Raw genomic sequence first — 136,803 nt, forward strand, 5'->3', positions numbered from 1 at the left:
CTGGGATTCTGTGAAAACAAAGAAGTAAAACTTCATGGGTTGAGATAAGGACAGTTTAATAGAACATGACAAGAAGAGAAGAAAACTATAACAGCAACAACACTAATAAAACAAATATATCAAGTGATGCACAATGCAATTGCTCGACACCTGGCACCCCATGCTCAGCCCCTTTCCCAGCCGTGATCACCCCCCCCAACTCCCAGCCAGTTGCCCCAGTTATATACTGGGTATGACATCAGCATGGTGATGAATATCCCCTTGGCTAGTTCAGGTCACCTGTCCTGGCTGTGCCTCAGCCCAGCTTCTTGTGAAAATTAACCATATCCTTGCTGAACCCAGGACAATTTGTTATAAGCATTCATTGCGTTGGTTTAATAGTCACTGGTGGCAATGTTGATTCTTTGGCTCTCAGGGTTGGTGTGCTTGTTCTTAAAGTGTGTTATGTAAGACTTTATGTGCAGCTCCCTGTTGTGCTGTGTATCACCTGTGGGAACTGGACTAAAGTTATCGTGGTGGTGTACTGTGTAACACTGGCTTATGATATGATAGAAGAACTAATCCAGTATTTGTACTCAGCAGTGCTGTCACCTCTGTACTGCAGGAACCATCTACTGGAAACTATTAAGACTTACACCCTTTACCTTTTCTCCACAGAGAGCCACCCTGTGAAGGAGACATCTTCCCAGATCTTCCCCTTCTCTGCAAGGCTAATTACAATAGCCTTTGAAAAACTGAAAAATTTTTAATATCCTTGAGATGGTGAAACCAGCACAGTCCTATTGCTAGTAACCTTGAATGTGGTTCAGGTCCTGTTTAGGGTTAAACATCAGTGCAGATGAGAGTGTTGTGCAGCTACTCCAACTGCTGTGACAAGCACTGTGGCTACTCAAAGCCCCGCGAAAGGTACTGCGGCTACTCAGACCCCAGAGACAGTCACTGTGACTTAACTGAGACCCAGGGATGGGTGATGCAGCTGAACCAGGGATTGCATTGCTGGGGCCTGAATAACAGGCCCTGAAACAAAGTTGACCTCTAGATGAACCTCACAACCAAATGTTATCCATTATTAGTATCTGCTAATTAGTAAAATCTGTATTACCATTAGCATTTATTAATTAGTATCTGATCATTAACGAAGTATGTGTGCTCACTAGCGAAGAATCAGCAGTGAGGATGAAATGCTGAGAGAATGTACCCAACTTCCCTTGTTCAGCCTTGTTCAGGCTGAGAACCCAAGTGTTTGGCCTTGTTAGAAACTCCCTCGGTTCTCCCCTGAGCCCTGGCCAGGCTTTGGGTGGAATCCAACAGGAGGATGAAACCAGATGTTTCTGCTCAAAACAAAGGTGCCAGCTATTCTGGGTGGCTGATTTTTGGTCCCTAAGGCTGGACCCGCTCACAGCGACTTTGGGTGCCTCAGCTACGGGTGGACACACCGCGTAGGATTTCCCGCTCGCCGGGACAGGCTCAACAAATCCTCGCTGCACCCGGGGCTGCCCAGCGCCTGCGGGGCTGGGTGGTGGGAACGGGTGTGAGTGGGGATGGATCTTCCTTAATCACTATCCTCCCCATCATGTAGTAATGATGAGGTGCATTACCTTGCTTATTCTTATTTCCTATAATTAACTGTATGTAGTAATAATTAAGTGTAGTATTCTGTATTTTTCTTATTGCTTATTTTCTGTATTACTTGGTTATATCCTTTAATTATCAACAGTAAAATAAGCCTACTCTTTCACTCTGGTGTCTGAGTTTAATTGGCATCCTCAATCAGCAGAACAGGGATTCAACCAGTGCCAGTATCAGTTGCCCCACACAGAAGCAGAAATGGACACAAAAGTCATCACATTTAGAAAGGGATGAATAGGCTTCTCCTAGGAAGAAAGAGGAGGAAGAGGAAGATGAGATGGTAATCACCACCACCTGATCTCTATCCCTGAGTGAGCTGTGGGATACACGAAAAGATTTCAGTCATCACCAAGGTGAGAACGTCGTCACTTGGCTGCTCAGATCTGGGATAACAGGGCCAGTAGCTTGGATTTAGAGGGTGAAGAAGCCAGGCAGCTGGTTCCTTGCTAAGGAAGGGGGCGTTGATAAAGTGATTGGAAAAGGGGCACAAGCCTGTGGCCTCTGGAGGTGGCTCTTGTCAGGTGTGAGGGAAAGATACACCTTCGAGGAAGAGATTGTATGTAATGCAGGCAAATGGGCCGACACAGTATCCAGTACCTGAGGAAACTAGCTCTGCTCGAGCTGATTTATTTCCACCCGAAAAACACACAGTTACCACATAAACCCGATGAGGTCCAGCGCTCACAACCCATATGGTGGAAGGTTGTACAGAGTGCACCATCACCGTATGCCAACTCACTAACAGTGGACTATCATGGCCTGAATGAAGTCACGCCACTGCTGAGTGCTGCCGTGCTCGAACTTCAATACGCACTGGAGTCAACGGCAGCAAAGTACACCATGATTGCCATGTCCCGCTCAGATGAGGGAGACAAGGGACTCAGATTCATAAATCCCCAGTGGAGCCGACAACGGTGAGACAAGTCTCAAAGTCCAAACATTTATTAACTTCCCTAATTGGATACATGATAATTGGCTGAGTATATAACGAGTTGTGGCAAGCAACACAGTATGCCTTGCATTGCTTAATGGTGTGAAGAAAAACAGGAAAAAGAGGGAGATAGGATAGAGAAATAGAGATCACCAGCCCGGGTTCCTGCGTTGGTCCCATCCGAGTTCGTCAGGGATGCATCTGTCTTCTTCACTTCTCAATGTCTTCCTCTTTCTTTTCCTCTTCACTCCTCACACACACCACCCCACCACCCCCCCCTCAATATATACCCACTTGCCTTGGGTCCGTCCCCCAGGTCAACCCACATACCTACGTATCTCATGTATGGGGAGGGGCAAGGTGCTTCATGGGATGATGTAATGAGCATGATCTGTTAATCTTTATTAGCATATTTGGGGGTGTCAACTTTAATATGCATTTTGTGGATAATGAAGCAAAGGTCATTCACCGGATAGGAACTTTACAAGATGCCCCAGAGCAGAACAGTCCTGCCTTCACAGGGCTCCCCCCTCCAGCCCATCCTGTGCTATCCAGGCAGCCTGATCAGCTCCAAACTCCACACTGTCCACCCCGTGACTATAGTTTCGCTACTTGCGAGTGTTTGAGACATTTCTCGGCTCGGAGGGCCTCCACTCCCCCCCATCCCTTATCTCTCTCAGGCTGTTTTTTTCTCACAGGCCTGTTTCTCTCAGGCCCTGTTTTGGGGAGTTAGAGTTCGTCTCTCACAATGATTGATATCACTGATGCATTTTTCTCAACCCTCTGGCAGCAGAGTACAGGCCACAGTTTGCTTTCAGTTGGAGGGGTGTCCAATACCCCTGGAATCGCCTGCCCCAGGGGTGGACACACAGACCCACCATTTACCATGGACTGATCCAGACTGCCCTGGAAAAGAGTGGAGCTCTGGAACACCTGCAGTACATTGATGACACCACCACATGGGTCAACACAGCAGAAGTTTTTGAGAAAGGGGAGAAAAATAATCCAAATCCTTCTGAAAGCTGGTTTTGCCATAAAACAAAGTAAGGTCAAGGAACCTGCACAGGAGATCTGGTTTTTAGGAATGAAATGGCAAGATGGACATCATCAGATCCCAATGGATGTGACCAACCAAATAAGAGCTATGTCTCCACCGACCAGTAAAAAGGAAAGACAAGCTTTCTTAGATGTTGTAGGATTTTGGAGAATGCATTTTTCCAAATTACAGTCTGATTGTCAGCCCTCTCTATCAAGTGACCTGGAAGAAAAACAATTTTAAATGAGGCTCTGAGCAGCAACAAGCCTTTGAACAAATTCAACAGGACATTGGTCATGCAGTAGCCCTTGGGACAGCCCAGACAGTACGAGATGTTAAAAATGTGCTCTGCACCACCGCCAGGGAGAACGGCCCTCCCTGGGGTCTCTGGCAGAGAGCACCAGGGGAGACCCGAGGTCAACCCCTGGGGTTTTGGAGTTGGAGACACAGAGGATCCAAGGCCCACTAAACTACAATTAAGACAGAGATATTGGCAGCTTATGAAGGAGTTCGACCTGCCTCAGAAGTGGTTGGCACTGAATACAGCTCCTCTTAGCACCCCGACTGCCAGTACTGGGCTGGATGTTCCAAGGGAAGGTCCCCTCTGCACATAATGCGAGTGATGCTGCGTGCTACCTCATTCTTTCCATAGCATACCCGTTGCATGACACACTCCAAAAGCGTATTTAGAGTCAGTACAGATAGTTATCCATTCATTATGTCCTACCCAGGCTGCTCTAATGCAGTTAATTCAGCCCCTTGGACACTCACCAAGAGTTGTAGAAGTTCTGTTTCAAGTACTTCTATAATTCTCTACCACTCCATTCATGTAGTATGAAGTTTCACTGGTGAAAAGGGTTAAATCAGAGTTCTCTAGAGGCTGATCTTGCAGATCTTCCTGTAGGCAGCTGGAGTGGAACACTACCTTAGCACAATCATGATGCAGCCCACTGATAGAGGGAGCAGGCATTAAAGTTGCTGGATTCAAACCATCCCATCTTTTTAAAGTCATATTATCCACATTTAAATAGTTAGTTCTTAACAGCGTGGGGACATGCTTGTGTAGCGTGTTGTTTAAGAATCGGTTCTACTTCATGCAGCACACACACGGTTGTTGGGTGACCCAGGACTAACGGTCTGCTTCTTTCCACCACAGCCGCTGTTGCTGTCACCGCTCGAACACAGAAATTATTCCCCACCGCTGCAAGATCCGGCTGAGCTGAGTGAGAAGCCACAGGGCGGCGCTGCGGACCTAGTTTTTGAGTAAGGACCTGCTGCCTACTCCTTTGTTCTCAGGCACAAACAGTTCAAAGGACTTGGGCTAATCTCACAATCCTAATGCTGGAGCAGAAGCTAAAGCTCCTTTCATAGCTTGGAAAGCCTTTTCTCTCTCTGGACCCCACCGTACAGGCTCCACTTCCTCTGCCTTGGTAGCTTCTCTCCATGGTTTGCTTGGCTCCCCTAGCCCCGGTATCCAGGGTCTGCAGTATCCTACTGCACCTAAAAATCCTCACAATTGGTTACCGGTCGAGGTATTTCTACAATAGCCTGGACCCGTTCTGGGTCTACGAATATTTGTTCTTCCTTTAATATAAATCCTAAATATTTTACGAAGCCTTCTTGTGCCAGCTACAGGAGGCACTGTGCTTGCATTCTCTCATCCCGCTGGGGGACTTTTAACAACTCCGACATCTGCTGGAAAAGTAGCATGATGAGCTATAGGCAACCAAGACAACCCCTGAGTGCATCAAGGATGACTTCTTAAGCCAGGTAATAGCCCTACCAGAGGGGATTACTGGACCTGTTGGTCACCAACACAAGTGAGCTAATCAGAGACATCAAGATTGGAGGTAGCCTGGGCTGCAGTGATCATGCACTGGTGGATGATCACAGTCCTGAGGGATACTGAACAGGCAAAGATTAAAGTCAGGACCCTGAATTTTAGGAAGGCAAACTTCCTCCTAGAAGCTATGCCAGGGCACATGGAGGACAGGGAGATGATTCGACACAGCCAGCATGGCTTCACCGAGGGCAAGTCTTGCCTGCCCAACCTCGTGGCCTTCTGTGATGGGGTGACTACCTCAGTGGCCAAGGGGATTGCTGCAGATGTCATCTAGCTGGACTTCAGTAAGGCCTTTGACAAGGTCCCCCACAACATCCTTCTCTCTAAACTGGAGAGATACGGATTTGATGGGTGGGCTGTTCGGTGGATCAGGAATTGGTTGGATGGTCGCATCCAGAGAGTACTGTGTCCAGCTCTGGAGTCCTCAGCCCAAGAAGGACACAGACCTGTTGGAGCAGGTCCAGAGGAGGCCATGTAGATGATCAGGGGGCTGGAACACCTCTCCTAGGAGGAAAGGCTGAGAGAGTTGGAGTTGTTTAGCCTGGGGAAGAGAAGGCTCTGGGGAGACCTTATTGCAACTTTTCAATACTTAAAAATAAGTAAGATGGGAACAGACTTTTTAGTAGGGCCTGTAATAACAAAGCGTAATGGTTTTAAACTAGAAGGAGGTAGATTCAGACTAGATATAAGGAAGAAAATTTTTACAATGAGGGTGGTGAAACACTGGAACAGGTTGCCCAGGGAGATGGTAGAAGCCCCATCCCTGGAAACATTCAAGGTCAGGTTGCACAGGGCTCTGAGCAACCTGATCGAGTTGAAGATGTCCCTGCTCATGGCAGGGGGGTTGGACTAGCTGACCTTTAATGGTCCCTTCTGAACAGTAGGATTGTGTTCTATGATTCTACTTCCTGCTGACCCATTTAGAAGATGCATGGTGAACTTTTTCTGCTAAAGCAGACAAATAGTATCTTTCAAGTAATCTTCTCTTGTTGGCAAGTAACAAATGATATCGTACAAGTATAGAACTGCCAGGTAATATAATATCTTTCAAGTCATCTTTAAGCAAACAGGATAATATCCTAGGATACCCCCTGCTTGGGGCAAGCAGGTCCACGTTAGTTGTTGGCCTTTTCATGTAAATGTGAACAGATGCTGATTGTCTTCTGGTACGGGAAGAATGCAGCTGTTAAATCAATTACAGTATTTTGCCCGATGTGGAATTTGTAATAATATGGTTGATGAGTCCAGAACCACCAGATGAGGTACAATCACATGTTGATTTATTGCTCTGAGATCCTGTACAAACTAATATTCTGGATCCCCTTCTTTATCTAATCTATTTTTGCTTACAAGTAAAATAGAGCTATCACATGGGGAATTGCATGATCATAAAATCCCTTTCTCCAAATATTGGTAGATTTCTTTCTGAATACTTTTTTCCGCTTCCTTGGGAATCTGATACTGCTGGATACAGGCTCTCCTTCTTTTGTTTTTATAGAGACTGGTTGTGCCAATTTCAGTAAATCCACATCCATTCTGGAGAAGCTCCATAATTTTGAAGGTACTTTGGTAAGTTCAGGTGGTACTCCAGGAATTTTGGGTGAGTTCTCAGCAGTGACACAGACCCCTGCTACTCTAAGTTCTACCCCTTCTGGGGACAGACAGATCTGAGCATTTAGAGCTCATAGTAGGTCTCATCCCAACAAACATAGGTGAATCTTCAGCGACGACACATCTTCCCCACACACCCTGGCTGCCTATCCACAGCAACAACGGCTGGCTAAGCAATTGTTCCTTTTTTCCCAGTGACTCCTTGAACTAACACTCTATCAGTAGAGATTTGCCCCACAGGTTTGAAATTCAAAGGCGATATAGTGACTCCTGTGTCCACTAGAAACAGTACTTCATTGTCTTCTATTTTTCCCAGAATTTGACTCTTACGATTCAGTTTAGTAGTCCAAAACCCATATGTACCCCGAGATTCATCTGAGTCCCCTTCCTCCTGTCATTGCTGCTTGGCAATACTCATCTGATCTTTCCCAAATCTGGATCCGGGTCCGTGGGGCACCCTTGGCCTCACAGCACATTCTCTTTTCCAGTGTCTTTGCTCCACACAGTAGTTACAACAACCATCTATTGTCGACTCCTGTCCCCTTACCTTACTGCCAATGTCCCTGATACCGTGGTGGTCTCCGCCCCAAGGGCAGAGCTCTGCCTTCACCTTGACCTGGCATTCCTTAAACTATTGCTTCTGCAAGCAGAGTAGCCTCTTGCTGTGTCTTCTTTCACCTTACCATCTCTAACTTGCATTTTTTCTTTTAATCTCTACCATCAAAAATTAATATTGCAATGCTCAGAATTTTCTGCAGTTTTTCTCCTTGCCACTCTAGCACATGAACCTTAAAATAGTTAAGGATGTCAGAGGTGGCTTTCTGCACAAATACTAGTAGCCAATGCATCATTAAAATTCTGTTCCGTCGTTCTATTTTAGGAGGGTTTGTTCCAGCCTGGCCTAGAAGTCACTAGGGTGCTTATCTGGTCATTATCAACATTCTTGCACTTTAGGTCAATTTATGCCTCTTTCCCCACTTGCTCTGATTGTCTGTATCAAGTCCTGAGACATAGTTTACCAGTTTCACAGAATCCCAGAATCGTCTAGGTTGGAAAAGCCCTTGAAGCTCCTCCAGTCCAACCATGAACCTCACCCTGACCGTTCCCAACTCCACCAGATCCCTCAGCGCTGGGTCAACCCGACTCTTCAACCCCTCCAGGGATGGGGACTCCCCCCCTGCCCTGGGCAGCCCATTCCAACGCCCAACAACCCCTTCTGCAAAGAAATCCTTCCTAAGAGCCAGTCTGACCCTGCCCTGGCGCAGCTTGAGGCCATTCCCTCTTGTCCTGCCGCTTGTTCCTTGGCTCAAGAGACTCCTCCCCCCTCTCTGCACCCTCCTTTCAGGGAGTTGTAGAGGGCCAGGAGGTCTCCCCTCAGCCTCCTCTTCTCCAGACTAAACCCCCCCAGTTCCCTCAGCCGCTCCCCATCAGACCTGTGCTCCAGACCCTGCACCAGCTCCGTTGCCCTTCTCTGGACACGCTCGAGTCATTCAAGGGCCTTTTTGGAGTGAGGGGCCCAAAACTGAACCCACTCATCGAGGGGCGGCCTCACCAGTGCCGAGCACAGGGGTCAGATCCCTTCCCTGTCCCTGCTGGCCACGCTAGTGCTGACACAAGCCAGGATGCCATTGGCCTTCTTGGCCACCTGGGCACACTGCTGGCTCATGTTCAGCCAGCTGTCAATCACCCCCCCAGGTCCCTCTCTGACTGGCAGCTCTCCAGCCACTCCTCCCCAAGCCTGTAGCGCTGCTGGGGGTTGTTGTGGCCCAAGTGCAGCACCCGGCATTTGGCCTTAGTGAAACTTATTTGTGTCCCCCAGGGCTCGGTTTTGGGGCCACTCCTGTTTAACGTCTTTATTGATGATCAGTTGTTCAGATTCAGCCTGTGCAGCCAGTTCCTGCAGAGGTGGTGTGGCATAGTCAGCTTCTGCAACAGGTTTGTGTATCCCGAGTTTGTGTGGCAGGTCTGTCCTTACTCAGTTTGTGCAGAGGGTTTGTGCACACCCAGTTAGCGTATCAGGTTTGTGCAGCAGGCTTCTGCAGATTTGGGGTGTGTAACAGGTTTCAGGTAGCAGGTTTCGGCATATTCAGTTTGTGCAGGTGTGGTTTTTTTCTTTCAGCGGATTGCTGAGCATTCTATTGCTGCAGGCGGTTTATTCCTTTTCAGACCATGAAGCAGATGTTTGAAGCTAGTTTTGCATACTCTGTGCATCAGCTTTCTGCAGACCATTTTTGCTTATTCAGTTAGTGGAAGTGGTTTGCACTCAGTTCACACAGCAGCTCTGAGCGTATCCAGCCAGCGCAGCGGGTTTCTGCACATTCAGGTTTGTGCAGCAGGTCTGTGCACGTGCAGTTATCGCAGCAGGTGTTTCCAGCAGGTTTGTGCCTATTGCAGGTAGTGCAGCGGGTTTCTGCATGTTCAGTTTCTACAGCAGGTTTCTGCAGGAGGTCTGAGCACATCAACTCGGTGCAGGGTTTTGCATATTCAGGCTGTGAAGCAGGTTTATGCCACAGGTCTGTGCATGTCCAGTTACGGGAGGAGCCATTTGCAGGTGGATGGTGCCTATTCAGATTTTGCATCCGGATTCTGCAAATTCCCTTTCTGCAGCAGGTTTTACTTGATTTGCTTACTGCTGCAGGTTTCTGTGTGTCACCCAGGCCCTGCGGCAGTGTGGTTATAGGTATCTAGGTATGTGGAAGAATATGGGCAGGTATGTAGAAAGCCTGTCACCTCTGAGGGTCTGGGACTTCATTCCTGAACAAGTGCAGGATCCTGATGAAGTGAGAGAATGTTTGAAAAAAGATGCCCTAGCTACACTGTTGAAGGTTAAACCTTTAGAACAATGTAGCAACATTATGGTTAGGTCAAGAAAGATGTTCTTTGTGTATATTGAAGCGAAGGGCATCCCAAATCAACAGAACAAGGAGATAGCCTTCTCCGAGCAGAGACACCCCGAGCCATTAGACCTTGCAGAGGGTACATTGCCAACTTGGCAATCAAACTCAAGGTCCACGTATCCTTAGCTGAACTACCCGCATTATAATACTAAAATTCATGCCTATGGGTCAAGAAGACCCTTGCCCGGGTGAAGACCCTTCCCCTGAGCACACGTAGTACTAGAGGTATTGTGTCAGCAGGAATATAATTGTATGTAAACTACTAGCCAATCATCCTAGAGAGGATGGACTTGGAAAATCACTAACTCTGCAAGTTCTGTGTCTAAATACAGCGTGTTGGTGTGCTTGATTTGTGGGAAACCAGCGAGCAGCCAGGCTTGGGCAACCCTGAAATAAATAAGCAGTGTCTCTCCCGAGTGTGTGATTATTGACCTACTGCACACCGGGTGACGAATCCGCTTTTCAGACAACAATACCAAAGAGGCACAACTTACGCAGTGTGCTGGGGTCTGGCTTGCACCTACTGAACACTGCTCAGTACTATTCAGCACCCTCAAAGTCGAGGAGAGTTTCTTGATCTGAAAACATACCAGCAGACACCGGCTAGACCAGAGACCCAGCCTTCAACTATATCACCCCTGTAATTAAAAAGAAACAATGGAAGCAGAAACTCATTTAGTAAGGGAAACTTCTCCTAAGAGGGAGCAGAAGAGAAAATCAGAAGAGGCTGCCTGTTCTGCAGCACAGCAGTCACAAGAACAGGAGGAGGAAAAGACTGAAATCATAAATGAGACAGCGTGGCCAGCAGGGACAGGGAAGGGATCTTACCCCTGTACTCGGCACTGGTGAGGCCGCCCCTCGATGAGTGGGTTCAGTTTTGGGCCCCTCACTCCAAAAAGGCCATTGAATGACTCGAGCGTGTCCAGAGAAGGGCAACGGAGCTGGTGCAGGGTCTGGAGCACAGGTCTGATGGGGAGCGGCTGAGGGAACTGGGGGGGTTTAGTCTGGAGAAGAGGAGGCTGAGGGGAGACCTCATCACCCTCTACAACTCCCTGAAAGGAGGGTGCAGAGACCTGGGGATGAGTCTCTTCAACTAAGTAATAAGTGATAGAACAAGAGGGAATGGCCTCAAGCTGCGCCAGGGCAGGGTCAGACTGGCTCTTAGGAAGGATTTCTTTGCAGAAGGGGTTGTTGGGCGTTGGAATGGGCTGCCCAGGGCAGGGGGGGAGTCCCCATCCCTGGAGGGGTTGAAGAGTCGGGTTGACCCAGCGCTGAGGGATCTGGTGTAGTTGAGAACTGTCAATGTTACGCTAATGGTTGGACTGGAGGATCTTCAAGGTCTTTTCCAACCTAGATGATTCTGACTCCCTGGTTCCCATCCATAAGCTGGATCGGTAACTGGAGAGTCAAGGAGTGATCAGCAAGACACTCACCCTTTAATTTAAGTCCCATAGCAAAAATCTAACAGAGAGCAGAGGCTAACATTGGACTATCATGGCCTGAATGAAGCCACACCAGACATGTTAGAACTCCAGTATGAACTGGAGGCAAGGGCAGCCAAGAGGTATGCAACAACTGGTATTGCTAAGACATTTTTCTTTGGCAGCAGAGCTCAGGCCACAGTTTGCTTTCACATGGAGGGGCATCCTGTACACCTCAAACTGGCTGCCCCGGGGGTGGAAACACAGCCCTATTTGTCATGGACCGGGACAGACTGCACTGGAACTCCTGACCACCTGCAGTGCACTGATGACATCACTGTGTGGGGCAAGCTGCCCCCAGGGAGTTCCCACTGTATGTGCTGACACAGGCTCAATTAACCCTTCGGTCCTGGGTGCCAGGACTGCTGCAACACTGAAAGTAACTTTACTCATGTTTGTTTTGAGCAGTGCCTCACCTGGATGTGGTTCTAGGACTCAGGGCCTGACTTGACTCTGCCAGGTTGTGGTGCCTCCGTGAAGGCCAGGACAGGGCTTTCCAAAAAACCCTGTTTGCCCCTGACCCGCTGCCTTCTGCCCGGCAGCACACTGGGGTGCTGATGAGGACTGTGGCTGGAATAGACTGTGTGCTCCTGCCAAAAACTTGATGCCACCTCCCCACCTGCTTGTTCTTTAGAAGAATGGTTTGTTCTATTTGAGTCTTGCTGGTCCTTTCAATTCCTTTGAATTGAAATAATTTATTTGAAATTCTTTTAGAAAACTTACTGCAGTATTGCTCTCCTCAAGCCACTTCCACCGGTAAAAACCTTCTGCAGCCTCTTGCATTCAGGTTTTGGTGGTGGCTGAAGAATATTGGGGTTTTAAGTCAAGCCTCTTCCTCAGGGATGTAAATGAAACAGGTGTGGTTTTTTACATTAGAGCTTTCTACTGAGCTTTTGAACAATTTCTGCTTGGCCAAGCTCTGCGAAGAGGATTTTGCCACTTTTTCTTCCTGTGAAGGAAAGCTCTGCTCCCATCTGGGTTTCCTGATGGGATGTGGCTCTTTCTGCTTTGTTTTTTCAGGGTGTCACGCTGTGGCTCATCCTGTTCTGGTGAACAGGGACCTGCCTGATGACCACTGAAGGGAGAGAGAGGAGATTGGCCACCAGAGCACAGGTAAACTCTCCAGTCAGGGCACATTTACTGAGCAGGGTACAGGTGGTGGGGGGTAGGGTGCCCTGTGAGGCTGGAAGCCATGGACTGCCCCGCACTGGTCAGTCAGCTCAGCACAGAGAGGCCAGAGGCACAAGAATCTCTGTCTGCTGAAGAGCTGGGGGGCACTCACCCATTCCAATGCACACACAGGCTGCAGCCACCTGATGAAGTCCCAGAACCCTGGTACCAGCCCAGCTCTGATGGCTGGGGAGCCAGGCTGTGGGTCAGCACAGAGTAATTAATAACTCGTTCTTCTGTCATTGGGATTACAACCCAAACGCCACCATTCTAGCCGTGCTTTGACGCTGCTCCAAGCAGAGCTCAGCCCTTCTTGCAGGCTGCATCCAGGGGCAAACACAGCATTTCAGCTTCGCCCTGGAGCTCAGACCACATATGGCAGCACAGGGATGGAAGCCCATCAAATATTGGGGGGCTGAAAGGATGAAACTTGTTGCTTGGGGATTGGATAGGGGGTGGTTGTGCTCACAACCAAACCTTTCTGCTGTGGGCTGTAGAAGCCTGTGGGCTTGTAACATCAAGCAGGAATGGCCCCTAGCCTCCCTAGGGGTGGCAATCCAGAGATCCTGCGTGGGATCTTGAGAGAAGCAAAACAAAACAAGTAACAGAGTCGCAGGCCTGGACTGCAGGAGAGCTCACTTTGGCTTTATCTGGGATGTGCCTGGCAGGATGCTGTGGGAGACTGCACCAAGGCCAGTGCTGCTGGGTGATCTCCAAGGAGCTCTCATCAGGCCTGGGGACAGTGAGGCACCACCCCCACCAGAGATCAACGTAAGGAACACTTGAACTAGAAAATAATAACAGAACAAAGACGTCGACTGTTCAAAAACTAATTCAAGAAAAATACTATTCACAGCACTTTTAAGGGGAAAAAAAGAAGTAGCGAGTGTTTTACTTCAGAGTTCTACTGTTTGGGGTTTTGCTATTATCAATGCAGAAAGATCAAAAAAGTGGCTGGCTAAGGGGCTTCCGGGTCTGACAGCTACTCACAGCTGTTAATCAATATTGGCTACTCACAGGAAAGGGAGGATCTCTTTCTCAGCTGTGTTACTTTCATTCTCCCAAAGCAACATGAGTTGTCAGGAATGTCCCAACCTCTACTGCTGTAATGCAGGCAGCTCATTTTCATCTACTTGAGCATGTAAGGATTTAGCTTAGAACCAAGGAGCTGAAACAGAAGTTTTATCTGTGCTGCTGGTTCCTTTGCTCACATGAGACAGGCTTCACACAACAGAATGCAGCTGACGAAGTACATGATGGGGGATACTCTGAAATGCAACAGCAAGAACATTTAAAGGATTAGTTCAACAACAGGTATTTGTTCCACTTCAACCTAATGAAATTTCTGCAGTTAAGTTCAGCATGTAAGAATGACAGGCTGGCATGTCTATCACTTAGCAGCATCTTAACCTTTTACCTCTGGGAAGGAACCAAACTCCTCCCCAGCAGAAACAGTCCATTTTGTAGAGAACCTCAGTGCTGGGCATGCAACAGCATTACATGAAGTAAGAGAATACAGACTGTGTCCAAAAAAATACAGGCACCGGCACTTTGTAGCATTCATTTCATTTCTACTCCAAACAGCTCTGGCTTTGGAATTCTTTATTTGGTTTGAAATATGCTGAACACAGATCCTATGTCAAAGTTCTTCCAGGTCTCTTCACAAGCTTCCCTCCCACCTCTTACCTGCCTGGGTGGATACCAGTAATCCAGAACATTACTAGAGATAAGATCACGGTCAACTGAAGCTACTAAAAGAAGGCAGAAGTTGGCAGCATCGGGTATGACTGCAGGGACACACTCTTCCCCTCTAACCCTCCTGTTCTAGGCTCCTGGAACACATGTAAAGCAGTAAGACTTCTGACGAAATATAGGGGAGGGAGAACAACATGTTCCCTAGGTGTGTGCCCTCCAGAACTGAAGTCTCTTCAGGTGCTGCCCAACCCCACCACTGTGCGCTGCATCGTGCAGTGCCTGGAGAGGTACCGCCACGTCCCATCCGGCGGGGGCAGACAAAGCCCTTACCCTGCAGAAGGGCTCTTTGCTGCATGGGGCAAGAGAAGAGGCACAGCTCGTATCTTCACTGTAAGGCAATGGAGGGCCACCCTTCAGCCACGAGTAGGTCTTGAGGTTTTTTTCCATGTCTCTTTTCTGAAGGGTCTGCATTTCCTCCTTCACTCTAAAGCAGCTAGTTCCTCCAGGAGCTGCTCTTTCTCATGCTGCAGCTCCTGCACCCGCTGTTTGTTCTGCTCTAGTCTGTCCTCCAGCCACTGAAGGAGTGGCCCGCTGATGGCGGACATCTGGCTGCAGAGGTTCTTTGTGAACACTGGAAAGAGCAAGAATATATTGTGCCAGTGCAAACACACAAAAGACTCAGTGTGCTACAACAACCCCAAAGGCAAAAGCATTAGAGACAGCCAAGGAAACCCTCCAACATCCTGGCCAAGGCAACCAGACATCCCCACAGGAACGTCAGAATCAGCCACTTGCTAAACACAGAAACAAGGTATTTCAGTCTGACATTTAGACACCCAGGGGAGGTTTGACAGACCTACAAAAGAAATCTGGAAATCTGCATATAAGTCATCATTGATGCTAATGAATTTCTAAATTCAGAAGCCAAGTCTGCCTCATTTATTGAGCAGGTGAGAATGGGCAATGGGGTATTTATCCTGGAACAGAAGCAGGATTAGGATTCACCCTATCTCGCTGGCAAAAGCACAGATGTCACACGGATGTAACGTACAGGAAGTGCCAGAAGATGCAAGCACGTGTATAGATCAGCCAGACACCACTTTAAGCCTCACCAAATCCAAAATTCCCTTGCCATTCTAACAGAAAAAAAAAAAACAAACAAACCCAAAGTCTATTGTAATTTTAAACAATTGTACAAAGGCCAAAGGATATAACAACATTCATAAACCCCAGGATTAAGTTATTTTACAGCCCTTGATGTTTTCCTTTAAAGTGTTTAGTTACAATTCTGTCCCTCCACTAGACTTTATGTAACAAGATAACAGTCTCAGGGAATCATCCAGTAACATTACAGTGTTTGTGACTGGAAACTAACTGTACGGCACAGAAAAAGACAGAAGTTTGTGCTTTTATAGTTATTTACAAGTGCCTTTTATGGCAAAGGGAAGACTGTTACACAGCTGTGGTCTACTGTCCCCTGAAGTTAGAGCCAAACCAACCCCTGCTCAAGACTCTACTGTTTTGACTCTGGGAGCAGCATCCTGGATTCTCACATGCAGAAAAGGAATCCTTACCTGAGCCATTATGAATCTTGGTTACGGAGTCTAGGTGGGTGAGGCTAAGAGAACGAACAGAATGCAGGTTAGTGACATGATAGCAGGGAATTCCAAATTAGGCAAACCCAGGCTATAGAACAAGCTACCTACAAGTCACCGATGCTACAGGCACATCTAAAGTTCTTCATTTGTTGAAGCCCTGTACATTCCTAAGGATAACAAGAGCTTACAGCATAAACATCAGTGTTGAGCACCAGAGGCAGAAAAAAAAAGCAGCTGATACTTAATCTAATTTTTCAGACTTTTCAGCACTCTTACCCTTGTTAAACACTAATTCCTGTCACACACAGACACATGGCTGAAGTGACACCATTAGTTCACACATGCTCTAGTTCTTTTTTTGTTGCAGCAGAGGAGCAGTTACACTTAGCTCTTGTGCACAGAGCTGAGAACTTGAATTCCTTAATGTGAAGGTATTCAGTCAGTTCTCCTACAGAGGCATGTGAGCTGCTAATGGTTATTTTCTATATCCCTGCTAAAGTTATGGTACTTTAAGTCCAGCAACAGTAGAACATGTTAGCAAAGACAGTCTTGGAGAGGGGTACAGCCCCAGCATTACCTGTGAATTCTCCTGTAGGCATCTTGCTCTTCTTGGCAAAGGATCTTGGGCAGCTCTACAGCTGATTCCAGACACACCTTCCCAATGGTTTCATGGGGGACAACATGAATAGGAATTTCAATCCTTTCGTATCTAAAAGGGTATCAGATAAAATTAACTTCAAAGCAGCGAAGAAAAAAAAAATACTTCTACAAACCTGCAACAGTCTGTCCAATGAGTGGCATTGATGCAGGTTTACTTTTGGGAACACATGTCTGAGTTGATAGGCAGATGGAAGCCTTTTATAGCCACACACTTGTCTTAAATATTAATGATAAAATGCTCAAGCAACTAGATGGCCAGTACTGACAATATGATGCACAGCATGTGTGCGATTGGCAGGAACTCTACACCACGCAAGCTTGAAGCCTCGACCTCTACAGCTGAAAGCAAAAGGGTGGGCCTTCTACACAACAGATTACAGCACAAATTCATACCCAGACTACACTGTCCTACACCAAACCTTAAGGTACTAAATTATCTAGGCTAAATTAATCAGTCCTAATCTTTAGATTCAATTCAAGCAGCCTGTTTTAGCAGAAGGAGACCCCACTCAGGCATCTCTATACAGTATTTGCTCCTCATGATGAGCCTAGAAGCCACTTATCTGAGACAATCCAGAAAGAAGAGACAAGATGAAATATAACCTGATGCTGGGCATAATATTCTTCTGCTGTACTCACTCTGAGCTCTTCTGGGCCTGAATGGACTGGAAACAGGTGTACAGAATCCTGCCTGTCTAAGAGAGACAGCAGAAAATCAGATTCCAAGAGGAAAAAATAATCTAAAACCACACATTCCTTTAGGAAGCAGAATACACTTTCAAATAGCGTTTTAACAGGTTGTAAAGGTACACGTTTTTCACTTTGATTGGTATGCTAGAACAAGCAGATATCGACAGACCTATTAACTATTAAAAAAAATCTTAAACAATAGCTACCCGGAAAACCTAGACAGGACACACCACTGGCAGCTTGTCTCACACTATAGCAGCATCTCCTGAAGAGGCCAGAGGTGCAGAGGTGCAAGAATCTCTGTCTGCTGAAGAGCTGGGGGGCACTCACCCATTCCAATGCACACACAGGCTGCAGCCACCTGATGAAGTCCCAGAACCCTGGTACCAGCCCAGCTCTGATGGCTGGGGAGCCAGGCTGTGGGTCAGCACAGAGTAATTAATAACTCGTTCTTCTGTCATTGGGATTACAACCCAAACGCCACCATTCTAGCCGTGCTTTGACGCTGCTCCAAGCAGAGCTCAGCCCTTCTTGCAGGCTGCATCCAAGGATTTCAGCTTTGCCCTGGGCTAACGTTTCTCATGAGTACTTGGAGGGTTTATTGCCATTTTTAAGTTGCCTACCTTTGTGTTTTTGTCCTCAATGAAGCAGGAAAAGATAAGCCCTACAAAACCTTGGTCCATCATCTGATACATAGCTTGTGTGCGGACATCTGTAGACAAATAAGAGCATGAGACCTGTACTGCCACCTTTTGAAGGGTGACTTAGCATTTGTTAACAAACATCACAAGTTTTATTTTGAAGTCATTACTCTAGGTGTCTAAGTTAAAAAAATAAAAATTGATCCAATTTAAAATGTATTTAAATAGCAAATGTTAAAAATGCAAGATGAGTTAACAAAACAAGAAATGATCTTAGCATCACCCTGGTGCCACAGATCACTATATAACCATGATCTCCAACACGTGTAAGATACTCATACACTTCCTTCAAAAAAGTTTTCGTTTTTGCATTAACACTCACAGATGTCAAAAATCATCACAGCAGGCCTATGATTGCCACAGCTCTTTTTGTTATTCCCCAGACCCTAGGTCTAGTTTTCCTGTCTGGAACAGCAGTAGTACCAGCTGATCTGTGAGTACTGAGTCACGTGCAGTTTGAGCCCCTGGAGCGTACAGACAGGACTGGGGCTGTACTGGAAGAGGTTCCTGAAGCCCACCCAGACCATCTTGTTTTACCAGAGGACATTTGAGAAACCAAACTTTGATAGTTGGAATGTGCAGCTCTGAAAATCCAGTAAAGTGAGTTCTCCTATAGAACCTAGACCAAATCTGCTCTTACCAACATGCGATGGCCAGACAGTAATATGAGGATGAGAGTGATACCAGCCCACAACTCTCATGGGACGTCCCGTAATTTCAGCCAACCTGTGTGTGAGTCAAGGTGCTTTTGAAACCAATAGAGCAAATGGAAAGTTTTTTTACAGGGAAAACCAGCAGAGTTTTAAAAGAGTTTCTCATCAGTCAACAGATTTCTAGATCTCTTTAGAGGGGTGACAAGACACACAGTAGGAAGCTGATGGAAACCTCTTCCCCAGCATCAGCAGGATGCCACTGCTGCAGAAGCAAACTGGATTTTGTTCGCACGTGGCAGTAAGCAACATGGCAGCAAGCTGTCCAAAACAGCATCCTTGAGTGTATGTGGTGAAAGGGCTCTCCAGGGCACCATGCTTGGGAGCACAGACTTGTCAACCTTTCATCTTCTACTAAGTCTCCCTGCTGAGCTACTACCCTCCCACAAAAACATGCTTACTTATGACCAAATACAAAGAAAGTATAAAAAACGGTTATAACACAATTCCACTGCAAACACTGGAACCAACAAAGACTTCAGACAATGGCAGCTGCCAGCCCAGCCCTCCAAACTGAACGGTTGTTGGAGGGAAGCAGCTGACAACTTCAAGCCAACTAGAACAAGTCTAAAACCCAGCACATAAAAAGAGGTCTGAAGTGAAAGTTTGCTACTGTATCTACTAAAGGATATCTCTGCTTCAGTAGAAGCAGCTGAAAGCTGCTCTGGCGAAATTTCCACACGGTCTTTTCTCTTATCAGAGCGGCGCAGGATGATCACAGAATGGATATGAACAATTCGGCTGGTGTCAACCTAATGACATGGAGAGAAAAATCGATCATTTGTGTACTAAAGAAATAACCACCCTCAAGGAAAATGCCGGCTCCCGTACCTTCAGCAGGGAAAACGCACGCAAAGCGTACGGTCAGGCGTGCGGAGGGGAAGCTTTCCTGACCAAGCTTTGACTTTCACAGAAGCTGAACTACGAGTCGGCACTAGCCAGGAGCAGAGAGGGGAGGCCTGAGGCCGAGCGGCACAGCTCTGCCGGGGAACCGCCCCACCAAAGCCGCGGTGACCGAGCCCCGCTCGGAAGGTGGGAGCTCGCAGGCCGCTCTCCCGCGGCCCACCCCGGCGCAGGCCGTAAGCCCCAGCCGGGCAGCGCCTCCTCCCGCTGTGCCCGCCGCGCACCGCCCGGCCCCGGTACCTCGCCGATGCAGAGCCCCATAACCTCCTCCTTCTCGGTACTCAGCGCGTGGTTGAGGCACACCAAGAAAGCATCCGCCTCCAAGTGCACCGCCTGCACCGCCATCTTGCGGCCACCCACCCGTCTGCCCCCGCCGCCCCGGAAGCAGGCGGGGACCAGCCCCGCTTACCCCGCCCCGCTCGGCAGCAGGACCAATCGTAGCGGCGCTGACTGGCCCCGCCAGCCAATCGGCGCGCCCGAGGCGCAGCCCGGCTTCCGGGGGGGCGAGCGGTGCCGCGCGGCGGAAGCGCCGTGTCGCCCACGCGAGCGGCAGCCCCGGGGTTCCGCGCTGCAGCCGCTGCCCGCGGCGAGGAGGGACGGGACGGGGCGGTGCGGGCGGCGGCGCGCAGGGGGCCGGGACGGCGCGGCACGGGGCGGCGCGGCGCGGCCTGGCTCGGCTCGGGGCGGGGCTCCGCTGCGCGCCGGCCATTGGGGCCTGCGAGCAGCCGGGGGGAGCCTGCGGGGTCAGAGGGGAGGGCGGGGGAAGGCTTTGCTCGGTGCACACGGCGCTGGCTGTCACCTGCGCGGGGCTGCAGGTAGGTCACGGGCGGGCGGCCGGAGGGGCCCGGCCCGGCGCCTCCCGCGCCGCTCGGTGCCGTCCTATGCCGAGGCGCGGCCGCTGAGCCCCGCGGGCCCGGCCCGGGTGGGAGGCGGTTGCTATGGAGATGTGCTGCGCCCTCTCCCCGCCGCGGCGGCTGGGCCTCCCTGGCCCTTCCCGCCTCCTCCCCGCCACGGCCGGCCCGCCGTCCGCACCGCTCCCCCCCCTCCCCATCCTGCCTTCCCCGCTCCCCTTGGCCGCACACCCCCACACCCCCCTCGGCCGGCCCTTCACCAGGCCTGGCTCCCGCACCCCTTTCCTCTTCCTCTCCGGGGCTTCCCTCCCCCCCCCCCCCCCCCTCCCGCCACTATGTCCATCTCTTTTTGTTTTCCTGTTTCTTTAGATCCTACCAAAGCTAGACCTTCCCTCCCCAAACTGCTGGACAGCCCTGGCTGGTCGGTGAGCATCTGCTACCCCTCAGTAGGTCGGGCAGAGCGGAGAGTGGAGTCATGGAGGTGCTTGCTCGGGGCGAGTGCTCCAGGCAGAGTAGAGTCCAAACCCCCAAGAAGAACCTTTAGAGTGAGTCAACATGCTCTTACATCAGCAGACAGCTCATCTGATCCCTGGCTTGTTGCAAGACGCAGGCTGGGTTTTTCAGGAAAGCTCAGCTCCCTTTTAGCTCGCTGAAGGCTGCGTGCACAGAGGGCTGCAGGCAGAAGGCCAGACTGGGCAGCCTTGGTCCAGAAGCTGGGCAGCCGTGTTAGCACAACACTGTGCCCAATTCACTGAGCCTCAGCATTGCTTTTTTTTCTTGGTGCCTAAACGGCAGCTGAACTCTTCTAACAATCTGACCCAGTCCCCTTTTAAAATAGAATGTAATAAAGGGTGGAGTTTGTTCAGCATGCTGAGCTCCAGCTCTGGGGATGGTCCAAGCGGCAGCTGGAGCAATTTCTGTCACTCTTTTCGTAAAATATTTTAATGTACCCAATTTAAAAGCAAATAAATTGTCTTCACCACAAGATGCAATCCTCCTCCTGGCCATTTTCACATTTATTCATATATTGTGTGGCTCAGAAATCCACCCAGGTCCCAGAACAGCATTAAACTCCTAAGGCCTGATGCTGAGATGGACAGAATACCTGCGAGTCTCGTTCCTGTCCCTGGCGATTGGGCTTTGAATCTCTCCAAATCAATACCTTAAACAGTGCAGACTTCTGCAATTATGTTGATGGGAACATTAAAATCTGTGTCAAAGGATGATGCTGCAATCCTGTAAATTTAAGCTGATTAGTTTTTTTGTTGGATGTGGTGGGTTTTTTTAGTAGATTATGAAGCAAGCAATATAAGAAACAGGTTTTACAACTTGTTTTAAATGTAAGTAAGCTTACTTCTCCTTTCACCCATGTCTTCCTTCAGGCTTTTTTATTGCTTTCTGATAAAATCTGCAAAAATAGGAATTGTATATGTTTTTCCTTTCTTAAAGTTTCAGGTGCAAATGTCTAAGCGCATGCTTTTTCAAATCTCCTGTTTTGTATGTTTGAGTACTAAAGACAGACTTGTCTTACTTCAAACCCAATTGACGGTTTTGCCTGACCTCAAGATTTTATTTGTGGCACTAACTGGGCACCTTTGTAACAGTCTTTAAGACTGTTGAAAAGAGAGGCCAGACTGGGCCTTTGAACTTTGACAACTAAACTCAGAGCTATGGAGTTCGGAGGGAGTTTGGGACAAATTAGTGGAGCAGAGGGTGAAAACACGTGTTAACTGCTGCCCATTCTGCACAGTGTCCTCTGCATGAGACCTTGTTCTGTCGGTCCTGTACCCATCATTACTACCATGTTCATACACAATAAACACAAACGTACATGTTGTGCTTTAGTCCTCCTACCTTTAGTTCAGCAAGACTGAACCAGGTTAGTATTTGGATAGGAGACCTTGCAGGAGAGTTTACTTGCTGTAGGAAGTAGTGTTCACTTACTGAGGAATATTTTTTCCAATACTGAAGTCAGTCTTGAATCTTCTGGTTCTGGGGACGATGAACTGTAGAAATTCCAGTTTTGAATGGAATAAAAGCAAGTTCTTGAGCATTTTTGGTCATGATGGAGCTTTTGGCAGTTTACTGCAGAGTAGGAGAGTATCCTGGCCGAATTCCAACCTGGGTGATTACATTCAGCTGACTGAAAATGAGCAGTGGCTATTGCTGCGTTTCACTGTTGAGCAAAGTGATTTCCACACGTGAGCTTAAATTTGTAAAGTGACTTAGGGTAAAGCAGAATGAAAAGGACTTACAGAAATGTCCCTTTAACCTTCATAGTTTATTGTCGAAGGCCCCGTGAGGCTTGTCAGTCTGCTGTCACATTCCTCTAAATGCCAGTGATCCAGCTGCTGGGGCATTGCTTGTAGTGGCTGTACCACGTTACAGGATGGTCTTCAGAACAGTGGGGCTTTTTATAATGCACATACACGTTCCCACACATCAAGCAAGGAAACAAACAGAATGGGAGAAAAAGAAATAATAAAAGAACTTTTGAAGTTTTCTGTGTTAGAAATTAAAATACTGTGACAGTGCTGTTCAGGCTGATCCGTGGTTGGTGTTTTGCTTTCAAAAAGGCTAAGTGATCCTTTGATTCAGAAGGGTAGAGAAACACTGATGTAAGATATAGAAGGCAACATGGAAGTGTATTTCCTGTTATATATGTACCCCAATGTATAACAATTTTTTTCTCTCCCTGACTTTCCCTACTTTATTTTGTACCCAGATTTTCTTGCTCCTGTCTGAAATATGCCTTATAACTTCACAAGTTTTCAGAAGACCACTGTGTTTCACTGGGATAGGAATATTGCATCTGCTTCATAGCAGGAGGATGTTGTGTGTATTACAGCTTAATTCTGTTCTACTTTAAACCTAGATAAAGAATGAAGACTGTCTGTACAATTTTGATTACCTTTTCTAGGGTTCAAAGAGAGAATCATTTCCCCTGACCTTCATTTGCTAATGGCTCAGCTTGATCTAACTGGTATACAGATAAACTTGCTGTTAAACAAAAATTCCTGTAGGAAGAATCACCTCAATGTCCAAAATTCCTTTGCCCCTGCTGGTATCAGTGGCTCTCTGTAACCATCTAAAAGCCGAACTACGCAAAGTCGCGAGAGCTGTTTACGAGAAGCTTGTATGTGACTGGACAATGCTGCTATCCTCTTGAGAGATGAGACGAAGGACCCTTCACAATGACAGCCCTGCAAGTTCCAAATATGAGAGTCGTGCTTACGGAGTTTCATGCATTGTCTCCAGAGTGATCTTCGTTCTTGTTAAGCTAATTTCACCTCTTGTCACAAGTTTTGCTTTTGGGATTTAGACCATCATTAGCCACGGAACTCCTGTGTAAATCACTTTTTTGTTTTTTCTTTTTTTTTCCCTATTTTACACAAAGACTGCTAATAGGACTGTTAGCGGAATAAGTAAAGCCAATATTCACAGGGTTTAACTTTGTACCAATAGCACCTTTTGCCCCAGAATGCCTTACAAACGCCATACAGCACGCACGTCCCAGTGTACAACTTGTCATGAAATTTCTGTTCACTTAGGCACCACCTTAGCTTCCCAAGCTGACTTTTAGGGACACTGCAGCACATAGCATCTCATACAATAAGTCAGACGCCAGAGGTGCCTTTCAGGTCCGAGAGCTTTCTCCGTGAATGTATTCAGAGCTAAAGAGACCATGCGTGCATCCTGCGGGTTGATGCTGTCCACCTAACGGGAGCATCGTGGAGTGACTGAGGGAATGGCAGAAGGAGGGCACGCTGGCGCTCCTCCTGTCCGGCTGTGGGTGCGACGCGTAGGTGTTTACTGCGATGAGCACCGCAAAACGTGGCTTGTGGCTGCGGAAGAGGCAAGTGTCCTTTGAGCTTCCCAGTGATTGTAGCTTTGCTATTGCAGGTGCCTCTACTGCATTGCCAGTAACTGCCTGCTCTTTTTGTTACTTTCCCCCAGGAGGAAGGTATGCTGAGGGCTCGGATCCAAAGAGTTCAGGTTCCCCTGGGTGAGGCGCTGCGACCCAGCCAGCTCCCCCCATCCCGGCTGCCTCATATGTGGCAGCTGTCCCAGGGTGAGCAGTACAGGGATAGTAACTCTCGCGTTTGGGAGATAGAGCACCATCTCATGGTAAGGATGGTGGCAACAATAGACCATAGTCATGCCTGTTTGTGAAGTCATTTGAGATCCTTGACGGACGGCAAAGGGCTGTTATTTTGTTGAAGTCCATTAGCTCAGCCACAGTAACTGTAGACGTATTGAACTTTTCCTTGTCGCTTACAGCTTGGTGGTGTTGAAGAACTGCTGCTTAAACTCGTGCCTGGTGATTAATCTGGTATGTGTAGACATTACCCCTGCTTTGTACTGTGCTCTGTTTATTCCCAGTCATTCTTTAATATGAATTTTTGTCTTTCAGGAGCAGTGGCTCTAGGAAGATGTCATTGTATATTTTGTACAATAAATGATTCTCTCTCCACTGAAATGCAGCCACCTCTGAGGTGGAAGCAGTTAAACAACACACTGCAACATCACACAAGAGTTTAGGACAGGCAGTGAAGAGGAGTATTGTGTCCAAGTGAAAACATCAGGGGGAGTTCTAGGTAGGCAGACTGTAATTGCCCCAAGTGGAGTTTGGCCAGGATGCTGGAAATAATGCCCTAGTGATATTGAAAAGTACTGTGGGCTGATGAATTATCAGAAATTTGAAAGGCAGCACCTCCCTAGCTCTGGGCAGGGGAGGAGCTGGACTGTGGCTCAGAGGGAGCTGAAATGCCACCACTGCTTTTGGTAACAGCAGTGCTTTCCTGTAGAGGTCTCCCATCCAACTACTAGTACCACCAGTTTTTGCTTGTCTTTTGATCTCTCATGGAAGATCACGGTTACAGGTGTCACAGTTACAGAAAGTCAAATTGAGCGTCTGAAATACCGCTTTCTAGGGATTTGAACAAGATGGAGCTGTCCTCCAGTCTGGTTTGGGGGGGGGGGGGGGAGGGGAATTTCCAAGAGACTTTCTCCTGGAACACACACAAAAAAAGAAAGGCCTCCTTGTTGTCTTTATGGGACATACACAACTAAGTTGTTTTGTTTGGTTGGTTTTTTAAATGCCTCCTCCAGCTGCAGTTATATGACTGACACCAAATCCTTGGTTGTGTAGAGCTCACAGAGAGGGATTTTACACAAATACATGTTTTAGTATAAGGTCTAGAGGCACAGAACTGTTAAAAATTAGTCAGCCATGTTAATTTGAATCTTTGCTGGAAAATTTGTGCATCCAAGTAGAAAAAGACACATTTTGACCAGAGAACAGAAAAAGGCCTTTCAAGCCCAGCAACATAAACCTTCCGGTATTCATTGTCCACATTATCATCTTTTAGCCAGACACAGAGAATTCTTGTGTATGTTGGCAGGCATCTGCAAGCAGCAGTAGATGTTTTCTGAACCGTCCATGACAGAGAGGGAAACTGGGAGCTCTTTAAAGCCTTGGCTTTAAGACAGTGCCTTGCCCCTCCCTGCCCCCTGAAAAGCACATTGTTTCTACAGTAACATTTTCCTATCATTTTAGTTCTCTGAACATGTCCCAGAAGGATCCCTGCCAGAAACAAGCCTGTGAAATACAGAAATGCTTGCAAGGTACCAGGTGTCATTTTGTCTTTTTGGTGTCTTGATTTTTGGTGGAACTTAATTCTTTTAACTTAACCCTCTTCTCCTTCTCCTTGAGAAGAAAGCAAGCAAGCACATTAGCATCACCTGGTTGCAAAGCAAACAAAATTATCATGTCTGGTTTCAACAGAATTCCCTTGTGTTTGATTGTAAATAATGAGACACCATTAGTACAAAACAGATCGTTTGTAACAGTAATGTTGTGCTTATTTTAGTGTTCTCCATGCTGATAGTGAGATCCCATGTGTAGTCTTGGGACTGAGCTGTAGGCGGGGAGAGCTAGACATTATAACAAGCTCTCTTCTAGAGTGGGTAGTGAGGTAGTGGGTGGATTGTATGAGAAGACTGCAGAGCTTCTAGCTCCAGGAGTATTTTGAGAGCAGGTCAGACAGATGTCTGTCAGGAACAGGTTAGGTATATGTGATCTGACTTCAGGGTATGAGGTGGTCTCCCTCTGGAGACCATTCACAGCTGTTTCATTTTAGCTTAATTAAATATTTCAGGGGCGAGGTAGATGATGTGATGTGTTTTGGGAGCATGAGTTGGGGAGAGCAGGCTTGTTACTTACAGAGGACAATATTTTTTAAAAATTCTGATTGTTTCTTGGAAAAGGATTTGCCTTATGGAATGAATAAGACATTCCTCTGTGCCACGGCAGCTCAGCCATATGGAAACGAGTTCTTCCTACCTCACCTGGTGGAGCCTTTAGCCAGCATGCTCTGAGCTTCACCTGAGAATAACTCATGGTGTTAGCCCAGGGAGCTGGTGTTAGCCCAGGGAGCTAGCGTTAGCAGGGAGTTAGCAGGAGGCTAGCGACACCACAGCTAAAATTAGCCAGGCCAGTTCCACAGCAACTCGTTTCCACCTTTAATTTCTTTGCAGGCTACACGCAAGTTAGCTAAAATATAGCAGGGAGGGAGGAGGGGGTCCTTCCAGGGAAGCAGAGGGATGGCTTTGCAAGCTGCAGAAAACAGTGACTGCAATCTGTGCAGGTAACACAACAACCCCAGTGACTGGGGAGGAGCATGGGAGGAAAAGCATCTGGGGAAAAAGTAGGGAAAAGCAGAAATCTGTTACTGGTAGATGTCTGTCTTTCCCAAGATTGTTTTTTGGAAGCTGTGTTCAGCTCAAAGCAGTGGCTCAAGCAACCCCCTCTACACGTCCCCAGTATTTGTCTATACATGGCCTTTTACTGTCTTCATGGTTTGGAGCACTCTCCCATGAAGGGCTGCCTTCTCTCCCCATAGTAGCTGCACTTAAAAGCTAATGTTTGACCCTGTTTTGGTCCCATCTGTGACAATGTTCTTTTTATAATATTCATGGAAGTGTCTCCAAGAGTTTTACCTGTGTAGGTTTGTGTACAGATGCGATCTGAGTGGTTAAGCGTTAGCAAAGCAGCTCTTGGACTGCTACATGCACTGTCTGCTGCTTCTCTAGCTATCATTTTGGAGTGGTGGTGTTCACGTACTGTCGTGCTGTGGAGTTGTCTGAGTTGCACAGATGAAGCAGCTGAGCTGACAGACAGTAAAGCAATTTTTTCTGTGTAAGAATTAATGCGATAGAGGGTGTATACAGAGCCTTAACTGACAAATATGCAGAGCCAGCGTACGCAGTGCGGAGGATGGAGGGTGGAAGCAGGACCTCTGGGAGACGCTGGCTTTTCAAAGGCTGGTTTTGGAGTGGATCATTGTTCCAAAAGATCTCGCCTGCTTCCTCTGTGAGACTGAATTCCCACTGTAAATCTCTTGTGTTTTGCTATCCATTGTCTAACTAACCTGTTGTGCTTTTCAGGAATGCGTCCCTGACAGATAGCAGGGTGTGCCTGCATGTAGGCATAGTCCTAGAAACAAACCTGCACAGGCAGAGGAACAGTTAGGTGAGCCTTGGAGCACTCATCTGCAGAGAGACATTACCTGTCCTCTCCAAGGGCCTGCCACGCCTCCTAGGCCGCCAGCGTGCACAAAGCAGTGACATCACTATAACCTTTTTCTCAGGGTGATCTCTGCTTGTGTTACAGGTCTCTGACCCACCCAGTTAGGGAATCGATAGCCCCGCGATCAGAGCAGGCTGGCTTGCTTGTTAACCAGAAGGCATTTGCTGCTGCTTGCTGGGCTGCCCAGTGGGTGCTGTGTTCGTCTCACATCGGGTTGCTGTTGCTTCTTTTAGTCTTTTAAAAATCAGCAGCAGGTGCGGGGGGGTGAGTGCAGCTGTGTAGTGTTTGTGTAGCTCATCCAAGGCAGAGCGAGTAGCTCTGCACGCCCTGTGCTTCTACGCAGACACACAGGTAGTTTATTCATTCAAGCCACAGACTCAGTCTGCTCACAGACCTGCAGGGCTCCTCTCTGAGAGCCAGGTGAGCAGCCCTGCAAAGCACCGTGGGCTTTGCCACCTCAGCCGACAGCGGCAGCCAACAAAGCGCTAGGGCAGAAAGGATGCTGGACAAATCACCTGCGTCCTGCAGTGCCTGAACCTGCCCGTGCAGTGAAATCTCTCCAGGCCTGAAACGAAGGCAATGTGGAGAGAGAGTACAGAGGCACAAAGGCGTGAGCCCACTCATCCCAGCTCAGACTAGGAGCTCGTTTAGCCCCGTGTCCCAGTTCCAGCAGTGTCCCAAGAGGGGAAGCCCAGGAAGGAAAGTGAGCAGAGGTCAAAGTAACAGTTGTGTGGCTACGGGACCTCCTGAGCTAGAGCTGGGACCTTTGTGTGGAAGGTGGTCATGTCACTGGCTCTGTGCAGCTGGCTAAACGTTCCTTTCGGTATGCTGCCTGCTTTGGTCACGCTGCAAAGCTCCAGCCTGCCACAACAGGCCATCAGCAGGAGGCTGGCAGTCATGCTCCTTGCCCCTTCTTTTTACAAACGCTGCAGTGCTGCAGGGTGCACATGTCCCTGTTTATACCAAGTCCTCTTTGGATGCTCTTATATTTACATTCAGCTGTAAACCTTACAGTGACAGGGCTGGGTTGAAGACCGTGGATGACAAGATCCAGCTTAAAAGCACAGAGGCTAAAGAAAGGAAGGATTGAAGGGCAGCAATGAAGGAAACCTCATTCTTACTGTAGTGAGATGTGATAGCTATCAACTGGGGGACTGGGGGACTGAAGATGCTCCCATCCACAACAGCAAGGCTGCCTTTGCATGGCTTTAGATAGCTGAAACTCATGAGAGATTTTTGTAGAGCAGAAAAAGTGATGAAAAGGTTGTAAGCAGGTCTTGATTTTCAGAGAAACAGGCTGTCCAGCAGCTGAAGGGTTGGGCTAGATGTGTCCCCTTTGGGGACAAAACCTGTTCCCCTCTGCAGACAGTGTCTCCTTCTTATTTTCCAGTGAACAACTACATGGAGTCTAAATGTGAAACTGTGCTTCAGGAGATGCGGAAGTGCTGTGCCCGGTACCCCAAGGGCCGATCCATCTGTTGTTCAGGGTTTGAGAAAGAAGAAAGGGAGAGAGAAAAGTTTAAGGCGCCTTCAGAAGGAATTCTCCCACCACCTCAGTAACACAGTGCAGCTCCAGCAGGTGCCGGAGCACGGACTGACCTGCGGAGCTTGTGTGTGTTTTTTCAAGCCTTCTTTAGACTTTCAGAAAAGCCAGATCGCTCCTAGAACACACCGTCCGGCACACCAAAAAGTATAATGCAGTACCAATAGATGGCCTGGTTAACAGACTTTATTTTCTGTACCAAAACATCATCTACATTGTCTTTGCATCGCAACCTGTGTCTGTGAAAAGTCAACTTGATGTTTTTAGAATGCTTACCTTACTCTAATCCCTCCTTGCTCTCAAAGTGGAGAACTGGAACCAAGTTATTCTGGCTTCTGGAGCGAGAGGTACAGGAAATGAGCTCAGAAGAGTGAGTGAGTTTAAGCGTGACACATGAAACAAGCCCATCTTGACACAGCAAAGGTCATCATGTTCCAGACATTTGCCTGTCCAGTGGTTCAAGCTCAAGAATGGGAATCAGGTCTGGGGATTGTTCCTAGGTCTTGCATAGATCACGAGTGACTACAAGTCACTTTGCCTAAGTGCCTCACTTTCCCACTGGACAGACTTTTGGTTACTTTCTATTTGAATTGCCTACACGCTGCTATTTGCATGACAAAGATGTTACAGGAACATTATTTCAGGGATTGCTACAGGAATAGGGGTTTTTTTTAAAAAGCAATATTCATTTGAAAGATCTGACTGTTGATATAAAATTTATAAATTTATGTACAATTGAACACCTTTAAGCAATATGTTATGAACCCAGCGTAGTTCAACCTGCTGGTACCCAGAGGCCTGTCACAAAGCCCTGGGCTAGATCCAAGAACTGATTTAGGTGCCGCTCACTGAACAAGCAGTTGTAGGCACTTGCTTTCAACACAGCATTCCAGACTCCCTCACAAGCCGGCTGTGTCTGGACCCCAGAGAGAGATGGCTTTTCAGATGCTCTCACCCATGCAGCAGAATTTCCTGTGACCTGTAGGAAGAGCTGAGCAGACAGGTTCCTGCATCACCCTTCAGAGCTGCCTACGTCTCTCTGTCCCCTGTAGCAGCAGTCCAGGCGCCTCAGCGGGTGCCGAGTCCATCGCAGGGCCTAGGCACCTAAATACCAGAGTATGAACCCACTAGGCCCCTAACTCTGTCGTTAGATCTAGCCGTAAAGGACTTTTGTGCTGTGATCAAGTACAACCTACTTATGAAATACAGCTTCTATAAACAGACCACTGTAGCCTAGGCACAATAGTTGAGTGTATTGAAGCCTAGAAGAGCAAACCATCTGTATTCACTGCTCTGAAATACCATGACACAAAATAAACGACTGGAACAAATTGCAGTCTCAGTTTGGTTGTTTATTGAGAACACAACATCACTGCAAGGCGGGCAGCTTGGCTGCCATTCACCGTCCAGAGCTACATGTGATAGCATGTTTAAATAGAAGCTGCTTGGTATTTTTACAACCAAGGTCAGAATTATTCAGGGCTGGCCTTCCCTTCCCACCCCCCTTCCCCCACTCCACAGAAAACCCTTAAGATAAAATAGGGGGTTTAGAATTCTTGACAAGTAGGGGGAAGTGAAGCTTTTTTACTTGAAGACAAGTAGGGGAAGTGAAGCAGCTCAAACACTTGCCAAGTAGCTCATTTTTCCCTTTTTTCCTATCTGAGCCAGAGCAGTGGAAAATCACAGGTGATTAAAAAAAAAAATATTTAGGCTTCTGTTGTGCCTATTAAAACAAAAAGCCTCATCTCCACACATTTCTACTTGTGTGGAGCCAACTTGCTCAGCAGGGAGGCTCTGAAGCCAGGCTGGCAGCAGCATCACCTCCTGCCCCAGAAGCACCCCACCCATGTGGAACACAGGTGATGGGTGCCAGGGTCATCACGGAGAGGGATTTGTTAGGGCAGCCCACGGTTACTGCAGAGAAGGGGGAAGGCTGGCGGCCTCGCACTACCAGCCTGGCGGTGACTGCTCCCCTGGGTCAACTGCAACAGGCGGCAGGGCAAGACAAAACCATGGTGGTTCCCAAAAAGTCAACAGATCTCACACACAGAAGCTATTAGAGCAAAACTGTTTAATAAAATATCACTTCAACAAGCATTTACATACAATATATAAAAACAGTTTAAAAGCCTAGTGTGTTTTAAACCTTCTCATACTGGAACAGATGCTGGAAGTTGTTGAAACAAAACCAAAAAGGAGCAGGGGTGGGGAGGGGGGGGAACACCTCGTCTTGGCACCTGCAACAATGAAAATGCATCCCCACAGAGGTTGATTCAGCATCAAAGCTTCCAGTATGGGCCCACAGCACCGAACAATGCCAGCCGTGAGCCTGACACTGGGCACAGCAAAAAGATTTGCCAGATCCTGATGTCCTTGTCCATTCCCTGCCTGCATTCACATCAAACTCAACATGAATTTGTCACCTGTTTCCCCTTCCAGCAGCAATTGAGGCGTTTTAGCTCCCTCTCTGGGCCATTTCTCTCCATAGCAGCAAGTCAGGTCCCTGTGGAGCAGAGCCCAGTACACCCTTCTTCCCTGGGGCTGGGAAGAAACAGTGGCTTGTTTGAGCCTGAAAAACATGCCTACGGTCTGTTAATGATTTACTTTGAGCTGTATCGATGGAGAAAGCCTTGTGGAGATTAGTGAATCTCGGAAGTTGTGCTGTACAGCTCACCAAGCAGAGGGGCAGCAGCACTATTTTCCTACAGAAACGAGATACCCTGTAGCACAAACGTATGAATTCGTGCAGGTTCAGCCCTGCAGGGTTCCTGGAAAAAAAAAAAACCCAAACCTAAACCAAAAAAACCCCACCACCATCATGTCACTCAAACACCGGTTTACTGAATTATATACTGATTTGCTGCATCACATCACTGCTGCAGTCCTGGATGACTTTTAGGATGACCAACATCAAAAGGATGGGAGCCCAGCTGCTCCTTCACTCCTTGGCAGGGCAGGAACAAAGACACCAACTTCTGTTTCTTGATTACCTGCAGCCTCTTTTCAGATGCTGAAGGTGAGAAAACGTCACCTAAATCAATGTTGCTACACTGACACTTCCATCAACAGAGCTGAAACAAAATGAACAACTGCAAGTGCTCATCCCAAAACCTCTGGTGGAAGAACACAGGGTTCCAGTTCTTCCAGCAGCTCTCGGGGGAAGATCCCTATTTCCAGCCATTCTGAGAGCAGCAGCGGGTGATCAGAAAGGTGTTACACAGCTCTGGAGACAGGGTGCAGCTGCTGAGGCGGGTGCTGCATCCCCATTACCCACACACGTCCCCATTCCCTAGCATGTTTCCCATTGAAGGACGGGCTTTCACATAAAAAACCCACCATTCTTGGCAAGAACTCCTACATGTACCTGCTGGAGGACATCAGCACACTGTCATGCAAGCCCCCGCACTCTGGAAGGCAGTAATGCCACCCAGGACAGCCAATGCAGAACACCTCTAAGGGACTTTTTATTTATTTATTTATTTTTCTTTTGTAGGTTAGAGTTCTGCTCTGCACACAGCTGCACTGGGACAGACTGTCCAAAACCAGCTGAGCTCTGCACCTGGGCTGCCTCATCACCGGCAGAAGGGCTGCAGCTGGTGGAATTAAGCAAGCAGCTTTTTTTGTGGAAATGGTGAATGCAAAGAAGGAAGGAACATAATCAAGGCAGAAAGTATGGAAATGAGCCATTCCCACTCCCACCTGTTTTTCCCAACAGTTTTGTCATTTCAGTTGCTTGCAGAGACCAGGGAGATGGAATTTGTGCTCTGCAGAGGCAGGTAAAGGACTGCGCTCCAGGTTTCACATCCTCCCCTGCCACCATTCCAGTAGAGCTTGTAACAGTACAATGTACCCCAAACAGGGGTGCATTCCCTGTCTACAATCCTGTCCCACATGGTTACAGCTCTAAGAGCATCACCAGCACCAAAGTGGCCGGAGAAGGTCACTGTAGACCTGGAAACACCAGTCTGAGGCCCAAGGTGATTTGGAGTAAGTGGCACAGCTGAAAGCAGAGGGGCTGCAGCAGGCAGCCTGGCAGAGGCAGGCCCAGCAGGCTGGAAGCCCACACACCACAGGAGAGCGCCTCAGCACAGGACAAAGGCCCAGCAGTCAGCCCACGGGGCAGAAAGGCCTCTACAGCACAGGAAGCTCAGTGACTCACACACATGATGAGGAAAAGGCCTGGAGAGTCACCCACAGTGCTCAGCTTCCATCGGCAGTGCCAGTGCTGCAATTCCAGTAAGGGGTATAAATAACAGCAGGGGAGAAGCCAAACGCTCATCTACATGCAGTGCAATGGCAGGGGGAGGGCTGGAGAACCCCCAGCACCACACAGAGTGTGAACATACTCCTTTATCCACCTGTCCTGGACACAGCCCAGGCTGTCCCCTGACACGTCTGCATCCACCCCAGGACAGCCAAGCACATTTTGGATTGCACACACCATCTCTGTGCAGAGGGAAGCACAGGCTTTCCAGGTACCAGGTCAGAAAGTGCAAGCTAAACAGCAGTGAACAGCCGACGGCTGTTGTATGCATATACTGGCAGACAAATGTACACGTAACAGCCCTGAGCACCTGCGAAGAAGTGCATTTAAGACATTTCTCTGCCACTACGTGTTTATGAGGCTGCAACTCATCAAAAAATTTGGGACTGGGCATATTTGGTGGGGAAAGGAATCACAATGATACACTGGGAGTCATAAGCTTTCAGACCGATCCCAGCACCCTATCAAGCCCAGACAGAGGAAAAAGTTGGCAATCAGAAGCAGCACTGTAAGAAATAAGGGCTGAAACCTGTGAGCAGAAGGGACTGAGACTGTCAGCAACATCCTTTGACTTCTAAGTGAGAGAGAACAGCAGTAGAGGAGGGCAGGGGAGGCTGAGCATGAAGGGAGACTTGAGCGCAGTTTCTAGGATGCCATTCCGAGCAGGAATCCTCCAGCAAACCCTCCAGTCAGGATAACATTCTTCTTCAGAAATATGATCACCTAAGCAGGGGAGAGAAGAGCCAACAGTGTTCAACAACAGCAGGTCACCCACCCTCCCCATATGAAGACATCCCTCAGGCTGCTCTCTGAGGTGAGTGATGCTCAGGGAGAGGCCACTGCTCAGGTCTGCAAAAGTATCTTACCTAACGCCCTCCCCTCCCTAATCTCCCCGCTGCGTGTACAGCTCCTGAACTGACCCGGTCCCAGTGCCGACGGGATCCTCTGAGAGCTGCAGTCTGAGCCTACACGCTCCAGGGCTCTCTCACAACCTGCGCAGTCAGGCTGACAGAAGGAACTGCTGACTGGACGTGCCAGAGTAGGGTACAGCAGAGTCCAGGATAACCAGGTCACTCTGCTGCCACATCTGCTTAGCTTTTCTTGTCAGACTAGAGAGACACTTCTCCCCACAACCCCAGCATGTTTTCTCCTAACCCCAAGGAATTTGCAGCAACACATGGTGAGCTGGTGTCATGCCTAAAAGCCACCCTGGCTGTCTCAAACATGCACAGATAGAATCATAGAATCATTTAGGTTGGAAAAGATCTTTAAGATCATCATTAACCCAATATTGCCACATCTACACATCTTTTAAATACCTCCAGGGATGGTGACTCAACCACTTCCCTGGGCAGCCTGTTCCAATGCTTGACAACCCTTTCAGTGAAGAAATTTTTCCCAATATCCAATCTAAACCTCCTCTGGTGCAACTTGAGGCCATTTGCTCTCATCCTATCACTTGTTACTTGGGAGAAGAGACCGACCCCCACCTTGCTACAACCTCCTCTGGGGTAGTTGTAGAGAGCAACAAGGTCTCCCCTGGGCCTCCTTTTCTCCAGGCTAAACCCCCCCAGTTCCCTCAGCTGCTTCTCATAAGACTTGTGCTCCAGACCTTTCACCAGCTCCGCTGCTCTTCTCTGGACACGCTCGAGTAATTCAATGTCCTTCTTGTAGTGAGGGGCCCAAAACTGAACACAGTAATCGAGGTGCTGCCTCACCAGTGCTGAGTACAGGGGTAAGATCCCTTCCCTGTCCCTGCTGGCCACACTATTCCTGATACAAGCCAGGATGCCATTGGCCTTCTTGGCCACCTGGGCACACTGCTGGCTCACATTCAGCCGGCTGCCGACCAGCACCCCCAGGTCCTTTCCCACCAGGCAGCTTTCCAGCCACTCTTCCCCAAGCCTGTGGTGTTGCAGGGGGTTGTTGTGCCCCAAGTGCAGGACCCAGCACTGAGCCTTGTTGAGCCTCATACAGCTGGCCTCAGCCCATCGCTCCAGCCTGTCCAGGTCTCTCTGCAGAGCCTTCCTACCCTCCAGCAGATCAACACTCCCACCCAACTTGGTGTCACCTGTAAACTTACTGAAGGTGCACTTGATCCCCTCATCCAGATCACTGAGAGATACTGAACAGAACTGGCCCCAGTACTGAGCCCTGGGGAACACCACTTGTGACCAGCTGCCAACTGGATTTAACTCCATTCACCACAACTCTTTGGGCCTGGCCATCAGCCAGTTTTTTACCCAGTGAAGAGTACACTCGTCCAAGCCAGGAGCAGTTTCTCTGGGAGAATGCTGTGGGAAACGGTGTCAAAAGTTTACTAAAGTCTAGGCAGACAACATCCACAGCCTTTGACATCTCTCCAGTTTTGCTGTCATGCAAGTATTCCCTCCCTGTATTTTCACAATGAAAGATCTATAAGAGCACAGGAGTCAATCCCATTTTCTGCTGTCCCTCCAGCTAAGTACCTGGACACACCCTGGGAAAGTTCTCACCTCATCCACTCTGCTTTTCACTTCTGGAGACATTTTGTTACCACTGCTATGAAATTTCAGCTGCTGCTTGGCTTTGTTCACGTCCCGTTCTACTAGCTTCCAGTCCACTTTGATGTATCCCGTGTGGTTTGCAATCTAGAGTTTTGAGGGGTGGAAAGAAAGTTCCTGGAGTAAGGTCCTGCATGACCATGGCTAAACAGACCCTCTTGCCCACCCTCCTTCCCTGACCACAGTCACCTCCCACACACTGGTCCAGCGGCCTGAGAGGATGAGCACACTAGCTTAAAAATTGGACAAAGGACCACCCCTGCAGCTGTATTCACTGTCCTGCAACATCTGTCTCCTACAGTAATCCCATAACAGCAGGGCACACATCACAGCTTAGCCTATTTCAGCCTCTATTCTCTAATGTAGCTGGCATCACCGCCCTCTCACAACTGCCACATATATCGTTGGGACTCACTGCAGCTCTCCTGGACACAGCTAATAATAGCCTGTTCCTCTCTAAATATTATATCTGGTCAGGATGATTCAGCAGTGAAACTCTCGCTGGCTTTCAGCAGAAAAAGCAGAGCCAGAAGAGTGGGGAGAATGAGTCACACATGAGACCATGACTGAGAAGGAAACAAATAAGACTGCTGAGCACGGCCGGAGAGCTGCTCTGCCTCCTGCAGGATGTACGAGCTAGACACCCACATCTGAGCAGCTTCCCTCAGTGCCAGAGTTCTTGGAAACCAGGAGACATGGTTGAGGACAGAGAGAGATCTGTTTCTCTACGCTTCCCCAATGCTTTACAGAGCGCCCTATCTGTGCTGGCCTGGCTCCTCAAGTAGCCAGGCTGACAGGAAGCACAGCACAGGCATGGACAAATCCCTCTCAACATCCCGGGCTGTTCCTGCAGGGACACCATCTCCACAGGCAGGTCCTGCAGCAGCAGCGTGATCTGCTGCAGCTGAAGGCTGCCTCCTGCTTCACGCGGGTGCCCCTGCACTAACAGCCCCCACGTGCCTTTGGCCTGGCCTTTGTTAGCACACCCTAAGCAAACAGCACCTTTCGGCAAGCCTTAAGTTTACATACACTGATCCTGCTCTGCTGCTGCATCTATGTAACTATGTAACCCAGGGAACATGGCCTTGACATCACGGCCACACTGAGCTCCTGGCACAGGAGGGAACTGGCCTCACACGTCCCAGTGACCACCAGCCAGCCCTTCATCCCCACCAGCACAGTTCTTGGAAAGCCTGGCCCGCTGTTCATACACACCTGGAGTAGGAAAAAACCACCTCCCACCGCGGTCGCTGCCAGCTTTCCAACTTTCTGGAAGATGAATCCAGTACACCTATAAATCAACCAGGATTCAGTCAGGAGAATGAGCTATCAAACACACACACACACATGCTTCCACAGGCAAGGCTGCCTTTGGCAGTAATTACCCAAGACTGGGAGACAGCCTGATGAACAGCAAAAGAAACCCACGTGCAGCCAAGAGAGAAAAGAGATTTGAGCCCAGCCAAAAGTGATGCTTTATAGCTTTTTCCTTCTCCCTATCACATTTCAGACTTTTGCAGTTTTGATTCTTATCTCTTCAACATTAACCTTCTCCCAAAGGAGTATTTGGAAACACATGATTTCACCAAAATCAACAAGTGATTTTAGCCTTTTTTTTTTTTTTTTTTAAACTGATATCATCTCTGAAAGGAAACCAGGCAGCACATTTGCTGCTGCTCAATGACAGAGCAGGGGCAGCAGATCACAAGGCAAGCTTCTTTGTTGCCCAAACAACTGCTTACTTTTCATTACTCAGAAGAGAAAAATGCTGAAACAAGCGGACAGCAGTGGTCTAAAGCTATACTGGTCTCCAAACTGGGTTACACGTTCTCAACATGAAAGACATCACTGCAGCCACCAGAACTCAAGCAAGTGCCACCCCGTTACTCAGTCATTCAGCAAAGGCTAGGGTATTGTATCACCCAAAACAGACTTTACTTTGACCACGGTTTCCTTATCAACACTGCAAAACAACACAGCAACCTGCTCTTAACCATTTCTGAATACGTACACTTAGTGAAGATATGAGAGAGGTGGCAAGCTCATATTTTTATCAGAAAATGAAGATCTGTCATACACTTTGAAATGATTACCCCTGTGCCAGATGAAGACAGGCAGGGCAAGAACCAAAGCAATATGATTACACCAAATTTTCAACCCAAACAATGCTGCTGCAAGAATGAAGTTGCAAACAGAGCCACAAGCCACCAGCCCCAGCACTTGCTACGAGCAACTTGAAACCCCAGGAACCATGCCCACAGGTGCGATAAGCCACCTCGACAGGAGGATTCTGTGCAGATGCCTGAAGTACATCCACCTCCAGGGAAGAAGGTATCCTTGTTCCAAGAGGCTCATATGTGTCTGTCCTAAATTCAACACCACCACTTTATGTCAGAAGTTAGAGAATTATCTCACCTCAAAAGTAAAAGCCTGATGCCATTTTCTTCCCCGGAAGACAGCCTCAGGTCTTTAGCTCCACATTAGAGACAGCTTTTAAGACCTCCCACAGTTCAGCAGACCATGCCAGGGCACAGTGGGCGGAGCAACCTGGACATCTGCCTTCTCTGAAAGGCTGCCAGATGACCACCTGCACCCATCAGCATGTTCCCAAAAGCCTGGCTAGTGCCCGCAGGCATCCTGCCTGCCACGAGCAGCAGTGGCAACCCCAGCACATCTTACCATCCCGTGACCCCTCCGATCACCAGCTGCGTGGCCACATTATACTTCTCAGCGCTCGACCCTGAGCTGGGGGCGAAGACCTTGCGCCACCAGGGCCGGTTCTTGGTGTACTCCGCCAGGTCCAGCACGTTGAACGAGTCCTCCTTCACACCTGCAGGCACCTGGAGAGGCTTAGTGCCGGGACTGCTGTCCCACAGCCCCCTGCCAGCTGCCCGGGGCCTCCCCGGGGACACAGGACCCCTGTCCAGTCACACGGCCCACGGGGCCTGGCACTCCCCCGGGCCTTGGGGAACCCTCAGACCCCCTCGGACCTCGTCCCCGGCACCCCTCACCCCCCTCGGTGCTGCCGCAGGTCACGCCACTGAGGAAGGGGCGCGGGCTGAGGAGCCCTGTCCCAGGAGCCGCTCCCAGAGCGTCCCGCGGCGGTTCGAGCCCTCAGGCAGTGCCAGGCCCCGGTACCGGCCGCCGCCTGTTGCCAACGGAGACAGCGCTGCGCAGGGCACGGGCCCCGCTCTCCGCCGGGCGGGGGGGGCGAGCTGGGGGAGCCGGGAACCCGGCCACCAGGGAGAGAGAGGGGGGAAGACACCCCACCGCGCCCCGCCCGGCCCGGCCCACCTCCGCTCGGCACCGCCATGGCCCCGCTGAGCTCCGCTCGCCGCCGCCACAGGGCCCCGCGCCCACGTGACCAGCTGCGTAGCGCGCGGCCCCGCCCCGGCGCGGGGCTGAGGGGAGGGAGGCGGGGGGGGCGCGGGGCCTCTGCTGCCGACATGGCGCCGCCCGCTTGGGGGCGGCTCCGCGGCTCCCCTCAGCCCCGGTATCGCCGGTCCGTGCGTGGTTCTGCCGCGGGGTGTCCCGGGCGGACCGGGTCCCATACAGCGGATCAGCGCAACACGAGGGGGTCTGTGGCATCCAGGGGAGGGTCGAAGGGGGCTCCTTGCTTTGTCCTCTACAACTCCCTGAAAGGAGGGTGCAGAGAGGGGGGATGAGTCTCTTGAGCCAAGGAACAAGCGCCAGGACAAGAGGGAATGGCCTCAAGCTGCGCCAGGGCAGGGTCAGACTGCCTCTTAGGAAGGATTTCTTTGCAGAAGGGGCTGTTGGGCGTTGGAATGGGCTGCCCAGGGCAGGGGGGGAGTCCCCATCCCTGGAGGGGTTGAAGAGTCGGGTTGACCCAGCGCTGAGGGATCTGGTGGAGTTGGGAACGGTCAGGGTGAGGTTCATGGTTGGACTGGAGGAGCTTCAAGGGCTTTTCCAACCGAGATGATTCTGTGGGACTCCCAAGAGTATCTTGAAGGCTTCCTAAAGCCCGTGGCAGTTCGCTCCCTCTGACACGGGAGGCTCTCGCTCGGCTGCCAGCCGTCACTCCGCAGAAACAGCACCTTTTGCCGTCTGCTTAAAACAAACGCCGCCATCCTGGGCAGCTCGGCACCCTGGCACACGGGCCAGGACTCCTCTCCCCGTGTTGGGTCCCACCGAGGAGCGGGGCAGGTGTGCGGTGGAGCTGGGACTGGGGTGTGCTGAAAGCGGTGTGGAGGGCCTGCACTGCACCCAGCCCTGCCCCGGTGCGCCCCGGCCTGCCCCTGAGGCGGTTTGGGCAGCCCAGGCATGCTGCCTGGCAGGAACACATTTTATTATCTCCCCTGAAACAATGTTCCCTCCTATTTCTGAGCCATAACTCACTTGAACTTCTGCAGAATAAAAGCCACCTACTTCCCACCTGAGGACACAGTTGCCCAGGGAGAAGCAAAGCTGGAAAACCTGAGACACAGCATTAAAAAAAAAAAAAAAATATCTCCTGTAAGTGGAGGAGGAGCAGGCTTGACCCTCCTGTGGGGTTAACAGAAACCAGTGTAGGAGCACAGGCGGCATGGGCCGGGTAGGGGAGCAGGCAGTGTTCTGGGAACCAACAGCAGCACTCTGCCACAGTGGCCCGGACACCCCGCCTGCAAACAGCCCAGCACCTCCTCCCTCCTCGCAGGCAGGTGGGGACGTGTTGGGAGCCACAGCAGCATCGCACGTGTTTCCTGCACTGCCCTGATTAGGGGGAACCAGCCAGAGCAGCGTCCGTGCACACAAATCAAAGTGGCGGGACAGTGTTTCCCTGCAGACCGAGACGTGATGCCTTGCACACAGTCGTCCCGCGGGGGCTGGTGGCTGCGGCCCCCAGCAGGTCTGGGCCTTGGGACTCAGCCATCTGAGGTGCTGAGGGCCAGGCAAGGGACGGCTGGAGGGATGGGCACCATGGGGGAGCAGGAGGAGAGAATCTGGGTGTCCAGCCCAGTGCCCAGCCCTTGAGCCCCAGAGACCCTGTAGACAGGATGCTCCAAAGGGCTTTTGCTCTTGTAACCACCCAGAGGAGGAGAGTGCGCTCCACAAGGGTTTACTTACTCTGGCAACTGGAAAGCTCCTGCATTTGCTCTCCTGGGCAGCCGAAGCCCCATGAGATTGCTCAGGATCAGGGCTTCCCTCTGCCCCCACCACGCTCCCAGAGAGCCCTGGTCTTCCTGTCTCCAGCAGATCAGAAGGCAACTCCTGCGGGTGCAGTGTGGTCACCCTTTGGTGACCCAGTAATCAGATGTAGCTGTTAGACTGTCGGACAGATCCTACACCGACTACTGAGCAGCCAAGAGCACCATGTCTCTGAAGGGTCTCCTCAGCTCTAGGCAGGGCTGGCAGTGAGCAGAGCAGCTTCCCCTGGGAAAAGAAGATGTGGTGGTAGGGGAAGGGATGGCCAGTGGGAAGGGACGGCTGGGTGCAAACAGGCGCCTGGGGGGAGTGTTTCATCTTGGCAATCCCATCCAAACACCAGTGTCAGGTGGCACTGGGGTCTCCTGCATGTCTGGTACGTGGTGGGCTCCCATCCCTGTGCAGCACATGTCCCTGGTTTAGTCTCCCTGCCCTGGCCAAAGGGCTGCCCCCGTGCCCTGGGGCCATGACGGGTTCCTCTTGTGCCTCCTCCCCAGTGCCGGCTGGGGGGTCCCCCACACACATGGTCCCAGGGGCACCCACTGCCTTGGGCATCTGCAGCATGGCCCCATCTTTCCCCAGCACCAGTGCACCGTCGCCCAGGGCAGGCGCTCGGCTTCCTCCTGCAGTGGGGAAGGAGCTGGGCTGACAGGGGGACTGGAGAGGCCACAGGGCTGGGGGGTCCTGTGCATCGGGGTCAGACCCAGCTTGGCACGAAGGGTGGCACAGGGGCCAGCAGGCGCAGCGGCAGATCCCAGCACTAGCACCTCAGCACCCTGCAGCCATTGGGGCTCCTTGCCAGGTGCCTTCCTGGCGAGCAGCCCTGTTCAGCTCAGGAGACACAGGCACGAAAAGCTGTTCCCCATCTGAAAGGCTTCCCCTCCCTCCTGGCACCACCACCACCTCCCAGCCTGCACGGCCAGGCTGAGCCACAGCTCGCCAGCCCACACAGGCTTCCAGCAGCCATGCACGGTCCAGGTGAGCAGTACCGGGCAATAACATGGTCAGCAAAACTATGTCCCCCCAGCGAGTCCCCACTTGCAGAGCCCCCAAAAATGCTCTGTAAATGGATCCACTATACCCCTCCGGGCACCTCAGCAAGGCATCATACCTGGCCATCTCCACCAGGTGCCAGTGTCCCCCGTCGATAGGAAACATGTCCCTGGTGCGTGGGAACCTGGAGGGCTGCAGTGTCCTGGGGCTCCCAAGCTGCTACTCCAGTGGCTCAGCATGATGTGGCCCTAACACTGCTGGCCTCATGGCCCCTGCCACATGGCACTCTGCCGAGGCCGTCACTGTGTCGCTGCTTTTAGTACAGCAAGAAGCAACGGCTGAATTCCCCTTCCCCTGGCTGGGATATCCACGCTGGTGTCACACAGCCACGCAGGGACAGCCCCGGCTCAGCGGCTGGCTGGGGGCACGCTGCAGCTTGCAGAAAGGAAATTTGCAGCTCAGCCCTGTCAAAGCAAGAGCGCGGGGATTTTCAGCGGGGTTTCTCTCTCTGCTGCCGTCTCTCTTTTCTCATTTTCTGGAAATGAAACAAACTTGGGCTCCAGCCCTTCATGCCACTCAGTGTCTATGAGTCGGGGTGACAGCCCTTCTCCTTCACCCCCCCCCAGCAGCCAAGGGGACTTTTCAGTGCAGGCCAGCTCTCCCCCAGCTTCCCCCACTTCCACGCCACAAAGGAAAGGTCTTTCTGCTCCCTCCTGCCAGCAGTTGGCATTTCTGCCAGCCAGGTTTAGGGAACAGGAGAGCAGCCTGGCACCAGGCACAGCACTGTGCTGAGAACAGCAGGGAGCCCCCAGCCCCACCTGGAGCCATCCCTCCTGCCAGGAAGCACGGATTTTGGGCAGTGAATGGATGCAGCCGGCCTGGAGCATGGCAAATGGTACCGAGTGGCTGCTCAGGTGATACAGGTGCTCTCTTTCTGACTTGCTGCTGCCTTGCAGGTGACAGTGGGCAAGTCCTGCTGCTCCCTGCAGCTGTATCCCCAGCTGTAAAAGATGAATAACAATTCCTGGATGTGCCATAATCTCCTCATTCAACTCCTGACTGTTTTCTGCCCCTTTGGCCAGGATCCTGGTTCATCTTCCCTGACAATCCCTCCATCTCACGAGTCTGCACCCTCTCCTGTCACTGCCTGGCCAGCAGGCACCCCTGCCAGCCCTGAGGCTTGGGCTGGGCATGTGGGTGTGAGCCGAGCACGGTGCAGGGACACCCATGGGCACTAGCTGTGGCGGCATCCTCAGGCTCAGGGCTCTGCCCCAGTGACAGGCACAGTCCGAGGCTGGGGGCAGGTGGGTGGAGAGCTTCGGGCTGTGCAGGAGCATGCTACAGCTCCCTGCATCCAGTTCTCCTTTCTTCTTGGCAACAATTGAGAGGAGTCTTCTGGGACAGTGCCTCCCTTAAACAGCCATTCTCATGGAGCACCGTTAAATTCCTGTTGTTAAATTTAGCCCCTTTTCTGGCTCACCAGGAGCTCTGTCAGTGCAAGGATGCCAGGGTCAAGCAGCTCTGAGCACTGGGGGATGGGTAAGGCAGGGTACCACCATGCCCCTTCCCTGTGGCTCCAAGCACAGTGTGGAACAGAGTCACTTCTTGGAGGGTGCAGGGGCAGCTTTGCTGAATATGAGCAGCCCTGGGTACTTGGGGCTTATTCCAGGTTTTGCAGCAGCCAGGGTGTCTGAGGAGATGAGCTAAGCACAGTGCATGACAAACACCGTAAACCAGACACCCCTTGGGAACGTGACCCCATCTCCAGGCTAACCCAGCAGCAGCAACCCTCAAAGCAAGCCCAGGGTAGAGGAATTGCTCTGATCTTCATTTAATCAGCCGGGGTAATTAGGTGACTTATGAAGGATGTGTGTGCCTAGAGGCTGCTCTGATTTTCCCCGGGGCTGACACTTGAGGAGCAAAGATCCTTTAGCAATAGCTGTGTGAAGCCAGTAGCCAGAGGGAGCATCCTCTGAATGCTGAAAACTCCAAATGGGAGTTTTTTCCCCCAAGGACAGGTGTGGGCTTTGCTCCTGCTGTGATTTATCTGCACTAAGAACAGGGTTTGTCTCTCCATCTGGGCTGGTTTTGCAGCAGCGTGGATGGAGACAAAAGCACCAGGAGATGCCTTTTTTGGCCGGTCAGTTGGTGGTTTGTTTTAATACTTTTTCTTCCTAACTGGGACAGTGGGTTCTGAAAAAAGCAGCTCCCCTAAAGCACCCCTGCCCTTGGAGATGGGATAAACACATCCCCTGTGACTAAACCCCAGCACTGGCTCCAGAGAGGAGGCTGGAAACTCCCACAGCATCCTTCACTCCAGCTGTGCAGGGAGGCACTGGAAAGGCAACAGGGATTTCCTGCGGTGTTTGGTGAAATGAGTCAGCGTGGCATGCATCCGGGTGGGCATGGCCAGTGGGCTGGGCAGGAGCCAGCCAGCAGCGTGTGCCCAGCAGCTCGGGGAGGAAGTATGGCAAGCCCATGTGGCAGGGACTTACCCAGGGCACATCTATAGAAGAGCAGGGATGTGTCCTGCCAACTCTCAGGCTGCCGTTCCTCTTTCTGGAATGGCCATACACCAAAACCGAGCCCTCCTTAGGGCAGGCAGGGTCCTGGTGGGATGAGGGCAGCAGCAGGAGATGCTTCAGCTCAGCAGCACTGCTACAAAGGGCCATGCCTGGGCCTTCCACTGGATTGCCAGTGCCACACAGCACAGCCAGCGTATCAGTGTCCTCTGCCCGTGTGAGTGCTGGGAAGGGCGAGTGCCCCGTGGGTGGCTGCTGCTTTTGAGATACTCTGAGTTCCTGAGAAGCTGCCATGAGTCACTCGTTCTCTCACATACACACACACACACACACACACACGCCAAAAAAAAAGTCCCAGGAGAGATTAGACATGCCTCACTTTGTTCTGAGTCATTTTTATCTGCCCTAGCCCCATATTCAGCTGAGAACTGCACAGTTTGGGGAAACAAGCAGTGCTTTCTGCATGCACGCGGGTCCTTGGCTCTGGCCAAGCAGGCTTCTCCAGGACTCAGTGGCAGGACCCTGTCCTGGCTTCATTTGCACGGGAACACAGTTCCCTGGTGCTGTCTCATGGGGAGGTTTGGCAATGGGCAGATGTGCTCATGCTGTGCATCACTCCAGGCAGGACTGGAATGCCAACGCCTCTCCGCAGCTCTCTCAAAGGTGCAGCCGTCTGCTACTGCCCGGCTCAGCCCAGCCCAGTCACGCATGGGTGATGCTGACACTTTGAAGTGGCACCCACACAGGTTTGTAGAGCCGTCGGAAGCGCCAGGGCTGTTAATGCCACTTCATTTGCCGGGGCCACGCGTGCCCTTGCCGAGGCATGTGGCCTCTGGCTCAGCAGGCTGTGCGGGGGGAAGCCAGGCTCCCTGTGGGTGCCCAGCTGGCCTCAGTACACTTCGCTCTGCGCTGACTCTCACGTGCCTGCACAAAGCTACCCGCTGCGTGCAGCGAGTGCCAGGATCTGGGCCCTCTCCACAACTTATTTCCAAGCGTTCTCCAGTTTCACAACTGGATTCCCCTTCCTACAGCTTGAGTATCTTGATACTATAATTTTCTTTCTGCTCCCTCGAGTTAGACCCTATCTCTCCAGTTTACTCTTATGTCTCTGGGTCAGGAACCCAGAGCTGCATCACGGTAGCTGAAAATGGTTAAACCCAGCAGTTTCACAGCCATTACTGCTGACTTGGTTCCAGGCTCCTGCGACTGCAGCCCGCAAGGGTAGCTTTGCTTGTCTCCCCTCCCTGATCCCTGGATATTGTCATCCCACAGTGCCCAGAGCATCCCTGCCAGGGTTAGAGGCAAGAATCCCCCATGCCACACTGTGCAGATCCCCAGCACCCAGAGCTGGAACACCCCTTCTGACAGCCAACCCCAACCCTCACACATGCCCATCCCACGCTGCCACCCTCCAACTGCCCTCTCCATGGTCATGTTTTCTGCTTGGTGATATTTTCCCCATCTGCTTGCTTCTGGAAGAAGCTTGTCTGGGTGAGCACAGTCTCACAGCACCAGGAGATTCCCAGACAGGATAACTGGAATAAAGTCACGTCCATACTGCAGGGGACACCAGTGCCAGAAGCACAGCCCGGATCGCCCATGTCTTTCCCGGACCTCTGGACAGCCCTTTCCCCTCCAGCACTGAACAACATCCTATTTCACCACACTGGGACAGGTGGTGCAAAGCATCCGGGGCATCCCTGAATATGACACACTGCTTGTTTTGCCCCAAAATACTTGCTGGAAAATGTGGGGTGGGTTGTTGCTCATTTTCCTTGCAAAAGAAAAGGAGCCCCAGGCCAGGCACAGAGCCAGCAGCCAGTGCACAAGCTGGAGGAAATGTGTTTCTTGCTGGCTTTTTGCCTCTCCGGGAGCAGGCTGGGTGGTGCAAGGGGAGCGCTTTCTGCCCCCACTCCTGATGCGTCAGCCAGCCCATGGGCGAGTGCAGGAAGGAGTGGGTAGCCCCTTGGTGCGTTGGGGTTTTACACAGGCTGAGGGGGAGTCCCCCCGGACGCTCCTTGTTGCTGTTGTGGGAGCCCTGGCCAGAAACAGCTGCCTGGGATGGTTTTCCCCTCAAACTCAAGGCTGCTGTAAGGAGAGGGGTGGGAAGAGAGGGGGTGTCCCCAGTGAGGTGGCAAGAACTGGCCCTTCTCTGAGGGAGGGGGACAGCCATCACCGACCCCATGGGCATGGGGTGCTCCTGCACAGTGAGCCCGTGGGGATGCTCAAGGTGGCTCCCAGGCTATGCTGGGCTACATGGGGCAGTGGGACATCAGGGAATGTGTTCATGCATCCACTGGCATTGCCCCTCCCTGGGGGCTCAGCTCCTATCTCCCGTCCCATCCCCTACCAGTCCCACCTGCCCTGCACTAAGGATTCATGTCTAGGACCCCAAAACACCCATCCCTCCACAATCCCCACCGCCTCCCTCTGTTGCCCAGGCACCAAGACCTGTCACATGGATGTTTCTGCACACACTGGGACTGTCACCAAAGGGGTCACCGCCCCTGTTGCACTCCTGCTGCCCTGCAGTGTAATTTATGGGACATTTCCCCCCCTCGCTCGCCCAGTGGATGCCAGGACCATGCAGGGTGTTCCTCCTTATCTTCCTGCCTTCAGGAGCTGAGGGACAACCACGCGCTGGCATGTGTGTGTGAGCACATGTGTGTGCATTTGTGGGGTGGGAGGTGGGATTTCCTGGGCTTTTAAAAGAATATATCGAAAATTAGTGAATTTAAAGTGGAAGAAATTTACAAAAACGTTTCAGTGCATCTTCTCTGAGCTGTTCTGCCTGGGAGAAGAGGAGAAGGGTGAGGAGCAGCTGGCAGGAGGGGGACTTCCAAGGATCACCCCAACCCTCTCCCTCCCATGTGGCTTGAAGTGAGATTTTGTGTCTAAGTCATCACTGCTTGGGGTGCAGGCACTGGAGGGACAGGGATACACCCCACATATGTACATGCATATGTGCATCCCTGGCTATTTCCTCACCTCCAGCCCTGCACCTACAGATGCAAAGTGCTCTGCAAGCTCCTAGTTCTAGGGGCATGGGGCAGCCTCTCTTGCTTCGTAGCAGTAAGTCACCTACTTCCTGAAGGCAAATTTTCCCCTAAATTGCCATTTCATCAAGCTATGTGGGCTAGCAGGTACAGAAGGCAGCTGCCAGATCCCTGAAGGGCTCCAGCCCTAGATACAAGCCCAGACTGACCTGTGGGGGAAATGCAGGTTCCTGTAGCCTGGGCAGCAGCAGGGCACTGGCCTGCAACCAGCTCTTCTCCTTCCCCTCTACAGTGAAAGGGAAAGTGGGACCAGGCAGAGACCGCACCTAAATTCCCCTTCCTCTGCAACCCTCCCTTTCCTCACCTCGCTCCCGGACACAGGCCAGGACACCGAGCCAGCTGGGTCCTGCAGCAGAGCTTATTGCTGCGCTTGCCCTCCCTTTCCTTTTGTTTTTTCCTCTCCTTCTGTCACTGCCACCCCAGAGGAAGGAGCTCTCACGCTCCTCTTTGACTAACCCACTCGAGCAATTCCTCTCCTGATGTCTTTGAGAAACTTTTCAGTGCTCTGACTGAGCCTGTGGGTGCTGGCTTCAAATAATCCTCTCGTGTAGATTACAACAGCTGGATGAGAAGATAAAGGCTTTTCTCTCCTCTTTCCTCTCTTGTTCCATCCTTTTCACTTTTCCTCCTGAAGCCAGAGTGATTCCCAGCTGTTAGGCACAATGCTGGTGGGAGCCCTGCGCAGTCTTCTGCTCCTCTGCCTGGTTGAGGAGGGCATCAGCAAAGTCAGAAGATACTACATCGGTGCAGTGGAAACTGGCTGGGACTACCTGCACAGCGACCTGCTCTCCGTGCTGCAAGCACCTCCAGGGTAAAGCTCTTCCTATTGCAGTTCAGGTAGCCTGCTATGGGCGCTCTCCCACCCCCTGCACTGTGAGCTTGGGTCGGGGCAGGCAGGTGCCTGGGGGCAACCAGGCAGGGTGGGTGCTCTGAGCTGCTGGTACCGCTGCGAACGGGTGTTTCTGTGCAATGGGGAGTCACTAAGTGCAACCCCTGATAACGCACTGGTGGAATAAATCTGCAGTGAGAGATGCAGACCTGCTCTGCACTACTGCTCTGCGCTGCTTTATCTTAATGCAGTTTGCCTGTGACCCTTTAAAGTCTGCACCTGGAGCCAAGAGCTGGTTCTCCAGCCTGTGCTTTCTCTTCTGCTCTGCATCCCGGGAGCTTCGGGGAGATGCAATGGGAGATGGGGTCCTCTGCCTCCCTGCCTGGGGGCTGCAGACGGAGGTTACCTGTGCCCCCCAACATAGAGCAGCAAAGGCTCTCCGCTGTGTCTGCATCTGGTAAAACCCAGCTTTAGTTATTTATATCTTTGTGTACCTTACATTTCTGGGGCTGAAATTTTTCCTTTAGGGAATGAAAATTATTTTTAGTGTTTGGGCAAAGAATGGTGTTTGCACACAGTGACAAGAGGGAGGAAGGCACGGTGGTTTTGCCCACATACTTTAGAGTAGGAAGGAAAAATGGCAGTTGCATTGCTCCAGCATCAGGATGCTGTTGTGTGATGCCACAGCTGTCTTGGACACGTGTGGCTGTGAATGGGCTGTTCTGCGCTCAGCGTGGGGAGCAGAGCTGGGCGGCTACAGCCCCTGTGGATCAAACCATACTGCTTCCCTCTGCCCCACTGCCACATCCCCTTCCCCAGGCTCTGTGCTGGGGCGACGTCAGCCCACGGCCCCATCTCAGACCCACACTGGGTTGAGCAGCAGGGAGCTGTGGTCAGGCACTGGAAACCAGGCTCTGGTGATGAGCCAGGTCAGCCTGACTAGCTGCTGTAGTCACCGTATTAATCAGTTACGTTGTTTTATCCCCCCTTTGGTTACTTCAGTAGGAAATTCACATCCAGCACCCCCTGTTTCATTAATGCCTCCCCTGCCCTGCTTTTACTAACGTTGCACTCAGATCCGTTGGGCTACAGTGGAGGTGAGGCCACTCACGCTGTTAATTCAACCTTGTGGCTTTCCATTTCAGTACTGGCTTTAATGACGAGCTTGCGCACCATTTCTGACCCCAGGGTGACTCAGGGACCTGGCTCCTGGGGATGAGCTGGGGGGGCATCAGCAAGCAGCCTGAGGTCACTTGTCCTTCTCTAAAACAGGGAAAGATAATTTTGGCTTTCTCATAGGTGGTGTGCTCCACCCCAGGGAGGCAGGTCACGCCTGGGCAGCGCGGTTCCCAGGGGAGCCATGGTGGGAACCAGGGCTTGCTCAGAGTGGCTGTTCCCAGCTGGATGACAGTGCCTTTTCCCTGGCCCTGCAGCCTTAGCCCGGTTCCCCCCACACGGGGACAGCACAGGAAAACAACCAGACTGGGGAGAATGCAAGAGTGAGTCAGGAAAGCGTGGCAGGAGCAGACCCGATGCTGGAGCTGGGGTGCCTGTGCGTGGGGTGTCTTCTGCTCCACCCGTTCTCCCTCGTGGTACCAGCATCTCATGGCAGCCCCCAGGGGTACCCCCCCCAGTCAGGGTCTCCAAAACCCCTTGATGTATTCAGTGGTTTCTCTGGCACATTTGTGGAAAGCTCTGCCAAACGAATGGGCTACAGAACAGCAGGCCAGAGCTGCTTACGCCTTCCCCATGTTTCTCTTCCTCCCAAACACAACGCTACCAGCAGGGTTCGAGCTGGGACCAGCACGTCCTGCGACATTCCCAGGGATCTCATCTCCTGCTCGGAGCTGGGGGCCACGTAGCAGCAGCCTGTGTTTGAGTGCTTCGGCAGCGCAGGGTGTTTCCCTTGGCTGTCTCCCGACTCTGAGAGATGAACAGATAGTGCAGCTAACAATGCTGATTGAAGGCGCCAGGAACTTATCTCTTTGCCTTGGCTTCAGCTGCCCTTGGTGTAGGAAGCCCACAGGGACCCCAAGTGCAGAGGACAAGCCAGAAGCACTTGGATCAGATGTCCCTGTGCCAAACTCTGCCTCTTCATCCCCTGCAAAGGCTGCCAGGCTCTGCTGTGCCAGCTGGGACCCAGTGCTGAGCCTTGGTGTCACCAAGTCTCCTTCCAGCCATGTCCATGCATGCCAGCAAACTCCCCCTGACTCCAGAGGATTTCTGTCTGGTTTAGCACAAAATTAGCAGGACCAGAGGCTCATATCTCAGGGATCTGTTTTGGAAGCTGGTCTTTCTGCGAGTTAGAGATTAAGGCACAGCTTCCTGACTGTGGACAGCGCAGTGCCAGTGATCCCACAGTACTGCCACCTCCCAGCACGGGGTCACCCTGCAGAGCAAAGCTTGGTCCAGACCCTACTGCCATCAAGCCAGGAGCGATAAGAGCTCATGGGCAAAGTCAGCTGAATGCAGTGGCCCTTCTCACTGGGGCCACGTCCTGCTGCGGACCTCCTGCCAGCCAGAATGTGGGGTTATAGCTGTGGTGGGAAAGGCAGGATCTGGACACATGTGTGGGTTTCATGGGCGCCTGTCCTGCCCTGGTCCCAAGAGGGTGAACCCCACTCTCCCCACAGCATCCTCCAGCTGCAGGTGGCTTCCAGTTGGTAGCGTGGGGGCAAGTGTGCATCACCATTTCCTAAATTTAAGTCACTCTGTCTCCTTCCTCTTCCTCTTGAGAAAGAGTCACAAAGGGAACCACTGCTTGAATAAAGGCTTAGTCAGAGCAGAGCAATCTTCCCTGCTTCTTCAGAGGGAAGAAAATACCACCTGGGTTTTGCTCCAAACAAAACAAGGCTGGAAGCACTCTGTCTAGTTACTGGAAATGGTCTCAGTCCTGGGGCTGATAAGCCAGTCTCTAAAATCCCTGGAGAAATTCATGGCTTTGTTATCCTGATAAATATGCTAGATTCCTTCTGGAAAATGAATTTGTTAAGCCACTTACAGATAAAAAGTGGCCAGCAGAATAAGTGGGGTGTGAAATGCATTCAAGGCTCCTTTATGCTTCTGCTGCAAGGAGTAATTTTTTAGGGGCTGGCTGTAAATCCCAGTTTGGTCAGAAAAGAAACGAATGTGGGGACATTGCTTGCTGCCACGACAGTCTCTTTCCTGGGGGGAGCTGGGGAGGATGTTCGAGGTTATACATGATGTGATGTGTCTGCCACACCTGAAGGTGCTGGGGATGGGGTGGGGGGTGACTGCAGGGCAGAGGCCACTGTGACACTGTTATCACAGTGTTCTGAGTGCCCCAGGTCTCTGCTGGCAGAACAAAGCCATGCAAGGCACGAAGCAGGAGGCTGGCAGCAATGCCTGCTGCTGTGCCTGCTCCTGGCTGCAGCTGAGTATGGCGCTATGCCTCCTGCCCTTGTGTCTTCTTCCATCGTGACTAACGCTGTGATATTAATCACTGCCACATTGTCATCTGTGAGCTGAGTAAAACACACCTGGGGGTTGTCAAGAAACCCAAAGGACACAACAGGGTAAGTGATCTCTGGGACTGGCACAGCACAGGAAAGCTGGCAGGGAGGGGAGGAAGAGGATGGCTGCTGCCCATCTGTGGACGGGGCTGCACCATCAACCTTGGATTTTCCTTCCTCCTGCAGCGTGTCAGGGCACATGGGCCCAGGGCCGCCCATGCCTGGTGTCCCTCCCCGGTACAGGAAGGCTGTGTTTGTGGAATACCGTGACGCCTCGTTCACGCAGCCCAAGTCCAAGCCAGCGTGGATGGGTAAGAAGCCCCCAGAGCAGGGTGAGCCCTCGCTCTCCTTGACAGCGGCCAAACTCATCCTGGGTTGGGTGCTGGCAGCTCCTTGGCCAGGAATGGGAAAGCACCTGGGTAGACTCCCAGTACGGCAGAGCTGCTGGGGATGGAGGGGAGCCTTGCTGGTGCCAGAGCAGTTGATACTGCCATGCTACACGAGGGACAACTGCTAATTGTGCAGGTGGAAAGCCCAGACCCTTTGGGGCCATGGCTGGGTGGCAGCTGCCTGACCCTTTTTTTTCTCCTCTTCAGGTCTCCTGGGCCCCACCATCCGAGCAGAAGTCTATGACACAGTGGTCATCGTGTTTAAGAACCTGGCCTCCCGCCCATACAACCTCCACGCTGTCGGGGTGTCCTACTGGAAGGCGTCGGAGGGTGAGTTGGGCAATAGCCAGCTGCTGCAAGCCCTTATGTAGTAATTCCCACTCTGCTGCCTGCCTGTCAGAAGGGAGCACGTCCCTCCCTGACCCTGCTATTCACGTCCCCCTGCGAGGACAGACAGTCACAGAGATGGCTTAGCCTGGGAGAACAAGACCATGCCCAGCCCAGAAATGAGCTGAGATAAACAAACAGCCCAGAGCAAACCTGCGTCAGTTATAGAGGTAATACACAGGTTAAACCTTAGGTTGGATGCTTAGGGCCAGGAAGACTGTGCCCTCCAGCGTCAGGGCAGGCGGTGGGTGCACAGCCCAACAAGTGAGTCTTTGGCACCGCTCTGCTCACTGCCCTGAGACCAGCCATCGCCAGTGGGAGTCAGGCTGGCCCTGGAGTCTGGGGTGGAGAAAGGCTGTATTCTGGGTTGGGGGAAGAGGCATTTCTGCAGCCATGGTGTGTTGGCGATGAACCTTCAGTGACATCTGGGTGTTTCTTTGGCTTTAGGTGCAGGGTATGAGGATGAGACCAGCCAGCCAGAAAAGGAGGGTGACAGGGTGGATCCAGGGAAGACACACACGTACATCTGGAAAATCCAGCAAAACCAGGGCCCAACAGATGGTGACTCACCATGCCTGACCCACTCCTACTCCTCCAACACCGACAGCGTGAAGGACATCAACTCTGGTTTGATCGGAGCCCTGCTCGTGTGCCGACCTGGTAAGGACAGCACAGGATGGGGACAGGTCACATACAATCAGGAACTGAAAAGCAGGGAAATCAAAGATGCCTTCCAGAGGTTGAACGTGGCAGTGGAGTCAGTAAGCTGCGGTCAACAACAGCACTTTTGGGGTTTGGCCTTTTCCTCACCGAGTCCCCAGTGCAGGAGCCAAACACACTTTGGATTTCCCTGCTGGAGAGGAATCAGTTGCTTTGTTCCTTTGCAAGATTTCAGACCACAGATGAAATTTTCTACCTTGTATCTGAACCTTATCTATCCATAAGGTGAACTGCCATGGAGGCATAGATGTTTGTCTTTCCTTCAGAACTTCACCAAGCTGTGATTGTTCGGTGTCAGCCAGGGTGCTTTGTCAAACAGGGTTTTGTTGGAAGAACTAGAGGGGAGTTTGTGTCAGCAAGGGTTAAGGATCAGGCAGGAGAGAAGCAGGACACCTGGGGCACTGCCTGGTCCACAGTACGTGTGCCTGCTCTCCTTTCTTCAGTAAACATGGAGGTGATGAAAACTGTTAATATTTGTGGGTGCAAGGCACCAAGAAGTGTACCTGGTTGAGCCATCTCCTGGCGGTAGCTGTCCAGACCCTTCTGTTGTCACTGGAGAGGAATGGGCAGGAGCCACCTCCTTCCAGGGCACTGTCTGCAGGCTCCAGTGACTCACCAGGAGCAGTTTCTCCACTGAGTGAAGTCTAGACAACAACCACAGGCGATGGTCCTGATGAGGGGGCTAGGTAAAATGAGCTCTTCCAGGTGACTAGGTGGATCCTGAGAGGGGAAGGCAGCAGAAACTGACCTCCCGAGCTGGGGGAAGCTGCCTCTTGACCAGGGGCTTTTGGGGACTGCAAGGTTGGAAACAGGTCGTGAGATGTGACAAAAGCAATCCACAGCCTGGCCTTGATTTACCAGTTCTTGGAGGGCACAAAGGGAATTCCCTGTGGGTGCGGGCATGGTGCTTGCTGACCTTTGAAGAGATCCATCCTGTGGCATTTTGCAGGGACTCTGGCAAGCGATGGGAACAATGACGCGCAGCAAGAGTTTGTGATGCTCTTCGCAGTGTTTGATGAAGGTAATAATTACCCTGTTGACTAGTGTCAGCCCCTGAATTCAGCCTGGACTGGGGTGCATGCTTTGGCCATGGTGTGAGTCCAGCTCTCCCATGCCATGCCCTGGCCTTGTTCCCATCACACAGGCTAAAGCTGCGGGGGAGTAATGCCCTGTCACCTGAAATGGTCAGCACCACGTTCATGCAGAGCTGTCGCCAGGTCTGTTGTAGATTTCCAACAGGCACCACACATCTGACCTCCCTGGATTTTGGCTTTCATACTGTTTCCACCCAGTGGGAAGGTTTCCTTTTTCTTTGAAACGCTCTCAAGTGAAAGCTGACTGCATCCTCCTCTCTCCACAGGGAAAAGCTGGTACTCTGAGCCCAGCTCCCCGGCAGTTCCTCAGCCCCTGCCTCACAACAGGACAGAGCTGCACACCATCAATGGCTACATCAATGGCTCCCTGCCTGGTGAGTCCTAGTGTGCTGGGGATGGAGGTCATGGGAGGTTCTTCCTAGAAGTGTAGCCAGGTCTGTAAACTCAAGGTGTCTTGTGAAAGGGTGTGAAAAGAGGCATCAAGAGGAGTTTCCAGGTGATGGATCTGTTAGGCTGTATTCATCCCAGAGGGACCATCACATCTCAACTCTTTGATCTGCCTTGCCCATTTACAGTGGGACAGGACCTGTTTCCAGCTGTATGTGTTGCCAAGGGGAGCTGACCTTCTCGGATATCTCCAGGAATAGTGCTGGTAGCAAAGAGTTTCATCTCTTGTAGCCCTGTGAATGAGGCTGGAGGTAGCATTGAAGGGAAAATTCAGCTGTCACAAGCCTGGGTCTGACAACACACCTCTGCAGGATTTGAGGAATAGAATCATTTAGGTTGGAAAAGACCCTTAAGACCATCAAGTCCAGCCATAAACCTAACACTGCCAAGTCCATCACTGAACTATGTCACTAAGTGCCACATCTACACATCTTTTAAATACCTCCAGGGATGGTGACTCAACCAATTCCCTGGGCAGCCTGTTCCAGAGTTTGATAACTCTTGCAGTGAAGACATTTTTCCTAATATCCAACCTAAACTTCTCCTGGCACAACTTGAGGCCGTTTCCTCTTGTCCTATCACTTGCTACTTAGGAGAAGAGACCAACACCCACCTCAATACAATCTCCTTTCAGGTAGTTGTAGAGAGCAACAAGGTCTCCCCTGAGCTTCCTTTTCTCCAGAAAAGCAAAAGAAAATGTCATTTGTGGTCTCAGTGAAAAAAAAAAGTTGACATTTTCTGATCTTCTTCTGGGAAAAGGTCCACAGATGCCTGAGAGTGAAGAATCTCCAAGGCAAACTGGGAAACACTGTCAGGAGAGTCACTACCATCAGCAACCTTGGTGACCCACACCCTGAAACCTCCCACTTGGGTCTGGTTTTTCTCCAATAAATGGCAAAAGCAGAACTCCCCTGAATTCCCCATCCTGGTGGATCCATGGAGCTTAAGAGCTGAGTAGACCTCATGGTCAGCTGCTGTGCCTGCACAGTGGGTTTCCCCTTGAGAAGGTACCCACCTCTGCCCAACAAACCCCTGTCTGGCTGCAGGACCTGGCCTGAGAGGTGTCTGATGAAGAGGTGGCAATGGAGAGCTGAGGGCCTCAGGACGGAGCCTCCATCCTGTCTCCTCCTGGGCCCTTGGGATCCATTCCAGTCACCTATTGCATGCAGTGCCAAAAAGAAGTGCTTGACTCCGTATCTGACTTTGTTTGGCTTCAGCTTCCAGGAACTTGTTCTTGTTATTCACTTCCCTGCTAGATTACAAAGCCCTTCAGCACACACTAATTTCTCCCCGGGAAAATATTTTTACAATGCAATCAAGTCCTCTCCCATTTCCTAAGCACACAAAGCTCTTTGAGTGTCTCTGAGGAAGGAATTTTCTCCAGCCTTCAAATAATCCTGGTGACCTCTCTCTGCCCTTCTTTGGGTATTTTAACTACTGCTGAGTATGTGCTGGAGCCCTGCCTCAGAGACAATGTTTTAGTATCATCAGGCTTGCCAGTGTTGTGATCACACAAATGATTCTCCTTTCCAGTTCCCAGTTCCCCTATTTTTAGAGTCGAGGAACACATCTACCTCTTTTGCCACTGCATCCCGCTGTGAGCTCCCATCAGCAACCTCCCAAAGCCCTTGCCATAGTCCCCCACTCTGTAAATCTAGTCATATCTCAGGGGGATGTTGTGGCCTGCACCTCTGTTTTACTCAGACGGTCCACGTTCACATGTGACTTCTCCAGCTTGAAGCCACCAACTTGTGGGGCAGGGGACTCTACTCACCACATGTCATTCTCTGAGTCTATAACACCAAGAGCTGGGACGAGGGATGGACACAGTGCTGACGCCTCAGTGCTTTCCCTCTCTCCTGGCAGGACTCACACTGTGCCTCAAGAAGCAGGTCCACTGGCACGTGATTGGGTTGGGCACTGGGCCAGAAGTTCACTCCATCTTCTTCGAAGGCCACACATTCCTGGTGAGAAGCCACCGTGTCAGCAGCCTAGAAATCTCCCCTGCCACGTATCTCACAGCCCAGACCATGCCAGGAACAGCTGGCTGGTTTCGGATGTTCTGCCAGATACTGTCCCATCAGCAAGGTAACATTATTCTGCAAGAGCTCAGGGGAAAAGTTCAGGGGATGGCCTGGTCTCAGGTTTCTATGCAGTGCTGCAGCTCCAAGGCCCCTCCTGCTCCATAGTCTTATACCCATGTGCAGCATACCCCAGGATGGCATAGGTTGACCCATGCAATGGCCCGTTTGATGGGGACAGTAGTGGAGAGGACATCTCCCAGGCAGAGCCTGGGGGAGCACAAGCCTGTGCTGTCATGTCAGTGTGACCCTTTCTGTTTGGCTTGGCCGAACCCAGCTGGCATGGAGGCCATTGTGAAGGTGGAGGAGTGTCTGGAGGAGCGCCTGGTGAAGATGGGGAAGCCGTCAGATGAGCCAGAGGACATGGAATACCCTGAAGAAGATGAGGAAACTTATCATGTGATCCAAGTGCGCTCTTTTGCCAAAGAGAGTCCTGTGACCTGGACTTACTACATTGCAGCTGAGGAAATGGACTGGGACTATGCCCCCATGAAGCCAGTGTCTCTGGACAGGTGAGAGCGAGCATGTGTGCCCATGAAGCTCCTCCTCAAGGCAGCCCTGCCAGATCTTCCCCAGAAATTTATTTTCCTTCTGCCCAACCTGGACAGTTTTGTTCTTCCTTATTAATGCTAAGAGGATGGATGCAGGATAAGGATGGTCTTGGGAAAGTCATGGGAAGGCAGGGCCTGGCTTTGCTCTATTTTACCAAATGCACCACAGAGGCATTCGTCTCCAGGGCATTTGTCTCTCTGTTGCCCAGGTCTCTGGGGTCAGCCTCTTCTAAGCAGACAGCAACACCTGGTGACCCTTCTCACCCTCCAGCCAGGAGGGCCTGCATAGCAAGGACATGTGCCCACTGCTCCAGAGTGTGGGTCTCCTTGCCCTGTCTGGAAGGACCTGCTCTAGATGGTAGAGACAATTAGCCCCTGCTGCTGCCCCACTTCTTGGAGGGAGAGGTGACGCAAGTGTGATACGTCAGCAGAAGTACCTTAGTCAGCACTGCATGGCGATGACACTTGTCACCAGTCCCGACGTCACTCTGCTGACACAGGCTGTGTGAGCTGGGGCTGGCTTGGTAGCGGGGTCACTGGGTTCTGCCCTAGATGAGGATCCTAGCCAGCAGCCACCGGAGCAAGGCATGCAGAGCAGAAATCCCTACCTGCAGCCCCTTGCAGGGTAAGCCAGAGGAGGTGTCCTCTCCAGCTTGGGGCTGGCCTTGCTCCTGGGAAGGAGCTGTGATGATCAAGAAAAGGGAGCTGCTCTCTTGCCTTATGCCCATATACAGGAGGTGTTCCCAGACACAGGAAAACCTGCCATGCTCTCAGCTCTCAGTCACTCCAAGAAAAGGCAGTGTCAGGCAAGGCTGCTACTGTGCAACCTAGTTGAAGCTTTCTCCATTAAAGAAGCACTGAATTACTTGAAACATTGTTCCCTGGGATGCATATTGTGATTGCAGGGATGGGTGTCCCCACTGTGCACTGGTAGTCCCCAGACAGCTGTGTGGGTCCTTGGATGATGGAAGGTCTTGCTCTGGTTCTGACAGCATCCCACATGTGGCCGTTTGCTCTTTCTCTGCCTTGCCTGCAGAAACATCTCGAGCCTGTTTCTGGAGGCTGGCCCTCAGCGGATTGGTTCAAAGTATAAGAAAGTGCTGTTTGTGGAGTATGAGGATGCAACCTTCAAGAAGCGCAAGGTGTCAGACCAACTGGACAAGGGAATTCTAGGGCCTGTCATTAAGGGGGAGGTCGGAGATGAGTTTAAGGTAAGAGAGAAATGGCTTTCCACAAAGAGGGACTGGAAAGGGAGACTTCAAAGCTTGATGCTGCTCCTCCTAATAGCTCTTGGTTTGTGGCTAAGGTCTGACATAAGTCCTTGAGGTACTCTATCATGTTCGGTAATGTCCAAGGTTCACCAGAAAGGCAAATGTTACTGAAAGCCAAAGCTAAATACTCTCGGTGAGATCAGCAGAGATGCACAGGATAAGGCCCAGTGCCCTTGATTTGACTTCACTGCAGGCATTTTAGGAATTGTGTGAATTAATCCATGACACATGTCATCCAGCACCTTCCTGTGAGGCAGGAGTGTCCTCTCATCCTCTACTCTTCTCCATCTGTGTGCTCTTGCCATACGTGTTGGGGACTGTCGCTTGTGTCTCCCCACGTGCCTCTGCTGACCACTTGACTTGTTTGCTGCTAGGAGGAATGGGATGGTTTCCAGGAACTTCACATTTCTGGTCCCTGCCTGAGCTTCCCTATGCAGCTGTGGGCATGGAGCTGAAGGCAATGTCTGTGGCAAAGCCCTGACACAGCTATTTAGAGAAATAAATGAAAGGCTTCATGCGGTGAAGTGGGGAGCACTTTGAAACTGTTGACTGCTGTGCATACTTAGTGTCTTGGTCCTCTGAGGCCTCCTGGATCGACAGACCTCTTCTGTCTCATATGCAAAGTGAGACTAAAGACAGTAACTTTCCCTTTAATGGATCTGATATTTTCATGCCCTTCCTAAAATGGGGACCTACCAGAAAGATGGACAGTGTAGACTGGTAGAGAAACAAACAGTTGTTTCTTCTATTCTTATTCCTACTTTGTGGTCCCAGACATGTCCAGGTTCCTCCTCACTGGACACTGGCAGGTAGCTGATCCCAAAGTGCCGATGCCCAGCGTTTCCCTCACTGCAAGGACACTGAGGGCAGCCTTGAGACCTCAAAACATACAGAAAACTTTAAACGTTCCTGTTGGTTGTCCTTATTTCAGATCGTGTTCAGGAACCTGGCAAGCCGACCATACAATATCTACCCTCACGGCCTCACCAGCATAAGGCCATACCACACCATGAAGGCTTCTCAAGGTAAGGCAGGCCATGAGAATCTGGGACATCACTTGGCCACTGACATTCTTCTGGGCCAGGAGAACTTCCTGCAGCCCATGGTAAGACTGGTTGTCCAACCCATCCATCCAAGTGCCTGAGCTCTGCAATCCCAGAGATGATGATGATTCTTGGTTCATGTCCCCCTTGGTGCCATGTGACCCTGTCTTTAAGAAAGGCTTGGATGATGACTAGAAGAAGGGGCATTGTAAACCAGGGAGCTGGAACCATGTTGTTTGGTCCATCCTGAAGGCCTCCACTTTCTGATGAGGCAGGAACCACCTTGGTGATCCTGCCTGTGTTTGCCAGTTTCCTTACTGTCCTCATTCCCTGGGCTCCCCCCTGCCCTGCTTTAATGTGGGGGGTTCACTATAACTCAGACTCTCCCTCTCACAGCTTCATGGTTTTTGCTCTGGGGTTGTTGAGTTACCAGGTCCCTTTCCCAGAACTGTTTTCATCCCCTGCCAGCATGCTCCCAGGATCACAACTTGTGCAAGGCTATCCCACATCCCACCAGCGCAAAATCGTGCCCCATCCCTCTTCTCTCTGCCCTTTTGGCTGCATCACAATGATGGGAGCAGTTGTGGAGGCTGGAGAAAAGCTCCTCTGCTGCAGCAGAGGTGGCAGAACCAAGACAGCAGCTGCTAAGGGGTTCAAAAAACTAGGTCAGCCTTGTGACCTGTTACTATCTAAATCAAGGTTCTCCTTCAGGAGAGTCAAAAGGGTAAAGTGGCCCATCAGTGGCAGGACTAAAGGAGCCAAGCCACACAGGGGAGCTGTGAGTCCTGTTCCTGCCCCCCTGCCAACAGCCCCCAGCCAGGCATCACCAGCTTTGTCAGTGATTCAAATCTGTGAAAGCAGGTGAGTCGTGGTCCTGGAGTCACAGGGATAATGCTCTTCAGGGGTGTATAAATAAAAAGAGCTATTCTACCCTGATTGACACATGAGCTTTGCAAACCATGCTCTGACAGTGGCTCAGCTGGGCACCTGGAGCAGAAAAAGGTCTTTTCCTAAGGCTACATCAGTGCAAGATCCTGCTGAATGTTTTCCTTCCATTTGTTTTCTTCTGTTCCTTCCAGATCTCCTCCTTGCTTTTCTCATGGTCTAGCCATATTTACTTAAAAATCTATCTTTTCTTGCTTTGTTTTTCACCCATTTCAGCCCTGCCCAGCTCTGTACCTTCATCTGCAAACCCCTCTGGGCAGGCCAGAGCCCAGACACAGCTGAGACTGGGCAAATTTTCCAGTTTGCAGGAGTTTCAAGGGCTTTCAAAATGAGGCATATGCCTCTCCCCACTAACCTGATCCCAGGGGCTCCTTTTGTCCAGATCAACTTTTCATGCAAGCACATGCCAGCAGCCAGTGTGCCATCCCAGGGTACCTGTGGGGTTGTGTAGTTTTCTATGCAACTTGTGCGGTCAGGAAACCTCCTTTCTGAGCTCTCTTAAAAAGCAGGATCACCCCTTGCAGTGTCAGCCCAGACATAACTGATCTGTCCTTGGGCTGTGTGTTGCCAGAAAAGGACCTGAAGGACATTCCTATCCCCCCTGGCCAGTCATTCACCTACAGCTGGAGGGTCACCACTGAGGATGGGCCAACAAAGGCAGATCCTCGCTGCCTCACCCGTTTCTACTACAGCTCCATCGACCCCGTCAGAGACACAGCCTCAGGCCTGATTGGGCCCCTCCTGATCTGCTTTAAGAAGTCCATGGATCAGAGGGGAAATCAGGTGGGTCTTTCCTCCTTTGTCACCTCGACTGCCAGGCTGAAAGGCTGGAGTAACTGTGGTGGGTGAAATATTTGGGTAAAACCAAATTTGTCTGTCCTGTTCTCTTCAACCCTACCATCAGTCCCAATGTCCCTGCCTTCCCCATCCTCCCCTGTATGCTCCCTTCTCTCCAAACCTGGACCTTAACTCCTGTGAAATAGCAGTAAACTGTTCCCCATGCACCCAGGCTAAGACCTGGAGCTACACTGGGCCCCAGGGGCACTCTGATCAGACCAAGAATAATCACTTCCCTCTCTGCCTTCCAGATAATGTCAGACAAGACAAGGTTGGTGCTGTTTTCGGTCTTCGATGAGAACCGCAGCTGGTACCTGGAGGAGAACATCAGGCGGTTCTGCACTGACGCAGCCCATGTGGATACCCAGGACCCCCAGTTTTATGCCTCCAACATGATGCACAGTGAGTGCTTGGCCAGGGTCTCCCTGCAAAGCCCCGTCAGCCACAGGCTCACCCCTGCCCCAGGGAACAAGCAGGGAACATGCAGCAGCTCATCAGCCATGGCAGAATCAGGTCCTGATTAAATGTTTCACTCCCTGCTCTGTTCCAGCTATTAACGGCTTTGTGTTTGACAACCTCCAACCAAAACTCTGCCTGCATGAAGTTGTGTACTGGTATGTCCTGAGTGTTGGGGCCCAAACTGATTTCCTCTCCATCTTCTTCTCTGGAAACACATTCAAGCGCAACATGGTGTTTGAGGATGTGCTTACTCTTTTCCCTTTTTCTGGAGAAACAGTCTTCATGAGTTTGGAAAAGACAGGTTAGTAACATGGGGTAGTCTATAAACCATGAGCTTGGCATCACAGCAGAGACAAGTGAGCACCTCCAGCCGCGCCTCTGGTACCCAATTGCGTTTTGGCAGCCCTGAGAGCAAAGGGACGCACAACCTGCTGGAACAGCAAAGTAATAGGCAATGATTAAATCTTTCCAAAGCTTAAATCAAAGAAATTAAGTTACTGTATTTTACTTCATTAATAGAGTTCATTAAGGTCACACATGTTGTCAAGCCAGTAAACTGGTTGCAGTAACATGAGTCCCATGGACCTTGCATCTGCACCCTTGGGTCCAAGCTCAGAGGTCAAGGAGAGCGGCAATGCTGACTCTGCTGTGGGTTCAGCCGCTGGTCATGGCATCCTATTTATCTCCACACCTTTGCAAGGACATAAATCGCAGCCATGGAGAAGTCCTAGGAAGGATTTGCTTCAGAGTTCAGTTTTATTTCCCCCCACTCAGCATTTTTTCCTTGGCATTTGCAAAAGCAGTACCATTAACCATTTCCTCACTCACAGAGGAAACACAGAACTTACCATGTGATTGCAACACTCACAGAGGAAACACAGAACTTGCCATGTGGTTGCAAACACTGATATGGTGGTGACGAGCGCTGCACCCTGAGCCAAGCTGACAGGGTTTCTACATACCCCAGGAAGCTTTCTAAAACCCAGCCAAACGTTGCATCCGTTTAAGCTCTGATTTTTGCCTGCTGATCTAAAACAGGCAAGCAGCTCCGCCAGCAGCAGATGACAGCTCTCTCCAGCGTCAGAGCCTGGTTATTACACACTTTCTCACCCACTTCTGGCGCCTGGAGAAGAGGCACTCGCTGTGGGGAGCAAATGCGTTGGCTGGGGATGTGAGCAAGAGGCAGCCTTTTCATTTCCTTCTCCTTGAGTGGGAGAGACGTGATGACTGTGTCTGGGAGAGAGGTGTATTTGACAGCACCAGCATGTCTGTGGGGGTGGACTGTGGTGATTATTCTGCTGCTGGCAATAATTCTGGAGGCTCTGTGGGTTCTCATGCATTAACTGTTCTCACTAAGCTATTGTTGTGGCCTTGCGGGTGTATGTAGCTCGCTAAGCTCTGGCAGGCTCTGCTGATGGTGCTTGTCAGGACTGGCTCTGATGTTGGCAGCAACCCTGATGTCTTGTGAGTCCAGCTGTAAGATAGTCTAGGGATTATGAAACATGAAATCACTACCATGAACCAGAGCCTGCCTGGAAATATAGGTTGCACTAGCAAGGAAGTGGCACGGGCATGGCAGCTCTTCTGAATTCCCACTGTGGTGGGCTGATGGTGTCCTCTTGTCCTCTCTTGAGACAGGTGTCTGGATGCTGGGTTGCCTGAATCCTGATTTCAGGGACCGAGGGATGCGTGCCAAGTTCACAGTCTTGCAGTGCCAGAATGAGGAATACCCTGATGGGGAAGATTATGTGGATTTCGAGGAAGAGGAGGGTGCCTTTGACTTTCAACCTAGGGGCTTCTCTAAAAGAAAGAGATGGCGTAAGCCATGTGTGAATGAGCAACTGAACAATGTCACGTCTTCCAGAAATAAGACAGAGAAGCCAAGATTGTGCTTGACAGAACCCAGCCATGGGGCCCTCCTGAACAACGGCAGGATTTCTGATCCCCCTTCCAATGACACATCAACACTTTTAGGAACAATCCCACATCCACATGATATTTCCATGTCTTCTCTGCCAGAGATAAACTATGAACCAGTGTCCTATGAATCTTTCCTGGAAGATGAAGAAGAATTGTCAAATATCATCAGTCAGGGTGAAGGGTTTGGAACCCTCCCACCTGGAGAACACTTGGCGAGTGTCAGTGGAAGGGTCCATGGTACTGTGAGCTCAGAAGAAGGTCAGCAAGGGCTGCACCAAGCCACGCCAGCTCCGGAAGATGCTCTGGCGGGAAAGAAGGTGACAAAAATCTCAGAAGTGCAGGAGCCAGTAAAAAGGACAGTGATCCAGTCTGGTGGTACATTAGAGATCCTGAAAGCAGAGCCTCAAAAGACAACTACTCATGCAACAAGCCTGTGGGACTCGATGGCTTATGCTGCTAGCAGAGCTGCTCTTCAAGAGAACGGGGGCTCATTTCACCAGAATGACCTGGAGCACAATCTGGGACTTCAAGACATGACTTCACAGGGTGCTGAGGACAAGTTGCTAAGAGGGGCTGATAAAATATCCTTAAATCTATACAAGTCAAAGGAGACAATCAATACAGAACCAGCTTTAAGTACTGATCATAACTCTTCCTCCACACTGGACAATCCTGCATCTTCAGATGAGACAGAAGACAACAGGACTTCTCATGCCGTGGTTCAGAGTCACACCAGAGAAAGCAATTATTTGTCAAATGAGCTAGATGCTAGGCTGGAAAGAAGACCTCACAAAGTGGTTTCACAAGGCTTTTATGAATCTTTTGAAGGGAAAAATGTTTCTTTCTCAGACCTGGGACCCAGCAAACCTGTACAAGAACAAATCCTCACAGATGAGAGTAACTCTTTGCCTGCAAAAAGTGGCATGGAACAAGAAGCCAGTGAACTTACCAAAGGCACAAGCCTTCTAGAAACCACTTTTGCACACACCAATGACCTTGAGCCTTCCAGCTATATAATGACAGAAGAGAGGGATGAATTAATTTTGGAGGCAGTGTTTCAGAATGTTACAGCCACTAAGGAATTGGCAGAGGTGGACAGTCTTGCCTTTCCTGAATCGAACATCATGGCCAATGACACAAGGCAGTCCCCAAATGCTTCCTTAAACAGCCCTGAGCAGTTTCTGAGACACAGAGCTCCAGCCCCAAGCATGAGTAGCCCCAGATGGAGGCCTCGACAAGCCAGGTCACTGGAGAGCAGAGGCTTGATGCATGGTCTGGGTCTTCCCAACACCAGCTGGCCTGGCAGCAGGGTTCCCGCCTCTGAGGGTAACAGAGCAGAGCAGGATCTGGCCAGCCAGACCCCTGAGACAGCAACGAACACGAAAACCCCAAAGGTGTGTGGACCTCATTCACTTTTTTGCAGCTCTCGCTTCAAAAAGAGGTCCCTGGTATCAAGCAACACTTTGCCTGAGGTGATGGTGGCCCAGCAAAGCCTGGAAGAAAAATCAAACGTGGTTGAGGGCAGACTACACTCAGGCAGGGATGTTCCACAGGCTCTGCTTGGACATAGTGCTGACGAGACACATCCTGAGAGGAAGCCAAGCACAGATGGGGGTGTACAGAGCAGCAGTGAGGGTGCCCAGCGCAGCAGACGCTCCTTCCCCACGCAGGGAGCACTGGGGAGTGAGGTGGCGGTGGCAGCAAGCAGCTCAGAAATGCAGGCTGCTGCTGCGGCTGCAGACCTGTCCTCAAACTGGGAGCCAGTCTCCCTGGGGACAGTGGAACACCCCAGGGGCTTGCAGAGCCCCGTTTTGGCCAAGCTGCAGCTGGGCAGAGGCAGTGCCTGGGGGGCTCCTGGGCGTGATCAAGCTCAAGGGAGAAGCCAGATGGAGGAGGAGACAAACTCTGTGGAGCAGCTGGGTCAGTTCAGTCCTCAGCCTCAGCAGCTCAAGGCCAATAACACAGAGGACTACGTGCCTGAGAACATGTCTGGGCAAAATCCAGAAGAAATCCCTATGAAACCAGCCTCCAAAGAGAACTATTCCCTGTCTCCAAGCAGCCCTGCTCACAAACACAGCACTCCCAAAAAAACAGCTAAATATGAGCAAGCCAGTCCGGATGGATGGCAGGTGCTCAGGGGGGAAGATGTCCTTGGAGAAAATGGGCAGAGAGAGCACCAGGGCCTAGGAGAGCCCAAGGAGGATGGGGAAGGCAACAGCACAGCTTGGAAGAGGAACCATGCCCCAGGACATAGGGAGAGACTGGCTCTGAACAACAGGACCCGTTCCAGCCCCATGAGGCCAAAGGCGGACAAGCTGGACTACGATGAGTACGGCGACACAGAGCAGACCATGGAGGATTTTGACATCTATGGGGAAGAGAATCATGATCCACGCTCCTTCCAGGGGGAGATACGGCAATACTTCATTGCAGCGGTGGAAGTGATGTGGGAATATGAGAACCAGAGACCCCAGCACTTCATAAAAGCCACGTAAGTGTGACTCCCTCATGTGTTCCTCCTGCACTGCGTGACATGGCTTGATGCGTGCGTTGGCATGTCCTGGCAGTCAGGGTCACAGGTCTATGACTGTATGACCCATCCAAGCCAATGCCTCCCCTCCGCCTGAGGAGTTCTGTAACTCCAGCTTCTTTGCAAGTGGGTCAGGGATGCTCTAGGCTCTGCATCACTCCTGCCCTGCAGCAGCCCTGCCATGGCTGCCCTCCCTGTGGGACAGTATGACCTGACTTGCTTAACTGCCCTCACCCCAGCAGGGACCCCCGGAGCAGCAGGAGGAAGCCTTTCCAGCAGTACCGCAAGGTGGTTTTCCGAGAGTACATGGATGATTCCTTCACGCAGCCACTGATGCGGGGAGAGCTGGACGAACACTTGGGCATCCTCGGGCCATACATCAGGGCAGAAGTTGAAGATGTCATCATGGTGAATTGAAAGTTCCCATTTCCTATAAAACCTGAAATCCCCCCGTTGCTGGATATGCTCAGCCAGAGGGAGTGCTAAGATGGGCCTGCAGGCTCTGCAATGCCCATGGGTTCACCTTCAGGGCTCCGGGGAAGGAGCTGCGCCGTTGGCAACCTGAGTGGCACATGGGTGGAACCAAGTTGGGAGGCAGAGCCACCGTCCAGAGGGACCTCAGTGACTGAAGGAATGGGCCATCAGGAACCTCAATGTTCAGAGGCAAAGCCTGAGACAGATCCAACCCTATAACAGCACAGCCTCAGCAGCTCCTGGGCTCCATGGGGAGCCTTTTGGGTGAAGGGATTGTAAAAAGGATAATGAGCCAAGCAGGGTTCAGTACAGCTTCTTTGGGTGCTCTATGTGAGGGCAGTCTCAGGCATCCCTCACCACCTTCAGCACCCACCTAAGGAAGAGATGAAGGGCTCTTCACCAGGCTCAGGACTAGTATGCCTGGAGAAGTTGCCTGGTTTTCACTGAAACCCTCACCAGGATGGATTCAGCACCTTTGGGCTCCAGAGACAGTAGTGTAGCTGACTTTGCTTACCGTTGAGCAGGGAGAGGGCCTCATCCTGCTGACACAACCAGGATGCGCTTTCCACTGGGGACCTCACTGCCCAGCCACAGCTTGTGGTTCAGCAGGGGTTGGTCACTGCATGGGGCTCTAGCTGGAGGGCTGTGCACCAGGGACATGGCTGCCTCCTTCCCACCAGCTGGCTGGATCTAACCCCAGGGTCCAGGCCACTCTCAGTGCTTCACCTACCCCCTCCCCTCTACTCCCTTTGCTTTGCCTTCCCTCTGGTGCAGGTTACGTTCAAGAACCTGGCCTCGCGACCCTTCTCCTTCCACTCCACGCTGCAAAACTACAAGGAGACGCAGGGTGCAACGCAGGGTGGAGAGGTGGTGCAGCCCGGCGAGCTCTGGAAGTACACCTGGGAAGTCCTGCCCCAGGTGGCACCCACCACACAGGAGTTCGACTGCAAGGCCTGGGCTTACTTCTCCAGTGTGGACCTGGTAGGTGGGAGCTTGCTCCATGGGGCATCCCAGGAAGGAGAGATGGGTGGCATGCCTGGGTCCTGGCTGTGAGGTCAAGGCTTTTCCTATGGTGATGTGCTGAGAGCAGCCTGTGGCTGTGGGGATTCTCAGGTGTCTAATACAGTGATGAATACACACTGGTGCTTTCTCTTCCCTTCTCTTAATTGGGGTTTTCCCCCTTTCCCCAGTTGTACCAGCTTATGAGACTTGTAGGGAACTAGAGTTCTGCAGTCCCCTACCCCTCTGCCAAATCTGATTGAATCTGGCCCCTGGGTTCCAATGTTAATGGGATAGGGACTGTTGGACAGTTGGACAGACAGACACCGCTTCTCTAGAAAGCATGTGCAAACACTTGCTGCACAGCCTTTCTTAGCTAGGGGCAGAGTGGGGATCCCCCAGTGAACCCAGCATGTCCTTCCCACCCTACACACACCACGCCCTGTGCACGAGCGGGAGCCAGGCCAGGGATGCAGGCAGGGCCACCGCTTCCCTCACTGCTGTGCCGCTTGTGAGCACCCGCGCTGCCTCCTCCTCCAAGGCAAACCCTTCTTTCCCGGCTCCTTGTCAGGAGAAGGACCTGCACTCGGGCCTCATTGGACCACTGATCATTTGCCACCGTGGGGTGCTGAGCTCCGTTTTCAGGCGGCAGCTGTCTGTGCAGGAGTTCGCCCTGCTCTTCACCATCTTTGACGAGACCAAAAGCTGGTATTTCCAGGAAAACATGAACAGGAACTGCCGCTCTCCCTGCCGCATCCAGCAGGACAACCCTGACTTTAAGAGAAACCATTCCTTCCATGGTGAGGACCCTTGCCCTTGCCCTTTCCATCCCCCAGGCTATATTGGGATGGAAAAACCCTGAAGCCTTGAGCCACTTCTGACCTCTGCCTTTCCCAGCCATCAACGGCTACGTGAGTGACACACTGCCCGGGCTGGTGATGGCTCAGCAGCAACGAGTCCGATGGCACCTCCTGAACATGGGCAGCACTGAGGATATTCACTCTGTCCACTTTCACGGGCAGCTGTTCAGTGTCAGGACTAGCCAGGAGTATCGCATGGGAGTCTACAACCTTTATCCCGGTGAGATGCAGCACGGGCGCTGGGCATACCCCAGCTGCCGGGGCTTCGTGTCCATGCCCATTAGGAAGTGCCAAGCCTGGGGGGGGATAGCAAGGAGGGGGGCTGGATCTCGAAGAGTGGCTCCGTGTTTGCACAGCGCTTGGCACTGTGGCATCCCATTACAGCCAGTAACTCCCCTCTGCTCTGCTCTCCATTCCTGGCCAGGTGTCTTCGGGACAGTGGAGATGTGGCCCTCCCATGCCGGGATCTGGCGGGTAGAGTGCAAAGTGGGGGAGCACCAGCAAGCCGGGATGAGTGCTCTCTTCCTCGTGTACAACCTGAGTGAGTGATCCTCTTTGCGTCCCGGCCTGCTTGCTGCCATGGCCATGGCCAGCGTGTTTTTGAGCTCACTCCTCCAGTTCTCTCAACATTTCCCTTGGGGTGACCCAAGTGGGGTCTTCTGGGTTTTCACTCTGAAAGAAAGTCATGAATTCAGCCTTTGCCACCCTACGCAGCCCAGCAGAGAGCACAGAGTCAGGGACACGGTTGGGGCAAAGGCTGGGAGACCAGCTTTATTTGCCTGCAAATATTTGCTCCCAGAGCTCTTGTTTTCCAAAACTGAGGGTCCCTGGGCTTCCTGTAAAATGCACTTAGCACATGCTGGTGCCTGCCTGTGCTGTCGGGAAGGTACAGTGCCCAGGTGCCTAAGCACATGTCAGGAGGTAAACTGAGGCATGGAGTGATGGCAGGAGGCAGCGAGCAACACTGCCTGACCACAGGTTGCTCTGACAAAAACAGCCACAGGAAAACTGACTCCATTCACCTCAGAACAACACATCTGTATGGGAGGAAGTGGTTTGTGAGAGTTGTATTTTATCACACAGTGACAGTCTCTCTCCTCTTCCTAAAGGAGTATTAAATGTCAGCCAGAAAATGTTTCCATAAGTTAAAAATCTGCTAAAGATTTCAAATTTGCATTTTGCCCAGAAGCATTTGCCATGCAGCAGAGACGCCAAAATGTGACAAGTCACTAATAATAATAGTTATTATGAGAGATAAACAGCCCTGTGCTCAGCAGACCAGAAGAGAGACACAGAAAGACAGGGATGTCAGGCAGAGTTTCCTTTAGCGACGTGGTATTTGTTTTTAAAAGATGCTGCCTAGCAACAAAAATGCCCAGGAGCAAGATATGGGTATAAGGAAGAGACACTTGTCAGCATTGCTGGGAGATCAGGACTTGGGAATGAGAGGTCGGGGACTCAGGGACAGCAGTTTGGCAAGAGGCTGCTGTGGTTGATGCTGGGAACTCTCTGCTGCTGACATCAGGGTCAGGAGCAAGAACTTCCAGCACCCCTAAAATTCAGGGATGGATGTGGAAGCATCTGAAAGCCACTACTTGGTATGAGACAGACAAGACTGGGGGCTCCTGGAGGCTTGAGACAACCTCCATAAGCCTGGAGGCTACTACCCAACCTAGCCTTTTCCTCCAAAAGCCTTGTTATCTAATCAGCTCTCCCTGATTTTCACCCTTCTTCTCCCTGTTTGGCTGCAGACTGCCGAAACGCCCTTGGCCTGGCCTCAGGCCACATTGCAGACTCTCAGATCACAGCATCAGGGCAGTACGGTGAGTAGGAGCTGTCACTGCAATGAAGGCAGGTGAGGTTGGGGCAGCTCCAGCCAACACAACCACGTGTTTGCTTGCCCGAGGCTCTGCTACACCTGGCAGAGTCCTTCCTCCGTCCACGTCCGTGTCAGCATCCCACCAGAGACCTGGAGGTGCCTCCCACATGTCTGGCCCATTGTGTCATGCTCTGCCACCCTGTGCATAGCTACTAAACCTTAGGGTGACCCTCAGGCCCCACCCTTCGGATGGACTTCTCATCACCTTGGGCTGGGCAGCGCCAGGGGCCAGCAGCACCCTCATATCTACGCACTCTCCCTGCAGGGCAGTGGGCTTCTTACCTGGCCAGGCTGGGTAACACCGGCTCCATCAACGCCTGGAGCACTGACCGCAGCAACGCCTGGATCCAGGTAAGAGGGGCCCTGTGGCCGGTGGCACCGCTGGGGGCATTGCAAGGGCACGCTCATGGCTGATGCACTGTGCAGAAGGACCCGCACGGATGGCCAGTGTCTCCCCAGCTGCACCCTGCTCGCTCCCCTGCTTCCCCTCGGGGTGGGGAGCTCTCAGACAGTCTGGCCTGACCCCCAGAGCCATCCGCAGTGCAGCAGAGGAATCACCCGGTGGTGCAGCTGCAGCGCTGGATTGGGCAAAAATCCCCCAAAGACCAAGTGAGAACAGCTCACCTCTCCAAACAGCTCTCCCCTGCCTCCTCCCAGCTGTTGGCTGACTTGTGCCCTTATGAACAACTATTTTAACTAGTTTCATCACCTGTACTCAGTTACACCACGAGGAAGCGAGTTCCACGGGTTTACAGTGCATGGCCTGAACACGGCTTGGGTTTTCCGCCAGAAATGAATCCTGGACTTTTGTTCTCAGGTGGACCTTTTGCATCCCATGATTATTCACGGCATAAAAACCCAAGGGGCCCGACAGAAGTTCTCTAGCCTTTACATCTCCCAGTTTGTTGTCTTCTACAGCCTTGACGGGCAAAGATGGAGGAAGTACAAGGGGAATGCCACCAGCACCCAGATGGTAAGGCAAATGGGTCTTGAGGAGAGTGTTTTCCCAGAATGGGGTCCCTTGGGGTGAGGAGGGCTAGGGAGCTCTGTGCACAAAGCAGAGATCTCCTGAGCCCCTGAGATATTTGATGAGGGCAGGAACGGCGAGCGTTCACTGCCAGGATGACTGAACCACAGATCTGCAAGGAACTTGCTGTCTGTGTCCATCTGTCTCATTTTAAATTGACTGAGCTAATTCTTTCCACGATCCCCGTGGCTGTGAGATCCACTGCTTAATGTTATGTTGCGTGTTACATAGAGCTGGGCATAAGATTTTGCCTGAATATCTTTTTTGACCCCAAAGGCAAATTTGGCTTTCTAAAAGCATTGTGCAGATGCAGATGACGTGGGGGATCTCTACTCATTAGAAAAGAAACACAACTTAAATATGCATAAGCTGATCATTGCAGTGGGAGAAAAGTATCCAGAACAGGCTCCATCATGTACATCAGCTGTGGCCAAAACTTCCCCCAGCTTCAGAAGTCCCGGACTGACTTTTTTTCCCTTCTTTTTCACCCCCGTTTGGTGAAAAACATAAAAACATGTTAATTTGCATGGACCCTAAGTTTCTCCTCCTCCTGTTTCTCAGTGGTTCGCCCTGATTTGGCCCATTCACACTTCTTTGGTCTGAATCACATCTCAAATCATTTCCCTGAGCTGCTGTTCTCTTGTAAGGATGGTGAAAATATACAGAAGTGTCAGACAGAAATGTTCTCCCCACTAATCCTTGTCCTGTCTAGTTCTTTCTCCACTGGCACAACAATCCTTTTTCTCCCTTTCCCCACAGCTGTTCTTTGCAAATGTGGATGCAACTGGAGTGAAAGAAAATCGCTTTAACCCTCCAATCATAGCCCGGTACATCCGCATTAACCCCACTCACTACAGCATCCGGACCACGCTGCGCATGGAGCTCATCGGCTGCGACCTGAACAGTACGTCCCACCTCCGGGTACCCAGCACCAAAGCTGGGGCCTGATCCATGGAGTGCTGAGTGCCACCCCACATGTTTCAGGACTCCCCTGGCAGTTGTGGAGGGTGAAGGAGGTGACTGGAGATGCCATTGGGATGTTGGGGGAACAAAGCTGGACAATCTCATTGTGGTCTTAGAGATAGCAATACCAGAGGGAGAGCATGGGACTAGCTCTCACCAGGCTTTTTCCTGAACCACCAGACACCTCCAGCAGCAGCTGAGCTGATAGCTGGGGAGCTGCTGCCTCAGTCTGGGGGAATAGGGAACAAGCAGAGACAGATGCTTTTCCTCTGGTTTTGCCACTCCAAGGCAAGCCTGCTCTGGCCCACACTGCGACCTGGGGTGGTGGTGCTCTGGAATCCCCTCTTTAGCTGCACACCCCAGCAGGACGGACTCCCCGGCAGCTACAAGCAGCGGTGGCTGTGCGGTCGCTCCATGCCACCAGCCTGCCAGCCGGCTTGGAGGCAGCTGTGCACATGCACACCTGATCACACCCTGTGCAGGCTGTCTCCCTGCCAGGTATTCTTGTCCTTCCCCTGGAGACAGGTTCTACTTGTGTCCTGTCAGATGCACAAATTCTTCACATTCTGCCTAGATAAAATCTCCAGAGAGAAAAAAAGGTGGGACTAGTGGCAGGTATAGTTTGGTACTCCCCAGCCACAGCCGTGCTGCACCCAGGGGCCCTGCAGGGACCAGGACACTGCAGCAAAGGCACAGGAGAACCTGTCGTCAGGGAAAGCGCATGGAAGGCATCTGGAGCAAGGAGCAGCCTGAAGGCATCTCCACGATGGGTCTGCTCCCCACTCTGACAAGCATCACTGCTCTCTTCCAGGCTGCTCCATGCCCCTGGGAATGGAGAACAGAGAGATCCCTAACCAGCGCATCTCCGCGTCCTCCTACAGCACCAGTGTCTTCTCCAGCTGGTCACCCTCCCAGGCCCGCCTGAACCTGCAGGGGAGGACAAACGCATGGAGGCCAAAGGTAGCCCATGCAAGGAGCTCCCCAGGCAGGAAGCTGGGGCATGGGCAGGCAGGTGGGATCCCAGCAGGCAGGCTGGGTGCTTACAACCTCTCCTAGCCAGGCTGCGTGGGAAGCGTGGACAGCCACACGCCCCGTGCAAGCTGCCTGCACAGGCAGGAGAGTTGCTGCACTGATTTAGCACCCAGCAGCTCCAGCCAGATGCCTGGTGGGGCAGGTGAAGGCCAGGACTATGTGCAGGGCCAGCTTGGCTTCAGTTGCAACAAATGTGTGTTTCTGCTTGCTGCTGAAGGGTTGAAGGCAGTCTGTCCTTCCCCAGAGCAACAGCCCCAGCGAGTGGTTGCAGGTGGACTTTGAAGTAACCAAGAAGGTGACTGCAATCATTACCCAAGGTGCCAAAGCTGTCTTCACCCACATGTTTGTGAAGGAGTTTGCTGTCTCCAGCAGCCAGAACGGTGTGCACTGGAGCCCGGTCCTGCAGGACGGCAAGGAGAAGGTAGGCAGAGCTGTGTCACAGCCAGAGGCAGCCCACGGCCACCCCTGGGCCAACAAGCACAGCCCTTGGCACCAAACATGCTCATAGGATTTTTCGCAAGAGCAGTGAGCTGGGCTGTGCTTTTTCCTTCCTAAAGTGCTCCCAAGTGGTGCTTGTCTGGGTTGTCCTCAAGTCACGGGCTCACTATACCAGCAGGGGAGAGTGCACCCGCGATTTCTCTTTCCTCTCCAGATTTTCAAGGCAAACCAAGACGACACCAGCACAGCGATGAATACCCTGGAGCCCCCACTCTTTGCCCGCTATGTGAGGATACACCCCCGCCAGTGGCACAACCACATTGCCCTGCGGATAGAGTTCCTCGGCTGCGACACTCAGCAGGAGTACTGACGGCTGCAGGGCCTCTTGCTGTCCCTCATCTACCAGATGCCATATAGTCAGATGTAATGCTGAAGAATTAAACTAATTTTCCAGTATCTCTCTGCATTGTCCTCTGCTCCAGCCTTGGAGTCCCTGGGGCCTCAGTCAGCATTACCAGCCACTAGTAATTAATTAGCTCCAGAGCTTCTCAGCTTCATTTTGCACAAGCTCCCACTGCCCTGGGCACAGTCCTGGGGGAGGAGTTCCTGCTCCAGGCCCCAGTGTCCATTTCACAATCCGTGGGGATCAGTGGCTCAGGGAGGCAGCACTTGCTCAACCTGACTCAGCACTGGGTTTTGACCCTCCACTTCCCTTCATCTCCTTCCCATAACGCTCCTGCTGCCGTGGCTGGCTGCCATCATCCTGCTTTCTGTGGCTGCCTCGCTCACTGGAGGAGTTCTGTAGGTGCCTGTGGCTCCCAGGGGCTCTGGTGGGACATGGACCACTGGATGAGCTGCCACCTTGCCGTGCTCCCCAGCAAGGTGTCACGGGCCAAAGCCATCTTCCTGCCACCCGTGGCTCTCCCCCTCCCTGTGTGGCACCCACCCACACAGTGGCAAATGTTTCCCCTCCCAGGGACGGTGATGAGCAGGGTGACACTGGCACCTGTCTCATGCTTCTCATGGGGTGGGGACCTTCCAGAACAATGACAAAAGGCGCAGAGCACCCAGCAGGCTGTAGGGCAGGCACAGGGCCATGCTTGCTGAGCAGCACGCTTCTCCACGGCAGTGACAGCATTGTTATCACTGCTGGCTCATCAGAGTCTGCGCCATCCCATCCCCAGCGCTGCGAGTCCTCCCTCTGTGGCGGGGGAACTGGGTGGCCCCACAAACACCTCTGGCTGCTGGCGTGGGAAGCAGGGTTAGGAGGGGGCTTTGGAGAACGGCAGGGGTCAGCCAGGCGCTGGCTGCCATTGCAGTGGGGGGGGCTTGTGAATTCCCATGGTGCCCCGTCAGCCACATATTCTGTGCTCACACACACACATAAGAATCACAGAATCATTCAGGTTGGAAAAGACCCTCGGGATCATCGAGCCCAACCATCAGCCCTACTCTACAAAGTTCTCCCCTACCCCACATCCCCCAACAGCTCATCCAAACGGCCCTTAAACACACCCAGGGATGGGGACTCCACCCCCTCCCTGGGCAGCCTATTCCACTCTCTGACCACTCTTTCTGTGACATGGCCTGAGGCAGCTCTGAGGAGAGCTCTGCCCACAGCACCAGGGGAGGGTGGTGGTGGGGACCCCAGGTGTGTGCTCTGAGCACCCACCTCCTGCCTGCCCTCGGGTGCACCGGGCTGGATGCTGTGCACGCAGATGCTCCCGTCCACTGCCTGTGTCCGGAGGAAGCAGGGACATGCACTGCAGATCAGCCCCGTGACATAACCTGGCCGGGAACCCAGTGAAGATCAGAAGCTGATGTCTCAAATCAAGCAGGACTGAAAAAACCTCATGCAAGTGCTGGGCTCCACATTGCTGTACAAGGAGCCTTTGCTGCGGCCCTGGCAGTGATTACATTACAGCCCCAAGCAGGAGATGCAATCACCCTTTGGCTTAATTGCCTTCTGACAATAACCAGGCACAGATATGAGGAGAGGCTGCCTGGGAAGTGCTGGCCTGAAGAGAGGAATTGCAGCCATAAGCCTCTCACAGGGGAACACCCCTGCCTGAGGCAGGGTAGCTTTCAGCCTGGGAGGACAAAACCTGCCACTTTGGGCTCTTCTCAGGACAACATTCCTCAGCTCCAAGGCAATTGCACCTCTCCTGTGCAGTGCTAGATGTGCACAAGGACAGCTGGCGGCAGTCTCTGGACCACCAGTGCAGAGGGGCATCCTGGGCACGGTGAAGGGCCTGGTGGCAGAGAGAACAGAGCAGGGACACCAGCTGGGCTGTAAACAGAGACCCGCACACACTCACTGAGGAACTGGCCCAGTCCCCCATGTTGATGTCCTTGGACAAGTGCAGACATCTGCAGCCTCTGCTCAGGGCTACCACTGCCCGCCAGGCTGAGCCTGACCAGCTGAAGCTTAACTACCCATCAGGGCCTATACCGGTGGGTGCTCAGGCTCACCTGCCTCCAGAAACAGGCTGCCATGTGGTGGCACATTTGTCGGGTGACACAGGGTTAGACCAGAGAAAAAGCTGTGTGCACCAGAGCCCCCTCTGCATCATTCTCAAAGAGGAAACAGGGCTGAAGTCTCTGCAGGCGACCGAGCAGCCTTCAGCAACCAGCCCCGAGCAGCTCCAGGATGTTCTCCAGCAATCCAGGAAGCAGTGAAGGGGCTGTGCTGAGTGAGAGCACTGACTGCGGACAGGAGGGCAGATGTGTCAGAGCCTGCCAAGCTCTGGCATCCGTTACTGGAAGCGTCTCTTGACATTTATCTTGTGGGGAGACCAGACGCTGTTTCCTCCCAGTGCGAGGCAGATCTGAGATGCATCACAGCCTCCCCCAAGCCACAGACATTTCTGTGCAGGGGAAGGGCTGGAGCAGCACAAAGCCCTCTGCCTCTCAGCACAGGATGCTCTGTCAGGTCACCACCCCGCAAAGAGCCCTGTTGCAGTGGGGGCTGCCTGGCCAAATCCTTCTGGACACCAGAAATATTTGCTTTCATGGCTCAGCTGCTAGGATTGCTCGGGCTGGGTGATCTGGTGACCATGCAGCTATTTGGTGTCTCCAGGAAGGCAAAACACATCCCTGCCATGTCCTTCTAGTATAGCCCAAGCAGAGATCATTTTGCAGTCCAAAGTGCATGAGGTTCTTCAATGCCAGCTAAGCCATGGGCCAGGACTACTCCTGAATCCAGCTTCTCCTATGCTGGATGGAGAGCCCGTGGTCCGCAGCCCCCAGCTGGGCCAGATGTGAGGGATGTATGCAGGTATTGCAGCTGGGCACCATTCTCAGAAAAAGTTGCCAGCGCATAACAGAAACAGGCAGCAGCATGCTGAAGAGAGCACCTGAGCAGGGACCGTGGCCAACAGTGAGTGAAGCAAACTCAGGAAAGCACAGCTTAATTCCCAGCTCAGCCATGGAGCTGGGGCCAAGCTGCTCACCGCCTCCCGTGCCTCAGTTTCCCCGTATGTAACCAGGAGAGAAGGAACAGACTTAGACTTCCCTTTGCCATCTGTCAGGTGTCTCTTGTCACATTTCTCTCTCCTACTCCATATTACAGGATTAATTGCAGGGCTCTTTGTACCTCTTCCCTCCTACCCCACATTGTTACCAGCCTGTTTCTAGCCCGAGTGCAAGAGCAGCCGGAGCCAAGGCGTCCTGCCCCCAGGATGTGTTCAGGGCAGCACGTTTCAAAGCCATGCCCCACGATCCCACTGCACGCCCATATTCCCCTCCCAACCCACTCTCTCCAGGAGAGGTGAGGCTTGCTCTCCACGAGTACTCCTCCTCCTGGGCCACCTCAGCCGCTGGGTAAGGATGTTCCAAAGTGCTCTGCAGATCCCTCTTGGCCAGCAGGGCAGGGCGAGGGGAGATGATGGTCCAAGCAGCACCCTCCAGCCTAGCGGGCACGTCTGTAGGTGCTGAACGCAGTCAGGCACCTCGAGAATTTACTAGGCCCCCAACCTGGCCCATTATTTTCTCATCCTAATCTGATTTTACAGGCTTTCCAGGGAACCCTGCAGATGAAGTCTGGGCCACAGGTCCCACCATGCCCAGCTGCAAAACATGGCCCTCATAGCTGTCTTTTGTCTGCTGCTGGTGCTGGCTGCCCTGATCTTCTACCATCACTGCGAGCCTGTTGTGTGATTTGGTAGACTGCTTATACAGAACTTGCTTAGCATTAGTAGCTACACTTGCTGAAGCCTTAGGCCTCAAGTTGTGAACTTTCACCCAGATACACTGAACTTTTTCCTAGTTAAGTAAAAGAAGGCCCCAGAGCTGGTCTGAGCTGGACGATAAGGAAGCAAGGAAGGTCGCTACCATCACCCGCTGACGCAACAGCCTTAGAGATAAGAAAAGAAACAGCCCGCCTAGAGACAACGAAGGGACCCAATGAAGAACAGGAAGACCCCGGACCCTAACATTACTGCTGGTCAGACCTGCCACGTGCGGGCTGGGAAACATAAATTGTGAGAGTATGATTGCCCAGGGGTTCCTTTGTTCAGGGTCCCTCTTTGGAGGCACCCAGCTTGAGCTGCTCTGCATGTCGGATAAATAAACCACTTACTTACTCAGCAGATTGTTGACTTGTCTTCTTCAAGCAGGAACCTTCGAACAGAGCAAAGCCCTGTTGATGGTCGCATAATTTCTGGTAGGTGGCATAATTCCCTCAACAAGCCCAAGGCCACCTCCCAGCTGGGCAGTGTGAGGGCACGAAGTGGATCTGGAGCTACATGGAGATGACGGGGAAGACTCCAGCCGAGTGATCCCACGTGTGCAACAGCTGCCACGGAAGAGGGACTGATGGGAAGAGCCTGCCCCGAGCAGCACTGACTGCCCACTCCAGCCACTTCTGGGTGGCAGATCCATGGGTTTCTACCTCTTAATCCCCATCCACTTGACATACCTGCTGTGGAGGAGAAAGAGGTGGGCAGCTAGCCCTACAGTGAAGTCCTGGGCTGGAGACCACTGCAGGAACTTCAGCCCAGGGGGCTGGAGTTTTCCAGGAAGTTTCTTGGGAAGGATGAAGTTTTTCAATGCTGGAGGGGTGGGCACACTTCCCCTTGTGATCTGGGGGCTCCCTGTCCACCCTGTTGGCCTCAGCCTGGAGCAGACAAGGCACCCAGCAGCCCCGATGGGGGAATGCTCTTTGTGTGTGGAGTGAGAGGGGCTGGGTCCTGCACATCAGCACACAGAAAAAGGCCTGACCCTGCCTCAAAATACACTCAGATCCAAGAAAAAGGAAGGTTTCTAGTGTCTCTCTGCTCTCCCCATTTAAGAGTTTTGCTGTAAGACTCAAACAGCTTCTGGGATCAGAGGGATTCATTTCGGCAGCGTCAGGCGTGTGAAATCTGAGTCAGGATTGAATATCCCCAGGTCTGCCACCAGCAACCCCCCTGCCCCGAGACGAGCAGCCCTAGCCACTGCCTGTCCCACAAAGACCTCCTGGGAGCATGGGCCCTGCCTCACACCCCTCTCCCATCACTTCCTCACCATCACTGAGGCATGTCTCTTCCGCAAGCGTCCCCTGGTCCTGGCTGGCAGACGGAGTGACCTGTGGCCTCACCTCTATGAGAACTTCCCACAGGCACTCCTGTACATCCTCCCTGTCACCCTGCTGATGCCGCTGCTCCCCTGTTGCCTCATGCACATGTGTGTTTCGCCCACCATCTGGTGGTCCATTTCTCTGGGGCACGTTTGCTCCTCTGGGTCATAGCTCCCAAATCCCCGCTGTCATGAGCAAGACGTGGCAGCAAGGAGGTACACCCCTGGTCACCTGCGTAAGATGCAGCAGGAAAAGATTTACAGGGGAGGATGCTGACCGAAAGCTAGTCCCTAGTCTTTTAACTTAAGGCCATAGTTAAAAGTAAGTTAAAAAAAAGCAGACAGGGCCCCAGAGCACAAAGGTTATATCAGGACTTTCTCCAGGCTTCCAGATCACAGTGTCTGCTCAAGAAGTAAGCTTTCTGGCTCTGTTTGCACACAAAGGTGATGCCATGGTCTGAATTCCCCCGTGGGATGTGTTGGGGGCAGCTCTCTCCTTGCTCCCTGCCCAGGCTGTGCTGCTGGGGCTCTTGCCCCCTGGCAGTTAGAGCAGGTGCTGGAGCCGGTCACGCCAGCGCCTGCAGCTCCCACACCGCTCCCCCGTGTCTCGCAGCATCTGGGCCTTCTGATAGCCCCGTCTGGGGCAGTCTTATTCCCCACAAGGCAGAGGAAACTTGCTGATGGAACAAGATGGATTTTCTTTCTTTTCTTTTTCTCTTCCTCTTACTCCCCTGGTTTCCTGTTTCCTTTCTCTAAAGATTTACACCCTTCTTGTCCTTGTATTTCTTAGGGTAACTTTAGACTGGGGCAACCCAGGGAACTCATCTAGCAGCAGTGTGGGAGTCTGGTGCAGGGCAACCTCAGACCCTCCAGGATCCCAGGAGCGGCGTGAAAAACCGTTTCAGTGATTATCTTAAAGAACATTCCACTTGAACTCATTTCCCATCACCAGATAAAGCTCAGACTGCACCCGGGCTCTGGCATCAGTGAGACCGTGCTCAGCACCAGCCCAGGAAGTTTGACGAGAGCCCTTCCCACCGCACAGCTCAGGGGTGCGGGGCTCTGCCGTCCCACCCATGGCCCTGGAGCGCACGGGGAGGGGGGAGACCCAGACGAGCACAGGGAGAACGGGGCCATCCCCGCCGCAGCACAGGGACACCCCCGGGTGTCCTCACCCTTGGGGGAGGCACCCTGGGGAGCAGCGCCCCCCACCCTGCCCCGCGGCGTGGGCTTGGGAGAGGCGGGTGCGGAGCAGCGCTGCGTTGGCGAGGTGCTGGCCCCGTCCCTGCGGGGGCACTGAGCCCCCCTCGGAGCCGGCCTCCTGCCCGGGCCTTGGCGGCCATGCGGGCTGGCGGGAGGGGGTGCAGCCAGCCCCCCCGCGGGGGTCAGCACCCCCCTGCGCCGGGCCGGCCGGGGGTGGCGGGGCCAGGGCCCGTTCCCGGCAGAGAGCCCGCGGGGGCAGTTTCACGGGGGAGGCGGGGCTCTGCGGGGCGGCCGGCGGTGCCGATGTGCCGCCTCTGCGGGGACGTGGCGCCCCCTCCCCTCCCCTCCCCTCCCGGGGCCGCCCCCCTTCCCCTTCCCGGCACCGCCGGCCGCTCCGCACCGACCCGGAGCCGGCGGGGGGGGGAAGCGCAGCGAGGCCACAGCACCGGCGCGGCGGCCCCGGCCCTCCCCCTCCCCGCCTGGCTCCGCCCGGCGCCGCCGGCCCGCAGGGTCCCCCCGCTGCCACAGGGCGGGCGGCGCGCCGGGCGCTGCGGGAGCCGGGGCCGAGCGGCGGGGCCGGGCCGCTCTGCGGGAGCCGGCGGCACCGGCGGCCCGATGACCCTCAAGTCGGGGCGCAGCGGCGGCAGCATGCGGACGGCGCTCTCCGACCTCTACCTGGAGCACCTCCTGCAGAACCGGGCCAAGCCCGAGGTGAGCGGCGGGGGGGGGGCGTGCAGCGCCGCCCCCAGCCCCGGCCCGCCCCCCCGCGGCGGCACCGGCAGCCCCCGGAGAGCGCGCGTGGCCCCCCCCCCTTCCCCCTTCCCCGCGGTGCCCCCCACCGTTCCGCGTCCCCCGCCCCCCCCCCCCCCCGCGGGCCCGCAGCGCCCCCCCCGGGGGTCCCCCGCCATCCCGCACCCACGCGGGCGGCAGCAGGGCCCCTCGGGCAGAGCCCCCCCGGCGGGCAGGCGGTGAGCATCGCGGTGCGTGACCCGTGGGTGCGGTCCCGCGGGTCCCCCGCACCCCGGAGCGGGGCTGGGGGCGGCGGGGGAGCGCTCAGGCAGCGCGGCCGGGCAGGGAGGAGGAGGTGGGCGCAGGGGAGGAAGGCTGCAGCATCCTGCCACGGAGGAGCTTGGGCTTGTTTTGCTGCAAAGTTGTAGCTGGTCTGAACTGGAACCGCCTGTCACATGAGCTGATTCAGCTGCGAGCAGCCTCCCGCGGGAGCTGGAGGGGTGGCGGTGGGGCTTGGCCCCAGGGAGGGAGGATGCAACCAGCCCCTCTGACACCTACCCCGGGGCGGGGGGGGGGGGGGCGAGGGGCGAGCACACCCGAGGAGATTAGGCTGCACCAGCCATCCCGGGTCTGCTGGGAGGCCTCTGTCCCCAGCCAGTGTCACTTGGGGTAGCCTGGGTGCCACCGGGAGAAGGTCAGCAGTGCCCAGTGCTGAGCAGCTGGTGCTTTTCTCCCAGCAGAGATTTGCAACTTTGAGCAGAGCCGTGGTGTAACGAGCCTGGGCTGAGGTTTCCTTGTGGCTGTGGGGAGCCTTTGAGAGCAGGAGGGAAATTTTCCTGAAGTGCTGCTTATCCCGTTGGTCGCTACAGCATCCAAAAGAGGCTTCTCAGATCTGTCCCCTATCAGTGGTTCATGAGCTTTTTTTGGCTCAACCCTGGCAGAGTGCTTTAAAAAAAAAAAAAAAAAAAAAAAAAAGAAGCTTTTAAAGCCAAGTGCCTGGATCAGGCAGCTGCTGAGGGGAGCTCTCCCATCCCTCTGCCTGCAGGATCCAAGCAGAGGACTTGCCTGGCTTCAGGGATAAATTGCCAATGGCAGCAGGGCATGGAAAAAGCAGGAGCTGGCCTGCAGCTCCCTGGTGTTACGGAGTGTTTGTCCCAGTGGGGATAAAGCGAGATGGTGAACTGGGATCTGCCTGGGGCCGTTTAGGAGAAGCTCTGCAGGGCTGGCACTCAACTGGGGTTACGTGTCCTGAGCTTGCCGGGCAATCGTGCTCATCCCCATGGCATGTGCATGCAGAGACGGTGCTGGCCACGGTGGCTGTGGCCCCTCTGTGGGACAGCAGGGACATTATCCGGCAGCAGCTCCCGGGAGGGGTGCTGGGCCCAGCTGGGCCCTGACTGGAATCAAACAGGGTGGCTGGGAGGTTTCTCTTCCCCATTTCCTCTGATGGAGCCACACGCTGGGAACCGCCATCCCATGTTCCTCCCATGGTGGCAGGGCCTGCACACCCTCCTCGAGTGGAAGCCGTGTCGTTGCTAGAAAACTAGCCAAAGTGGAGGAAACCGCTTGCCCTCTTCCCTTGAGCCTCACCACATGCCTCCATATCTTTTCCTTATCTCCCAACTGGCAAATACTGATTTACTAAAGAGGTGTGGGCTTTGTTCCCACCTGTGCACCTGGTTGGCAGAGTGACCTTGGGCATGTCCCTTTATTGGCCGTGACTCAGTTCCCCAGCTGTGAAATGGGCAGCAAATGTGACCTTTGTGAGTCCAGTGGAGAAAAGGAGGGTGCTTCTGGAGAGAGCTGAGCCTGGGGGTGCGGAGGGGACGCTGCTTCCCTCTGGGCAGCGGTTCCCAGCACCCAGCCAGCACCAGCTCCGGAGCAGACTGAGGCCACAGTCCCCAGGGACCAAGTCTTGAAATGTCTGAGGGCAAAACTGGTGGTTGAAAGCTGAGCAAAACTTCTGGACTTGACCAAAATGAAGGGGGCGGGGTGGGCTGTTTCCAACTTTTTCCTCTCAGATGCATTTTGCCATGTTCCAGGCTGTAACGGCTGCAGGGGAAGAGCCGTTTTGCAGGGCTTGTTCTGAAAGGTTTCTTCTGTCAGTGTTGTGGTGTTACTGACTCTCCTCGGGAGGTGACCGGTTTCACAAACACATCTGGAAGGCTGCATCAGCCTTTCCTGATGGCAAGATGGTGCCTCAGCAAAACTGACTGTGCTCCCTTGAAAATCTGGCCCTTTTTCATCGCAGCACTCCGTGATCTGAAGTCAGTGTGAGGGCACGCAGCGCCACTGGCATCTTCTGGCCTCCACGACCACTCGTTTCCCTCCTATTTCTCTGTTCCCCTTCCCACTGCGACCTGTTGGTGTTGCTGGGCCTTTTCCCAGTGTCAGCAATGTAATCCAGTGTGGTGTAATTACATTTGTTATTTTTATTTTTTTAAATCGGGATCATATAGCTGGAAGGGGTCTTGGGTGAGGTTGCTCCTGCGTTGTGCTGGCAGGCCTGAGAAGGCAGTAACCCCTAGGGATGAATTACTTCTAAATGTCCACGTGGCTCTTGCTCCCCAGACTGCTGGAGCAGCCCAAAAGCAACTCCCAAGCTCAGGGGGTTTTTTTGGCAGTTTGCTCTTTTTACACATCGCTGTGTTTTTTAAGCTGTACCGAGCCCACGATGCACACGTCTGCTGGATGGTGGGGTGGCCAGGCTGGAGCACTGTAAGGTGGGAGGAGAGGTTGCTGGGCCAGGACATCTCTGCACCATGCAGTGCCCCGGGCTCCTTGCGCACACCTACGGTGATTATAACGTGAGGGGTGATGATTCCTCGAGGGAGCTGGGATTTTGTGGCTCACTGTGGGCAGTGGAGCGTGTCCTGGGCAATCCCTGCTCCAGGGTTCCCTCCTACCTCTGAGCTGCTGTATTCTGGGGGCCCGCTTGGCAAAGCCAGCAGCGTCTGGTCTTTTTTTGCGCGCTTGCCGGGCAGCCCTGTGCTTCCAAGGGCACCTGATTCTGAAGTCTCTTGGTTAGAGCAGCAAGGAGAGCCCAGGAACCAAACCACCAAACTTGCCCCTTGCACTACGGTGCTGCTTTCCTCAAGTGCTGCTTCAGCCTCCTGCAAACAAGCTACCCAGTTCGTGTTTGATTTGCCCGGTGGCATGCAGTCTGCCTGAGGGTGCCACACAGGAGCAGCCCTGGCAGACAGTGCTGACCCTGCGGGGGACAGGATGCCCGGCCCTCGCTGACCATAGCTCCGCACTCACCAGAGTCCTGTTGGAAATGCTGCTTGGGGAGCCGGTGCCCTTCCCTCCGCCCTGGGATATGGGGAGAAATCAGGGGTCTTGAGGAAGACGCGGGCAGGGAGCTGAGGTGCACCTCTTTGACCCGTGGAGCCGGTGGCTCCTCTGTGCGTGGCCACCTGGAGCAGGATTTCTGTGCGAGGGTTTGTCCCCTCGCCAGCAAGGCACCCATAGGGCTGCTGGGTGCTGGGCAGGGCCAAACAGCCCCGTTGGGGCCCTGCTCAGCACCCAGCAGCTCTATTGCACAGCTCAGCCCCCCAGCCTCCTCACCCCATGTCTGCCCAAGGCTGGCCCTAGCGCAGGGTTGTGCAGAGCTGGCCGTGGCTGGTGGCCACGGCGCTGGCTCTCAGCAGCACTCGCAGACGTTTCCTGCAAAGCAGTGCGTAAGTAGCAGGGCCTGGCCTGCTGCCAGCATGACTCGAAAGGCTCTTGAGGTCACAGGCTATGCCGGGCCAAGCTGGCCGAGAGCGTGGTGGCTGCCAGGAGAGTGCAGGGTAGGCGATCCAGCCAGCCGGCTCGTGTGCATGGAGCGTGAGAGCCACACACGTCTCCTGTCTCCAGCTTCTGGATGCCCAACACTGAGGCTGGAATCTGCCACCCCCTGGGTCCTGGTCCTCCTCGTGAGCCAGGCATTTTCCTGTCCCCATCCACCGGCTGCCCAGTGTGGTCAGCAAAAGCCGACGCCATCCCAGCGTGGCTGTGTTTGGGGCAGGGGGAGTTGCCAGAGGGCCCTGCTGGGTTCAGGGCTGCCATCAAGTGACTGGTGGCTGTCCCCAGGCACAGCAGCGAGACTCTGGGAGTCACCGAGGTGACACTGCTGCTGCATCAGCATCAAGGGCTGGGTGTTTTCTCCAGCTCTCAGCAAAAAGCAAAGGTCAGGGCCGGGAGGCTCAGCTGGCAGGGATGGTGGGGACAGCGGGGACAGGAACTCCCAGCCTCTGGAGCAGATTGTGCTGTGTCCTGGGTCATCGGGCTCTGCTGAGCCTAGAGGTTTGAAGCCAGGGATTGCACAGTGTAACGCTTTCCCAAGGCATGACCAAGATAAGTGTGATCTGTGCTGACTCAAACCACCTCACGGGCACTTTGGCCTTGGGCAGGGCTGGAGAAGTTCCTCATCCTCTTCCTGCTCCCACCCACTGGCTTAGCAGAGCTGGAAGAGCTGGCAGAGAGTTGAGGGCTGGCTCTAGGCACCCACACTGCTGGATTTGTCCCTCTGCCCTGCGAATGGCACGGGAGCAGCGTGCCCTGCTCTGGGGCTGGCAAGACAGGCTGGGGGCTGCGAGTCACTTTTCCTGCCACCCCACGAGTCCTTGACCCAGGTGTTGCTCTGGGCTGGGATTCAGCCTCCTCCTTTAAGCTGTTGATGGCTGCAGCCCACACAGTCCCCTTTTTCCTCTGAGGGGGAGGTTGGTTGGCTCTTTTAGAAACAGTTGGCTTAAAAATAAATCTTGAATCTTCCCTGTCACTGCAGCGTGGGCACATGGCTCCCTGCACCCTTCCTGCCCTGGCCCAGCCCTGCCAGCGCCCTCTCATCGAAGCTGCGATAGTGCTGGGGGCTCGATGCTGGTCTGTTCCTCTCTGCCAGCCTCTCTCGTGCTGACCCAGCTAGTCCTGGCTCTGCTGCCCCTGCCTTTGGCTCCCTCCCTGCTTTTGGACATTGCACAGGGCTGGGCCACTGTCTCAGCCTGGCAGCACTCCAGCACATCCCTACCAAAGCTCAGTTTGTTGTGGTTTAGTGCCATGGCTGCACCCCACTGGGAAATGCTCTTCACCGCAGTTGCACCCGCATGAACCTTCCCCGTAGCCTGGCCAGGTCTCGCCCCTTGGCAGTGTGGGGCTGCAGCCCCTTCTCTGCTCCGGGCCGGTGCCTGTGGTGCGCGAGAGCGAGCCGGGGTGCTGGGCTCAGGCTGGTAGCACAGAGCCCGGGGGCCCAGCGCTCAGTCAGGGGTTGGCAAGCGGGTGTGCGGAGGGGAGAGCTGTTGGCTCTGCCTGGCTGGGCATGGCGTGCAGCGTCGCTGATGCGGGACTAAAGCCGGCGAGGACCTGGCTGGGCGTCCCTGCGGGTTTGCTGGCTGTGGCTCCCAACCTGGGCGCTGCTGGGAAGGCGGGTACAAGCTGGGCAGCAAAGCTGGTAGCCCGGTGTGGAGTGGGCAGCCAGGAGGGTTTGCTTTGCCTTGTGGTCTGGCGTGGGGATTTGAGTGTGCCACATGGTGGGCAGGGGCTGCAGATCAAAGCTGGCCTGGGTTTTGCTGGGCCAGCAACAATTTGGGAGAGGCTCGAAGGAAGTCTGCTGCACTGGGGGCCAAACCAGCACGTCTGCGAGCTGTGCGGAGAGGTTGCCCAGCATGCCCGAGGGCTCTGACAGGACTGCCTCTGGCTTTCTCAGACTGGGAGGTGGCAGATCAGTTTGCAGTGGCCCTGCCGCATGGCAGGGCGGGTTTGGAGGTCTCTGCCTGGGACCCCACGAACCCTCCACCTGCCCCGATGCCAGAGCCTGCTGGAGACAAACAGAGGTTTCCCCATGGCTGAAAGTCCCTGCTTGGCTTCCCAGTGCCAGCCAGCATGAACTGGCCTGTAGCTGGGAGCTGGGGAGGTGAATGGGGAGTTTCTGGCTGGCTTGGGAGCATGTTGCCTTCAGTGCCTGGATGTGGATGTGGCTCTGCACCGTGTTGGTTGCCCACTGACATAGATGAGAAAAGGTTGAACTTGCAAACTGAGCCAGGGCAGAGCCTGGCCCCAGTTCTCAGGGGTGAGTCTTAAACTGCGCCGTTCGCTCAGTGAAGCTGTTCTGGGCTTTGTGCTCTGCAACAAGCCTGCTGTGGGCCAAATGCTGCTGCGACACACAAGTAGTGTTTGGGACTCGTTGCTGCAGAAGATGATAAGCTGTGGACACTTTTGGCTTCTGCTACTTGCAGCTTTTCCGAAGTTTTCTTACCTCCTGCATTTCCCAGGCTGGAAAACTGCAGATCAAGCCCGCATCCACACCTTCAAGGGTGAAGGTCTTTTGCTCTTACCTTTTCTTGCTCCTACTGTCCTCTCCTCCAGCCCCTGGGTCTCTCCTCCCCCTGTGCCCCACCTGCTCCCCAGGCACCCTAACATGGTGGAGTAGCTCAGCCCCACAGTGGGGAGACAGCACTCCCAGGCCCTGTTCAGATGGAGCCCCTAAATCCCAGTCTTTGTTTTGCCCTGACAGGCCATCACTCAGTCCCCAAATGCCATGACTGAGGACATTTATACCAACGGCTCAGCGACTCTGGGCAGCCCCTCCCACACCAACAGCCGCGAGGTGCGGAAGATACGTCTCATCCAGTTCGAGAAGGTCACAGAGGAGCCCATGGTGAGAGCTGGCAAGATCCCAAAGCCTGGTGGCACCCGGGGGGGCGGAGGGGCAGGTAGAGCTGTGCCAACGGGCTGGCCTCGGGGGAAGCAGGAGATCGATCGCTGGAGGTGTTGGCCACGGGAAGAAGGTGCTGGATCGTGCCTCCTGCCTGGGAACCCGGAGCGAGCCCCATCAAAGGGTGGTGACACTTGTGCCAGGAGGAGCTGCAGCAGGCAGGGCTGGCCAAGCCAGGGGCTTCCCCCCAGCCACTGTGCAGCCCACTGTGGACATGGGCCTGGAGAGGACTTTGCTGGGAACACGGAAGCCCTCCCCTCCAGTGAGCAGTCATGGATTTTCCTGTCTTCCAGGGAATCACGCTGAAGCTCAATGACAAGCAGAGCTGCATGGTGGCCAGGATCTTCCACGGGGGGATGATTCACAGACAAGGTAACGAGGCCCTTGTAGAGGCAGTGTGTGGGGTGCACATCTGCAGCTGGTTTCTTCCTGTGCAGAGATAAGGCAGCCCCCCAGCACTGCTGGCTTTTCCCTGTGACGTGGACATCTGTGTCTGATCCTCCACTAGGAATGTGTCAGGAGCTCAGGACTTGCTGGTCTCTCTGCATGGTCGTTGTGTTAATACACTGGAGGCTTTAGGGAGAAAGAAAGGGCTGGGGGAAGGGCTCTCCCAAAATGAAACCAGAGACAGTCTGTCTCTGTCTTGTGATGCGGTCACTGTAACGAGAGATGGATCATACCCCAGAGACTACAGGAGAAGCTCTTCCCATTCCTAAAGTGCGCAGGTGGGACAGGCTTGCTGTAGATTGGCTCTGCAGATCAAAGGAAGATGCCAGAAGAAATAAATAGGTGCTGTTTTCTGGTTTTGGGTCTTGCCAAGGGGGCATGGAAATGAGATGTTCTGTGCTTAGAAGAAGAGGCCCCTTTTCCAGCCTTAGAGCCAAGTGGGAAGTCTGAGCTTACCCCTGCCAAAATAACACAGGAGCCATTCCAATAACACTACTGGAGCCTGATTTATAGCTGTATATCCGAGGCTGTAATCTGCCTGGGCTTATAAACTGAAAACACACAAAGTCAAGAATGCTTGTGTCAAGGGCCCTGTAAGGGGGCTGTCACTTGGCTTCAGGTGAGGTACTTGGGGTTGGGTTTGAATAACTCTGAAACAGGTGCTTTGACCAGTCTAAAGCACTAAAGGACACACAGTGGAAAGCGTCCTGATGACCTTCAGACTGGATGAAGTGTGTGTATTGGGTGGAGGGGGAAGAAATCGATCTCCTTGTGCTTTATTCCCATGTGCTTTGGTGACACGTGTGGCTCCACAAGCATTGCCCAGGCAAACGCCAGTGTCCTGGCCACAGCTTGCCCAGGGGGTCAGGAGGCTGGTGGAGCTGTGTAGTTTGGGTTTGGTGAGTGGCTCTTGTCCAGTCCTGCATTTTCATGTTTCTCCCATTGCTGGCAGGCTCCCTTCACGTGGGTGATGAAATCATAGAAATCAATGGGCAGAGTGTGAGCAACCACTCGGTTGACCAGCTGCAGAAGATGCTGGTAGGTATTTGTGTTTGGCAGGGCTGTTCCCCAGGAAGGACCCCTTTGGCCTGCAGATCTGCATGCTGGCTGAGCATTCGCCCCCTCCTAGATGCCAGTGCCAACACAGAGCTCTGTGCAGCGGTGTGATGTGGCAGGAGCCGGGGCCGCTGCGTCGGGGGGCTGTAACACGGCCAAGCAGCAGGTCTCTCTATGCAGCCTTGGTGCTCTGTGCTTGCAGCTTGTTTCAGGCCTCACGAGAGCAGCAGCGAAGGCTGTTGGCTGGGTCCCTGACATGTACTGATGTGTGTGGGGCTTGGAAGCCACCTCTGCTTGCCAAGACTGGTATGCAACTCCAGCCCAGGAGCTGGCTGCTCTTGCAGACCGGAGCCGCTCCCGCAGGTCACCTTGGTGCCATTTTGTTGCTGCTGATGTCATGATGATCCTGCCAGGCCCTTGCTAGACAGCTTTGGACAGGGTCTCAGACCTGCCTCGGGTTCACACGCTGAGGCCATCCTGATCTCTACCCAGCATGTGGGACTGGCCGGAGGGAGGTGGTGGTGGTGCTGAGGACACCCACCAGGAGCCCGAGCAGGAGGCCTGGCCCTGCCGCAGTGCCACAGTCCTCTCCTGCCTGGTGGTGGGACATCCCTTCTCCAGACAGCAGGACCAAGGAGGAGCTTGTCTTTGCCTCTCAAGAGGCACAGTTGGCCCAGGAGGTCCATCCAAGCCTCCAGATGTGGTTGTCCCCACAGGACGATGTAGGTCTTGTGAAGCATGTGGGGCAACAGTGCATCTGGCCAGTGGCAGGCAAGGGGGTGCCGTGCCTCTCATGTCACCAGGAGGGCAGGAGTGAGAGGCCAGCTGATGGAGGGGACCTGGCAGAACCAGCCCCTCCTCCCAGGCTCCTCACTGGGGCAGCCAGGCCAGAGATGATACACATCTCCATGTTTGCTCTGTGTGCCCACAGCCAGCCCCTTATGGGGGTGTTGGTGTCCCCCCACGGGGATGGGAAGCGTGGCAAAAGTACGCTGCCATGGCTCTTCGCCCAGCCGCGGCAGAGCTGTCTCTGGCCAGGCTGTGGTGTCCCCCAGGCACTCAGCAGTTCCCTGCACGGGTTGCTGCTGTTGGGCTGCCTCCCGGCACCACCTCCTCCAACTCTTCTTTCTCCCCTTCCTTTGTTCACTAGAAAGAAACCAAGGGGATGGTCTCAATAAAAGTCATTCCCAACCAACAAAGCCGCCTCCCTGCTCTCCAGGTAAGTGCAGCTTCCAGACCCACGGGCTGTGCCGGGACACGGCTGCGGGGCCGTGTGGGGCCAGAGTGAACCGCAGGGGACCAGCACTGGGGAGAGAACTGTGCTGAGCCAGGGAAGGACAAGGGGATGGCTGCCTGGTCACCTTGCCTGAGCTGCTGGAGGATGAAGGGACCTGTCTTGTGCTTACATTGCTGCGAACAAGCAGATTTTGGCCCTGTGTGGATGTATTTAGTCAATGTGTGTGTAGGAACGTGGGCCTGGGGTGCCTGAGCCACAGTGGTACATGTGCGCAGTGTCTGGGGATGGGAAAGCAGCGGCGTGTGCACACCGGGAAGTCCAGGAGAGCTTCCTGCCACCTTCAGAGCCGTTAGAGCCACATCCCCACCACGGGGCCACAGCAGCACCTCCAGATGCAGCACTGGGCTGTCACTGATGCGTGGTGCCTCAGCCACGAGGAGGGTGACGTAGGGCTGGGTGTCACCAGCACGCTTGTGAGCAGCGCGTGGGAGGAAGGAAGTGGTGGGAGAGAGGAAGGCAGCTCCGTGTGCCTGCTGCCACTGCCAGGGTGACGTGCTGTGCCAGGGGGTGACACCTGCCTGGCTTTGCCTTTGAAGTCCTGCTGTAGCCGAAATGCTCAGGGTAGCGGGGAGGGCTGGCTCTTCTGCCAAGCCTCCAGTGTGTAGTGGCTGGGATGCTGTCCTGTCTCTGGGTGCAGGAGCCAACCCCAGCACAGCCCCCCTGTCAGGGACAGGCAGGAGGGAGAGAGGAGCTCAGAGGCAGAGGGCGGGGGATGGGATGGGATGGGATGGGATGGGATGGGATGGGATGGGATGGGATGGGATGGGATGGGATAACCCCTGTCACCCTGCTTCCTTACCCAGAGAAGCTGAAGTCTGTCAGCATGATGGCAAGTGAAAACTGTCTCCATTTCTTGCTCAGCCCATGCTGTCCCCATTCCAGCTCAACCAGCCTTGCACGTGTTTGTTTCTGAAACACTGGCCCGTGTCTGCCCTTCCCTGCTGCCCATCTGCCCTCCCTGGCCTGACCCAGCCAGCTCCAGTCGGCCAGGCCAGCTCAGTGCCAGGGCAAAAGTTACCTCTGAGAGAAAGAACACAGTTGCTGGCTCGCCTGAGACTGGCCGTGGGCTCAGGGAGGGACATGGGGACAAACTCCCTCCCTGTCCCCCCTGTTGCTGTGTCCAGGGCTGTGGTGCTGTCTGCTCCCCAGCTCACAGGCTGCTCACGTCTCTGCTTGTTGCAGTCCACCGCCGAGAGTGGACTTTTGATTTTGTTTCAGCTCCCTGGATCCCCATGATCACCTTCATTCCAGGTCCTGGCAGGCAGGACAGTGCACATCCTGGCATCGTGATGCCCCCCTGCCCTGGCTTGCCCCGCAGCCTGGCAGCCAGCCACTTTGAGGCCAGCTGAGTGCTTGGGGCAGGTCTGCTTGGGAGGATTCTAATGAGAAGCACTGAGCACTTGGGGCTCCTGAGGTCACTGCCAAGCTGTTCCCAGGCGTAAACCGCAGCCTTTTGACTTTAAAAACCAGGGCTTCTCATGCTGGAGCCTGCTCAGTACCCGGAGGTGGGGCTGGCAGCAGGCAGGCAAATAGCTTGCATTTGGAGCTGGCCCTTTGCAGTCCATGGGTGATGGCTGGAGCTCTCTGATGCTAACTCCTAATTGGTGTAAGGGAGGGTCTTTCCAAAAGTGGCCTGGTTATGTCTGGTTTGGGGTACCAGGGCTGCAGGAGCAGAGGGCTCCAGGCAGATGCTTGGGCAGTGCTTGCTGTGTGTCCCTTGTGTGGTTGTGTTTATGACCAGCTTCCTGGTGCCAGAGAGTGCTTTCAAAACAAGCGTTAGTCCTCATGCTGAAAGGAGATTCCACTCTTGTCTTCCATTGTGAGAGGTCTCATGTCACAGCTTGATCCATATGCTTGCTTTTCTGGCAGTGAAAGGGAACCGCGTCCATGTCCTGCTGGCCCTGTGCCTCCAGCAGCACTGCTGGAGGACGTACTGCAGGAAATTGTTTTAATGTGGAGCAAGGACAGCATGGTCTACCCTACCCAGGGAGGAGGACTTCCTAAGCCCTGCCTATCACATCTGAGGACAGGACATAGGCATCACCCCACGGGAATCCCTTTGCCCACTTGCCACATGCTGCATTTCTGGGATAAATATCAGGGTTGTGCTCAGGGGAAGCCTGCATTAGCACAAGCGTGAAGCTGGGCCTGATACTGCTGCTTCCCCTGTGGAAGGTTCTGCCTGTAGCATGACTGCTGGGCAGCCTCAGGGCCCAGCACCCTCCTGAGTGCTCACACAAGTCTCAAACAACGGGGAGCACCCATGACTTGTGGGACACCCTGCAGGACTTCGCACCATGACTGGGAGCTCCCAGCAGCCTCAGGCCCACAGGACAAAAAACCCCGGGAGGGGAACAAGGGCATTGTGAGGGCTGTGCTTAGCCACAGCCTCACTTTGTTCCTTCAACCCAGCCTTTCACTCCCCGTCCTCCATACCCTGCCTTGGCTTTGCCCCCACCCTAGTCCTGAGCTGGTCCTGATCTTGCCAGGTACACTGGCCAGAGACAGATCGCAGCTGCAGCAGCGTTTCAGACAAGGACCTGTGCATCCAGGCACTGAGAGCACGTGGCAGTACAGAAAATGCTGGGTGAAGATGCATGGTCTGCCATCCTCCTGGTGATAGGGGACTCTCATCCATCCTTTTGCTCTCTGACAGTCTGTTCTTCCTGAACAGCCTTCCTGGAAAACAAGATCCGAGTGCGAAAGCCACATGCCATTTCTCTCCTGCCCTTGCAAAGATGCTCAGAGGCAGCGAGAGCCCAGGGGCGCCCGGCTGCCCGTCTAGCTTCAGGAGGGCTTGAGGCCGTGGGGGGGGGGCAGCAGGGTGGGCTGCTCCAATGGGAGCAGGCGCTGTAGACTCCCTCCCAAAGATCTGAGTGAGCAGAAGGGACAGGGAAAGGCCACTTTCTCATGTTTTCCTGGTCCCCAGGGCTTCCCCAGCCCCAGGAGGGTGGCACAGTGCCCTGGGAAGCAGCAGCAGCTCACTTCCAGTTGCAGCTGTGATGAATATAACATTGCAAGAGTAGCTGATGCTGAAGAGGCCAGGACAGACCCAGGCAGGGATCAACATGGGGATTGAGATGTGGCCTTCCCTGAGGTCCCCAAGACATGGGACTGCAGGGTGCACCGCTGCGATGGCTCCTCTGGCTGGCTGAGCCCAGCAGCACTGCGCAGCGCCTGGGGACGGCAGGAGGGCTGCATGTCAGGGCTGGAGCACCCGCTGCGGGGCATGCAGACCTGCCTAGAGGCAGCAGCTGTTTCACTGCCTCCCAGTAAAGCAAAGATGTTGTCCTCCCTCCCTCCCTCCCTCCCTCCCACTGGTCTCACTGTAGCTCCATGCCCAAAAGCTCCCTCCAAGGCTTTGTGCATCTCCCTTTCTCCCCCCCCTTCCCAGCCTTGGAGGGGCCTGGAAAGCAGCAGGGACTGTGATCCCTCCTGGAGCAGGGACCTTGTGCGGGCCCCTCACTCCAAAAAGGCCATTGAATGACTCGAGCGTGTCCAGAGAAGGGCAATGGAGCTGGTGCAGGGTCTGGAGCACAGGTCTGATGGGGAGCGGCTGAGGGAACTGGGGGGGGTTGAGTCTGGAGAAGAGGAGGCTGAGGGGAGACCTCCTGGCCCTCTACAACTCCCGGAAAGGAGGGTGCAGAGAGGGGGGATGAGTCTCTTGAGCCAAGGAACAAGCGGCAGGACAAGAGGGAATGGCCTCAAGCTGCGCCAGGGCAGGGTCAGACTGGCTCTTAGGAAGGATTTCTTTGCAGAAGGGGTTGTTGGGCGTTGGAATGGGCTGCCCAGGGCAGGGGGGGAGTCCCCATCCCTGGAGGGGTTGAAGAGTCGGGTTGACCCAGCGCTGAGGGATCTGGTGGAGTTGGGAACGGTCAGTGTGAAGTTAATGGTTGGACTGGAGGAGCTTCAAGGTGTTTCCCAACCGAGACGATTCTGTGATTCTGTGGAGCTGGCTCTGCAGTCACTTCCTGGGGATGTGGTGTGGGGCCAGGAGCTGGACACAACCAAGATCTGCCACCCTGCGTGGCCATGCCGACTCTGGCCTGCTCTCTCTTTTGCAGATGTTCATGAGGGCGCAGTTTGACTACGACCCCAAAAAAGACAACCTGATCCCCTGCAAGGAAGCAGGGCTGAAGTTTCAGACTGGTGACGTGATTCAAATCATAAACAAGGACGACAGCAACTGGTGGCAGGGCCGGGTGGAGGGCTCCTGCACTGAGTCGGCAGGACTCATCCCTTCTCCGGAGCTGCAGGAGTGGTAGGTCCCTGGATTTGGCCAGAAGGGCTGGATCTGGGAGTGGAGAACAGTGACCATGTGCTACCAGGAGTGTGACTGTATTGGGTAACACCAGCATCACTGCTGGGAAAAGGAGGCACATGTCCCCTTCATCTGCCACAGGGTGAGCCTTTACCTGTCCCAGCAGCCACCCTGCTCCTCTTGCCCTTGCATGTCTGAGGGACAATCCTGCTGCTCCCCCAGGGCTTGGGGTGACAGCTGGACCATGGTGGTGTCCTCCTCTTTTGGCAGGCGTGTGGCGAGCGTTACCCAGTCCAGCCAGAGCGAATCCCCAAGCTGCAGCCCCTTTGGGAAGAAGAAGAAGTGCAAAGATAAATACCTGGCCAAGCACAGCTCAAGTAAGTGTGAGCAGGGCAACGGGCTCCATCCCCAGCCCTGGCCATCACCCTGCCTCTGGGCAGGGGTGAGTCTGTCCTCCATGGCAGTCAGACCAAATGGCCTAGCAGTGCTAGTAGTGGGACCTTGGGAGGATACCCCACAGCTGTTAGCTTTTTTGAGTCCCTTCTCCAGAGTCCTCATACCCCTCGTGGCCACAGCCGTGTCCCCATGCAGCTCTGTAGTGCACAAGGCCGGAGCTGGCTCCCGCGGGAACTAGCGCTGAGCTCCCTGCGCTCCTGCGGTGACCGTCACCGGTGCTTCTGGCCCCGAGCTCCTTGGGAGGTTGGACTCCCAGGCCTCAAACCCCGCAGGCTGCTGACCTGCAGGTCCAGGGGTGGCCTTGCTGCAGTTCAGCAATTAAGAGAGCAGCCTGAACTGCTCCCCACAGCTGCCGAGCTGTGAGCCTGCCCCTCAGCCACCCGTGCAAACACCCCATGTCCCAAACACCCTGTGTCCCGGGCCAGCAAAGGCGGGTGCCTGAGGACGTGCTGGCTCCAAGCCCAGCCTGCAGCTCCAACCAGTGACAAACAAGGCTGTAAATCAGCAAGATAAATAAAGCTCCCCCAGCAACAAGATCTCTGCAGCGTCCTGCCACCTCCCCCTGCCCCCAGCTCCCAGGTCCTACTGTCCTGAGCAGAATTACTGAGCAAGAGCAGCCCTGGCTTCTCCTTCGGTGGTTGCTGGTCCAGCTCCCCAGCACCCCCTCCACACCTCCCGTGCTGCTGAGGCTGCTCTCCTTTTCCCCAAGCAGCCAAATGGGGACAAGCTCCCAGCCCAGTCCTGATCGCTCCCTCCGTTTTGCTGGAGGACCTGGCTTCGGTCTGCTACGCACGTGGTCCTGCTGCTGTGGCCGAGCCAGCTCTGACCACTTGCCCTCTCATTTCTCCTCCACCCCAGTTTTTGACCAGCTGGATGTGGTTTCATATGAGGAGGTGGTGAGGCTGCCTGCCTTCAAGAGGAAGACTCTGGTGCTCATCGGTAGGTCCTGCCCCAGGCATCCTCCACGGGCCCAGGGGCTGTGTGTGGTGGACACCAGGACTGGGGCAGTGCTGCCCTTCAAAACCTGGGGAGCATTTCTTCTGCCTGCAGCAGTCGCCAAGCAGGCTGCCCTCCTCTGAGCGGCATCGTGCATCGTCTGGCACCTGCACTGTGATGCTGAGGTAGCATTAATTCAGGAGTTTCCAGCTCCTAAGTACTCTACTGATAATGTTTATTAAAAGCAGCTGTGGTCTGTGCAGCTGCACCAAAGCAAGCACTCCCAGGGTGGGTGCTGAGCACTTGTGGGTGGACCCTGTGGGCATGGGCAGCCCACACAGCCCAGTTGTACTGGCCTCTCGGCACACATGGGTCCTGTCTCCAGCTGGGGCTGGAGCTGAGCATGCCCAGGGCAGGGAGAGCCTCTTCCAGGGCTGGAAGACACCATGGACCAGCTCAGAAAGCAGATCCTGGGCAAGGCCCCAGGAGCTCTGCACCTTTTCTCAGACCCAGAGCTGCGGAGGGGCCCCAGCATCTCCTGCCAGGCTTCTGTGAGCCCAGCTGCAGCACCCATCCCTCCTTCTCTGCAGGGGCCAGTGGCGTGGGCCGTAGCCACATCAAGAATGCTCTGCTCAGCAACAACCCGGAGAAGTTCATGTACCCACCCCCATGTAAGTACCCAGCCAGGGTGGAGGGCACAGCACGGGACACATTTTCCCCCTTGAGCCAGGACCTTCTGGCAGCACATCGGAGGTGGAGAGATGTTCCCCCAGCACCACCAAGCCCCTGCGGTCAGAGGCCACCACACAGGGCACTGCAGGGCCTCCCGCCTGCTGTCCCGGCGGTGGCTGCAGGGCTGCTGCCTGCACTGCACAGACTCTTCGCATCCCAGCGGCTCTCCTCAGGCTGGCTGAGCCCCCTACTTGTCCCAAGCAGGAAGGAGTTGAAGGGGGAATTAGTACAGCCTAGTCTTGAGGTACACAGGTCTTCCCTGCCCTAGCCCTGTGCTGAAAAAGGGAAGGCAAGGCACCCAGGTCACCCAGAGAAGAGGCTGCCCGCTCCACTCTGTTCCCCAGTCCTGGGGGCCAGCACTCACCATCTCCCTTCCTCCCCAGACACCACACGCCCCCAGAAGAAGAATGAGGTGGATGGGAAGGACTACTACTTTGTCTCCACCGAAGAGATGACCCGGGACATCTCAGCCAACGAGTTCCTGGAGTTTGGAAGCTACCAGGGAAACATGTTTGGCACCAAGTTTGAAACAGTGCACAAGATCCACCAGCAGGACAAAGTTGCTATTTTGGACATTGAGCCCCAGGTAGGGAGCAGGAGAAGGGGTGGGCAGGATGGGGGCTGCCACAGATTGAACTCCCTGTGTGTTGGCTGTGACCGTCCCTGCCTTCCCTGGTGCACTGCCCACCCACCCTTCCCAAAGGAAAAAGCCAGGGAGTGCTGGGGTGGCATTTCCCTTCCCAGGACATGGGTGCAGTGAGGGTATTCCCTGCCACAGCACACACCTGGCTGTGACAGCAAGGCCAGGGCCAGGCAGCCAGGGAGGGAAAGGGACCCTTTCACCTCTCTGACACTGAGCATGTGGGTGCTGCTTTGCAAAGTGGCAGTTGTGCCCAGTAGCCAGCCCAGAGCAGGGCTGGGGATGCCCTAAGGCCCCCCCCAGTGAGGTACGGGGGCAGGTCCATGTTGGGACCCCTGCTCCAGCTTCACCCAGCAACCCCCAGGCTCAGGAGTACCCAGAGAGCCCACGGCCCCAGACCGGGGTGGCCCCTCGAGCCCACCACTGCATCACAGGCACTATCACACTCTGGCTGGGGGGCAGCGTGGGGTAGTGGGGGACGGGAGCCAGCTGCCTGCACTTGCTCCCATCCCGAGGAACAGCCACACTGATAACTACCCCTTCTCTCCACAGACCCTGAAGATTGTCCGCACAGCCGAGCTCTCCCCGTTCATAGTCTTCATAGCCCCAACAGACAAGGCAGAGCAGGTGGGTGGCAGGGTGCCAGCTCCCGCTCTGGCTGTGCTCGCCAGCCCGCGGCAGGGGGTCGAGGAGCCAGCTGCAGCAGCCCAGGGCTCTCTCCCTGCTCCACATGAGCTTCTTCCTGTCCGCAGTGATTTTTGTGGTCCAGGAGACCGGAGCGACTTCCTCAGCCCAGATCTGAGAAACAGGAATTGGCGATTCCTGTAGCTGCATACTCTCTCCCAGCAGCATCATCGGCCGCTAACATGTAGTGGGGCACACAGCCCAGCACAGCTGCAGAGCAGGAACATTTATCCTGCCAGCAGCTATGCAAAGGGAGGACGCAAACAGCAGCTCCTTTCATTCTTTCCCTCATTAAGATGCTCATCCCTCCAAAATTAGGATGAAAGCAGCACTGCCGCCACAGTTAACTCGCACAGCACCAAGCACCGCGAGGCTGGCAGCCGCAGCCTGGACCAGCTCCCTGAGGAATGGCCACAGGGAGAGGGGGAGTTATGGGAGAACAGGGAAACCCACAGAGCTGTGCTCCTCCTGGGCTCGTGGCCAGCCAAGGCCCCTCTCCCAACCTATTAATTTGGGGTTGATAAAGCTTAAAGTACAGCTAGTTTCCAGGGAGGACATTTATGCAGCCTTCAGAGCAAGCGTTGTACAGACATTTAGAGGCACATTAACCTGCAGAGGATTGTGAAGCCAGATGCAGAAGGCTGGGGGGGGGTCGGGGAAACGGGGCTGGTTAGGAAGCTGCCCCCACTGCCACCCCATCACCCACCCCTGCCCCCAGACAGAGGACTGAGCTCCTGCCGCAGTGGTGCAGGCACTATATATAGCTGCCTGCCGCAGCTCAGGTAACTGCTTACTAGAAGGGATGCAGCAGAGCCAAAACGCGACCCAGCAGGGCTCACATATCCCAGGCAAACTGCTTATTGCACTCCTCTCCCCATCCCCAAGAGCTGCAGAGCAACGCACAGCAGAGCTGCAGTGAGCACCAGCACCCCAGGCTCACACCCCCCCACCCACCCCCAGGCACAGCAGCAGGGAGCCCCATTCAGGGAGATGGTGGGAATGGGTCTGGACTGTGCTGGGTGGCCGCAGGAGCACTCCTGGGATGCCCCTGCTAACTGGGGAGCTGCACAGAGTAGCCACACCAGCAGGAGGGGGCAGGCAGCTTTACTTTTACTAGGAATTTAACTCTCTCGCAGCCAAAACCAGGACGGGGAGGCTGGTACACCTCTGCCAGCCAGGCTGTTCTGCTCAAAGGCCAGTGGGGGAGGGACCATCCTGCAGGGATCCTACCTTGAAAGCAGCTTTTGGCCTTGAGCTGGCTACACTGCCTCGTGTATTAATGAGCAGTCTGCAGCTCAGTGAACCTGCTCCTCCCAGAAAGCTGCCACGAAGCATTTTAAAGATAAATACAAGACCAAGCAGGTCTGGCCTCACTCTAGCAGGTAACCCGATGCTCCCAGCATTGCATAAAAGTCCAGCAAAATTCCCACACGCTCCCAGAGATCACACAGCTCCTAGCTTGTCAGACAAGCTGCAGGGATGCTCTGTTCTCTGATACTTAGCAACCACTTCAGTTGTTTCGGTGGTGGGTGTTTGCCTGTTGGGTGGGCTGTGAGATTCCCCTCCTCCCCAGCCTTCTGAGCACTCTCTCACCTTTCTTGCAGTCAGAGGCTTTGCAGCAGCTCCGGAAGGACTCGGAGAGCATCCGGAGCCGATACGCACACTACTTCGACCTCTCGCTGGTCAACAACGGGGTGGAAGAAAGCCTCCAGCTGCTGCAGGAAGCCTTCGAGCAGGCCTGCAGCTCCCCACAGTGGGTGCCCGTCTCGTGGGTCTACTGAGAGGGCATCCACCCCCAGCTGCTTCCATCGACCATCCTGCAGCCACCGGGAGAAACCTTCTCCTCCGCTTCCCCTGACCACACGCAGTCCAGCACAACCCCCTTCCCCTGTACTCCACGGACATGGTCTCCAATCGGTCAACACACACGTAGGGTCTCCAGATCTCCTCTCCCTGGGGAACGCAGGACAGGGGCTGCCCAGGGGACGCCTGCCTGCCGCAGCATTGCGGTGCAGTGCTAAGTTGGTGGCTCCAGCAGAGCCCTGGGCACCCCATAAGCTGAGAGCACAGCTCCCCACCCCACCGGGCAAGGGAAGGCACAGTCCTGCTGTAGCACCTGGCCTGTCTCTGCGTCAGTCCCAAGGAAGTGGTAGAGCAGGGGCTTCTAGGCAGATGTCCCCTGCCATCACAGGGGTGCCTACTGCACCACCACCACCCTGAAAGCCTGGCTGGTGTCTGTGAGGCTTCAAGGAAGCCCACAGCTTAGGATGCTTCACACAGATCACACCAGGGCTTCTACATCCAAGGGTTTCCCCTCACGAACAGGGAAAGAGCTGAAGTGTGGATTTGACAAAGGGAGCATGGAGCATTCTATCCCCAGGCAGGTCTCACCCTGCATTCTGAGGTTGCAGTTGTCAGATTCATCCTGTGCAACTGTAGTTGTAAAAACTTACTGTATTTAAATTCTCACCGTGCAGCTTGGATTGTTACCACCTGGCCAGAGAAACTGGGCAGCAGCTGAGGAAGTCCCACAGACCCAACCCCATAGGGACAGATCAATGGGTAAATTAGATCCAGCCACAAGCATCTGTTGCATGCAGTAGAAAGTATCTCTGCAAAGACCATCCAGGCATGTTCTCCAGAGTCTAGGGTGTCTTGCACACTGTATGCAAACATAAGAGCCACCCCCACAAAGGGGTTTCTTTTTCTGCAGGAGTGTACTGACACACCAGCCCCACCATGACCATGTCCAGGAAGCATCACCATGGCTCCTGGGCAAACCACAGCCATCATTTAGGTGTTCAGCAGTCAGCTAGGGGAAGGGGGTTAAGTAGTCTTGTGCAATTTTTTAAGGATGCCAAAAATAAAATCTGTTGATGTGCAATAGGGACTTTCGTTCTGATCCACTGCAGGGAAACAACGAGCAGCAATAAACGTGTGCTGAAACACTGCTGTGACTGGTGTTTTACCTCTTAGGCCGAGCACTGGCTCACAGCTGGAAGTCTGTTCCCACCTCCCTGACCCCAACACTCTCAAGGTCAGGCAGGCCAGGACCAAACAGCCCCTCCAGCCACTCTCTCCAGCACAGGCAAAGGAGTAAAGAGACCACCCAGCACACATCCCAGTGGGTTTTACCAAAGTGGAGGGTGTGGCCCCTATGCACCTGCAAAGGCCTGGCCAGCAACAAAGGCCCTTCTAGTGATGGTCCACACCAACATGACCACTTCTGTGCACCAGCAGGTTCTTCAGAAGCGCTGGGCAGAAGGGGCTGCCCTTTACCTGCCCAGCTGCAGCATACACGTGTGTAAAGCTGCCTCCCCTCCTGATGAACAGAACACTGACCTCTTATAGGAGGAGCCAGATGAGCAAGAAAATCACCCATTCAAAAATAGGGCTTTTATTTTTATGTAAAAAAGCGTAAATAAAAATGGACTCTCTTTTTTCTGCTCAGGTTGACGGCCACCAGCTGCTGGCCCCACTGCCTGCGTGTATCTCTAGCATTGGAGGCGACAAAAAGTTAAGACAAAAGCAATGCACGAGGCTAAGACAAACGTTACAGAATCTCTGCAGGGATGAAGCTCAGAACAAAGCAGCCTGGATCCTTCCCTCCCTGTTAGAAGGGGCTGAAATCCTGGCTCAGCACCACCCCTGTGACAGAGGAGAGACCTCCCACTCCCAGCAAGCCACCCCAGATAAGGAAATTAGGGCAAGTCTTTCTGAAATCACTCAAGCCCCACACCCAGTGCCCCATGCAGAGCTGCCTCTGGCCAAGGTTTTCCTCACAAGGACTTTGGTCCCAACAGCTCTTTAGAAAAGCATATGGTCAGCCACCTTCTGGTCACTTTGCTTCTGCCCCCCAGCAGCACCCCTGCTCCTAGCCTTCAGAGCATATTGGATACCAAAACCAGGGAAGGCAACTGAAAGCACCACAATCCCATTCCAGTAACTGGGTAAAGAAAAGCAAAGAGCCATCAAGAAGCACACACTAACAAGGTCACTGGGGCACTGGGGCTGGGGAATCAGCTGACACAAGCAGGTCCCCACACTATAAAGCAAAAACCAGGAATTTAATGTTCTAATCCTTTTATGATAAAGTTAAAAAATGTACTGAAAAATATCTGGGTGGACTATTTGATCTCATCTAGCTGAGAGTCAAGTCAAGCACATGGCCAGGTTAAAACGAACCAGAGCCCTTCAAATAACCAATGTGACTGTCCCCACCCAAACCCATTCAGATGGGCCATGACAAAGCCAGTCCTCCAGACACCAACATGTTCTGTGACTGTCAGGTAACAGCTCCAACCTTGGAAGAAAAGGAAGAAAGAGGCAGGACAGGAGGGGGGAGAAACATTATTCCTCCCTCTCAAGGTGAAAACAGACACCAAGTAAGAGCCAGGAGCTACAGCTTCCCTGAAGATACCACTTCTATTGGCATCACGGTGTTCAGCTTCAGAGAGCAATCCAGCGCAGCGGCAGTGAGGCACCCTGCTCCTCTGACAACCCTTAAAACAGGATGAGGAGGGGTACCCGAGCAGGGAGGATCCTGGGCAAACACACCTGCTCACTCGTATACACAGTAGAAAAGGAACTTGGAACTTGCTGGCTCCTCTGTGACACAGCCAGTCCTCTCTTTCTCACGGCCTCAGACTCCTCCATCCCCACCACGAGGTCGAGGTCGCCTGCTTTGGACAGATCCAGTTGCTTACTCTGAGCTCTGTTCTACCTCCTTTTGTTTCTTCTTCTTCTTCTTCTTGGTACTGGTCTCAGTGGCCTGTGAAGAGGTCGGAGAGGTCAGGAAGGGAACAAAAAGGAATCCCCTGCTGCTCGGGAGGAAGAGCCCCACTCCAGCCACAGCGCAGGTTCCCCAGGGCTGGGATCCTCCCTCACCACCACACAAGCACTCAAGCACACTGACTGAATGCCAGCACCATCCTCCCACCCCGGAGCACAGCGGTGGCCTGGCAGGGACCTGCACCCACCAACCGTCCCAGGGCACAGCTGCCTGCTCACCCCATCCCTGTCCCACTGCAGATCCAGCCCCGCAAGCCTCACCTGCCTGATCTTCCAACACCCCCAGCCAGTTCAGTTTACAAATGGACATACACAGACACCTTTCTCTGCAGGGGGGAGCTTGGCACTTTGGGGACATGCCCAGCAGGATGCTGACACGTTTATCCTGGAGGCATTAGGGAGAGGCAGCACCCAGTTACATACCAGTTCTATTTGCTCTCCCCCACTCTCAGCTGCCTCCTTGGCCTTCTTCTCTTTCTTCTTCTTTTTCTTTTCCTTTTTGCTGAGTTCCTCTGGCGGTGGGGTGGCAGGGGATGGTGGGGTCATAGCCTCCTCACTTTCACTCTCCGACTCTCGCTTCCTCTGTTAGGGGAACACGTTGTCAGACACCATCTTCCAAAGGAGCTCAAGTGATGAGAAAACTGTCTGCAAGCCCATTGTAACTATTTTGCCTGAATTCAATCAAACATTGCAGTTAACAATGCTCTGAGCAGGAGGGTGAGCTACAGACTGCCAGTGGTCCCCTCCAGCATACACTGTCTAAGGTTTGCTTCTGCCAGAACTGCACCACGTATTTCTCAGTGTTTCCTGCACCCTCAAATGCTCCAGAGTTTGAAACACTGCTGCACCTTTCCAAGTGCATGCACAAGCCCTGAATTAGGGAACTTCAGATGTAACTCTTGGACATTTCTGCAACTGTCTGTAGTCTCCAGAAAGCTTTTCTGGCACGACAAACCTCCGTTGTGGCTCCATAAAACATATTTCCTTGGATGCTGCAGCTTGTAGTCTGCAAGTCAGAGCTCCTCATTCTCATACTGTGCTACAGGGCTCACCCCCAAAGTTACAACATCCCACAGACAAACACCTGGGGGTAAGGCCCTGAACAGGTCACCCCAGCTCATGGGCCACGCGACCACAACATGCATCAGGGCACCAGGCTCCCAGAATATGAAACACCTTCCCCATAAAACCACCAGCCAGAGCAGCACATGACACAGGACTTGATACCAACTGCCTAAAGGAACAGGCATGTACTCGCTCTTCATCAGGGCCCAAACAACCTCACAGCCAGAGAACACTAACGATACTCACTTTGGGAGCCCTCTCCAGCTCTGGAACAGCTCGTGGAACGGCGGCTGCCTCTTTCTTGGAAGCATCCCTGAAAGAGAAGATCCCCAGGCTGAGCAGGACAGCTGCTGCCTCGCGCTGCTCTGACCAAGTGCAAAGCCCCGTTCTCCTCGCAAGGGCTCCGTAACCCGCGCCAGGTGCCGGCCGGGGAGGCTCGTGTGGGGAAGACCTGCAGCCTGCACCAGGGCCAGCTGGACTGGGCAACAGCAAGGCCTCCCCCGTTTAATTTAGCAGACTGACTCCCTCTAAAACCACAACAGGCTAGAAAGGGATAACTGTCTGCTCAGGTCCTTTCCCTCCAGCACTGCCCATGAGCAACACATTCCCTCAGACTGCAAGAAACGTCACCACACCCCACAGGTCCAGACAGCCTTGGGCCAGGCCTAACACGCTCCAAGCACAAACGGCAGCACTCAGCCCAGTCCTTGCTGCACAGGGCTCCCCTCTGCCCACCATGCAGGTGCCACACCCCCTGTACTCACCTGTAATCCACATACTCCTTCTTCCAGGAATCCGGTGTGCTCTCATTGGGCTTTCCATGCTTGTCCAGCAGACCCTTCTGGATCATCATCTTCTTTTGACTGGCCTGAGAGCAACATGCAACAAGTCAGACTGCAGCTCCAGGGAGGAGAAATCCTCCCCAGAGCTTCAGCCACTCTAAGAGGAGGGTAATCCAGGAACAAGTCAAGCCAACAACTACACCATTACTGATTTAACACTTCTCCAAGGACCTTCTAACAAATCACACAAAATATCCCCTGCACAAGCAGCCTACAAATCTCAGACAAGAGGCACCTTCATCAGTAAATAAGGGCTAATTTGTGGGGGGAAGGAACAGCAGCACAATGACTCTCTACATCATGAAGCTCAAGATTTTTGACCTTAACGACCTGCCACATTTCAGCTGAACCACTCCAGCTGCAAATGCAAGGCTTTGCTAGACTCCCAAGATGCCTGAACTGGCCCGCATTACCTCACATCTGCTGCAAGATAGATGTGCATGCATCCCCACAGCTTCCTACAGTTCACCTGAGCCAGGAACGGAATAAGCCACAGCAACCTGACACAAGAGTTTAAACTCCGAGCTGCATCACTCGCCACAGTGAAACACCCGCCTGCCTGCAGTTAAGCTAGCACTGCTGACCTGCTGATTTCCATGACTATCACCTGCTTGAGATGGGAGAGGAACCCAACAATGGGTGTTCCCACTGCTCCTGTCCTTCAGGCACAATTTAGTGTCTCACAAGACAGTTTGCATTTTGGCACTGTTGCAGTTTCACCAGAAGGAAAAGCAGCTCCTTGCCCAGCCCCTCCAGAGCCATCAGGATGGGGTGATAGATGAAGGTCATCTTTGCACAGAGTGCTAATGCCATCCACTTCTCATCATTTGGCTCTTTACCAGACAAGGGCTGGTGCTGTACAGACCCGAGGAGCCCACGCCTGAGCAGCCCCCGCAGCTGGGCCTCAGGTAGAGCTGCCCAAGCTTCACTGGGACTGAAAGCTTCATTCCCACTGGCACTGGGAAGCACCATCGCGACTCCACAAGAGCACAGCAGAAGGCTCTGGAGAAGACACGGGCGCAGCTCTGCCTGAGGGGCCCAGAGTCCCACATCCCGACAGCTGGGTGACCACTGCTGCCCGGGGACTGACTGCACCCCCACACCACTCACCTTGGGACCGAGACCCCATTTGCGGGGATACGTGTCTCTCTCCATGATCACCCTCTTGATCTTTGCCACAATGCCATGGTCACAGGTAGAAATGACTGCTGTGGTCATCAAGGCAATGGCTGCAGAAGCAAGCAGAGTTCATTAACTCTTTAACAGCAGAATTGTGACAGCAATGCAGGAACCTGCTGCGTTCAGCTTCTTCCTCACAGAATCATGGAAACCATCTAGTATGGAAAAGACCTTGAAGATCATCTAGTCCAACCATTAACCTCACACTGACCATTCTCAACTCCACCAGATCCCTCAGCACTATGTCAACCCATTTCTCTGTCATCACAGAGAGCCAATACCCCCTACCAGTGCCACTTCACCCCAAAACCTCGCTGGAGGCAAGTTCCGGACTAACGCTTCCGAGAGCTGCCCTGCTCAAAGGCAGCCAGTGGTTCAGCCATGGATTAACCACACTATAAGCACAGGCCTCTCCAGCTTGCACCAGAAGACTGGTTCTGGATCAGTGAACACAGTAAGACCAACCATTTCCTAGAGCAGCAGCACCACCACCACTGGATGGGAAAGAGCTGTGAGCAGCTGCTGGAGCACTTCCAGGTAGCTCAAGCAACCATGCCACCACAGCAAGGAGCAGTGCTGCTCCTTTGTCAGCTCCCAAAACCTTGCAGAGCCAAACTAGAGGAGTCTAATCCTACCAATACATTGTGATTTGCCTGCCAAGTCCCTGAGAAGACCAGAGCACAGGCAGTATGAACAGGGCGGAACAGCTTGGCTGTGTTACACCTCCAGGGCCCCTCAGTCCCATGGGTCTGGGCAGAGCATGAGGTCACGCAGCACTGAGCGCCAGGACAGACCATCTGCACAGTATGTCAGCACCTGCAACCTACACAGCTTCTCTGAACACCCTGGTTAGAACAAAGCACCCTTCTGAGTCACTTCACAGAAGCTGGTAGTTGCTCAAGTCCCTTTACACTGATCTGTTCAGGAAGTGTGATGTGCCAGGTGGCAGTATGTGATCAGACATCATCCCTCATCTCAGTGGGGACAGAGCCCCCCAAAGAGGGGCTCCAACCCTGCCGGCACCACTTCCCCCCTGCAGGCAGCCAGCCACACACCACAGCAGCCCCCAGTAGGACACTGGGAGACTGGAGGGTCTCTGGAGGCTGCACAACACCCAGACCCTAGAACAGGAATCGGGGTGCTGCAGGAGGACGGCACCACTGCACTCAGAGAATGGATAAACTGCGTCATCACCTCACACACAGAGCGCACCTGAGCATCACGCAGCGGAAGCCAGGCCAAGGAATTCTTCGCACCTTGCCAATGACTGATGCAACTGCTGTTTCTTAACATCCTGCCCAACACCAGCTGCCTCGGCCCATACTAACCCACAGTCCCATCAGGAAGCGCTGTTTACACCTTCTGCACATGGGGACTCATTTGTTGTGCACTCACTGGAGCACAGCCTGTTATTTCTACAGTTAGCTGGGCACAAGAACAAGAAGTTTCATACCTAGGCAGATAGCTTCTCCTTTCGTGGTGATGACAACAATCTCCTGATTAAGCTCAATACCATCTTCATACCTCAGAACACCAGGCAGCATGATCTTGGCTCCATAGCAAATGGCATTAACCTGAAAACGTAGGGAACAGGAGGGCTTAGAGCTATTAAGAGAATAAAAACAAGGTAAGAAGTGCCTCTAGTATTCTAGCTTCCCGCTACCGTTACTGTCCCAGCAATACCATCCTGATGTATTTATTTCTTATTGTCCACTATATAAAACTTGTGGGCTTTGGGAAAAGCAAGTAAAGCACGTATCACAGCAACCATCTGTGAGGCAGAGCTCTTACAACCACCAGCATCCTCCTGAAGTGAGGAGAGCAGCTTTTCTGACACTCAATTCTTGGTTCCTGCATCTTGCTGCTCATCAGCAGGCTCACCAGGCTGGAGCGATGGGCTGAGCCCAACTGTATGAGCTTCACTAAGGCCAAATGCCGGGTGCTGCACTTGGGCCACAACAACCCCCAGCAGCGCTACAGGCTTGGGGAGGAGTGGCTGGAGAGCTGCCAGTCAGAGAGGGACCTGGGGGGGTGATTGACAGCCAGCTGAACATGAGCCAGCAGTGTGCCCAGGTGGCCAAGAAGGCCAATGGCATCCTGGCTTGTACCAGCACTAGCGTGGCCAGCAGGGACAGGGAAGGGATCTTGCCCCTGGACTCGGCACTGGTGAGGCCGCCCCTCGATGAGTGGGTTCAGTTTTGGGCCCCTCACTCCAAAAAGGCCCTTGAATGACTCCAGCGTGTCCAGAGAAGGGCAACGGAGCTGGTGCAGGGTCTGGAGCACAGGTCTGATGGGGAGCGGCTGAGGGAACTGGGGGGGTTTAGTCTGGAGAAGAGGAGGCTGAGGGGAGACCTCATCGCCCTCTACAACTCCCTGAAAGGAGGGTGCAGAGACGGGGGATGAGTCTCTTGAGCCAAGGAACCAGCACCAGGACAAGAGGGAATGGCCTCAAGCTGCGCCAGGGCAGGGTCAGACTGGCTCTTAGGAAGGATTTCTTTCCAGAAGCCTTGGAATGGGCTGCCCAGGGCAGGGGGGGGAGTCCCCATCCCTGGAGGGGTTGAAGAGTCGGGTTGACCCAGCGCTGAGGGATCTGGTGGAGTTGGGAACAGTCAGGGTGAGGTTCATGGCTGGACTGGAGGAGCTTCAAGGGCTTTTCCAACTGAGATGATTCTGTGATCAGGCAGTGCCCATACTAGGTCCTACACAGCTCACAGCCAGGACAGTGCTGGATACCATGTGGATCCTGACCCCCCCATTTATTATATCATCTGTACAAGTTAGGAGGACATTTTGCAGTCTCTGGCTGACAACTGGCACTATCTCAGGAACTCACCGCGCTGTCCTTCATGACTAGCCTCTTGTGTGAAGTCAGCAGTTTCTCCAAGGGCAGGATAACTCTTCGCAGGTAGCTGTCATCCTTGTTGTTGTCATACTGCCACTGTGCATCCAGGACATCGTGCATAGTCACCATGTTGTCCTGCAAAGACACAACCCCTCTAAACTCTCCTACCAGCCACCAACTCAAAACACACACAAGAAAACAGCTAAAGTCCAACAGTAAATAGTACACTGAAAGGGAGTGAAAAACAGATGTCCATCTCAGAAGCATCAAGAAAGCAACCTGAGAGGCAAGAACACTTTCCATCAACAGCTTGGGGACAGTCTGACTTGTGCTACCACAGACTTCAACCTTCCCAATATCACACAGCACTTCCATCTAGTGTGTAAGGTCTGTCCACATGCAACTTTGAAATACGACCAAATACCTGGGACTTCTAAACAAAGATTAGTGAGTAGAAGTCTAAATTAACCAGTTCTTCAATCTGTGACATGGAATAAATTCTTGAAGCAGCTGTAAGGACCCAACACCTGGAATTTAGAAATGACTGCCAGCAATTACAGCTGTGCTAAGAGCACAGATGGGTGCGGAAGCACCTGCACTCTGATACTCCTGCTCTGCAAGGAAAGAAATTAATTCTGGAGTGTGGGCCGGCAGCAGGATCCAGCTATGACCAGACTGAAAAGACTGTTCAAGATCACACAAGACTGCATCTCCCAGGCTCTTTTTGATGAAGCACGTTCCCTGCGTTGCACCCTAACACCAAGCGGTTCCAGATCACTAAGCATACAGCTCCCATGCCTGAACTCGTGGCACGTGCATGGTTTGTAGGCTGAGAAACACAGGTGGCCTAAAACAAGCTTTCAGTCACCACGGTGCACTTCCCAGTCACTCACTGTCCCAAAGCTTAATTACCAGAACAGGGGCAACACCCTGAACTGAACTCAACGCTTTGGTTACAGCCCATCTATGGCAAGAGCTCCCGTGTTCTAGGGCTATTCACAAAACTCCTCCCAGCCGCCAGGCACCTGTACCTTCTCCTAACACTGTAAAACTAATGCAGTTCCAAGGAACTCTTGCAATTCTGACAATTTCAAATTTGCTGGGGAGTTAGAGCTACCACTCTACCTTCTCTCCCAGGATGCCTGAGCGCACTCTGCGGAGCTCTTGCATCTGGCCCCCCACACCGAGCAGCAAACCGAGGTGAACACAGAGTGTTCGGATATATGTGCCTGCTTCACAGCTCACCCAGAAGATACCTGAAATGCAAGACAGGACAGAAGAGTAAATACATATCTAGAAATGAACCACACCTAGAAGCTCCCTCCGAGAGAAGCTGTACGTCCAACCCTTCGCAGAGCCATCAGCCTGGGGTGATAGATGAAGGTCATCTTTGCACTGAGTGCTAATGCCATCTAATGAACATCACTTGGCTCTTCAATGAAGGATGCAGCAGTACAAAAAAAAATATACGGGATTTGCTTCTCAGCACACCGAAGTAATGTATGAAGCAGTTACTGCTTGATGGTGATGAGGATTTAGGTCTTAAGACATCTGCCAAGAATAGGAAGCAGCCCATTTCACAGGCAATTTTATCAGCTGTCAGCTTAATTGCAAGAAGGCGGGAATGCCCAGTTTTACCTAATCGTCTCTCAGGATCATACTCCACCAGCTTGCTCTCATAGATGGTTCTGACTCTCAGTTGTCGTTTGACAGCAGCAATGAGTGGTGGTCGCTGAAACAGCGCGCCTGTCAGAGTTTCTATTGCCTGAGGGTAGAAGCAGAAGAAGTAACAGCTCACATCTGTGCCCTAATGTAGGAGCACCCTGGGGTCTCCAGCAACTAGGACCACTTCCATGAGTAAGACACCACAAGGTTCATCATCATTTGGTGATATCATATTTAATAAAGCTGATCTGAACCACTGACGCGGTCAAAATGGTACTCCAGCTGCCAGGGAGCACAGCTGGGATTTTTCATGAGGTGGCAGTATGTGATCAGACATCATCCCTCATCTCAGTGGGGACAGAGCCCCCCAAACAGGGGCTCCAACCCTGCCGGCACCACTTCCCCCCTGCAGGCAGCCAGCCACACACCACAGCAGCCCCCAGTAGGACACTGGGAGACTGGAGGGTCTCTGGAGGCTGCACAACACCCAGACCCTAGAACAGGAATCGGGGTGCTGCAGGAGGACGGCACCACTGCACTCAGAGAATGGATAAACTGCGTCATCACCTCACACACAGAGCGCACCTGAACTCCACTCCTACCCTCTCATCTCCCCCTGACACTGCACTCGGCGTGTGAAGTGCCAGCACGGCTAAGAGCATGCAGAGACTTACCCTGGCAAGCTGAGCCTCACTTTCAATTGCACTGTGCAGCCGAACAATTCCCACATACTCTTTGCCTGAAAGAACGACAAGAGCAGTCAGGAGTGGCCACTTGCATTTAATGTTGACCTCAAGGTCCACACTGCTTCACAGCCACAGAACCCTGAAACTTTCACAACCCCCTCTCCTAGGAAGTGTGCACAGTTTAGTATGGAGTTGATTATTCTTCCAACAAAACAAATCCAAGTTACATTTATTTCTTCATCAAGTTTCATTTCACTGGACTGGTAGCGGCTGAGACCATAAGTTCAGTTAGGACACGAGACCAGTCTACCAGAAGTGTTTTCACTGACTTAAAATACCACAAGCCCTAGAGAAGCAATCAAAGAAAACTTGTGACAGCACGGATGCACCCTCACCAGCCTGGAGTGAGAAGGATAAGCAACCCTTAAGCTCAAGACACTGAAGACCAAGGGTAGTCCTTTCAAAGACTGGAAATCTCCATTTTGTCTCCAAAAGAACTCCACACCTCCCCAGTCACTTAGACTGCAAATGGTCCCAGACAACAAACATACCTGCGCTCTGCTGAGATTTGACCAGTCGTGTTGCCCTCTCAATGCACACAATGAGGCACCCAGTCACCTTGGGATCCAGAGTGCCACTGTGTCCAGTCTTCTCCACTCGAAGGATGCGTCGGATCCACGCAACCACCTCGTGGGAGGATGGATTGGAAGGTTTGTCGAGGTTAATAAAGCCAGACCTACAGCACAAGATGACAGCGAGTAGGAGCTAAGCATCAGGGCAAAAGCAGAAAAACTTTGACAATATTTGTCATGGTTGCAAAGAAGTGTGTTTCTATACAGGCAAATAAGCGCTAAGCGCCACAGCTGCTCTCAGTGAGCACACATGGAGCTATGGCACACAGCAGGTGATATATTCCATGGTCAAAGAATTCTTTTCTCCTTGGACTTCTCATCGCTACTCTGCACTTAAATCAAACCAAATGCTACAAACTCCAAGCAGTCTCAAAGCCTAGCAGGCCAAACGACTTTCCCTAAGACCCCAGAGAATTCCTCAAGTGTTTGTATGTCTGTCCACAGATCAGCCACAACCCCAGGACAAAGCAAACTTTACAGCAAGCGACCAGGGTCCTACTTTGACATTTACTGGTTAGTAGCAAGGCACCAAGTCAAGTAGAAAGGTACAAAGGGAACAGAACAGACAAATATTTTGAAGATATTAACTGTGAAATTAAAATAAATCACTCTGGCCCTTATTGCACTCACCTAACATAGTCAGAAATCTCTCTCTTCAGGGGATTAGCACCGGAAGAAAGAGGTGTGTAGTGTGCTGTCATCACATTTAACTTGTCAAAGTTCTACAAAATCCAAGCAAAAGTTACAAGTATTCTTGAGCTCACCTTGGTTTCAGCATTGCTTTGCCCCAATACATCTCCCCAGTTACACAACATCTGATTTGCACATTTAAGTGAAAGAGCCTCTTCTAAAATGAAAATGACCAAACAATGAAACCACAACGCTTTACAGAAAGAGAGAGAAACATTAAGTCCTGCACTGAACGAGATGGGAAAGCGGCAGAATCCCAACCTTTACAATGCAGGATAAATCCAGTGTGCCCCAGAAACTCAGCACAAGCAACTGCACAGACCACAGAGGCCACTGTCAGACCGAAATAAATAGCTGAGGAAATCTGGTGGGGTCTTCACACGAGGCAGTAACCTTAGCTGGCACGCAAACCACACTGCTGGACAGACTTTGTAACAGGATTTCTACACACAGAGGGTTTGTCTCCGCTTTGAGTGTCCCCCACGCTGTTCCTCAGCAGTGGGGTTACAGGGGGAAGGAGCTGTGCACCCCCACGGGCCTGCCCCGAGGGAGGAGGAGAAGGAGGGGAGGAGGAGGAGGAGGAGGAGGAGGAGGAGGAGGAGAGGGGGAGGAGGAGGAGGAGCGGGGCTGGGCGCGAGGCGGGCTGTAACCCTGTACCTTCAGCAGCAAGGGCCACTGGGACGTGTCCAGCTGGGCGATCCGGGACTCGGGCTTGATGAAAAATTCCTCCGTGTGCTGAATGTCCTGAGGGCGGATGAAGTTCCCCCAGATCAGAAGAGGGAAGTCCGGCGGCCCCGCCGCCCGCCACGCGGCCACGCTCCCTCCGGTGGCGGCGGGGACAAAGCCCGTGTGGGCACCGCTACTCCCGGCACTGCCCACGGGCCCCACCGACCTTCCCGCGGCGCCGCTACGGGCCGGGCTGCGGAAGGCCCCGGGCACCCCGAGCACGGCCTCGGGCAGCCCCCCCCGCCGCCGGCCCCGCACTCACCGCTACGTCCTCATCGGGGAGCGCCCGCTTCTCCTTCTTCCGCCGCTTCTTCACGCTGGAACCTGCGGGAGCGACAGGCTGAGCGTCCGCACCGAGCCCCTACCGAGCCCCTAGCGACCGCACCGAGCCCCTAGCGACCGCACCGAGCCCCTACCGAGACCCTAGCGACCGCACCGAGCCCCTAGCGAGCCCCTAGTGACCGCACCGAGCCCCTAGCGACCGCACCGAGCCCCTAGCGACCGCACCGAGCCCCTAGCGACCGCACCGCTCCGGGAGCGGGGCAGGCCCGACAGGGACCCGCAGCCCCAAACGCCCCCGGGCCGGGCCCGCCGCCGAGCCTCCCCCCACGCGGCGCCGGGGCAGCGCCAAGCTCCGGGCGGACGCCTCCCCGCCGGGACTCCCCAAGCCCCGTCCCGCCTCGGGGAAGCGCCCCGCCGGCGGCCCCCGCAGCTGCGCACCGTCCCCGTCCGCCATGGCCGCGCCGCGTGGTTCTGCCGCCGCGCAGGGACCGGAAGGGCCGCCCCGTCCCGACAGGCCCCGCGCCAGCACCGCCGGCCCCGCCCCCTCCGGTCCCGCCCCCCGCCGCCGCCGGGCGGCCCGTGTCGTACCGGCGGGCGCGGCGCCGCTCCGGGCCGGGCGGGAAGCGCGGGGGGAGCAGGTGGCTAACGGTGGAGTGTCCTTCCTCGGCCGCCGCCGGGCAGCAGCAGCCGTCGGCGTGAGCCCGGTGAACCCGCCCGTCCTTCCTGCGGCCCCCGCACCGGCGGGACACGGGAACCCTCATCAGCCGCCGCTCGCCGAGCCGCTCCGCTCCGCCGCGTGCGTGCGGGGCTTTCCCGAGGCGGGGGAACCCACGGGCAGCGCGAGGACCCGCCAGCTCCCCCGGGAGCGCGGGGCGGGGCCGGGAGTACCGGCGGCCACGCCCCCTCCCGCCACCGGCAGCCCCGGGGAGCGGCGTGGCGCGGCAGCTCGCGCGGGAGGGCGCCTCCTCGAAGCGGGGGGACACACATCCCACTGCCCGAGCGGCGCGGAGCGCTCGGTGCCCCCGGGACAGGCCGAGGGCTCATCCTGCCGAGCCTGGCGCGGGGGGCGGGCGCGGTCCGAGGGCGAAGGCTGCAGCTCCGGCCGGGGGGGCCGCGCTGTGTACACCCCCCCGGAGCTGCTGCGGCGCCGGCCTCAGGCTGCAGGACGTGCCCAGACCTTCCTCCGGGGCAGGGCCGGGCGGCAGAGCTGCCTGCGAGAGCTGCGGCCGGGCGGAGGAGCTCCTGCGGCAGGTGCTGAGCTGCAGGAGGCGGTGGGAAGGCTGCAGCGGCAGGGGGGTGAGGAGGGGGCAGAGAGCCGCTTCCACGCACAGTCTGCAGTGGACCCACGGCCACACACCCAGAAACCCCCCCCCAGCGGCACACGCGGAAGGGAGGGGGGCAATAATGCAGAAGGATGGAAGCTTGCAACAGCAAGGACCTGCAGGAGGAAGGGACTTCCCCCGAAGCCTGAGGTGCCCTTGCAGAACCACTTCACCGCTCTGCGGACTGAAGAGGAAAGACCCGTGACATCAGGAGAGACGCTGGAGCAGAGTACGGCAGCCCGGCCTGCTCCCGGTGACAACCGGCACAACCAAGAAAGGGCGGTGGGTGATAGCGGTGGGCGGCTCTTCTGAGAGGGACAGAGGCACCCACCTGCCACACGCTCTAGAGAGGTGTGCTGCTTACCGGGTTCGTATCAGGGATGTCACCGAGACACTGCCGAGCCTTGTACAGCCCATTGACTGTTACCTGCTGCTGTGGTTTCACGTGGGCACCAGTGATACAGCCAGGGGCAGTCTGAGGAGTATCAAGAAGATTACAGAGCCCTGGGTACAGCAGTAAGGGACCCTGGAGCACGGGTAGTTCTTTCATCAATGCTCCCGGTCAAAGGGAAGGAGTTTGAAAGGGTCACTCGAATCTGGCAAATCAACTATTGGTTACAGGACTGGTGCCACAGCCAAGGGTTTGCTACTGAGACCATGGGACTCTCTTTGAGAAACCTGGCCTACTGGGGGCTGAGGGGGGCCACCTGTCAGAGAAGGGGAAGAGCATCTTCAGCCATACACCTGCCTGGTGAAGAGGGCTTTAAACTAGTCAGGCAAGGGGAACCTCAGTCCATCCCACTCCTGCCAGCTTGACGCCAGTGCCAGCAATAGATGCCCAGAGGCTGGAGAGGGGTCAGCAGGAGAGCACCTGAAGAGCAGCACAGAGGAATTCCAGCCAGAAAGTCAGCTTCACTGCGGGCCCAACTTAAATGCCTCTATGCAAACACACGTAGCATGGGGAATAAATGAGGAGCTAGAGATGCGTGCACGCCTGCGGGGCTACAATGTTATTGACATCACGGAGATGTCATGGGATGGCTCCTTCATGGAGTGCTGGAATGGAGGGGTACAGGCTCTTGAGGAAGGACAGGCAGGGGAGACAAGGAGGGGGTGTCACCCTCTATGTCAGTGCCCAGCTGGAGTGCAGGGAGCTCTGCCTGGGGATGGGTGAGGAGCCGAGCGAGAGCTTATGGGTCAGGACTAAAGGGAGGGCAGGGACAGGTGATGTTATAGCGGGGGTCTGCTACAGACCATCTGACCAGGAAGACCAAGCAGATGAGGGGCTCTATAGACAGATAGGAACAGCCTCACGTTCACAAGCCCTGGTCCTCATGGGGGACTTCAAACATCCCGATACCTGTTGAAGGGACAGCACAGCAGGACATAAGCAATTCAGGAAGTTCACGGAATGCATTGATGATAGCTGGTGGTGCGCACCACAAGCTCCCGCCAGCGTCTGCCTTTGTGGAAGAGGATGCAGGGGTCCAGGGGGGAGTGACAGATGAACCCCTCACAGCACTGAGTGGGGGGAAACAGCACGTGTAGGACAGCAAAGACAACTGCCCTGGTCTTAGCACAACTCTGTGCACCCCAAACGGGCGGCCCTTCCACCAGTGCCATCTGGTTTTTCTGTCTGAGCTCAGCGCACCGAGTGAAAGCTCTTCCCAAGTTCTTGGAACACAAGACATTTTAATAATTCCAATCTGTGATTCTTACGGCTTTTAACAGATTGCCAGGAATTCGTTGTCACTTGATCAACTTCATTCTTTGGGGCACTTTAGGGGCTGCAACATTAACATGCAAGTTTTAGAAAAATACTTATCCATCAGCCAGAGTCAGGCCTGAAACTTTTCAGAACGTGAAAGTGAGCTTGAAAGCAGAGCGTGACTAAAATTACACCCTTGTCCCAAACAAGAGTTCTGGCTGTCCCTCTGTTCCACGCTCTCGGCACAGACATGACTTAGTTATTTACCTGGGCTACTTGTTTGTGTTTTGGGGGTATGTTCTCCATGTGGTCAGCTTTCACACAGACAATGTTTCTTGCTGCAGAGACAGACGGGTATTTAATTGTTCTGTTTCAGGGCATGTAAACCACTGTAGCATCTGGCAGCATAAAGTGTGGAGGGGCCTTTCCCCTGAACAAAAAATAGAAGGAAACAGAAAAAACCTGGTGTCTAAGAGCCCCACTAAATCCTGGGATGTTGAAACCACTGGACCTGCGCCCCATTTTCTCGTAGATGTTTTTGTACCCCCACTACAAACCTGGCCACTTGTGCGTCTCCATCTAAGAGGCTGGTCCTAGTGGGAACAAAGGGCCCAGGCACAGCCAAGTACCTGCCAAGCACTATTCCTGCTGGTGACAACCCCAGAGGTTGGCGAGGGGGATTTCTAATATCCCATAGCACTATTCTTAAAAACTCAGGCCATCTCAAACCTGCCTGACTACGAGTTTGAGCAATTGTGGTTTCGAGAGTTCTATTCATTTCTCCACCTGTCCTGACAACTGTGGATCATGTGCAACATCTCGTTGCCACCATATTCCTAGAGGTTTGTAGATACTGTTTGTTATTCCCGCTGAAAAATGAGAACCCCTATCAGATTCGATGGCTTCAGGAACTCCCCATTTGGGAATGATTTCCCACAAAAGTGCCCTGGCCACTCCCGCAGTAGCAGCTTTCCTGGCGGGAAAAGCTTCTCCCCATCCTGAGCCTTGGTCCGTGATTCCGGCAGGTGCTTAACTCCGCTCGCAGGAGGCAGGGCAGCATCATCCACTGGCAGTCTGTGGAACGGGAAGGGTGCCCGTGCTCGTCCTCCAGCCTCCCCTTGGGTTTGGCATCGGAAAACTTCCAATGTGTGGGACAAGAACTCACAATCCTTTTTACTGCCATATGTATTCTGGGGGCTGCCCACGTTCTCTCAATCTGGTTAACAACTGCTGTCATCCCCCCTCCGCGTGTTCCATCATGAAACCACCCAGCCAAAGCCATTCAATATTTTCCCAGGAAAATGGGTTTTCCCCCCAGGAGCCCAAATTCCAGTTTCATCTTTCCCAGCCCCACAACTTTCCCAGCAAGCCCGTTCTTCCTCAAAGACCACTGCAGGTACGTGGGCTGGGTTATGCCCCAGGCCCCATCTCTTACAGGTGTGAGCAGAGACTGCGTCCCTCCGACGGGCCGGGGGAACTCACAAGCCCATCGCTGGCTGCTGCGGGGCTGGCGCACCCACCCCACCCACCCCGCTGCAATGGCAGCCAGCGCCTGGCTCACCCTGCCACTCTCCAAAGCCCCCCCACCCTGCATCAACTTACCCTCATCTCCTCCTCCCAAGCTCTGACTGCATTTATCAGGTTTCTAAGCCCCCATTCAACATTCTCTCTACCTCTCTGATTATTCTAAGCCCCATCAGGAACACCCTGAGGCCAGGCACGCCAAGTTCCTCCTGGCTGGAGGGTTCATTCCGCATTCTTTTTAATTCTCTCCTCTGGACAGAACAACCCTCTCGATAACAGGGTAGCATCGGCCCCGGAGGGATTACATCCCAAAGAAATATTAGAAAAGAACAATGCACAGTGAGCCACATCTTCCCCTCACCTGGGCATTTCATCTCCCACATACCCAAATCCCCGGGGCTCCAGGGGTGATGGCTGTACCCGTGTGACACAGGACAGCGGGCGAGGAACATTTCCCACACAGACACCCCCCCACCCACACTGCCGGGGGATTAGGGACAACATTAGAAGCCACAGGGTGAAGGATTAGGGACAACATTAGAAGCCACAGGGTGAAGCCCAACAGAAGGTGACAGCAGAGACGACCCGGGGGAGGGCCGCGGAATCAACAAACGACACAGAGGGAGGCTACAGGGCGCGCAGGGACCGACTCCGCCGGCTGTTCTACAGAAAGCGCAGCCAGGCCACCGCTGCTGGTCCCCTGACAACCACCTGCACGGCTGCGGCCTTTCTGTCCGCCACGAGAGCCAAACGCGCGGCCTCGCGCTGGACGCGGCGTCTCTCGTTTTCAGGAGGGGAAAACGAAAATCCAGCTCCTTGTAACGCGGTGGGGTTTTTAGAGAGAGCAGCTCCAGCAGCCTGCCGTTCCCAGGTGCACAGACACAGGCGCCCCGGGCGAGCTCCTCCCCGCCGAGCGCAGGCAGGTCTCGGAGGAGCAGCCCGGCTCTGCCCCCCGCCGGCCCTTCTGCCGCGGGGCTGCGCTTTCTCGAGCGCGACGGCTTCCACCGCGCACAGCTCGCAGCTCGCTACGGCACAAGAGAAAGGAGCAGATGAACACACACGTTTGCCCGCCGATTATTACTCGCTTCCGCTACAGAGCTCGCCCGGGAGATGAAGAAGGGCACGGAGGCCGCGCGGCCGGAGGCTGGCGGGGGGCTCCGGGCCCGGGCGCCCCGCGGCAGCTCGGCCGGGCCCGTCCGTGCCGCCGGCGGCGGCGCTCAGAGGCCCTGCCCGGCGGGGCTGAGCATCTCCTGCAGCACCAGGTGCAGCAGGTGGTTCTGCTCGGCGCTCAGCAGCGGCCAGAGCTCGGCCTGCAGCGCCTTCAGCGCCTCCGCGTCCTTCTCCTGGCACGCCAGCACGGCCGACTGCAGCAGCAGGAAGAGCTCGGCCGGCAGGTAGCTCGCCGCCGGCGGCAGCCCGCCGCCCGCCCCGCCGCCGCCCCCGGGCCCCGGCCCCGCGCCGCCCTCCGCCGCCTCCCAGCAGTACTGCTCCAGCGTCCGGGCGTGCTCGGGCAGCAGCTTGGCGGGCGGCGGCTGCAGCAGCAGCAGCAGCAGCACCCGCGACACCTCGCAGCGCGCCAGCACGTCCAGGAAGGCGCCGCCGGGCGCGGCCCCGCCGCCGCCGCCGCCGCCCAGCCCGGCCCCGGCCAGCGCCTGCGCCCGCGTCAGCGCCGCCAGCGCGCCGGCGTAGTCGCGGCCCAGCAGCAGGCAGGAGGCGCGCTCGGCCAGGCAGCGCAGCGCCTCCAGGGGCAGCCGCGCCGCCGCCAGCAGCTCGGCCGCCCGCTGCAGGGCCGCGGCGGCGCGGGCGGGCCGGCCCGTGTCGCGCAGCGCCGCCGCCAGCTCCAGGCACAGCCCGGCCGCCAGCGCCGGCTGCCCCCGCTCCAGGTGCAGGCGGGCGGCGAAGGCGCCGCAGCTCTGCGCCGCCGCCACGTGCTCGCCGAAGCCGCCGCGCAGCCCCAGGCGCTGCCGCAGGTCCCGCTCCTGGCGCAGGAAGAGCCGCGCCGCCTCGGCCAGGGCGGCCGCCTCGGCGGGCCCGTGGAACAGGCTCTGGGCGCAGCGCGCCACGGCCAGCTGGCACCAGGCCGCGTAGGGCAGGCTCTCCTGGGCGCGCAGCTCCCGCGCCAGCGCCGCGAACTGCTCCGCCGCCTCCGCCACGTTCGGCTTCCGCAGGAACCGCCGCCGCAGCTTGGCCGACACCAGCCGGTACCGCGACAGGAAGTCCCCGTCCCCGCCGAGGCCCGGCCCGGAGCCGCCCGCCCCGCCGGGCCCGGAGCCGCCCGCCGCCGCCAGCATCGCGCGCGCCCGCCGGAACTGACGCGCCCGCCGCGCCGCCGCGCGCCGCCTCGCTGCCGCCGGCCAATGGGCGCCCGCGCCGGGGTCACGCGGGCGGCGGGGCGGGGACGCGGCTGCTGCGGGCGAGGCGGCCGATGGGCGCGCGGCCCGCCGGGGCGGGGGCGTGGCTGCGCGGGGCGGGGGCGTGGCTGCGCGGGGAGGGCCCCGCCCCCGGGCCCCGCCGGGGCTGGGCGGCTCCGCCCTCCCGGCCCCGCGCTCACGGCCCCGCGTTCCCGGCCCCGCGCCCCCGGCCTCGCCCCGGGCCCGCCACGGCCCCGGCCCGGCAGGCGCAGGGCGGCGCAGCGAGGGCGCTGCGGGGCAGCCGGCGGCAGCCGCGTCCGGGCCCGCAGCGTTGACTCAAACGGCGGCGGGCGGCCAAAGGACGGGGCGGGGCGGGAGTCCCGGGGGAGCCCGAGCGGTGACGGGTGAACGCTCGCACCGGAGAGCGCCCGGCGGTCCGGACTAGCCCGAGCGCCCAGAGCTGACCTCGGGAACCGCCGGCGCTGCACATACCGGCACCGGAGGGGCAAGCGGCTGCCAGAGGCCACGGGCCGGGCAGGGCCGCGCTCCGCCCGCGAGAGGCCGCGCTCACGCCGTGCCGGGCCGGAGCCGCACTCAGCGGCGGTGCCGCGGCCGGGGAGCCCCGGGGGCTCCTCTGCAGCCAGCCTGCCCCCCGCTCTCTGCCCGCTCCCCGGGGTCCCCGCGCCAGGCTGGGCCGGCCGGCACTCGGCTTTCTGCTCGGCCCCGCCGGGCTCGGGGCACCGCGGGGTTGCCGGGGGCCGGGCACTTCCCGACGCGTGTCCCATGGACGCGCTGGGGAAAGTCCCCAAGACGGGGCGGGCGTCGAGGGCTGGAAGTGAGCGAGGGCTGGAAGCCCGGTGCTTCGCGTTGATGCCCGGAGTTCCACTCCTCCAATAAAACCACCCGGGCAGGACTGTGAGAAGGAGCCCTCTGCCCTCTGCTCTCAGCTCACCAAAGGTACCGCAGAGCTGCCGGGGGGAGCTGGAGTTTGATCCGTGATGTAGCTCGGCCCTCCGCGACTCTTGGGAATGAGTAGAACAGTCCCAAGCAGGGGACGGTGCTGCAGCATAACGAAGCTCACGGAACAGCAGCTCCCAACAGCTGCGCAGAGCACGAGCCGTCAGCATCTCCCGGTGCCGCGAGACGGGCTGCGAGCTGCGGGTCAGCGGGTGCTTCCTGCGCTGAGGCCAAGCAGGGGCAGGAATCGTCTGTCCTCAGGACTAAAGACCTTCTCCGTGTGGCCAGTCCCAGCAGTGCCCTGCCCTCTGCCAACCTCTACCCTGGGCTGGGCAGCACGGCCGGGCTGGGGCCATCCCAGCGGTACGAGCCGCTCTAATAGAATACATCCCTCCCTGCGAGCCGGGCCTCGCCTCTTGCCTTTATGCACTGTGGCTCCCACCCAGGGTGGCAGGAACCAGGAGCTCACTTTCAGGCTTCTCCTACCACCCAGGGGCTGCATCTGGTTCCCTGCCAGCCTCCTGCTTCATCCTGCCTGCCAGCCCCCCCACCTGCACTTGCAGTCCAATCTCCTCTCACCCACACCATCGTCCCTTGCATTTCCCCCAAAAGGGAGACCTGCCCTGGTATTTTGTGTCCTGCACAGCCCTCCAATGCCTTCAGGTCAGGAGGATTTCTAGCCTCTGTGCTATTTTACAGGAAGGGAGATGCCGAGGGACTTCACTTTATGAGGGGGGAAACTTGACTTTCCAGAAGCTTTACAGGGTACACATGCCTTGGTGTTGTGATGCTGAGGCTTCCAAACCACGTATCATTTCTGCTTTGACTCTTGCTAACGCTAATCAGAAAATAAGAGCAGTTTTGTGGCCTTTATTTGCATCTTTCCACAGGAAGAGCTTGGCTTTCAGTGTTTCCCCCCACTCCCATTAGAGAGAAAAATATCCCTCTCCTGCTTTTAATGTTTTCATAGCAGAGATGAAAGAGCAGAGAGAGTCTTGCCCTCTGATTTTTAAGGTGTTCCTTCAACAGAGCTACAGTGGGGTTTGGGGTTGCTCAGACCTTAACTGGAAAGATCAGAGGATTCAGTCTCTAACAAAACATTTTATTCTCCCAAGTATTATTCAACTGTTTGAGCTAAGCAGTTAGTAGAACAGTTCACAGTCTGAAGGAAAATCCTTCCTCCTCTTCATTGCCCAGGCTGTGTTTGCCTGATGTGTGAGTGGCTTGGCCTGTGTCCCCTAGTCTGCAGTCCTAAAATAAGCAAACAAATGGGCATATGAAATGGGAAAAATACAGACAGGGAAATGTTCTCTTCTGCTGGAAGAGAACGGACACCAAAGAATAAGAAAGGCAGAAAATGTTGCTAGGCACTTCTGTGGTGCATTCCCTTTGGCTGTTGGCCCCCTTGCTGGATGTTTTCGGCTCAGTCCAAGTGCCAAACAAGTGCTGTGCAATGGCCAGGCAAGGCTGCTGGTCCTGGGTGAACATGCCAGTGAAATGAGAAAAGCAAAATTACTAAAAGAAGCCCAGAGCTGCCTGAATACACAGAAAAGTGAGGCTGACCTGGAGTTACAAAGACTGCAGTAACAAGAAGAGAGAAAAAACTCTCATTGTCCTGATTCGGGGTTACAGGTTTGCAGTGTTTCCTGGCATACCTGTCCTCCAAGCCATGCAGTGCACATTTCTGGGCTCCATCATGGAGAAAAATATTCACCCACTCCCCAAGTAATGCTCTGATGGGTGTCTCCCTCTTCTTTTCCCAATGCTTCTGCACTCATCATCTCCCTTTCCCTTTCCCTGCTTTCCCTAGTGTGGACACAATGTGGCACTTAGCAAACATTCACAGCAGATTCCTCTTCCCATTTCTCCCATTGCTCCTCTTCCTCCCAATGAAGGAGCCTGTCTCAGTCCTGCGCTCTGTACTGCCCTTCCCCAGGCTGGGTGGAGAGCCTAGGCCAAGCTGTTTTTCCTTTGACACTTCCAGCCTTCATTCTTCCTGGGAAAGACATCCTTCAGCTGTGTCAGCAGAGCTGGTGCAGGAAAACGTGAGGTCCCAGTTATCCTTTCCTCTTCATTTACCCTGCCAAGGAAGCTCTAGCCCTGGTGATGTCAATGGAAGAAACATGAAGTGGTTGCAGTTTCTTTCTTCATCTTCTCCATCTTGTCTGGTAAATACCAGCAGCCACAGCAAATCCTTGATGAGAACCTTGGGAACCTTGGCCCCACTGGAAAGCCTATATCTCTGTCACAGACCTGCTGTGGCTCAGGCCCCCCGGTTCCTTAGGAGAGCTCTCTTCAGCCTGCCCCGGATGGTGCAGAGCACAGCCCTCCAGAAGCTGCTGGACAAGAAGATGACTGGGTCAAGGCAGCTGTTGGGGGTTGAGATGCAGAGCACAAGGGTGTTAGTGAGGTGGAGACCCTGCTTCCAGGACAGACTAGAAATGGCCCCCGCTTGCGCAAGGATGTAAGGAATGCCAGCAACGTGATAGGGGATGAAGCATGCAATGAAGATGATCTATGATCTATGATCTATCTAGGTGATCTGTCTAGAAGACTATGAAAGTCTTTGCGATGGTGCTTGTGCTGGTCCTCTTGTTCAGCTGCTGAGCTTTCACTGAGGAGACTCTGTGGAGCTTGGCAAATAGCTTGCTGTAGAGGTAGAGGAAGAGCAGCAGCAGAAAGCAGCATGAAGAAAGTGGCTACTGAGACCATGTTAAAAGCTGCTGCTGTGGTGCTTTTGCTCCTGAAGTGGAAGCATTTATGGCCACAGGGCCCTTTTCTTCATCTATCAAAAAAGTAAGGCAGCATGAACACTGTATGCACCAACCAAATCACCCCAGAGGCCATGGTGCTAAAGGACACAGTGTGAACCCTCAGTTCCTGCAGGGGCTGGATGATCTTCAGGTAGCAGTCGAGGTGGATCAGGCTGAGAAATGTGATGCTGACATGCATCACACTGGGGTGATGGTAGAAGAAGGCCCCGCTGATGTTGCAGAAGACCAGAGGCTCCCTCTTGCTTTGCAAGGCAATGCAGAAGGGCAGGCAGAGGGAGAGCACAAGGTCAGAGTGTGCCAGGTTCCTCATGGACACGGTAATGGAGGTCCTGTGCTGTGTGACACATGAGAACAGCCAGAGTGCCACGGCATTGCTGAGCAGCCCGGCGATGAAGATAAGGCAGCACATCACGGGGATTGTCACAGAGAGGAGCTAGTCTTGGATCTGACAGAAGGAATTGCTGAGTCTGTGTTCTGAGAGCTGGCTGGCAGGGAAGGGTGTGCTCGGGAAGCCCATCGTTAGGGCTCTGGATCTGGAAAGAAAAATGCAGATGGTGTTGGAGTGGACATCTGCATGAGCTGGCTCCATACAGGCATTGTCACTTGCAGGTATTGAAGACCCCTGTGTGGGTGAACCCCTCTGTGGTTCCCTGGTGCCCCAGGTCACTGCAAACACAACTTTTCAGTCCTCAGACTGTTATGTGAAGGCCACCAGCTTGCACAGCACATGGAAAACAGGACTGGGTGTGGGAGAGAGGCGAGTTGACACCAGCCTGTCAGCTCTGCACAGCCCCTGACAGGCAGCAAGGCTTTGATGAGAAACAGACCTTGGGAGTAAGATAAGAAACTGCCAAGTTGTGCCGAGGTGGCGGGGAAAAACAACGGGCAGCTGCAACACTGAGCTGTGGGAAAGTGCTGAGCTGTGAGAAGTTACTGCTGCGTGAACAAGCAGTTGGTTGGTCTGCGCAGCGCGTGTTAGAGTGGTCTTGTGCTGGTAGGAGAGAAGGTGGATAGATGTCTGATTGCTGATTTGCTGATTATGAAGTAAGAGCTTTAACCATAGTGTAATAACACAGGGTCTTTCGTACTTCATGGAGAGTCCGTGCCTCAGGTGCCACAGATGTTGCCCCATGTGAGGCGGCGATAAGTGTGACCAGCTTGGATCACTTCGGTGGGAAACCCCTCAGAACTTAAGAGCTGCTGTGAGGAAGCAGGAGCTGGCATCAATCACCGCTGCAGGGTGAGCAAGGTGAGCTGGGGGGAGTGATGGGGAGTTTAATATCCTCGGAAGAAAAGTCAGTGCTTGCACTGATGGAAAGACTGTTAGCTAAACATAAGGTGCATATTAACCCGCATGTCTTGAAGAGAATTTTAAAGTGGGTAGCAGTGGAAGTACTGGGAGTTGACGCGGTTACTGCATTCACTGTTCTGACATGGGAGGAAGCAGGAGGAAGACTGTGGGAGTGTGCAACACGAGGGTATCAGGTTGCGGCAGAACTTTTGCCGACATGGAGAACTCTTTTTGAGATAATAAAAAGACAAGATAAGGAATGCGGTCAGTCTGTTAAGACAGAGGGTGAGGACACGTGTTCTGAACCCCTGCGGCAAGGTTTATGTGCTGGGTCTTTTGACTGCGATAATCCTTTAGACCCTGGCACTGTAAATCCTAAAAGAGACCCTGGCCTGTGTCCTCCCTTAGCGGGGGATGATCCGTGGGGAAAAGTGAGGCAAGAAGCCTTGGCGCAAGGGGATATGGACATGGCGAGAAAGATTGTTGCTCCTCTAATTTATGAGGCAGGACGTCAGCCACGTTGGGAAGGACTGCAATTTTCTGTTTTAAAGAACTCAGAAAAGCAGTGATTAATTTTGGGATTACATCTCCTTATACTACTAACATGCTGGGCTTGGTAATGACGAGCTACGCCCTGACTCCTCGAGATTGTAAAGCCTTAATGCAATTAATATTGACAGAAACCCAGTATACTTTGTGGGAGTCAGCGTGGCATAGGCTTGTAGAACAAAACCAGCTACAATACCTAACCTTGCCGCCTGGTGACCCTGTGGCAGTTCTTTCCTTTGATGCCTTGGTGGGTAAAGGGGAGTGGTGTGATCCCGCCTGACAAGCACGGGAGATGCCGCGGCGTGCGTTGGATGATATCAGAGATCTGGCATATCGAGCACTTTTACAGGTTCCCGAAGTCGGCAAACCTATGAAATCATTTACCAACATTAAGCAAGGTGCAAAGGAGCCATATGTGCAGTTTATTGATCGATTGAGAGAAAGTTTGGACAAACAGATCCCTAATGAGGAGGCTCATCAAATTTTGTTATTGGAACCAGCAGTTTCTAACGCCAATGCTGACTGTCAGAAAGTGTTGTTACCATTGGACAATCCGAATCTTACTCAAATGATAGAAACATGTAACAGAATTGGCACTGTTGATCATAAATATGAAGCAATGGCAGCTGCCTTTGCTACCCTAAACATGAGACAACAGGTCTGGTTTGGGTGTGGACAAACAGGCCATCGCAAAAAACAATGTCCAAATCAGCAAAAGCAGATCAAAGCTCCTAACGTCTGCCCGCGGTGTAAGAAGGGGAGACATTTTGCGAATCAATGTCGGTCCAAATTTGATGAAGAGGGGAGGCTGATTTCGGGAAACCAATCAAAGAGTGCGGGCCAGAATCGCACCAAGACACAAATCAGTCCAGCAAACCCCCAAAGGCATTGGAATTATGTGCAGCCACCTGAGGCAGTGCCGGCGTGGACCTGGCAGCCTCCGAGTCAGTAACATCATTAGATACCAGGGTATCCTTGATACCAGCAGGAGTATATGGGCCGCTGGGAAACGGAAAAAGTGCATTATTACTGGGAAGATCATCTACAACCTTACAGGGGTTGTTCATTTTACCAGGGGTCATAGATGCCAACTATGAAGGGGAAATCAGAATTATGGCCTGGACCCCTGTACCCCCATGTTCAGTAACAAAAGGGTCAAAAATTGCTCAGCTTGTTTATTTTACTACAGCTCCCCCGAATAGTCTGCCGAGAAGCCGGGGTGACTCAGGATTTGGATCAGCAGGTACTCCTCAAATATTTTGGGCTCAGACAGTGACACAAGGTTGACCTCTGGTAAAATGTGCCCTCACTTGTGGGGATTCTGAAGGATTTCCTGCGAGGAAATGGACATGTGAGCAATCCTGCATATGAGCAAGACTGGTAAAGCCTCAGCTTCGGCGAGGACATAACCCGGAAAGAATGAGGAAGATCGCAGGAAGTTAAACAACTTCAGGGTGTGGGTTTGGGCGGAGAAGGAACTTTGTACAATGTCGATGTGGCAGGTTTTATCCAATCAAGAGAGAGCTTAAGGCGCATGTGCAAAGCTAACTGTCCAATCAGAAAGAATTGTGCCATGTGATCATATCATGTGATTTTACCAACATTATAAAAGGCTCGCTTCACTGCAATAAATTGGCATTGTCTGATCACATTGATCGTGTGCGTGTCCATATCTCCTGCAGGTGGATTCCGAACAGGGACCCTCAGATTGGCACAAGTCTTATGAGGACTCGGTGATGTGCGATCTCGGGTGGAAAGCCGGTCAAGACTGATCCAGACGCTGCCCCGGCATCTGAAGGTGAGAAAGAGCGCGCTCTAACTTTAAGGATCCGCGAGAGGCAGCGGCCAGGGAGGAATGGGGCCCATGCTTACTAAGGATGAGCAAGCAGTGGTGAAACTCCTGCAACATATCCTCTCAATGAGAGGGATAAAGTATGACAAGTCCACCCTAGAAGGCTTATTAAAGTGGACCCAAGAGAAGGGACTTATCCCCAGTCCAGGGCATGTATTTGAAGCCTCTACCTGGGAAGCCATAGGGAAACAGCTGTGGGACTCAGTTAGTGATGGAGGAAAGTCGGCAAAAGAAGTGACCGGTTACACCGCGCTATGGAAACTAATCCGAGAGACACTACAGGAGATGAGTAGTGAGCGTGCGGCTGTGGCTTCTGCCTTTGCAGCTCTTGGGGCGGCTTCTAACTCTGATATGTCAGCCACGCCGCCGCTGCCGCTACCGCCCTGCCCCGGCCACGGCCGGAGGGACAGCCCGGCCCCCTCGCCCCGGAGCGACAAGGGAGGGGGGTGCTCTGCGCTGCTTGTGGCTCCCGCCACGCTGGGTCAGCCGAAAAATTCATTTGCCTCATCAATCGTGCCGCCAAGACCGCGGCGAGCAACGGGGGCTAGACCCAAAGCTACGCAATCAGGAGCTGGAGATAGTGGAAGTGTGTCTGATGCCAACCGGAAAGGGACTGAGGAGAAACCGAAAGAGTCTAAAGACTCCAATAGCGGGCAGGACGCAGATGAGGGCGTGGGTAAGAAAGACTTGTACCCCCCTTTGCCTCCCTCACAAGGCAACACCACCAGAGAAAACACCCCCGCCTCGCAAGTTGGGTCTTCAAACACTGAAACCTTACTCCTGCAGATTGTAGAGAAACTTGAGAAATTGGCTGCAGTGCAGGAAGAGAAGATGGAGCGAAACTCATATACCTTTTCATCAAATACGGGACCACAACCATCTGCTCCTCCTGATCCATCGCTCAAAAATTCAGTTCCCGTGCCTGCTACCAGTCCCTTCCTCTCGTCATTATCACAGACAGTGACTGCGTCCCCACCATCTCACCCTGCAACTTCACATCTTTTCTCTTCGCAGATGCGGAGTGCCTCTGTAGTTACACGCCGATGGAAACGAATTCTTAGAGATGCTATAGTAGAAGGGTCTTTTATCCCAGAAAGCGTACAAGCATTTCTAGTTTCCTTTAATAGTGTTACTGGTGCCAACGAGTGGGATCCCTTAGATTGGAAGCTGCTTGAAAAGGCTAGGGCTTCGGTAATCCAAAATGGTCTCCATCATCGATTAACCAAGCAAATCATTAACTATATCTTCTTGTCATCATTGTTAATTCCAAAAGATATCGATCAAATAGCGGCAGTTATTTTAACTCCATCTCAAAAAATGCTATTCAAAAGCGCGTGGACGAAGTTAGCTAACGAAGAACAGGTTCGTCCACGCCCACAGGGTGATCCCCTTCATCTTGTCCAAGCACAAATGCTATTGGGTACAGGGCCCTTCGCCGCAGTAGATCTACAGGTCAATTTTTCTAATGAAGTGTTACGGCTATCACAGTCAATAGCCTGTCAGGCCCTACTGTCTGTACCTGACACAGAAGCAAAGAGACAGGACAAGTCTGTAACAGTAAAACAGGGACTTAATGAACCTTTTTCAAAATTTGTAGATCGCCTTTATGACTCTCTAGAACAACAACCTGACATGACCCTAGAGATGAAAGAAAATATATTTAAGTTAATGGCCTTCGAAAATGCCAATCCATCTGCCAAGTGGCTGTTAGCGACCCTCCCACAGGGAGCATCTGTAGCTGACATGATTGAATTAACCAACCGAAGAATGCAACAGGCCAATGTTGCAGCCTGTGCCGCTGCGGTGCGCAAAGTGGTTGCACCATTTTTTAAGAATAAGGGAGAGAAACGGGGGGAAAAATGCTACAATTGTGGCAAGAAAGGTCATTTTCAAAATCAATGTAAGAACCCAAAAGTTCAAAAATGGTGTGATAATTGTCAGAAAGATAATCATAACACTCAAGAGTGTAGAAGGCTCTCGGGAAACTGGAAGAAGAGCGCGAATCCCCCTCGCGCTCAGACACAGATGAGGGGTGTATGGCAAGTTCAACATCAGGAACAGGAGGTGGTTTCCTGTCCAATATCGCCTCCGCCACAGCAGGGAGTGCCGGAGTGGACGTGGAAACAGCAGTAGACATTACAATACAAGATCAGAAAGTCCACTTAGTGGATAGTAATGTAAGAGGACCGTTAGGTTTGGATTGAGTGCTCTCTTAATAGGGAGGACATCGATGACTCGTCAAGGCATTCAAGTGTTATTAGGAGTAATTGATGCAGATTATACTGGTGTTGTAAAAACAGTGGTTCAAACGTTAATGCCACCTGTGTTTATTCCTAAAGGTAGCAAAATAGCCCAGCTTGTGCCGTTTAAAGCCTGTGTTCCAAATGTAGGAGAAGGTAATCGGGGGACTGGTGGATTCGGATCAACCGGCGAACCGCAAGTATATTTGTCTCTTGATATAAGCTGAGTAAAACCAGAATGTGACATGATTATCCAATCCCCTGATGGGACATGGAAGAAATTAAAAATGTTAGTAGATACAGGGGCTGGTATTACAATCATATCGGCTCAACAATAACCTACTTCATGGCCTACCATTGCAGCAGCAACAGGAGTGTTTGGCATTGGGGGGTCCCAAGCCACCAAAATTAGCAAAGATCCCATTGTAGTCAAATTTCCTGATGGGGCTCAGGTCACCACGAAACCTTATATGATGCAAGTTCCTATCATGTTACTCGGGCGAGATGTCCTGAGTCAGGTCAAAACAACATTGGTTACACAGCCTTTTCAGTGATGGCCATTGATGAGCAGCCCATCCTCAAACTTAAATGGAAAACAGAAACACCTGTGTGGATAGATCAATGGCCATTGAAACAGGAAAGGCTGCAAATTGTCCATCACTTAGTTGGAGAACAATTACAAGCGGGCCACATTGTCCCATCACAAAGTACCTGGAATACTCCAATTTTTGTTATTCCCAAAAAGAACAACAAATGGCAATTATTACATGATTTAAGAGCGGTCAATGCAGTAATGGAATCCATGGGATCTTTGCAGCCAGGACTGCCTTCTCCTTCAATGATACCAGAGTACTGGTCAATATTGATCATTGATCTAAAAGATTGGTTTTTTACCATTCCACTTCATGAGGATGATAGAGAGAAATTTGCATTCTCTGTTCCATCTACCAATAAGGCTGAGCCAGCAAAACGCTATCATTGGGTAGTGTTGCCTCAAGGAATGAAAAATTCACCTACTATGTGTCAGGTCTTCGTTGCCTGGGCATTAGAACCAATTAGGAAAAGGTTTCCCCAATTAATCATTTACCATTACATGGATGATATACTAATAGCTGGCAAAGACACGCAACCAGAAATTATATTAAATCACTTGCATGGAGAATTGACAAAAAGGGGCCTTAGAATAGCCCCTGAAAAAGTAGTTTACTTCACCTTGGAAGTACCTAGGGTGGATCATAACCGATGCCACCATTCGACCACAGAAATTAAAGATCGATACAGATATTCACACACTAAATGATGAATAGAAAATGATTGGAGCTTGCTTTAACCAAAGACTCAGTATCTCAAATGGGGTTGCAAATAGCACATGAAAAGGTACAGAGATCATCACCGTGGCACTACCTGGGGTGGAGAATTTGTGAACAGACCATTGTCCCACAACAGGTTGAACTTAAAACTGATGTTAAGACTTTAAATGATTGACAGAAACTGTTGGGAGCCATAAATTGGATACGGCCGTTGTTGGGCCTAACTAATGATGATCTGCATAGCTTGTTTGGCATTTTGCAAGGAGATCCTTCACTGACATCACCCAGAGCACTTACAGAGAAAGCGAAACAAGATCTCCACCGTGTAGCTAACACCATCTCAGAAAGACAAGTGATGTGTGCCCGGCCATCCGTATCAACTGGTATTATTTAACCCTCCAGGGCAGCCCTATGCTCTGCTGTTTCAGTGGGATGAAACACTTAGTGACCCTCCTCTTATTATTGAATGGATTTTTTATTTTGACACACCAAATGCACAAGGCGGTCACTACTCGTCCAGAAATGTTTGCCCAACTGACCATGAAAGGTAGGCAGCGCCTACTATTACTTGGTGGTCAGGAACCTGTGTGTCTCCTTGTTCCAGTTACTATGCACATGTTACAGTGGCTAATACAAATGTCTTTAGAATTCCAGACAGTGATCTGTGACTCCCCTGGACAGCTTTTAGTACACAGCCCATCACATAAATTATTACAGCAAAATTTTTTATCGTATGCCATGCCAAAGTGCAGCCATGTGCCGTTGCAAGCCTTGACTGTGTTTACTGATGGATCTGGAAAAACGGGAAAGTCAGTCATGGTATGGCAAGACCCAATCAGACATTACTTGATCCCCGGGATCGCCACAGATCGTTGAGCTAGCTGCAGTAGTCTGTGTATTTCAACGCTGGGACACCCCAATGAACATTGTTACTGATTCTGCTTGTGTTGCCAATCTTGTACAGTGTATGGAGAATTCATGTCCGAAGGACGTTAATAATCCACTGTTATATTCATTAATGCACACCCTTTTACGATTATTAAATAATCACAAGACTTCTTATTTTATTGTACATATCCGAGCGCACACGGCACTACCTGGACCTTTGGTTGAAGGCAATCGATGAGCAGATGCGTTGACTCTGGTGGCTCAGGTGGTACCTGATGTCTTTGAGCAAGCTCGGCTTTCACATGCATTTTTCCACCAAAACGCCAGGGCAATACAAAACCAGTTTTCTTTATCAAGGCGTCAGGCTAAAGACATCATTGCCTCTTGCCCTGAGTGCCAGCAGGACTCCCTCTCTTCAACAGCCAGTGGTGTCAACCCTCGGGGACTCACCTCCTCAGAATTATGGCCATCTGACGTCACTCACTTCGCTGCATTTGGAACATTAAAATACGTACCTGTGTCTGTTGGTACCTTTTCTGCAGCAGTGTCTGCGTCCTGCCATACAGGTGAAAAAGCACGCGATGCCCAAAAACACATTTTAGCTGCATTTGCTTCCTTGGGCGTGCCACGACAGATTAAGACAGACAATGGACCTGCTTATGTTTCTGTTTCTCTTTTTTCTTTCTTTCAACAGTGGGCAGTCAAGCATCTGCCCGGCATTCCCCATCATCGACCGGACAGGCCGTTGTGGAGCGTACGCATGGCACGCTAAAGCATCTATTGCAACGACAAAAAGGGGGAGATGGAGGGGATCAATCTGCACCTCACAGAAGGCTAAATAAGGCATTGTATGTCATGAACTTTTTAAACATTTCCCCTGCCTCACAGGTGCCACCAATATTGCGTCACTTCTCATCGCAGATACCAGATCAACAAGAAGTCCAGGGCAAGGCTCAAGTGTGAGCAAAAAACCTGGAGAGTGGTAACTGGGCAGGACCAGATCCTTTAATAACCTGGGGAAGAGGTTATGTTGTGTCTCCACAGGTCACGGTCCCTGGTGGTTACCGGCAGGGTGTGTGCGACCACACCTGAGGCGTGAGAGGCAGCTGTTGGTGGACACTCAGGAGCCGGCTGTGGGTGCTGTGGGTGCCCTGTGCCGATGGTTTGCGGTCTCTTCGACTGATCATTTGCTGAGAGTTTGGAACGTGTTGGAGGAAGAGAGAGCATACAACTTTTGAAGGAACACGCTTCCAAGTTACAGGTTCAAGATAGTTGGCTTGATGAGTTTTTAGGGGGATGGGGAATAAGTGGCTGGCTTAAGTCTATCTTAAAATCAACTTTGATAGTTGTAGGAATATTCTCATGTATTATTGTATGTATACCACGTATTTTACAACGTGTGCAAGGCTTGATTGATAGAGCAATGCAGACTGTGTTGTTAGTGGAAAAGAAAGGGGGAGATGTCTGGCCTGTCTTTGGAACATAACAGCACTAGTGACCTTGTTGAATTAGCTGGCGGTAAGCCTTGGGAGCGGTAAACAGTGAAGAAGAATTCGGAATAAAGATTGGTGAAGAAACTGTGCTACCGCAAGTGCAAAACAGGAACCGTATTGCTGAGCCCGCAGTGGATCCCAGCGAGATGGGTGCGACCTGCCTGGTCACCATTGCAGCACCATCCTCACAGCCGGACTGACTATCCCCTGGGTTCCAAACCAGCCAAAGCAGAATGGATGGGTAATGCTTGCCACTGCAATAGGGCAAAATACACTATGACTGTCCTTAATCACACTGCAGTTGCCAACGCTTTTAAGAGAAAATGCTGACAGTAATTGCAATTCATTAATGAAATATATAGGCTTACTAGTCACTAGTGAAAGATGTAGCTTAGACAAAATGTAGTTATTAATAAGGATGAAATGCTGCAAGAATGTGTGTATTCAACTTTCTTTTAGCAATATTAAGAATTAAGAACTCAAGTGTTTGACCTTATTAGAAACTCCCTTGGTTTTCCCCCCTTGAGTGGTGGCCAGACTCTGGGTGGAACCCAACAGGAGGATGAGATCAGATGTTTCTGCTCAAAGAAAAGTGCCAGTTATTTTGGCCTGCTGATTTAGATAGATGAGGCTGGACCTGCCTGCAGCGACTCTGGATGCCTCACCTACGGATGGACGCATCACGTAGGATTTCCAATTTGCAAGGAAGGGCACTCTAAATCCTCGCTGCATCCAGGGTTCCCCAGCAATTGTGGATCTGAATATTAGCACCCCATTAAGTAAGTGTGCTATTCTCTATCTTCCTTACTGTTTATTTTGTAGTATTTAGTCATATCCTTTAATTATTGGCAGTGAAAACAGCCTACTCTTTTCAACTAGTAACTGTAACTGCTGTATTGTTTTAGCCTTTTGTGGAATTATTTTATGTATACTGTGTTTTTTGAAGTTTGTCCAGATTGCTAAAGCTTTGAAACAAGTCTTGCAGGTGCAGCTGCAGAACAAAGAAGGGGGAGATGTGGGAGAGAGGCAAGTCAACATCAGCCTGTCAGCCCTGCACAGCCCCGGAGAAGCAGCAAGGCTTTGATGAGAAACAGGCCTTGGGAGAAAGATCAGAAACTGCCGAGTTGTGCCGAGGTGGCGGGGAAAAACAACGGAACTGTGGGAAAGTACTGAGCTGTGAGAAGTTACTGCTGCGTGAACAAGAAGGTGATTGGCCTGCACAGCCCATGTTAGAGTGGTCTCATGCTGGTAGGAGAAAAGGTTGATAGCTGTCTGATTGCTGATTTGCTAATTATGAAGTAAGAGCTTTAACCAGAGCATAAGTATGTACTATTGTAGTAATAAAGGGTCTTTCCTTTCGCACTTCATGGAGAGTCCGTGCCTCAGTTGCCACAACTGGGGACTCGGGAGCATGAGTCTGCAAGGCTCACACGCTGGCTTTTTGGCACTGCCTTCTCCTCCATGGGGCTCAGGCCCGCAGGGAAACGTCCACAGAGAATCTGCCTGTTCAAAACTGGTGAGAAAACAGGCAACCACACTCCTGCCACAGGCTAGTCCGGACAGCTGGCAGCACTCTGCTGTCTAACTGTCTTTTCTCCTGGCTTCTCTTGTGCTGTTCTGTGCTACCCTCTGCTAAGGAAGGATGTGAGACTGGAGTGGTAGAAGCTGGCTGCAAACCTTACTGAATAGGAAAATCTGGGGTTCCTCAGCAGGGGGAAAAACACATTTTCAACTGTACGTGAGCAACC

The 136,803-nt window shown here is 53.5% G+C and overlaps 8 protein-coding genes, 5 non-coding genes and 1 pseudogene across 23 annotated transcripts; 4 read left to right on the forward strand and 10 right to left on the reverse strand.

Annotated features, from left to right (window-relative positions):
* Positions 1-14,157: 14,157 nt before the first annotated feature.
* On the reverse strand, positions 14,158-19,923 carry BRCC3 (BRCA1/BRCA2-containing complex subunit 3). Its single transcript, XM_074835055.1, has 8 exons — positions 19,796-19,923; positions 19,284-19,404; positions 18,583-18,669; positions 17,865-17,953; positions 17,191-17,246; positions 16,469-16,600; positions 15,868-15,911; positions 14,158-14,924 (listed from the first exon to the last, which is right to left on the reverse strand). Exons 1-8 carry the CDS (start codon positions 19,898-19,900, stop codon positions 14,773-14,775), a joined length of 786 nt encoding a protein of 261 aa, XP_074691156.1. The 5' UTR covers positions 19,901-19,923; the 3' UTR covers positions 14,158-14,772.
* A 415-nt stretch (positions 19,924-20,338) lies between these two features.
* MTCP1 (mature T cell proliferation 1) lies at positions 20,339-25,998 on the forward strand. 8 transcript variants are annotated; one of them, XM_074835061.1, is made up of 6 exons: positions 20,339-20,370; positions 20,776-20,831; positions 23,132-24,262; positions 24,364-24,534; positions 24,688-24,739; positions 25,967-25,998. In XM_074835061.1, the coding sequence occupies exons 3-5, from the start codon at positions 24,155-24,157 to the stop codon at positions 24,733-24,735; spliced, it is 327 nt and encodes a 108-aa protein (XP_074691162.1). In that variant the 5' UTR covers positions 20,339-20,370; positions 20,776-20,831; positions 23,132-24,154; the 3' UTR covers positions 24,736-24,739; positions 25,967-25,998. The 8 variants fall into 8 exon arrangements, with proteins under 8 accessions (XP_074691162.1, XP_074691161.1, XP_074691165.1 ...); XM_074835060.1 differs by lacking the exons at positions 20,339-20,370; positions 20,776-20,831 and adding an exon at positions 20,837-20,951; XM_074835064.1 differs by lacking the exons at positions 20,339-20,370; positions 20,776-20,831 and adding an exon at positions 20,874-20,951 and having other exon boundaries at positions 23,282-24,262.
* CMC4 (C-X9-C motif containing 4) lies at positions 24,688-30,871 on the forward strand. Of its 2 annotated transcripts, none has more exons than XM_074835067.1 (3): positions 24,688-24,739; positions 25,967-26,034; positions 29,388-30,871. In XM_074835067.1, exons 2-3 carry the CDS (start codon positions 25,977-25,979, stop codon positions 29,555-29,557), a joined length of 228 nt encoding a protein of 75 aa, XP_074691168.1. In that variant the 5' UTR covers positions 24,688-24,739; positions 25,967-25,976; the 3' UTR covers positions 29,558-30,871. The 2 variants fall into 2 exon arrangements, with proteins under 2 accessions (XP_074691168.1, XP_074691167.1); XM_074835066.1 differs by lacking the exon at positions 24,688-24,739 and adding an exon at positions 24,938-25,004.
* A 725-nt stretch (positions 30,872-31,596) lies between these two features.
* FUNDC2 (FUN14 domain containing 2) lies at positions 31,597-39,815 on the reverse strand. The gene is made up of 5 exons (XM_074835056.1): positions 39,642-39,815; positions 39,027-39,177; positions 37,563-37,638; positions 36,300-36,434; positions 31,597-34,527 (listed from the first exon to the last, which is right to left on the reverse strand). Exons 1-5 carry the CDS (start codon positions 39,793-39,795, stop codon positions 34,450-34,452), a joined length of 594 nt encoding a protein of 197 aa, XP_074691157.1. The 5' UTR covers positions 39,796-39,815; the 3' UTR covers positions 31,597-34,449.
* An 8,627-nt stretch (positions 39,816-48,442) lies between these two features.
* F8 (coagulation factor VIII) lies at positions 48,443-75,164 on the forward strand. Of its 3 annotated transcripts, none has more exons than XM_074835068.1 (26): positions 48,443-48,871; positions 52,549-52,673; positions 52,959-53,081; positions 53,586-53,798; positions 54,808-54,879; positions 55,219-55,326; positions 57,266-57,487; positions 57,758-57,992; positions 59,068-59,242; positions 60,234-60,327; positions 61,862-62,073; positions 62,379-62,529; positions 62,678-62,887; positions 64,225-66,997; positions 67,276-67,444; positions 68,285-68,491; positions 69,081-69,309; positions 69,407-69,589; positions 69,794-69,910; positions 71,121-71,192; positions 71,514-71,599; positions 72,066-72,221; positions 73,035-73,179; positions 74,050-74,198; positions 74,515-74,691; positions 74,923-75,164. In XM_074835068.1, exons 1-26 carry the CDS (start codon positions 48,723-48,725, stop codon positions 75,076-75,078), a joined length of 6,708 nt encoding a protein of 2,235 aa, XP_074691169.1. In that variant the 5' UTR covers positions 48,443-48,722; the 3' UTR covers positions 75,079-75,164. The 3 variants fall into 3 exon arrangements, with proteins under 3 accessions (XP_074691169.1, XP_074691170.1, XP_074691171.1); XM_074835069.1 differs by having other exon boundaries at positions 67,279-67,444; XM_074835070.1 differs by lacking the exons at positions 48,443-48,871; positions 52,549-52,673; positions 52,959-53,081; ... (5 more) ...; positions 59,068-59,242; positions 61,862-62,073 and having other exon boundaries at positions 60,287-60,327.
* Positions 75,165-81,956: 6,792 nt separating this feature from the next.
* Positions 81,957-102,346, forward strand: MPP1 (MAGUK p55 scaffold protein 1). Its single transcript, XM_074835072.1, has 12 exons — positions 81,957-82,178; positions 88,687-88,830; positions 89,181-89,259; positions 90,287-90,372; positions 91,541-91,609; positions 95,752-95,948; positions 96,219-96,325; positions 97,263-97,343; positions 97,931-98,011; positions 98,456-98,658; positions 99,265-99,339; positions 101,001-102,346. The coding sequence occupies exons 1-12, from the start codon at positions 82,083-82,085 to the stop codon at positions 101,175-101,177; spliced, it is 1,395 nt and encodes a 464-aa protein (XP_074691173.1). The 5' UTR covers positions 81,957-82,082; the 3' UTR covers positions 101,178-102,346.
* Positions 102,347-102,777: 431 nt separating this feature from the next.
* Positions 102,778-115,294, reverse strand: DKC1 (dyskerin pseudouridine synthase 1). The gene is made up of 15 exons (XM_074835071.1): positions 115,235-115,294; positions 114,777-114,838; positions 114,446-114,532; positions 113,729-113,820; positions 113,018-113,202; positions 112,455-112,519; positions 111,754-111,880; positions 111,241-111,371; positions 110,107-110,250; positions 108,727-108,847; positions 107,205-107,323; positions 106,017-106,120; positions 105,499-105,565; positions 104,611-104,769; positions 102,778-104,167 (listed from the first exon to the last, which is right to left on the reverse strand). Exons 1-15 carry the CDS (start codon positions 115,248-115,250, stop codon positions 104,099-104,101), a joined length of 1,548 nt encoding a protein of 515 aa, XP_074691172.1. The 5' UTR covers positions 115,251-115,294; the 3' UTR covers positions 102,778-104,098.
* Positions 106,851-106,926, reverse strand: LOC141928025 (small nucleolar RNA SNORD83). The gene has a single exon (XR_012624648.1). It is a non-coding gene; the product is annotated as a small nucleolar RNA SNORD83 (small nucleolar RNA).
* Positions 108,226-108,472, reverse strand: LOC141928022 (small nucleolar RNA SNORD17). The gene has a single exon (XR_012624645.1). It is a non-coding gene; the product is annotated as a small nucleolar RNA SNORD17 (small nucleolar RNA).
* Positions 110,936-111,070, reverse strand: LOC141928028 (small nucleolar RNA SNORA36 family). Its single transcript, XR_012624651.1, has one exon. It is a non-coding gene; the product is annotated as a small nucleolar RNA SNORA36 family (small nucleolar RNA).
* On the reverse strand, positions 111,471-111,546 carry LOC141928021 (small nucleolar RNA SNORD83). Its single transcript, XR_012624644.1, has one exon. It is a non-coding gene; the product is annotated as a small nucleolar RNA SNORD83 (small nucleolar RNA).
* LOC141928023 (small nucleolar RNA SNORD17) lies at positions 112,106-112,352 on the reverse strand. The gene has a single exon (XR_012624646.1). It is a non-coding gene; the product is annotated as a small nucleolar RNA SNORD17 (small nucleolar RNA).
* A 4,259-nt stretch (positions 115,295-119,553) lies between the features above and the next one.
* On the reverse strand, positions 119,554-121,662 carry LOC141927802 (40-kDa huntingtin-associated protein-like). Its single transcript, XM_074835073.1, has one exon. It carries the CDS (start codon positions 121,639-121,641, stop codon positions 120,568-120,570), a length of 1,074 nt encoding a protein of 357 aa, XP_074691174.1. The 5' UTR covers positions 121,642-121,662; the 3' UTR covers positions 119,554-120,567.
* A 3,230-nt stretch (positions 121,663-124,892) lies between these two features.
* LOC141927894 (putative G-protein coupled receptor 34) lies at positions 124,893-125,949 on the reverse strand (annotated as a pseudogene).
* Positions 125,950-136,803: the final 10,854 nt, after the last annotated feature.

Source organism: Strix aluco, chromosome 10, assembly GCF_031877795.1.
Source record: "Strix aluco isolate bStrAlu1 chromosome 10, bStrAlu1.hap1, whole genome shotgun sequence".
Lineage (NCBI taxonomy): Eukaryota > Metazoa > Chordata > Aves > Strigiformes > Strigidae > Strix > Strix aluco.

Bases quoted from the DNA above. Each gene is read 5' to 3' on its own strand.
- LOC141927802 (XM_074835073.1), bottom strand. From the start codon at position 121,641: ATGCTGGCGGCGGCGGGCGGCTCCGGGCCCGGCGGGGCGGGCGGCTCC.
- DKC1 (XM_074835071.1), bottom strand. The intron at 110,251-111,240 runs GTAGAGTGGTAG...GTGTCTTTGCAG, and splicing joins CAGGCATCCTGGGAGAGAAG to GACAACATGGTGACTATGCA. The intron at 104,770-105,498 runs GTGAGTATCGTT...TTCCCCTAACAG, and splicing joins AGCTGGAGAGGGCTCCCAAA to AGGAAGCGAGAGTCGGAGAG.
- MPP1 (XM_074835072.1), top strand. From the start codon at position 82,083: ATGACCCTCAAGTCGGGGCGCAGCGGCGGCAGCATGCGGACGGCGCTC. The intron at 95,949-96,218 runs GTAGGTCCCTGG...CTCTTTTGGCAG, and splicing joins TCTCCGGAGCTGCAGGAGTG to GCGTGTGGCGAGCGTTACCC. The intron at 97,344-97,930 runs GTAGGTCCTGCC...CCTTCTCTGCAG, and splicing joins GAAGACTCTGGTGCTCATCG to GGGCCAGTGGCGTGGGCCGT.
- F8 (XM_074835068.1), top strand. From the start codon at position 48,723: ATGCTGGTGGGAGCCCTGCGCAGTCTTCTGCTCCTCTGCCTGGTTGAG. The intron at 59,243-60,233 runs GTAAGAGAGAAA...TCCTTATTTCAG, and splicing joins AGGTCGGAGATGAGTTTAAG to ATCGTGTTCAGGAACCTGGC. The intron at 71,600-72,065 runs GTAAGAGGGGCC...TTTTGTTCTCAG, and splicing joins GCAGCAACGCCTGGATCCAG to GTGGACCTTTTGCATCCCAT.
- BRCC3 (XM_074835055.1), bottom strand. From the start codon at position 19,900: ATGGCGGTGCAGGCGGTGCACTTGGAGGCGGATGCTTTCTTGGTGTGC. The intron at 19,405-19,795 runs GTACCGGGGCCG...CCATGTCATTAG, and splicing joins TGGGGCTCTGCATCGGCGAG to GTTGACACCAGCCGAATTGT. The intron at 16,601-17,190 runs GTGAGTACAGCA...ATACCCTTTTAG, and splicing joins CAGGCCCAGAAGAGCTCAGA to ATACGAAAGGATTGAAATTC.
- FUNDC2 (XM_074835056.1), bottom strand. From the start codon at position 39,795: ATGTCGGCAGCAGAGGCCCCGCGCCCCCCCCGCCTCCCTCCCCTCAGC. The intron at 37,639-39,026 runs GTAAGATGTGCT...GTTGATTTATAG, and splicing joins ATCGGAGGGGTCACGGGATG to GTGTACTGGATTCATCTTCC. The intron at 36,435-37,562 runs GTGTGTATGAAC...TCAAAACTCTAG, and splicing joins GTGGTTTTTTCCTACTCCAG to ATTGCAAACCACACGGGATA.
- CMC4 (XM_074835067.1), top strand. From the start codon at position 25,977: ATGTCCCAGAAGGATCCCTGCCAGAAACAAGCCTGTGAAATACAGAAA. The intron at 26,035-29,387 runs GTACCAGGTGTC...CTTATTTTCCAG, and splicing joins AATACAGAAATGCTTGCAAG to TGAACAACTACATGGAGTCT.
- MTCP1 (XM_074835061.1), top strand. From the start codon at position 24,155: ATGGCAGAAGGAGGGCACGCTGGCGCTCCTCCTGTCCGGCTGTGGGTG. The intron at 24,263-24,363 runs GCAAGTGTCCTT...ACTTTCCCCCAG, and splicing joins GGCTTGTGGCTGCGGAAGAG to GAGGAAGGTATGCTGAGGGC. The intron at 24,535-24,687 runs GTAAGGATGGTG...TGTCGCTTACAG, and splicing joins AGATAGAGCACCATCTCATG to CTTGGTGGTGTTGAAGAACT.